We start from the raw sequence: 144,179 nt of genomic DNA on the forward strand, positions 1-144,179 counted from the left end.
GTCTATTGTAAAAATGTTATGGACCATATCTTGGTGTACCCTCCAGGAAAGCAGAAGAAATACACAAAGCCCACCCAAGTGGTCTATTCAGCGTTTGCAATAGCCAAGATATCAGTCAGTAGACAACAATTTGAAAAACACTTGAAAGCCAATGAGGAGGGGTGGGGAGAATTTATAGTGGAAAAACTGGAATGGTCTAGTGTATGTTCTAATTGGAGTGTGTTGGTGTGGAGAATCTCAAGGCAGGATAAGATGTCTGGCATCCTACGGTATGGGTGTGGTGAGTGTATTTTATTGCTCTTGTCTATCTTATGCTGAATGTGGGGGCAAAAAGAATAGGGAGGCAAGCAGATATTGATCCAGTCTGTGCTATCTTTTGTTGATTGCTGTAAAGGCTGTGAGTGTCCTACTGGATTGATTGCTCCAGCATTGCAGAATGCATGCTTATCTTTTAGGGAAGTATGAGAAGACTTGTGAGTCTGACTTCTAATGTCATATGTGATCTGGCGATTATCTATTTGTGTTTTTAAATATTCAGCTTTCACATATAATCAAGCAATCTATAACACGTGTAATGTACACGCATTGCACACACACTGTTTACACAATGTACACACATGTACAAACACATTCACTCTTCTCTTGGAGCTACAACTCCATGAAAAAAGGTAAGTATTTATATACATGAACAAATAGAAACATATAAAAGTAGATTTTATACAATTGAAAGGAGAAATGTAGAGATTTAGAGATACATTTGTAGTTAAGATGGTATGTGTGCCCTGAAGACAAGTTCAGGTAAACTTTGATGGAACAATGAAGCGAAACATAAAAGTATATGCAATCTAGTTAAAGGAGGAGAAGACAGGATACTTCCCAGTCAAATAAGGATGCATGATCAGACTTCTCGATGATGAAATAAAATTGCTTGTGGGGAAATAAACCAGCGAAATGTGTTTAAATGTAAAGAGAAGCAATCAGATGAGGGGTAAGAAAGGCAGTAGGACATTGTGTATTATCTGGTTAAGGGATTTATGTATTGATCTTCATATGACAGAAAGACTTTCAAGCTTTTGTAATGAGTAGTGACTTGAAATCTGAATTTCTCTTAAACAATTTGCTTTGAGGATAAATTTCACTGGTCAAATCGACTAATGCAGAAAGCAATTTTTAAGTTAGCAGAAGAATGCTTAAGTGATAAGTGCTTTAAATATGACAGTGAAAGGTAGTAGCAGAGATGAGAGCAGGAAGCAGAATCAAGAACCCATTAAGAAGTAAAAGCAAAGGATACCTTGATTCAGGATGGAAAGAGATGGAGGATTAAAGTTATGCCTGATGGGCTGGAAGGAGAAACCCTGACACAGACAGGGATTAACTAAATGTACACACAGTGGATTGGCTAAATATAGCATCAAGAAAGCCGTATGTGGAGCTTGTCTTTGTTATGAGAGAGCCAGGGACAGGTTTTCAATAAATATTTTGATATAATCTTAAATCAAAGTAAGATGTGAGGGATGACGCTGTGTCTGTAAGAGGAGACTGGCACCACTACAGAGTTAATGGGGGTAGGTAGAGTGGCAAACGGCAGTAAGCTCCCGGGACATGGTGGTGTAAAAGCAGGCTTTCTCTTCCAAACAGCACTTATGAACAGCTCTAAGTGTTTAGGAGGTTATTTAGGTGCTTGTTTTATATACTACTGATGACTTTTTTTTTTTTTTTTTTTTTGACAGGCAGAGTGGATAGTGAGAGAGAGAGACAGAGAGAAAGGTCTTCCTTTGCGTTGATTCACCCTCCAATGGCTACCACGGCTGGTGCGCTGCGGCCGGCCCACCACGCTGATCCGAAGGCAGGAGCCAGGTGCTTCTCCTGGTCTCCCATGGGGTGCAGGGCCCAAGCACTTGGGCCATCCTCCACTGCACTCCCTGGCCACAGCAGAGAGCTGGCCTGGAAGAGGGGCAACTGGGACAGAATCTGGTGCCCCAACCGGGACTAGAACCCGGTGTGCCAGCGCCGCAAGGCGGAGGATTAGCCTAGTGAGCCGCGGTGCAGGCCTACTGATGACCTTTTGACAGAAAGGAATTTGACATCGTGGTTACCATTATAATTTCAGTGCCTAACTTAATCCCAAACTGTTATAGCAGCTTAAGATTTTTTTAAATAAATCTATAAACAGATGAAAACAAAATACTGAAGCAAAAACAAATTAAAGGATATCGGGAAAAGAGAAGCATAAAAATGACCACTAAGGGCAGGTGCTGTGGTACAGCCAGTTAATCTGTGACTTGGGACACAGGCATCCCATATCAGAACCGGCATGCCCTTGTTTGAGTTCTGTGACTGCTTCCCATCCTGCTTCCTGCTAATGTCCATCCTGGGAGGCAGCAGATGATGACTCAAGGACCTGCTTCTTTGCCAATCACATGGGAGACTCAGAGGAAGTTCTTGGATCATGACCTCATCCTTGTGCAGTCTGAACTGTTGCAGTCATTTGGGAAGTGATCAAGCAATGCAATTTCTCTCTCTCCCTCTCTCTCTCTCTCTCTCTCTGAACATTTACATATACACTCTCTGCCTTTCAAATAAATAAAAACAAGTAAAAATTTAAAATGAGGCAAATGACCATGAAAAAATGTATCAGAAAATAACTGAAACTGCTCCAGTGTGATATCAAGGGAAGTAACGGAAGGGAGAATTTAAATGGGCAAGTTGCCAGTTCTGTAGTGCGATTGGAACAGAAATACTTTGTAAGTGAAGACAAAAATCCGTTGTTTTTGACAATAAGATCTTTGCAGATATTTGCTAGAATTATTCCCACAAGTGAAAAGGTCAAAGTCAGAATGCAGTAGATTGTGTTGGAAAATAAATGGGAGAGAAACATCAAGAGAAGATTGTAGCCTACTCTTCGAGAAGGTGAATAAGTGCAGAAAGTACAGGATTGTTGCAGAAGGAAGTGAGACGAAAAATACTGTGTGCTTGATTGCAATTTTCCATCTGGAAATTTTTAAGGTTATAGAGGAAGGTTCACGAAAAGAGAAAAGAGATTGAAGCTGTCAGTAGGAGGGGAAAAAGAAACAAAAAATAACTATTCAGGCTAATTCCTTCTTTGGAAGATATATCAGTAACTTAAAGGGGATATGTATTTTAAAAAAGAACTATTTACATGTTATTAGAGTGCATTAGGAGAAGGGCAGTAGAAGACAAAGAAATTACTCATAACCTCCACTGTCTCTGTGAACATGGCTGTGCTTGGACATCATCTGCTTTCAACTTCAAATTAGTTGTTTAAACTGAGTTGTCAGTTTATTTATGTTGATATAAGAGATTAACTTGGACTGGATAATTTATCAACAACAGTAATTTGTTGCTTCGAGTTCTTGAGGCTGGGAATTCCAAGAGTAAGGAGACAACACTTTGAATGTCTGGTAAGGGATTTCTTATGTTTTTCTGTTTTCCAACATTTATTTATTTACTTGTTTATTTGAAAGGCAAAATCAAAGAGAAGGAGAAAAAGAAAGACAAAGATTAAGAGAAAATACTTTATTCTTATTTTGTAACTATACAATTTGCTAACAGGCATTATTTATTGAAAGGAGAAATCTGTGCTAAAATTTTAATTATGTAATAATATTACTAGAGTCCTCCCTGAACTATTTTAACAAGCAAAAATCACTTCGCACAGCTAAATTAAATATGAGCGTAATTATATAAGTATGTAAGTGGAAATCAATCTGCTTGAGTCAATATTACATATAAAAGGGTACTGCAAACATTTTGTGGAAAATAGAATCAAAAGATAAGTTTATGGGGAGGATATTTAGTGAGCAGTTAAGACACCCATGTTCACATAAACATGCCTGTATTTGATTACCGGATCTGGGTGCTGACTCTACCTTCCTGCCAGTGCATAACTGTGGACTTCACTCAGTTGATGTTTAAAAGAACACTGTACTCCAAGCCAGGGGACTATCCATTGCTTTCAGTGTAGAGTATTTATTTAGAGGGCTACATAATAAAAATGTATTACTAAATGATAATTAATGAATTATAATAAAATATTTTTAAATAAGAAAAAATTGAAATTAAACAGCATACTTCTAGTTAATATATGAATTAAAAACCCATAAGAATAATAATTTTAATCAAAATAAAATACTGTAGATCAAAATTTTTACAGATAATTAATACACTATTTAGAGGAAAACAGACAGCCTTAAATTCTTATAGTGGTAAATAAGATTTTTTTTTAAAGATTTATTTGAAAGAGTTACAGAGAGAGGTAGAGACAAAGAGAAATGTCTTCCATCCGCTGGTTCACTCCCCAGATAGCCGCAACAGCCAGAGCTGCACCAATCTGAAGCCAGGAGCTTCCTCCAGGTCTCCCACGTGGGTGCAGGAGCCCAAAGACTTGGGTTATCTTCTACTGCTATCCCAGGCCATAGCAGAGAGCTGGATGGGAAGAGGAGCAGCCAGGACTAGAACCGGTGTCCATATGGGATGCCAGCACTTCAGGCCAGGGCATTAACCCACTGAGCCACAGCGCTGGCCTCTAGGAAATAAGATCTTTAATGCTCAAATTTAGAAAGCACAAATGAGAAATACTTTCCTAAGATCTAATAAAAGGGAAGCAAAGATCAAATTAAAACCAAAATAGAGTTTGGGATTTTGGTACAATGGTTTAAGACACTGGCTGGAACACTTGCATCTCAACTCAGAGCACCTGGATGGAGTCCTGGCTTCATCCCACATTGCAGCTTCCAGCCAGTGTGAATCCTGGGAGGCCACAGGTGCAGGGTCTCTGCCACCCCTGACACCCATGTCGGAGACCTAGACAGAGTTCTTGTACCAAGGCATTTGGGGAGTGAGGAGTGAACCAGGGGGTGGGTTTCTCTCTCTGTCTGTCCCCACCCCGTCCCTCCCTCCTCTTGCCTCTGAAATGAATAAGTAAAAGCTTATTTATAAAAATTAAAATGAGTGGGCAGAAGGACATAAAACAGATAAGAGAAGTAATCATTGAACAAAGTGAATTATTGTACAATGAAGAAAAATTAATGAAATTAAAAACTGAGTCTTTGCGGGCCAGTGTTGTGGCACAGTGGATTAAGCCATCAACACCCAGCAGCTCTACTTCCAATCCAGCTCACTGATAACGTGCCAGAAGACGGCCCAAGTCCTTGGGCCCTACTCCCATGTGGGAGACCCAGACACGCTCTTGGCTCCTGGCTTTGGATTGGCGTAGCTCCGGCTGTTGTTGCCACCTGGGCAGGGAACCAGCCAATGGAAGAGCTCTCTCGCTCTCTCGCTCTCTCTCTCTCGCTCTCTCTGTCTCTCTACCTTTCAAATAAATAAAAACAAATCTCTTTTCAAAAACTGAGTTTTTGATTAGCTACTAAATAGACATGAATGATGAGAGATAACATGACACTGAAAAATCAAAGTTATAGAATGTGTTATTCCCATAAGTTTGGAAAATTTAATATATTTTGTGGATAATTTAAAAACAAATCACAAATTATCCAAACTGAAACAAATGCCTACAACTTCAAAGAATGCCTGCATGAAGACCACTTTAGGCCCTACAAGGTATTGTGCCTAAGTCCACCAACCCTTAAAAGTTTGTTTTAAAATTTTATTTCAAAAAGAGAGAGAGAGCGCGCGAGTGCGAGAGTGAGACGGTGCTTCCATCCACTGATTCAAATCCCGGTAGCAGGGCTGAGCCAACCCGAAGGCCAGGACCCTGGAAATCCATCCGGGTCTCACACTGGTGACAGAAGCCATGTTTCTGAACCATCACCTGCAGCCTCCTAGGATGTGTGTCCACAGGAACTGGAATGGAGAACATAGCTGGCAGTCAAACCCGGCACTTGGATACGGGATGTGGGCACCTCAAAGGAGTCTGATCTGCTGCATCAAATGTCTGTCACAAGTCTATTAAGTTTTTTTTTTTTTTTTTTTTTTTTTTTTTTACAGGCAGAGTGGACAGTGAGAGAGAGAGAGACAGAGAGAAAGGTCTTCCTTTTGCCGTTGGTTCACCCTCCAATGGCCGCCGCGGCCGGCGCGCTGCGGCCGGCTCACCGCGCTGATCCGATGGCAGGAGCCAGGAGCCAGGTGCTTTTCCTGGTCTCCCATGGGGTGCAGGGCCCAAGCACCTGGGCCATCCTCCACTGCACTCCCTGGCCACAGCAGAGGGCTGGCCTGGAAGAGGGGCAACCGGGACAGAATCCGGCGCCCCGAGCGGGACTAGAACCCGGTGTGCCGGCGCCGCTAGGCGGAGGATTAGCCTATTGAGCCGCGGCGCCGGCCAAGTCTATTAAGTTTTAAGAGGAAACAACACCAATAATTACTTAAACACTTTCAGAAAATATGGAAGAAATGAGTACTTACTAATATATTTTCTAAGTCAGTACTACTCCCTTTCCAAAGCAAACTAAAGCTATTATTTTAGCTTTCACATTTTTTTAAAAATGAAATTCTACCTTATTCACAGAACTGAGATGTGTATTTCTTGTTACAGAAAATTAATTTTTATGCTAGTTTAAGAATTTGACAAAAATTAGTACTTTTTCTTTTTATTTATTAGTATTTACCACTTATTTATAATAGTATTCTTTTTTTTAAAAGATAATTGATTTTTTTTGACAGGCAGAGTGGACAGTGAGAGAGAGAGACAGAGAGAAAGGTCTTCCTTTGCCGTTGGTTCACCCTCCAATGGCTGCCATGGCTGGCGCACCGCGCTGATCTGAAGCCAGGAGCCAGGTGCTTCTCCTGGTCTCCCATGGGGTGCAGGGCCCAAGCACTTGGGCCATCCTCCACTGCACTCCCTGGCCACAGCAGAGGGCTGGCCTGGAAGAGGGGCAACCGGGACAGAATCCGGCGCCCTGACCGGGACTAGAACCCCGTGTGCCGGCGCCGCAAGGCGGAGGATTAGCCTAGTGAGCCGCGGTGCCGGCAGATAATTGATTCTAATAGACAGTAATTGCACAGCCTAGAGAAGCCTATATTTCATTTACAATTTGTGTTGTCTTCAGGTACAAACATGCCTCTTATGTTAATTAATCTTATAAACATTAAATATTTTATGATATTCACAATCATCCATAATCACTAAGCGTATATTAAAAATAAGAACAAAAATTATCTAAAACTGTTTGCCAAGATTGTACTGAATAAAAGAATCAATTATATAATTATTCTGCAAAATTTTTATGTAAATGAATATTCAGGTCTACTTAATTCCTAAACACGTTATAAAGATATAATATTTAATTATTTTATTAGTGATTTTTTTATCTGTGTAAGGTGAACAAACCATGTAATTCATACATATGGGTTTAAGAGCATGGTACGTCCCACTCTACCCTCCCTCCTATTCCTCATTTATTATTACTTATTTTATTTGAACATCAAAGTTACAATGAGAGAGACAGAGACAGACAGACGGACAGACAGATCTATCTTCCATCCACTGATTCACTCCCCAGATAGCCGTGACAGCTGGGACAGGGCCAGCCCAAAGGCAGGAGCTAGGAACTTCTTCCTGAACTCTCGCATGAGTAGCAGGTGCCCAAGCCATCAGCAGGGAGCTGCATTGAAAGTGGAGTAGCCAGGAAGTTAACTGGTACCCCTAGGGGATGCTGGGGTTGCAGCCGGCTGCTTTAGCCACTGCACCACAAGGCAGGGCCTGTATTATTTTATTAACTAATATTCTGTGTAAAAGTGATGCCAGCATTTATTTAACCATTTTCCTAATGCAGTCACTTAGTTGGAATATAATTACGCCTATTTACTCAGAATAGTTGTCTAGGAGATGTATATTTTTGGACACTTTCATATATATATATATATATATATGTTTAAAAGAATTCTACTCCTATAAGGCCACATCAAAAAGATTAACACGGTGGCTTGGCATCATATATGAGCATCATTTCAGCTCCAGGCTGCTTTGGTTAGCTCCCTGCTAACGTGCCTGGAAAGGTAGCAGATGATGGCACACGTGCTTGGGTGCCTGCCACCCACATTTTGGAAACCCAGATGAAATTCCAGGTTCCTGGCTTCAGGCTGGTGCAGCCCAGACCACTGTGGCCATTTGAGTAATGAACAAGCTGATGGAAGATCTCTGTCACTCTCTCTTTATAACTCTGCCTTTCAAATAAATAAACCTTTAAAAAGAAAAGATTAATTTTAAGACAGATATATATTATAGATCATCTGTAACTCCCTATATAGGTATTTTAAAATATTATACAGTATAAAGATGTTAACAATATAATTGACATGCAGATATATACTTAGTAGAGAAAACTGTATTTTCTATGTTTATTTGTATTTGCTAGATACATTGAAAAGCTGGAAAATAATGTGCTCAAAATTCTTAACAAGAACATCGACTATTTTAGCTTGCAAATGTCAACATTCATTCATAAAGTTATAGGTTTACATTAGAAATATTGTAACATAAGAATGCTGTTTTGAAAAAGATTCTTCGTTTGTTTCATTTGAAAGGCAGAGTGACAGAGAAAGGAAGAAATCTTCTATCCACGGATTCACTCTCAAATACCACCATGGGTGGGGCAGTGCAGCCCAGCTCTCCATCTGGGTCTCCCTTGTGAGTAGCAGGGACCAAGTACTCAGGCCACCGTCTACTACCTTCCTAGGTGCATAAGTAGGGAGCTGAGCAGAGCAGAGCTCTCAGCCCTCTGGTATGGGACACGGTGTTAACTTGCTGCACCCCAATGCTGGCCACAACAAAACAATGCTTGAAAATGCTCACGTTAGCATTAAAACGAAGACCAGTGAAACAAAGTGTTTTAACCCAGTTCTATTCCTTCAATCATTCTCCCAACGATGCATTTTCCAAGCTTCTAAGGAACAAAAACAACACAGAACCAACAGACACCCTCTTTACCCTGTTAGGTGTTCGGATCTAACCACGGAGACTGAGACTAACAACCTGTTCTGTATAAACTGCCATCCGCATTCCCTCCTATCTTTTCCCTGTTTCTTGGCAGCAATAGTGTGCAGGAGGATGCTGAGTCCTTTATCAGCATATTTGCGGGCAAACTCCTCTCCGGACCCTCACGGGCTCCTTAGTCCTTTTCATCAAAGGCCTTTCTGAACCTAGGGCCCGTGGTTTAACGTGTTCAACCAGACAGAACAAACACTCCTCCTGCCAGTCTGCAAATCTGAAAAGGATCAACAGAGAGTGTCCTGTGTAGAAACAACTGAAAGAACAACACTTTTAACTTCGGAATGCATTCAAATTTACTAAACACAAGTGTGAAGCATCGCAAACAGTTCCCATACACCTACACTGAGCTTTCCCTAGGGGCAACGTCTCATATTATGATGCGTATCTCACAATCTATAAACCACAGCAGCTTCCTCCATTATCAACATCCCATGTTCGTATATTTGTTACAATTAATGAATCACACTCAGTTTCCCCATGTTTGTTTGTTTGTTGAACCCAGGCTCCCTCTAAGCCCTCCTGTATTCCTCTCAGCGTCTGGTAATCAAGGTTCTGTAGTCAGATTCTGTTTTCTAGACAGGGCATCCCGCTCTCCCAGGCACACACAGACATCTGTATAAAACAACACAGAGCTGCAGAATCTGGTCGGCATTTCTGCTTTTCTGTCTCTAAGTTCTTTGAATTTCCACACTCAGTCTTAGTCACTACACATCAGGTAAGTGCTGATGGCATTTCTGAAAATGATAAATGAATCTTAACATTGTTTGTGTTAATATTCTTTAGTTTTTGTTTTGTTTTGTTTTTTATTCAGCTCATGCATTCAGAATCTAACTTTTCTTCCTTTTGTGTTTGGTCTACCTTCTCCTCCTAATAGTCAAAGTCTTTTACCACTTGACTCCACTCAAATGTACACACACACACACACACACACACACAGGGTCAACTCTATTCCCTGTGTAGGAAAACAGCCTCTCATTACATCAAAACAAACTCCACGTAGGCCGCATACCAAGCATCACACTTCATTCGTCTTTTTTGAAATCCACTTTCACTCTGTAAATCTAATATTTGTCCATATAAGTCACAACTTCTAACTTGGTTTTCCTTGAAGATTTATCTGTTTAATATTGCTCAAATTGATCTTTCAAATCTTCCATCTTACAAGTTCCTGACATTTTTTCCTTCACTTCTTGCATATCCTTTCCATTAATTTAAGAAAATATGTTAATAAATCAGCAGGATATTTCTTTCATTAAGCATAAAACTGAGCAAACTTGGAAATAATTAAATATGCTTGCTGAATAAATGAATGAATATATTATCTCAGGAACATTTTAGAATATGTAACACACAGTTTTGTAATAACTGATATTTGGGTCATCTGATAAGTACAATAAATAATTGTCTTCTTACAAGTCTGGAAAGGGAAAAGGTATATTGTAATCATAATATACCTGATATCTTCTTAGTCTAACATTAGTTATTTGTGGTTATGTAGTTTAGTCACCTTAATTTTGTGATTTTATAAAATATATAATAATGCTAATAATCGTTTTTCTTTGTTTTAGTAGGCAAATGTGAAAAATTATAATGGACCCTCTTTGTCAAATTTATACACTCATATATGGCAAACACTTTATTTTGCTGCACTTATGTTTTATTTGTGAACATTTGTGCAACTGCAGGTTTTGTTCCTGCATTTCTGCCTTTTTTCTTCATGACTGTGCCTGTTTATATGAATTTGCATTCTTTAAGGGCAACATAATACTACAGGATTTCTTATAACAACCTATTGAACACAGTGCCTTGTAAATTTGTTCATTAACGTTTTATTGCATTCATTGGATGTTTTATAAGGCATAAAAGAGTCCCTGTTAGATGATAATGGGAAAACTCTCCTGGGCTGGTCCATCAGTTATCCTGTGCAAGAATTCCTTTCTTTTCTTTTCCTGAAGAGAAATCGCTAGATCCTCCAGTGCATGTAATATCACGCAAATGTCAGGATTCAGTGTTGTGCAAGAAAGTACCCATTTGGAGCAGAAACCTACTGAATTGAAAACTGCAAAGTTGACAGTCCTGCAAGCCACTTACAATAATGAAGATTCATAAACTAATAATAAAACCAGCCATATGAAATACAATGTATGAGTCTTCTGGATACGTGTCACCACTTTCTGCAAGCCAAATGAAAAATAGCTACTTCTGGCATACTCTTAGTTACCATGCATCAGATCTCCAAAATTATGCATGTATCTAGTGTGTACAATATTTCCTGTGATATTAATTAATATGCAAATGAATACAAACAGCTCTAAGAAGGCATGGAAGACGAGGTCTCTTGTAAAAATATGTAGAGAATTTGTTTTTCAATTATATGATGCCTGTTCTTGTTCAAGAGCAGAAATGTGGGTCATTGTTATAAATGAGGCAGAAAAGAATTAATGGTAGCACATATAATATGCGCCGAGGGCTTAGTTCTCCAGAAGTGCTCTACTTAATAGGAATTCTAAGCCATTTCTCTAGTTAGGATATTTAGCGAATTATTTGTACTAATCTCCAAAATAGTGCAAGCGACTATTACATTTTATTGGAGTAATTTTTGGAGCTATGAACTAATACTTTTAAAAATGAGGAAGACGTCTCACAACTTAGTGTTGTATACTTGAATCTTAACGTACTACAATACTATTATCCATAAACCATTAGAGGAAGAAAACCATCTTTTTTCATGCTGTTAGAGAGAAGGAAGATGTCTATTTTCCAACCACAGTTGCCTACACAAGGGTTTCCTTCTGCAAGAACACACACCTTTGTTTCCCTAAAACAGACTGTCGTGAATGGAGACTGAACGTCACACTGGAAGACACCTTCCACTGCAGTAGGGCACACATTGGCTCAGGGTTATTCATTTAGAAGTGTGTACTATCTCATGGCATAAAACCAGCAGTCACATAATATCTGAAGGATTTTTGTAGAAATTGTCTTCTAGAAGTTTTGGTTAGAAAAAAGCGAAAATCTGATGGCACTAATAACTTCGTGAATTTGTTTCATGATTTATTACAGTATCTGTAATTTTTAATGTGTTTATGATTTTTTAACAACCATGCTTCACTTTTCGTAACAGTTATGGTCTTCCCTTTTTAAGCTACTTGTCAGGTGATATTTATCAACAAAAGTTTATTTCAAGCAGTTCCTAAATTCATACTCTTTCTGATTGTCTTTCCTTACATTTTCTTACGTTCTGACTTCAGTGGGAAAATAGAACAGTTCCTATGCAGGCCTTACTAGCAGGTTACTTTCTGTCTGCTTTATAGGACCAGGTTCAGCTTTGTTCTCACTGATCCTCACCTGCTCCCTGGAGACGGATTGGAGACTTTGCCCTGAACGTTAGACATTGCATCCTGCTGTCAACTGCTCAGCTCTTCCAATTCTCTGGAAATGTAATCCTGCATTTCTTATAATCACAGGACATGCGCAAAAGTATTGCCTATTATTACATCTTTGGTGTTTTGATTTGGGAACCTCAGATCTAGTAAAGAGGTCTAGATCTGTTCTCTTCCTCACTTCATGGCAATTAACCAAATCCTTCCAAATCAAGGTTTTGAAGTAGAGAACTGTGACACATAAAGTTTTGTCATTTTGTGGTGAAAAATAAATGTGCTGGTGGTTCTGTAAGTTTGCATAAAGTAGAGATGAAAATTTTCTATTGTCTAGTGTTTGCCCTGTGTCTTCCCTATCCTTAGATATGTTTAGATACACACATACCATTGTGCCAAAATTGCCTAACGTACTCAGTATGGTAAAACACTGTACAGGCTTGTAGCTGAGGAGCATAATACCCTTAGCCCAGTAGTGTGACCATACTATATTTTCTATTTTTATGTTTGCAAACTCTGATGTTCACAAAATGATAAAGTCACCTAAAGATGCAGATCTCAGGATGTATTCTATCGTTAAGTGAACATTATTACCTTTAGAAATTATATGCACAGATCTTCTGAAACACTGGAATATGACGTAGACAAACATGGCATCTGTGTCAGTTTTGAGTGTACTCTTTGTAAGAGACCCTCAAAACTGGCATGTTCCAGAAATATTATAATTATCTTGGCCTTGCTTTCCTCATGGAGTATTTGTAGCTTATTTTTCTGACATATTCTTTTTAAAATTTGTGTTAGTATAAAGAGAACATATCATGTATTTCATGGCTACAAGTCTAAGAAGATAACCAGACTTCCATACCATCTTCTTCAGTCTCCCTCCTTCTTTCCTTTCCCTTTTCATTAATTTTTTGAAAAAAAAAAAACAAAAACTTCATTTCAATCCACTCTACAGTATCGGGCTTAATGCACCACTAACAGTAATATTTAAAAAGTGAACAATGGAAAGACCACAGTTCCAAAGCATAAACAAGTACTAAAAACAACAACCAAAGCGCAAGGTGCTATTTCACTCCTATTCATTTTTTATATTAACTACCACATATCAGAGAAAACTCATGATTTCTGTCCTGTTGCAACTGACTAATTAAATCTACAACAAAGGATGCGTTTTTTCACCCCTCTGGGGATCTACATCTGCATCTGAAATGTGTTTGCTACATTTTCGTCTATGGAAGTTATGAACCTAATGTGGAATCTTAATAGTAAAACTACTTTCATAGTTTCTCTAGTAAGATCAATACTTAGTTTTAATACTGTACTGTGAGAGGTTACCTTACATTTCAATGTAAATGGTTCAAACAAGGGAAACTAATTTTATTAAAAAATACGAATTATGTTCTTGTAAACCACATATTTATAAACTCTCATTGTTCAAGTTCTCAGTCAAGTGAATGACTACTTTCTGATGAGTTTTTGATACTCTACTATGTCCTGCAACTCAAACGATACTATATATATATATATATATACATATTATATATATATATATATATAGTAATCTGCAAAATTTCTAAAACTTCTTTTATTATGTAGTAACATTCAGATACAATTCACTTGCAAAACATTTTTTTTTGGTTTTTGCTACTCAAGTAATTTGTTATCTAGTTTCAGTAAAAGAGAAAATAACAAAAATATTGAACAAAAGCCATACTTAAAGTAAAATCTGTATCTTGGATTTATCACTCTCTTTACTCAATAATATAATCTGAGTGTCTATGCAGTGTTATTCTATATCTAGGAGTGGAGCAGTAAACAGAATAGAGAAGCCCAAAGCTTAGAGATAAATTAGATAATTCACAAGCAAATACGTAAACACATAACATCTTAGTCTATAATGAACATTCTATATCAACAAAATGAAACATGTTTATTTAGGTCAAGAACCACTCATCTTCAAGTCACCAGGGTTTAATACTAGCATTTAGCCTACGTAAAAATACAAGAAAACATAACATCAACAAGTAAGCACTTTTAAAATATGTACCTTCAACAATTATTATGACAAAATAATAGATTGAAACTACTGCCTCAGTCAGTTCTTTTTTGCTCTAGTAGAATCTGAGATTCAAAAAAATTCACTCATGTGCATTGTAAAATAACTGTCCATTCAACTATGCAAACATTGTAGGAGAATAGCAAACATTTGAAAACACAATAATCACCAAAATCAATATCCATGCTAGTAAGAATATAAAAATAGGAAAGTATTTCAAGAGTTAATGAAGGTTACAGTACTTGGTATCACAGTTATGTCACTCCTTGGGATGCCCACATTACATATCAGAGTTCCTGGGTCAATCCCTGCTCCATTTCTGATCCAGGTTTCTGCTAATATACAGATTTATACTACATAATATCATTTATCGTATAGATTATATTATGTGTATGTTGAAGTGTTATGGCCTGAGTGTTGGGAAAGCCTTCTAAATTCTGACATTGGTATTTAGCACCCAGGATGATGCTATTAAGGGAGACAGGTTTTGAGAGATGACCAGATCATCAAGACTCCATCCTCAGGAATAGTGTCCAAGTCACAGACTCGGGACCTACAGGGCACTGCTATTAGATTTCCCAGCCTCCAGGACTAGGAGAAGCAAGCTTCTGTTATTTACAGGTTGCACAGTTGCGGACATTTTCACTGGACTAAGCACAAGGTAAATGGATTACAGCAACCAGGACACAGTGCCTCAGTTAATTCCCTTTTCTCCTCTGCTAAATACTGTTAATAATTGCAGAACTGGTCTCTACTCTAGCAACCCCATGTCATCTCTGCCATGTAAATTATGTCTTTCCAAGTGTGTATTACTTCATATGAAGAGACATAGGCCGGCACCGTGGTTCACTAGGCTAATCCTCCGCCTGCGACGCAGGCATCGCGGGTTCTAGTCCTGGTCAGGGTGCCGGATTCTGTCCCGGTTGCCCCTCTTCCAGGCCAGCTCTCTGCTGTGGCCAGGGAGTGCAGTGGAGGATGGCCCAAGGCCTTGGGCCCTGCACCCCATGGGAGACCAGAAGAAGCACCTGGCTCCTGGCTTCAGATCAGCGCGATGCGCCGGCCTCAGCGGCCATTGGAGGGTGAACCAATGGCAAAGGAAGACCTTTCTCTCTGACTCTCTCACTGTCCACTCTGCCTGTCAAAAAAAATTAATTAATTAATCAATCTTAAAAAATGTTAAAAAAATAAAAGACATATACGGCTATTTAAAAAGCATCACATTTTTCATTACACGAATTTGAAACTTAAACTTCCCTGAAAGACATTCTGTTTTCATGTAACTTTAATTTTATGTTTAATCTTATAATTACATTTTATGTAACCAAAGAGCATGACTCATAGAAATCAGGTACAAAATAGGTACTTAGCAAACCCTTATGGATGGATTCCCTGGTAAAGTCAGGAATCTTTGTAAAACAAATTGCTGTGTTATGCATAGCTGTATTTCATTTGCTGGGGCATTTTTTGAACTCTTGGGTGATAGCTGTTGGCAAGATATATCACATTTACACAAAATACAGAAAATTGACATTAAAATAACATATACAGTAAAAAGGAATCCCTAGTTGAATTTACAGAGAGATATGATAAGGCATGAATGACAGGAAAGCATGAGTAATTTTACAGCATAATTTTCTGAAGACAAGAATGTCAACGAACTGTGGTGGTGGTTCGCAGATACCTACAAATAGGAGGGTTCTTCAGAACGTTCATGGAAAGCACATATTACAAAAACACTGTGCATGGGTTTCAAAACTCTTTTGTACCAAAATCTTTTAATTCCACTTTCCATGAATTTTTTAAAAACAACCTCATTTGTGGATGGCGCTGTAGCACAGCAGATAAAGCTGCTGCCCGTGACTCTGGCGTCCACTGTGGGTGCCAGTTCAGGAGCCGGGCTGCTCTTCTTCCAATCCAGCTCCTGCTAGTGGCCTGGGAAAAGCAGTGGAGGATGGCCCGGGTGTTTGCGTCCCTGCTACCCACGTGGGAGACCCACATGAGGCTCTTGGCTCCTGGCTTTGGCCTCACCCAGGCTGTTGTGGCCATCTGGGGGAGTCAACCAGTGGATGGAAAATCTCTCTGTGCGTCTGTCCCTCTCTCTCTGTGATTCTGTCCTGCAAATGAATTAGTAAATCTTAAACAAAAAGAAAGTCAAGGAAATAATTAGAAATCAACTGACAGGGCCGGCGCCATGGCTCACTAGTCTAATCTTCCGCCTTGCGGTGCCGGCACACCAGGTTCTAGTCCCGGTCGGGGCACCAGATTCTGTCCCAGTTGCCCCTCTTCCAGGCCAGCTCTCTGCTGTGGCCCGGGAGTGCAGTGGAGGATGGCCCAAGTGCTTAGGCCCTGCACCCCATGGGAGACCAGGAGAAGCACCTGGCTCCTGCCTTCAGATCAGCGCAGTGCACCGGCCAGAGCACCCTGGCCGCGGTGGCCATTGGAGGGTGAACCAACGGCAAAAGGAAGACCTTTCTCTCTGTCTCTCTCTCTCATTGTCCACTCTGCCTGTCAAATAAAAAAAAAGAAAAAGAAAAAGAAAGAAATCAACTGACAGGATTTTTCCAAATGACAGCGAGTAGAAAAGTCAAAAAGCAAACAAGAATATTCTCTTTGGAACAGAGCAGAATTGTATTAAATGAAGAACAGAATGGTAAATACATAACTGGATAGACAAAGAACTATCATAATCAGAAAATAATGCTATTCTATGTGGGTATAAATTCTGAAATTTTAAACACAAGGACCTGTAGAACTTTTAAAAATTAGTGGAAAGAATTAACCCTTACGGCTAGTTTTAATTGAATTTGTCTCTTTAAAATGTATAATGGAATGGTTCCATATCTAAATACGTATATACACAAAATTTTTCTTATTTGTTGAGGTTAAATTCACATAAATATGATTAATTACTGTACACTGTACAATTCTATTGCATTTAGTTCATGGAACCATTACCTTTCTCTATAGTCAAAGTTTTCTCATTGCAGAAGAACATCCTGTCTCATTTACACATTGCTCCCAATTGCAGCCAGACATACCCCAATATAACCACAAGTCTGCTTCCTTGTCTATGTGTTTGCTTATGCTGTATTATTACTTAAAACAAATCATACAACATGGGTTGTTTTGTGCCTGACTTCAGGTGAGGACAAATAGTTGTTTAAGCCAAAGCAAGCAGGAAATTTCAAATTCTGAGGAATCTGAAGTCATTGAAATCTGAAATGATTCTGAGAATCAAACAGTAGCAACGAGATAAATGGAGGTGAGTCACTGTCCAGTTGAATTAGCTACAAGATCACATCGCTGGCCGTAGGGCTAACATTGATAGCCCAGTGATTTGTGGAAGTTATGTCCGCCTGATGCCAGCAGGATGCAATGTAGGTGTAAAGAAATATTCTATGAGCCAGGCTTGTGGTATTGCAGATAAAGCTGCTGCCTATCATGCCAGCATCCCGTAGCTGTTCTACTTACAATCCAGCTCCCTGCTAACAGCCTGGGAAATGCAGCAAAAATGTCCACGCAATGCAACAGAAAGCGTCCAAGTACTTGGGGCCCTGCAACCCACCTGGAAGAAGCTCCTGGCTCCTGGCTCCAGCCTGGCCCTGCCCTGACGATTTTAGCCACCTAGAGAGTGAACCAGTGAATAGAAGATTCTCTCTTTCTCTCTCTCCCTCTCTCACTCTCATGCTACCTTTCAAATAAATAAATAATTTCAAAAAGAACTCCAGCTTATGCATAATTTCTTATATTTGATAGATCTGCTTTATGCCACTGAATCATGCTATGTAAATGACAAAATACTAGTCTTTCCCATGTTAACAATGGGATCTAGTGAGGATGCTTGGGGTGTTAGCAATGGTTTGTCCTTACTTTGGGTGTTGGCTATGAGTGTGATCAAAGCACAAAAAATCTCATCTCACTTACCTGCACATTCATATACATTTCTTGTCATGTGTCCTCTACTTCAATGAAATGTTTTAATTTTTTAAATAAAATTGAAAAAAACTGGTATGAAGAAAATAGCAACTCTAAGGAGTATGTTTCTGGCCAGCTTTTGTTAAATTACACCGATGCATTTAAACGATAAAATAGTAGACTTAGACCAATGAATCATATAACATATTAACTCAAAGCATCAGTGCTGTGAGGCTCCCAGGGTAGCACTGAGGTGCACACAGCAACGGAAGCTGAACCACCAGCCAAGCTGAAAGCCAGATGCAGCCCCTGATTGTTCAAAGTTGTAGTTTCCAAGGTTAGAGAAGGTTTTTATGTGGAAGACAAGAATAGTACAGGAAATTTTTGGAATACTAAAGTTTGACATAAGAAAAATCTTCTCTTATGTAGGCCTCTATTTCTTATTTGTTCATTCACTCACTCACTCCCTTTCCTATATATGGAGAGAGAGAGAGAGAGAGAGAGAGAGAGAGAGAGAGAGAGAGAGAGAGAGAGAGAGAGAGAGAGGTGTCCTCCAATCATGGTATATTGGCTCACTCCATTTATTGAAAAGTAGAGGTGTGTAGACAGTAAGAGACTTCAAATAGGGCTGTAGTTGTGCAGAGGGATCTCCATAGGATTTGCCTCCGTCTCCTCCCCTGGTTATCAGGCCAGTAAACTCCTGAACACCTCTGCATCACTGGGCTTGGGAAGTGCCGGGAGTGCTGAAGGGAGTCTCTGGCAGTTTTCCCAAAGGACCCAGCTCCCACGTTCCAGGGAAATGTGCCTGGGGTAGATCCTGAAAGCTTAGGATTCATATGATTTTAAACAGCAAAACTGGGAAAGAAAAGTGGTTGTGAACAAACATTTGGCACAGCTTTAAGACGCCTCTTGGGACTTAGCGCCCTTATCAGAGCACCTGGGCTCCAGAGCTGGATGTTCATTTGGGGTTCAGCTTCTGGGAGGAAGCAGGCAATAGTTCAAATATTTGGATCCCTGCTACCCATGTGGGAGACACATAGAGTTCCTTCTTCCTGGCTGTAGACTGGCCCAGCCCCAGATATGAGTATAGGATGTGAAGCAGTGGATGGAAGCTCTCTCTCTCTGTCTTCCAAATAAAATGAAAATAAATACCTAATATTTAAAAAAATAGTTTTTTTCTTATGGCATGATTTTACTGTTTTAAAAAAGTTCAAGTAAAAGGGTGCTTAAAAGCTTAACAAATTTGGCCGGCGCCATGGCTCACTAGGCTAATCCTCCTCCTGCGGCGCTGGTCCTCCAAGTTCTAGTCCTGGTTGGGGCGCCAGTTCTGTCCCGGTTGCTCCTCTTCCAGGCCAGCTCTCTGCTGTGACCCGGGAGTGCAGTGGAGGATGGCCCAAGTGCTTGGGCCCTGCACCCACATGGGAGACCAGGAGAAGCACCTGGCTCCTGGCTTTGGATAGGCGCAGCAGCGGCCATTTGGGGGTGAACCAACGGAAGGAAGACCTTTCTCTCTGTCTCTCTCACTGTCTAACTCTGCCTGTCAAAAAAAAAAAAAAAAAAAAGCTTAACAAATTTAAGAATCCACATTATATGGATACTGGCAAAAAGTTTGAATAGCTAGGTTTGCTAATATCTAAATAATATTCACATTTAATTCACATATCAAAATGCAAATAAAATGGGAAGGCTTTAATAAATAAATTAACAGCTAAATAGAGGGAGATTTGTAAATATTCCTATTAAACTGTAGTACTTGTTCAACATAATTAACTTTCAATGGTTTCATTAGTTATGTACACTTGGAAATAGCATGATTCAACAAAATGCTCTTGAAGTGAGGAACACAGCTAACTAATAGAAATGAAGTCCCCAGATAGCTGTCCTCCTGGATTGTTTGCAGTGTCCTCATAATGATCAATTTTTACTACATTGGGAAGTGGAAGGCTTGCAACCTTCTCATTTAAAGCTTCATAGGAAACGCCACCTGTTTCTCCATCCACGGTCACCATTCAGCTCGTGCTGGGGATGGACCAGCCGCTCTGCCATGTGCTCATGTAGTGGGTATTCAGAAATCAGACGTTGCAAGTGGTTCCTCTTGTTTGTTTTGTTTTCCTAATGGTTAATTTTGTGAATAATTCTGTGTGGCATTACAGGACTAGGATTAGGTTAACATACAATGAATGGGCAATAGGGTTAATTTCGTTTATTTAATAGACACATATGTATAGTATATATGTGTGTGTGTATCCATATATACATCAATAATGAAATCAACATTCAGCCATTTTCCTCTTAATTTCTATTGGGTAAATCAGAAATAAGTATGTTTCAGTGAAATATGCTATTTCTCTTTCTCTCTCTGCACATATCAATTATATATACATATATTTATCAATTAACTCTAACATATACATCAACGCATTTATATGTGTATATAATTATATACACAAATATATGGGTTAATTTTGCCAAACAATATAAATTGATTTTAACAGATGCCATTACCTGAAAATAAATCTTAATAAAGCCTGGTGATGTTCACCATAAAGAGTACTCTGTAATCATCTAGCAAGTTTTTAAGCAGTTCAGAAACTATCTTTCTGTAGAAGTATATTACGGAAAAAGTTGTTTCATTTGCACCATCATGTTTTTCCATGCCTAAGAAGCTGATCTGTTGGAGTGAATATTCCACAGTGAACTTTTTTAGACCAATTTAAACAATCTTCTCTAAGGAAAATAATTCCTATTAAATAGTGTTTAAAAATCTAACTTGTATAATATTGAAGGCAAATCTTATATAAATGAGTAATAGAAGAATAGTTGTGATGGTGAAGCATTCCTTGAAAGACCATTAGTAGTGCTTAGATAACACTAAGAATTTAAGAAGCACGCCTTTCCGACACACTTAATTCACCTGAAAATTGAAATACAGTCAATTGAAATATAGTGACAGCCTACTTAACTACATTAAATTTTTATCTTGACTGCATAGATGTTTTTCTTGCCACCTAACTCACACAGCAGGTTTAGTTTTTGCTTTTTTGTTTTATGTTTTGGGTTTAAACTCAATACTTTCCTTTTGTATCTATCTAGACCATGGATTGGCAAATTAAAGTGTGGGACAATCTAATCCCACTTGTTTTTATAAACAGTATTACTGGAACTCAGCCAATTGTCACTCTCTGGGGCTGCTGCTTTCATGTCAAAAATGACAGAGACAAGTCAGTTCAACACAAACCACACGTAATATAAAATTTAAAATAGAAATCATCGTATCCATTAAAAAAATCCCCTAACCCAATTTAGATGTCTAGTAACTACTGATGAAAGTGTATATATTGTTTAACTAATATAAAAGCTTCCAGGAAAAAAGGTAAACATCTTTTCAATGGCTTATTGATTTATTGGAAAGTGTTTGTTATTTTAAAGCTAAGAAAATTGAAATTGCTTTTCTTTTCTCAGTTGGTATTTATACTTACTGTGGTGTTTTTATCATTTTATGCAAATTATAAAATTCATTCCATTTTGAAATCAACCACTAAAAAATTAAAGAGAAAGTAATATATTTCTTATATCATGACATATTTTAATTTGTATTACTTTACTACCTATTAAGTCCATTTATTTATTTAGGTTATATATACTTAAGAATAATTTACTAAAAACTAAAAAAAAGAAATAGGGGCTGGCGCTGTGGCACAGTGGCGCAGTGGGTTAATGCCCTGGCCTGAGGCACCAGCATCCCATATGGGCAACGGTTCAAGACTTGGCTTTTCCACTTCAGATCCAGCTCCCTGCTATGGCCTGGGAAAGCAGTAGAAGATGGCCCAAGTCTTTGGGCCTCTGTACCCACAAGGGAGACCCGGAAGAAGCTCCCAGCTCCTGGCTCCGGATTGGAGTAACTCTGGCTCTTGGGACCATCTGAGGAGTGATCCAGCAGATGGAAGACCTCTCTCTCTGTCTCTCTGCCTCTCCTTCTTTCTCTGTGTAACTCTGATTTTCAAATAAATAAATCAATCTTTAAAAAAAAAAAAGGAAGAAAGGAGAGAAGAGAGAAAAAAAGGGGCAAGGAGGGAGCAAAGGATCATTACATTCTTAGAATTCTATCTATGAACTAAATAAAATCTATTCTTTTTAGATGATAAACTATTTAAAAATAATATGCTCATGTATATCAGAAATGTCACTCAAAATCAATCAATTCAACTTCTCCATTGTTAAAAATTCCTCTTGATGAAAGCTGAATTTTTCTTAGCCAAATTATTTAAAATTATTATATATTCTGTAAAATAGATTTTTTAAGATTCATTTATTTATTTGAAAGGCAGAGTTAGAGAGAGAGAGGTCTTCCATCCAGCTGGTTCACTCCCCAAAGGGCTGCAACCCCCTGAGCTGAGCTGATCCAAAGCCAGGTGTCAGGAGCTTCTTCTGTGTTTCCCATAAGGGTGCTGGGGGTCCTCAGGCCATCTTCCACTGCCCTCATAGGCCACAGCAGAGAGCTGCATCGGAAGTGAATCAGCTGAGACTCAAACCGTGTCCACATGGGATGCCGACACTGCAGGCAGCGAATTTACCCCATATGCCACCGTGCTGTCCCCAATAAATAGATTCACTTTTGTAATATATTGTATTATAAATATCATACTCCAATATAAATTTTGGCGATGTTCATTTATGGATTGAAAGCATATGGCACCATAGTATGCAGAGAGAAATAGCTATCTCTTCTGTATGAGATACAGTGCAGAAGTCAGAGGCCAATGGGTGGGAATGATGACATACTGCTTTTTCCCCTTCAATTCATTTCGATGAACCATTGTTCAGACAACCTACTAATGCCAGACATCGCATTAACTGTTAAAGATAGAGTGTTAATAAATCATAGCCATGACCATCACTGCATTTTAAATATGGGAAATTGGCTTACATTGCAGTATCTGCTGCACTGTAATAAGCCTATAAATAATACTATATTCTGGAATTTATGGTTCTATAGACTTGACAACTGCACAAAAATTACTGACAGCATTCTGTAAGCATTAAGTATAACTTAATTCCTACAGTATGTCAGACAATGAGATAGTCATTAATGTTAAAATATTTAGCGAAGAAGCTGACGCTATGGCGTAGCAGGTTAAGCCTCTGCCTGAGGTGACAACATCCCATATGGGTGCCAATTTGAGTCACGTGTGCTCCACTTCCAATCCAGCTCCCTGCTAATGGCCTGGGAAAGCAGTGCCTCTGCACCCATATGGGAGACCCAGAAGAATGTCCTGGCTCCTGGCTTCAGTTTGCCAGCTCTGGCCGTTGCAGCCATTTGGGGAGTGAACCAGCAGATGGAAGATCTCTCTCTATGTCTCTCCTGCTCTTTGTAACTCTGTCTCTCAAATATATATTTAAAAATGTTTAGCAAAACAAAAAACCTAAAATCTTTATACATAGAAATTAGTGTTTATTAAGGAATCTATAATTAGTCCAGCATCTCATGCAACATCTATAAACTGTGAAAACTGTGGAATCTTGATTTTGTTTTCATCTTTCCCACCATTTGAAAGCTAGAGAAGTTTAACTCACCACGTTTCTTTGAATTCAGACCTACCAGAGATAGTGTTGTCTTTCTCTATCTGCACTCATGCTGTAGTAACACAAAGAGAAAAGCTTCCCCCTTCTCAGTTTCCACAATAAACGTATCATTGTAGCCCCCATAGATGAGGGAGAGTACGTGGAGTTTATCCTGTGTCTGCATTGATCACTTCACATGATATCCTCCAGTTCCACCCATTTTGCTGTAAATGACAAACTTCATTCTATTTTTATTCTGAGTAATATCCAATTGCTTGTGTATGTGTGTATGTGTGTGTGTGCATATACACATATACAGACCACATTTTCTTTACCCATTCTTCAGATCAGGGACGGCTTAGTTGATTCTGTATCCTGCATATTGTGAATAGTTCTGCAAACATGGTAGACAAGGTATCCTAGTGCAGCCTGGTCCAGTCCTGGCTGTTAAAAGCTGTGAACCAATGCCTGGAATATTGCTCTCTCTCACTCTCTGTCACTCTACCTTCAAAAAACAATTTATTTATTTATTTATTTACCTACTATTATAACTTACTTTTATTGAAAGTATCTCACAGTCATAATGGACGTCTTCTGGCTTTTGCCACATATTTTAATATTAAAGGTTAATTTTGACATGCAAGTAGAGTCAACAGTGTCCCCCATATGGGGACAGTGATTATAAAAAGATGACAGAACACATGAATTAAGTGTCTTTTTTAATTGAAAAGCTAACAAACTGTCTAGTTACATTTCTCCCCACCCCCAAACCCACAAACCAGGTAGTAACTGAGTCTTGTAGGCAATCTACTCAAAGTTGAGAGGATTAAAAATAAGAACAAGTCCTCAGATCCAAGTAAGGGAGCCCTGCTACACACAAGCTGACCAGTGCCAGTGGTACCGACTGGCCGTGCGGCTGAAAGACATCCTAATGGGCCCACTCAGAACATTTGTTCAAGTGGCCTCTTTCCAGTTTTTTAATTCTATTTCAGAAAACTTTTGGAAGTTGTTTTATTTACAATGCCAACTTTGAAAAGATCACTCAATTGAACTGGACAATAAACTAGGCAGCAACCACTCTGCGAGAAGAGAGGAAGCCCCCAAATACCACTTTCTATGGAGGACTCACAGTGCAGTTTTATTCAGAGCAAAGTAAACAGGAACTTTCAATCATACTAGAAGAAACTCGGGTTTGGAATCTGTACTCAAACTACACATGCAGTGAGGACAATATTCTGCTAAAACAAATGATTTGTGCCTCCATTTGTCTACGTTTGCCTAATATTAACAATTATAAACAGAGCAGTGCAACTAGTATTTGGAGCAATCCTTACAGTGTTACAGTGTCAGGTACAACGTTTCACTTCTCTTCACACCACTGGTTCTCTTTGCGTACCTGGGCTTCTTCTTCTTCAGTAAAGTCGTTCTTAATGTTCAAGGTCTTGCAACTCTCCTCAGGAGTCTTCCCCTTCATCATATTGGCAACAGTCTTGCTCGTAATGTCCAGCAAACCTTTGATTTTTAAGTAGCTTGCAGCCAGAATAAGCTCAAAAAGTGTTCCTTGGTCAACTTTCAGGAATTCCTGGTCCCAAACAGGAATATCATCCTTTCGCTTTTCTTTGTTCTCATCGTTTTCAGGAGGAGGAGGGTCATCCTTGTGGTGGGTGCACCACTGAATGACCTTTTTTAATATTGCTACATTAACATTTGGTAGAGGAACCGGGTCATCGTCTCCTGCATCATCCACCCCCCAATCTTCCAACATGGTCTTGATAGTCACAGACTGTTGGGCAATTTCTGCATCAACTTCAAAAATCTCTCCATCAGAACTCTGCAATTTTATTGAAGGCTTGGTGTTCGGGTTTGAGGAGCCGGCGGGCTGGAGGCTGCTGAGAGAGAGGCGGTGTCAACGCAAGAAGAGAAAGGTGGACGACAAGGCCACTACCTCAAAAAACAATTTAAATAAAAAAAATATAAAGGAAGTTAATACCGCAACATAATAATGTCTATGTAAGACAAACACATAGCAATCCTCACACTGGTGAAAAGCTGAAAACATTCTCTGTATGATTCAGAACTAGGTAAGTGTGTCTACTGACTCTTATATTTAACAGGGATCACTTTTCAGTTAAATTTCAACACCTAAGAATAAATGTGTGTTAATTACAGAGTTCAACCAATAGTATTAACTAGAACAAAGAAAAATACTAAAAGGGATAAAGTATTAAATTGTACATCAACAGTCAGGACAAGGGCTGATCATTAAGTTTGAAGGACAAAAACTATTTTTATATTATTTTGTTTTCATAACCACAAGAAAAACTGCATGGATTTGAAAATTTACACTGATGTAAATAAAATTATTATAAAGGGAAAATCATTGTAACATTTAAAAGCAAATAAAATACTGCAAATACTGTAAAATGCATACAACCACTGAAGTATGTAAAATAACATACAATAAAGATTAAACACAAAAGATTATCAAATCTTAATGTTAAGCATGAATCAATGTTATTTCATGTTTGCTGCAAATGAAGCAGTCAGTAAAAGCTGATTCAAATATCCCATATTTCTAAGGTATTCATGGTGACAGTAAGACAACTTCATATCAGTTTGTAAGATGAATTGAAGTGCACACACACACACACACACACATCTGGTTGAAGGTCAATAGATCCCTTGCAAGTCTATTTAAAAGTGTAGAAAGGTTATTCCTAAAATGAACCTGTTACTGAATGAATTTCCAAGAAGCTCTATTACATTTAGTGAAATCCATTAGGAAGTTTCTCAAGCATTGCTTTAGAAATAGAAATAGTTGCCTGTCAAAAAAATAAAATAAAATAAAAAATAGAAATAGATATTATTTTAAAAATTTGTTATTTTGTCGGGGGAGAAGTCTGAGTGACAGAGAGGGAAAGGCAAAGAGAGAGAGAGATCTTCCATCTGCTGGTTAACTCCCCAAATGGGTAAACCACTGGAGCTAGGTCAGGTGAAGCCAGGAGCCTGCAACTGCATCTGGTTCTCCCACATGGATGGCAGGAGCCCAAGGACTAGTGCTCCCACTGCCACAGCAGGTGCATGAGCAGGGAGCTGGCTAAGAAGCAGAGCAGTGTGGACTCCAGAGGGCACTTTGATGTGGGAAGCCAGCATTGCAGACAGCTGCTTAACCTGCTTCACCCTTCCTGATGCTGGCCCCTACCACAACTTAGTTTTCAAAGGATTGGCCAGTCACATTAAACTAAAATGCTGTATTTCATTTCAAGATCAGAACAATTTTAAAAGTTCCTCTTTTAATTCAGATCATCTTTAAAGATTTGTCTGTATAAAAACAAAAACAAAGTTGTATGCCATTTTCTGCTGATGTTACTAATTATGTTTCAGTCAGAGCCAATGTGATATTCCTATATTTCTGGAAATTAGACTTCTTTATGCAAAATATATACAACCAAGCTTATTTGTTCATAAGTTATTATTTCTCTAAGCTGTTTTATTGGTACCAATGTTCCATCTGAATTCTCATTAGTAGGAGAATAACTCAGTTTTAGTGTGAAAATCTTATTTAATTTTGGACTCTTCTAACATGTATGAGGGACCTTTAAAAAGTAAATGAAAATGTATATGGAATAAAAATGAAGATATGCCTGGATTTAATTTTTTTGCAGAAAATTATCTATTTTTCCACAAATATTATGAACTACCAAGTTATATTCTGTTTGCTGTTTTTATTTACATAGATTCTGTAGGTCATATTTATATACCCATTTACTAAAGTGATTCTTCATATTTTACAATTTTGGTAAATATCATGGATCACATGTATCAGAGTTAACTGTTAAATACATGAAAGCCAGAGATGTAATTTTTCTTTCTGAAAATATTTTATACTTCATGGCTACATTTTGCATTTATCCTTTTTCTCACATACATATGGAATATATGTACATTTATGTAAACATATACGTGTGTGTTTGTGTATGCTTTTTTGCTTTTATATGGCATATTCTGAGGCCAGCAACCAAAAATCCACTTGTTTTCCTGCAGGTCTTACCCTGGCATTTAGACACTTGTAATTGTCCTCTTTGGGAGCCCAAATATTATGTGGGTTCCTAGCTTTCTAGGGGAAATCTGAACCACCTATAGGATCATTCATCTGTAAGATGTAGAGAAGGAACAAGTATGATTTGATGTACATGGCTTCCCTATATAAAATGTAGGTTTGATTTCTTTTTTGGGGGTTTAATAGCAATATTTATTAGAGTCAGAGACCTCAGCCAGAGTGGCATGGAGGGGGCTTTCCAAGAGAGAAAAAAAAAAAAGGAAAAAAACCTGAGGGGGCCAATGTTACTGGGGTTTTTAAGCAGAATTCTGGGAAGAAAAAAAAAAGTTGACATTCAGTTACAAGTCAGGGACAAAACTTATCAAAAGAACTGATTTGCAATCTTTTACCCTGTCTGGCTTGCTCATGCTAAAACAAAGAGCCATCAGAAGGGTGGGATCCTAATTTACTTTAAATGAAGAGAACTTAAATAATGAAATGTGATTTATTTGTAGTTATGATGGTTCAATGATCTTCTGTCTCACACTGTTGGCTTGGGTAATCACACCTTTGTGCAAGAGAGCTGATTTGTATTGATCTACGTAAGAAGTTATATCTTTAGAAAACAAGGTAACTAAAATATTTGGCAACCATTCTAACTTGTATTGCACACAAGACCTCTAATACATATCATTTTTCAGCAGAATCAATATAAACTCTAGCTGTGAAACTGAAGATATGATTTAATTTTTCACAGGTGTGTTGCACTTAGAATTAGGAACATTTAAGCATATATTCTTTATTTAAACTTAACTGATTTTAAGTGCAGAATTAAGATCAGATACACAATTTAGCAAGTACATAATAAAAAAAGCTGAGTGGAAAATGAGTTAATTTTGAAAATTTAAGTATAAATAGTCATTTTTTTTAAAAAAAGATAATAGGTGGGTTCAGCATTGTGGCACAGTGTGTCAAGTTGCTAACTATAAGAGCCAGCATTGCATATAAGTGCTAGTTGGAGTCCCAGATGCTACATGTCCCACCTATCTCCATGCTAGGTTCCTGGTAAGGCAACGGAAGATAGCATGATTGCTTCAGATTCTGCCACACACGTGGAAGACCTAGGCTCCTCGATCTTCCATCTGCTGGTTCATTCTCCGAGTGGCTGAGCCAAGCCAAAGCTGGGAGTCAGGAGCTTCATTCGAGTCTCCCATGTGGATGGCAAGGGCAGACACATGTGAACCACTCTCTGCTGCTTTTCCCAGGCCGTTAGAAAGGGGTTGGATCAGAATTGGAGCAGCCAGGACCTGAATGACCATATGGAAAGAATTCGCAGCCAGCTCCTTTACTCACTACATCACAACGCTGGCTCTACAAATCTTTGTTAAAGACTATCATTCCAAGAACAGCGGAAAAATCAGAAACTTCTCATAGAAATAATTGGTGAAAGAATGTCTCAAATGCAATGTATAATAATGCACTTTGTTAGTCAAAATACAAAGTCCACCATAAAATAGTATAAATAGCCAGTGGAAAATTATGAGAGGAAATTCAAGTACAACTTAAACACTAGACAACCAGAACAAAGAATGGAGAATGGTTATCAGGAATGGAGTATTTGGAAGTTCTATTGTTCTAATTTTAGATATTTCTCCTTAAATTTATTTGAAAGGCAGAGTTACAGAGAAAATGAGAGAGAGAGAGAGAGAAAGAGAGAGAGAGAGAGAGAGGATTTTCCATCCATTGGTTCATTCCCCAAATGGCCAGGGCTGGGCCAGGCTGAAGCCAGGAGCTTCCTGCAGGTCTCCCACGTGGGTGCTGGGGCCCAAGCATTTGTGCCAACTTCTGCTGCCTTCCCAGGAACATTAGGAAGGAGCTGGATCAGAAACGGAATAGCTAGTACTCAAACAAACGCCCATATGGGATGCCACCACTGTAGGCTAAGGCTTAGCCTCACATGCTGCAGCATCAGCCCCAATTTTAGATATTTCCAAGTTAAATCTACGTGTGGATCATTCTATACCTGTTTTTCCAGGTTTTTATCATGAATGAATGTTATATTGATCAAATGTTTTTCCTGATCTAATAAGATGGCTTTTATCTTTCATTCTACTGATGTGATATATCAATTTTTGATTTACTTATGTTGACACATCCCTGCATGTCTGGGATAAACCCCACTTGGTCAGGGTGAAGGATCTTTTTGATGTGTGTTTGATTCAATTTTTTGACAATTTTTGCATCTATGCTCATCGGGGAAATTGGTCTTTAGTTTTTTTGTTTTATTTTTTCCCACTCTATCTTTGTCTATTTTGTGAATTTAGGTAATGTTGGCTTCACAGAATGAGTTGAGAAGGGCTCCCTTAACATTGGGTTGGGGCCAGCACCGTGGCTCACTAGGCTAATCCTCTACCTTGCGACGCCGGCACACTGGGTTCTAGTCCCGGTCAGGGTGCCGGATTCTGTCCCGGTTGCCCCTCTTCCAGGTCATCTCTCTGCTGTGGCCCAGGAGTGCAGTGGAGGATGGCCCAAGTGCTTGGGCCCTGCCCGCCATGGGAGACCAGGAGAAGCACCTGGCTCCTGCCATTGGATCAGTGCGGTGCGCCGGCCGTGGCGGCCATTGGAGGGTGAACCAACGGCAAAGGAAGACCTTTCTCTCTGTCTCTCTCTCTCACTGTCCACTCTGCCTGTAAAAAAAAAAAAAAAAAAAAAAAAAAAAAAAAAAAAAAAAAATTGGGTTGGAATAGTTTAAGAAGATTTGAAGATTTTGTCCTAGTTCTTCCTTAAGAAGTGTGGTAAACTCCAGTAATGAAGACATCTGATCCTGGGCTTTCATTTGTCCAGAGACTTAATTACTGACTCAGTTTCAGCGTCTCTACTGGCGTGCTCAGATTTTCTTTGTCTGTGTGATTGCATTTTGCCAAGTTGTATTTCCAGAAATGCAGCCATTACTTCTGTCAAACACGGAATGGATTTTAAATTGTGGTAAATGAGTGTGGTGAGATACAACAGCACTGATAATTTAAAAATAAAGATTATTTGAAATATCACTAGGCAAGCTCACAGAATGTCATATAGAGGAAACAATGGAGATCACTGTTTGATATTTCTACTGAACATGTTGTCCAATGGTTAAAGGTACTAAGTGTTTTTTTAGAGGAGAATAAGTTGCTGTTGGACACAGTACTGGAAATTTCCGTATCGTAATCCAGGTGCTGATTACTTGCGTTTACTTATTTAGAAAATGCAGAAGTTGTACAGTATGACATGTAATTTTTATTATGTACCTTATATTTCAATGAAAATAACAATGCACAGTATTTACTTACACTTCTTTACTCCTTTTTTTTTTTTTTTTTTTTGATAGGCAGAGTGGACAGTGAGAAAGGAAGACAGAGAGAAAGGTCTTCCTTCTGTTGGTTCACCTCCCAATGACCGCTGCGGTCGGTGCACCACGCTGATCCGAAGCCAGGAGCCAGGTGCTTCTCCTGGTCTCCCATGCGGGTGCAGGGCCCAAGCACTTGGGCCATCCTCCACTGCACTCCCGGGCCATTTTTGATAGCTTTACATGTTTATAAAAAGAATAAGTATTGTGGAACTATTCCTAGATATTTTTATAATAATTATAAAATGAAATATTTTCAAAATGCATAGCAACCTTTTCTCACAAAATCAGTAATTTACATTAGTAGATAAATAGACTATTTACTTGATATAACACATGTTAACATAACCTTGTTATGAAATATTTTGGGTTGTTAAAATTGAAGACACAATTAATTGTAAGGTTTTTGTATCTCATTTTGGAGCTTGCCTGAAGTGTAATTTCAGAAAAGGAACTATCATTAGTGAATCTGATTCAAATTTCTAATAAAAAAAGAATGAAAAGTTTTATATGCAACATTTTCCTCACTTAGTAATTGCCACAAAAGTGGAATTGTCATGTTCAATTTTCTGTTATATTTCATGAGAAAGATGTAGGAGGAAACTTCGTTCCACACTATTAAAAAGTGTAATTGGACTGGATTGATCTTTGAGTTTGATTTGCTAATTGTCTCAGATTCCTTCTGATTGTAATAGATATTTTTTGAAATAGGTACAGGAGAGCAGTACTGAGTGAAAATTGCCTTTTACAGTCTATCAAACTTCAGTGCTGCAATCTGATGACAAGAGTTTTCCAGGAATACATAATTTTGTGGAGATATGTTGAAGATTGCAAAGCAGTGATATAGCCAGAGACTATAAACATAAAAAGTGAATATTATGCCTTTATATGTCCTCCCTTGTGAAGTTAAAATTCAGCAGCTGACCTCATTAAAGTGTTATGAGTGTTTTAAACTTTCATATGTAATTATCCACATATTTTATGTGTGCAGCTGTACCTCAGGTACATACATCATGAAACATGAATTGTTGTGAACTGAAATTTTGAAATTATAGTGAGATTCAACCCTGGTGTATCCGCTGGTAATCATTCATTTCCATGTGATTAACATATACTTCCAGCATTTATGTTTGACATTCATATAGGTGCTAATTATGAATGACTGGTGAAATGAACAGAAATTGCCTTAAAGGAAGCTTACTCCAGTTCCACAGATGCACAACACTCAAGCAAATTATTACACCATCATATGTAACTTGACATGCATTATGTACTTCCCTCCTACTGCAGTGGATATGGCCTGAGAACCCCAGTAGATGACTGAAACCACATACAGTATCAAACCCTCTCTATATTATATTTCTGTTACATGCCTATGACAAGGTTTAATGTATAAACGAGGCATAGTAAGAAATTTAGTAACTGTAACTAAAATAGAACAATTATAACAACATGGTAGAATAAAAGTTGCATAAATGCTGCTTCTCTCAATACATTCTCGGGATGAGCAGAGGTGATATGAGGCCTACATGATGAGAGGAAGTGAAAGGAATGGTGTGGACATTCTGGCACAAGCTCTGGGAGACTGGTGCCATCAGTATGAAAACACCCAGTATCAGGTGGGCATCATGTCTAGCACGAGTATGCAGGACAAGGGGATCATCACACGTGAGCTGAGTGAGGGAGACGGCACGAGATTACATCATACAAGGAGGAACAGGTTGCTGCTTCAAACACAAATTACTCGTAAGATTTTCCAATTACAAGACCATTTATAGGTAAAACTGCTCTATGAATATCAAAACAAAGCAACTGAAGATGTGTTCTACCTAGAATATAATACGCCAAAACTACTACTACAGAAGACGTGTTCTACCTGTAATATTATATGCTGGGGCTACTACTACTGACAATATGTTCTACATATAATATAATATGCTGGGATGACTACTACTGAAGATACGTTCTACCTGTAATATTATATGCTGGGGATACTACTACTGAAGATACGTTCTACTATACTACCTATAAGATGCTGGGACTACCCGTGTACAGAAGGTATACTCAACAACTGGCCTAAGACCTAGATGAGTGTCTGCAATGTTTACGAGGGAAACTCTTCTGGTTTTGGATCAAGTGATTCCCTGCCGTCCCAAGAGCATCATTAAAAGTGATTTTTAAAAATAGGGTGTATCAGCCAGCGCCGCGGCTCACTAGGCTAATCCTCCGCCTAGCGGTGCCGGCACACCGGGTTCTAGTCCTAGTTGGGGCGCCGGACTCTGTCCCGGTTGCCCCTCTTCCAGGCCAGCTCTCTGCTGTGGCCAGGGAGTGCAGTGGAGGATGGCCCAAGTGCTTGGGTGCCTGCACCCCGTGGGAGACCAGGAGAAGCACCTGGCTCCTGGCTTCGGATCAGCACAGTGCGCCAGCCGCGGCGGCCATTGGAGGGTGAACCAACGGCAAAAGGAAGACCTTTCTTTCTGTCTCTCTCACTGTCCACTCTGCCTGTCAAAAAATAAAAATAAAAATAAATAAAAAAAATAGGATGTATGTATAGGATATGAACACAAACACAGTAACCTTTCACTAAGAACTGAGGGATCATATTAATTCATAAGAAGTACATAATACAATCAGTACACAAATTCCGTATTTATCAACATGTATCTTTAATTTACCTTTTATTATATTAATTTCACCACTATAGGTAAAAATGGTTATCATGAAATTTCATTTAGTCACAATAATAGAACAAAAATTGGATATAGCTTTCCAACATAAATAGTTACCAAGTTGATCTGAAGATATGAAATGACTATAACAGATCAGAAAACAAAGTGCAGAACTGAACACACTAGAAAGAGCGATATATATATATATATATATATATAGAGAGAGAGAGAGAGAGAGAGAGGAGATACAGTCATTCTCCATTCTTTCCCATAGGCAATTTCCAGGCCAAAGATTCAGGGAACCAAAATCCAAACAGCATTTGAGGGAATTCACTGAGATAAAGCGCTGGAGATTGAGAGTTTGGAGAGGCTGACAAGATGGCAGGTCTAGGTCACAGCTGAGAGAAGAAGGAAACTGAGTAAAAACAGCCTCAGAAATTAGCTTGAAAACAAGTGCTTGAAAGCAAATTAAAAAACCAACAGCAATGCATGTTTTAGTTCATATCAAACCAATTTACATTTTACGTCAACAGTACAAAGACATGCATGGAAACATTGCAGAAACAGTTATATATTGTAGGTGAAAGGATATAAAATTAGTGCCCGACTTATGGTAGTTCAAAGTGATTTTTCGGTTGTATTATAGTGTGAAAGTGCACATTGAGCAGAAACTTCACTTTGGATTTTTCTCTTTTCTTCCACTAGGGATATATGATAAACTAGCACTTCTGAATGGTGGGCCAACAATGCAGCCATAGCTCCTATAAGTCATGTGATCAGGAGGTGAAACAACCATCACTCCACACCGTAGACTCCTCTGCTTGCGATGGGATTGCATCTGAATAAACCAGTTATAAATTGAAAACTGTGTAAATAAAAATGCATTTCAGACAACTGATCTACCAAACATGGACGATCAGCCATATAACACACTATGGAGTACCACTCAGTATCTCCCTCCTAGGATGGCATGCTGCCAGGGAGCCGAGGCTGTCCACCACTGCCAGCCTCCAAGGAAAGGATCATGCGCATATTGCTAGTTTGGGAAAAGATCATCCTTCAAAAGACTAAATACGCTTCCTACCAAATATGCATCACTTCACAACAGTGCAATTGACAAATGGTAATTTGAAACACTGTTAAATCAAGGACTGAATGCACTGTATAGGTAAACTAAGATAGGTTAGGTGCGTAAAGGCATTTTTTACTTAAAATACTTTAATATACGGACTGAGGGGTAACTCAACCATAATTCAAGGAGTATTTGTTATGTTACTTGGAGGCAGATTCAGATAAGATAAAAATTACATGCCCTAGGGGCTTCTGTCATGGGATAAGCTACACTTGGATTGCTGGCATCCCAAATATGTTCTCCTTTGAGACCAAGCTGCTCCACTTTCAATAAGCTCCCTGCTAACACTCATGACAAAGCAGTGGAAGATGGTTCAAGTTCTTAGGCCTGTGCTACCCACACTGGAGACCAGGATGGAGTTCTGACCTCCTGGTTTTGGCCTGCCCCAAATATCAGATGGAAGGCATAACTCTCAAATAAATAAAACATTTCTTTTAAATTATATAGCCTAGAACAAGAGGTAAAAAGTATAATTAATAGCCTAATCAATAGTAGAGTTGAAACAATTATGAAATTAATGAAAATGAAGAATAAACCTTAAAAATATTTTGAACATCTAAAAAATGAAGCAAAAAGTCTTAAATCAAACTATTGATTTTTATGTTAGAAGAAATTGTTCAAATAATTCGATGTAAAAAATAATATGGCGGCCGGTGCCGCGGCTCACTAGGCTAATCCTCTGCCTTGCGGCACCGGCACACCGGGTTCTAGTCCCGGTCGGGGCACTGGATTCTGTCCCGGTTGCCCCCCTTCCAGGCCAGCTCTGTGCTGTGGCCAGGGAGTGCAGTGAAGGATGGCCCAAGTCCTTGGGCCCTGCACCCCATGGGAGACCAGGAGAAGCACCTGGCTCCTGGCTTCGGATCAGCACAGCGCGCTGGCCACAACACGCAGGCCGTGGTGGCCACTTACGGGGTGAACCAACAGAAAAAGGAAGATCTTTCTCTCTCTCTCACTGTTTAATTCTGCCCGTCAAAAATAAAAAAAAATAAAAAATAAAAAATAATTTGGCAAAATAGAAATAAAAGTTAGCAATTTAATGCTACTTATAATAAATATATCTAAAACATAAAAATAAATTCCTTAAGAGTCAACTAAATGGCCGGTGCCTTAGCTCACTTGGTTAGTCCTGTACATCTCCTCCCTCTCTTATTCCCACTCTTGTATTTAACAGGGATCACTTTTCAGTTAAATTTAAACACCTAAGAATAATTGTGTGTTCATTAAAGAGTTCAACCAATGCTATTAAGTAGAACAAAACAAAAATACTAAAAGGGGTAAAGTAGTAAGTTGTTCCTTGACAGTCAGGACAAGGGCTGATCAAGTCATTGTTTCTCATAGTGTCTATTTCACTTCTACAGGTTTCCTTTTAGGTAGAGCTCAGTAAATTATAAACACAGATTATTCTCTCTGATCATCCCACAATTAAACTACATGTCAAAATAAGTTATTCTGGAAAATTTACATATATTAGGTTATTAAATTTCCCTACTAGAAAAGAAGAATTAATAAAGTATACTAGAATGTATTTTGGAGAGGTTGAAAACATAAGCATAACATATAAAATTGTTGGATACAGCTACAAATGTGCTGAGGAAGAAATCTATAGTTTCAAGTCTTATTTTGGAAGACATATCTACATCAGTAATCATAGCATCAACCTGGAAGAGTAGCAAAGAAGATCAATTTACCTCCAAAGTTTTCTTGAGAACAAAAATTAAATATATCCTAATAATACAGAACATAGATATTTAAAGGAAGAAAAATATTAATAATCTCATTAATTGTTTTTTAAATAATAAAATTTAAACACTATTCACTAATCTGGTGAAATTAAAAAGAAGTAAGATGCAAATAAAATCAGTGAGAAGGAAATATTCTACACAGATCTATAGACTTCAAAGGTTCATATGAGAGTATTTTGAACAACTTTATGCGAACACACTTGACAACCCTGATCAAACAGAGAATTCCTAAAAGACACAGATAACCAAGAGTAGCTTAAGAAGAAAGAATTGAATTCTTAATTAAAGACCTTTCCACAAAGAATACTGCAAGCCAGATGGCCACATTGCTGACAAATATAAATAGAAATCACAAAAAGGAGGAAGAAATAATACCAACCACAAATTCTTCCAAAAAAAAAAAAAAAAAACGAAGATGAAGTATTGTCTAGTTCATTTTAAAGTTTATACTGCATAAGACAACGAAGACATTTCAAGAAAGAAAAGCTATGAAAGTATGTGAAAATCATTCACAGAATGTCACCAAATGGAATCTAATAACATATAAAATGAATTATAAATCGTTTGTTAAAATAGTATTTGAATTGATCACACTGATAGGTCTAAGAATCAAAGGGATCACACAAACAAGACTACTGTCTGCTAATACTAACTGATAGAATCAAACAGGGAGAGAACGATCCAACATGGGAAGCGGGATACACAGCAGACTCATAGAATGGCAGATGTCCTAAACAGCACTCTGGCCTCGGAATCAACCCTTAAGGCACGCGGATCTGGCTGAAGAACCCATGAAAGTATTTTAGGAATGGAAAGCCAAGACACTCTGGCAAAACAAAACAAAACAAAACAAAAAAACAAAACAACAACAACAAAAACAAACAAACAAAAAAACACCTAAATGAAAAATCTCTGTGAGTGAGATCCCAGTGGAAAGAACGGAGCCATCAAAGAAGGAGGTACCTTTCTCTGAAGGGAGGAGAGAACTTCCACTTTCACTATGACCCTGTCTGAATAAGATCGAAGTCGGTGAACTCAAAAGGCTTCCACAGCCTTGGCAACTCATGAGTAGAGCCTAGGGAGATTACTGACACCATAAACAAGAGTGTCAAATTGTTAAGTCAACAACAGGAGTCGCTGTGTAGTTACTCCTCATGTAGGATCTGTCCTTAATGTGTTGTCCAATGTGAATTAATGCTATAACTAGTACTGAAACAGTATTACACTTTGTGTTTCTGTGTGGGTGTAAACTGATGAAATCTTTACTTAATATATACTAAATTGATCTTCTGTATATAAAGAAAATTGAAAATGAATCTTGATGTGAATGGAATGGGAGAGGGAGCAGGAGATGGGAGGGGTGCAAGTGGGAGGGAAATTATGCGGGGGAGGGAAGCCATTGTAATCCATAAACTGTACTTTGGAAATTTATACTTACTAAATAAAAATTAAAAAATATAAATAAAATAAAATAAAATAGTATTTGAAAATTTGTCAATACAATCAATAATGCTTACAGAATAAAGTATTGAACATTATATGATCATTTAAATAGATTCAGGAATTACAAATTAAAATCCGATGTAATTTTAATGGAAAATCATGTAAAGCACTTAGTAAATAAGAAAGAGGGAAACTTCTTCAAAAACATAAAGGTCATCAATAGAAACGACATAGCTAACATAACACAGAGAGTGAAAAAAAAGTATTTTTTCTGGGAGATATATTTAAGTAATTTAAAAAATTATTTTAAATAAATGTCTTAAAAATAATAATTTATGATTAAAATAAATATTTTAAACAAATTTTTTTTCATTTAAACTAGCTTTATTTATTTTCTATATAATAGAAAATATATGTTTTCTATTTTATTCTACCTGCTGCGAAACCTTACATTCAGCATTATTTTAAAAATACAAGCTATTTCAATTAGGGAAAAGATAAAGTCATACGGATTATAAGAAAGGAGAAAACTGTCTTTATTAATAAGTGATGTGATTGATAAGTAGCAAATCCTAAAGAAATACCAAAACCTCTACTAGTACTAAGTTTGCAGGATTTAGTGGTGATACTAGACTTTAATTAAAAGTTAATACATGTTTTATATGCTAGCAACTGGCAAACTGAAATTATAATTCAGACTAGCATTTTAACTAGTTTAAAAACATGAAATACTTGAGTACATTGACATAGTACACAGGATAGCCTTACATTAAAATAAAAAAATGCTGAAATTAGAGAAATGCTGATTAGACAGATATTTTGCACAGACAATAAATTCCTTATTCAAACTAATCATAGTTATAGTAACGTTATTTCACTGATGCATATTTACCTATACAATATTATACCAAGCTGATTCCAAAACTGTATTAAAAACCCAACACACAATAACAATGTTTTGGTTGGTTATTTCAACAGAAAAATGCAAGTTTATTATTTAAATTATCTTGAAATAATTTTATGTGCCAAGAAGTGGGAATCCTCATATGGTAATTTTGATAAACAAAATAATATTCAACTAAATTAAGTGAGCACAATTCATAATTAAGATTAATACTTTTAGTAATATTAGGATAATAAATATTGGTTAGGAGTAAATTTAAAACTCATTATTTACACAAAACTGACAGTAAATATTGTAAAACTAAATAAAAATAATTCTAAGAACATTTATAATATTTCTGAGTATATCATTTTGTTTGAATGTCAATCCAACTCTATACATTTAGAAATAAACTAATAGAGAATTCTACCATTTACATAAACACCAAAGAATATAAATATTTTGAAAGTAGTGAAGTTTGTTTCTATTTTGAGAGAAAATATTTTAAAATTAAGAAAAATTCCATGTCTATAGACAAAATACATATTGCAGAAACATTAATTTTTCACAAAATTTTTAATGCAACTGAAGTTAACCTGCCAACACAGTTTGTATAACACTTGATTAAGTATTTCAAAAAAACATGCAAGGAGAAATAATGCAATAATCCAAGACATTTCTGAGTGGTTAGTAATGAGTCTTTTTTTGTTGTTGTTGTGGTGTTTTTTTTTGTTTGTTTGTTTTTTGTTTTTTTTTGACAGGCAGAGTGGACAGTGAGAGAGAGAGAAAGAGAGAAAGGTCTTCCTTTGCCGTTGGTTCACCCTCCAATGGCCGCCACGGCCCGCGCACCACGCTGATCGATGGCAGGAGCCAGGTGCTTCTCCTGGTCTCCCATGGGGTGCAGGGCCCAAGCACCTGGGCCATCCTCCACTGCACTCCCTGGCCACAGCAGAGAGCTGGCCTGGAAGAGGGGCAACCGGGACAGAATCCGGTGCCCTGGGACTAGAACCCGGTGTGCCGGCGCCGCAAGGCGGAGGATTAGCCTAGTGAGCCACGGCGCCGGCCTAGTAATGAGTCTTGTACAACAGAATATCAAGACTTACAAAACAATAATATAGTATTTATTAGAATACAGTATATTACTAGAAGTTAGTTCAATAAATTTAATTATAGAGTAGGATACAGAAACAGAGCTAGTCTTTATGTAATATGATGGAGCTATTCATTGAAGATCAGTAAAGAAAACAGATATAAAAAATACATAGTGTAGCAAAATATTGTTGGCAAAATATAAATGTAACTGGATTTCATTCTTGTATCAGTAGCCGAAGTTAAATCAGTGTTGTAAGGTTGAACATCAAATCCAATATTTTAAAATATTTGGCAAAATCTACAATTGCTCAACTCCTGAGCATAGGCAAAATGAAGCATTTCTTAAATAAGAAAAAAAATTGTCTTTTATAAACCAAAAGATTGACAAATGAGATACAGTAAAATGCAGAAGATTCTACATCAAACATTCTTTCCAGAAATTGACAATACAGGTTGCAAATTAGAGGAAGCTATTTGAAACAAACATAACCAACCAAAAATAATTTCTACAGATCAGTATGAAACTGACATGAGAAAGCACCCTACATATGATGTTATACAATCAATGAAACTGATCAAATTTATTATCAAATAAAGGTAAACTGAAACCAGCATGAGATTCAATTTTACACACCTTTCAAAGCAATATCAAGAAATGTGACTGGGGACCTGCGCTATGGTGTTGTAGGCTACGCCTCCACCTGTGGTGCTGGCATCCCATATGGGCATCAGCTCTCTGCTATGGCCTGGGAAAGCAGTAGCAGATGGCACAAGTGTTTGGGTCTCCGTAACTGCATGAAGACCCAGAAGAAGCCCCTGGCTCCGAGCTTCGTACTGGCCCAGCTCTGGCTATTGTGGCCATGTGGAGAGAACCAGCACATGCAAGACCTGTTTGTCCCTCTCTGTTTGTAACTCTGCCTCTTAAATAAATAAAACCTTAAAAAGAAAACTTTCATGTACTTCAAAGTGTACAGTTCGTCACAATCTACCAACTTTTGTTGATACGATGTACAGTCAGATTGTACAGCCTTTAAAAATAATTGTGCACTATTTTGGTCCTGAGTGTAGCATAGCAGATAGAGCTGCCTCCTGTGACACCAGCAGCCCATGTGGGGATCAGTTCATGCCCAGGCTGCTTCATTTCCCGTACAGCTCCCTGCTAATGGCCTGAGAAATCATCAAAGACGACTCAAGCAATTAGCCCTTGCTGCCCATGTAGAGAAATCTGGAGGAAGCTCCGGGCTTCTTGCTTTGGTCTGACTCAGCCCTGGCCATTTCAGACATCTGGAGAGTGAAACAATGAATGGAAGATATCTCTCTTTCTCTCCTTCTCTCCCTCTGTAACTCTTTCACATAAATAAATAAGTCTATTAGATGTAGTTTTGCACCATCTTATTAATATTTACATTTAATTTGCTAATATTAAATTTTGCTTCTAAGAACATAAAATATAAATGTACTCTAGGATAAAATTCAATACCAACACCATTTAAAATAGAAATCACATACTCATCAAAAAGAGAATCTGTTAAAAAATGTGGGATATTAAAACACTGAAATGCTATAAAATGCTTGGAACTGATTAACTATAGCTATATATAATGATATAAGAAACCTGTGACTATGTTTGCTTAAAAAATCCCAAAGGAATGCATGCAGTTTGATACTATGTTTATATAGTCAAAATAGCTAATATTAAATTGTGCGTGTAAGAAGAATACTTGGAAATGGGTCAAACTAAATTTCTAATAAGCATAATACTGAAGAGTTAAAACCATGGGTATCTTGGGTGGTGGAAGGTAGGACAGTGGAGTAGGAATATGTCACTAAGAAGGAAAAGACCTATATCAGTATTTTATTCTTTATGTTTTAATTTATATATATGTATATTTACATATGTGTACACACACTCAAATTTTTTAAGTAAATCATGAATTGAGCAATGATCAAACCATGTCATGAATTAATGATGAAAATTATAGTTTGGTGCATCAGATACATTTTCAATTAGGGGCCAACGTTAGGGCGCTGGAGAAGACGCAAGCTGCTGAGAGCAACGTGAGTGCAGACTGCAGCAGCCCGTCCCTGCTGACACTTCCTGAAGTGGAACCTAGCAGACCACACTGACGTTGAGCCACCCTGGAGCCCTAGTCAGGGCAGGGTGCCTAAATAACCCTGTGAAAGAAAAGCACGTTTCTTTCACCCCATCCCCTCAACAAGGATGCCCGATGACCAGCAGGGACAAAGTGCCATTGTGATGACAGTAGAGGCTACAGTGACTCTCCAACACATGACTAGGGGATTGCATCATAAGGATAGATCCATATTCCCCACTTACTTTGAGTCTGGCCTTGAGTGATGGCAGGGGGGGCTGGGCACCCACTGAGTACTGTGAGTACTCCCAAGCCTATCATCAGCCCCAGAATCTAGTTGGGTCTGGAAATGCCTTTGCTCTCTCCATGGACAGGGCAGGCTCTGACTCACAGGGAGTGACTGCATGATAAGACGTGGGTATAACTGGGTCTCTGGGCAGTGGCTGTGTCTGGCCTCAAGGCTCAGAGCTGCCTGAGTGCCTGGGGTGGCTCATTGCAGAGTGTTCCCTGCTCACACCGGGGACTGCACAGATCCTTTGTTTTGTTCATGCGTCTGCATGGGTGGGGGTTGTAGGCACTGTGGGTAAATCCCAGGCATTGATCCTCTTGGACAGAAGGATGTGAGGCTGTGATTATGCAACCAGAAGTGACCATATTATCCTCCAGCTGACAGTAAAGGAGATCTACACGCCAACTTGGGTGTCACCTGAACTCTCACCCTATCTTTTAGCACTGACCGGAGCTCTCTGGCCCCACACAGCACATTCCTCCTGATAACTGTTGAAGGAGTAGACATTTCACTAAGCCACAGAAGCACAGTACAAAGATAAAAGCCATCAGAGGAGAAAACCAAGTGCTTCCACTTAATTTTTTTCTGCCTAAATATAAACACAGAAATACAAGAAGCAAGAACAAGGAATATGACTCTGCAAAAGGAACACGACAGCACTTCAGTAAGTGTAGAGAATGGCCCAAGTGTTCGGGCTCCTGCACCTATGTGGGAAACCAGGAAGAAGCTCTTGACTCCTGGTTTTAGATCAGCCGGGCTCTGGTAATTCCAGCCACCTGGGTAGTGAACCAGCAGATGGAAAAACTCTCACTTCATCTTTTCCTCTTTTCTCTGTAACTCTGCCTCTCAAATATTTCTAAAAAGGAAATCTATACACAATATGGATTTAAAACATTGCCAAGAGATAGAGATATAAAAGAAAAATCAATGTGAAATATTAGAAATAGGGAATTCAATATGTCAAATATGAAATATGGTGGAAAGTCTAAACAACAGACTTTGTAAGGTAAAACAAAGAATATTATAGCTAGAAGACAAATCCTTGGAAATATCTCAGACAAATAAAAGAAATAAGAAAAATTAGAAAACCTGGAAATAATTTTTAAGATTTAATAATACTATAAAATGACCAAACATACATGTCTTAAGAGTTCTTGAAGGCATGGAAAAAGAGAATGGATTAGAAGGCCTTTCAGTGAAATAATCGCTTCCTTAAATTTGAGAAAGAAAGGGATATCCAAGTACACGAAATCCATAGAACTCCTAATAGGCATGATTAGAAAAGATGTTCACCATGATATATTATAAGCAAATTTTCAAGAGTAAAATAACCAGAAAAGATTCTAAAATGCACCAAAAAGAAACATCAGATTACTTTCAGAGGATTAACAGTTAGAATCACAGCTGATTTGTCATCAAAAACCTTACATGGTAGGAGATAAAGTCCAAGAGATGTAGTCCAAGACCGAGGAAAAAGAAACTATCAACTTGGAATATTGTACCCAGAAAAGTTCTCATTTATAAGTGAAAGTGGGAAAAAGACCATCCAAAATAAACAAAAATTGAAAGATTTGAAAGATGTTGGTGTGTGTCCATCCTTCCAAATGATTCTTAAGGATGTGCTATTCACAGAAACAGACAACGATAGTCATCATTATGAAAGAACGTGAAGGCAAAGACTCTAGAAAAAGCACAAAGGAAATCCAAAACAAATTATAGGAATATTTATGAGAAAATGGTAGTACAAATCCTTACTTATAAATAATCACATTGAATGTAAATAGCCAAAATTCTATGGTTAAAAGATACAGACTGGCTGAATAGATTAAAAAATATTACCTATTTGCTGCCCACAAGAAACACATCTCACCAACAAGGATACAAACATACTCAAAGTGAAAGGATGGAAAATAGTATCCCATGCTTACAGGAAGCAAAAATAAGCAGGTGTAGCCATCTTAATATCAGACACAATAGAGTTTAACACAATAACTATTAAGAAAGACAATAATTCTACAATTATTAAGGGATTATTCAACAGGAAGATGTGACTATCAAACAAGCATGCACCCAGTATCAGGGTACCTGGCTATTTAAAGAAAACGTTAATGGATCTCAAGGGAGACAGAGACACCAATACAATAATAATGGGAGACTTCAAAACCCATACTCTTCATCAATGTACAAATTAACTGAACAAATAATCAACAAACAAAAGAGCTAATCTGTACAATAGACCAACTGACATACTTGATCTCTGCAGAAATTTAATCCCATAGTTGCTCAACACATGTTCTTCCCATCAGTGCTTGGCCCTTTCTCTAAGACAGACCATTTGTTAGACCATAAAGCAAGTTTCAGCAAATTTAAAAAAAAATTGAAATCATACCTATGTATCTTCTCTGACCGCAGTGGAATGAAGCTGAAAATTAACAATTTGAAAACTCTAGGAAATATGAAAACACATAGAGATTGAAAAAAATGTGGTATACATTAAAAGATGGCAGAATAGGGAGAGCGCTTTCTGATCTAGTCCAGGAGAAGACAGTTTAACAAAAGTGGAGACAGTATAGTCTCAGGGAAGAGTTAGGGAAAAAACGACAGAGGAAACTCTTCTGTAGTAAGAGGGTTGCAGTGAACCTAGGTGGAGGGTGCTCACACCCACAGCTCGGGAGCCCAGCTGCTGAGAGCCTCCACACCAGCGCTGGAAAATGAGATGGGACAAGACCTCAGTAGCCTGAGACACTGGTAGAAAAGCAGCAGGAAGAGCCTAGAGGGAATGTGGCTTGAAGCCCCATGAGGGAAAGTACACCAGCCTAACTAGAGGAGAGAAAAAATAAAAGGCATGGTACGCACAAAAATCTCTCTCTCCAATCACCTTACAAAGGCATACAAACTGAGAGAGTGGGAGCCATTTAGGACATACTTAACAGCTGCACCAGCTCATGTCTGCGTGCAGCAATCAGCCAAGTAGAGAAACTAGAGACTTTGAGTAGTCTCGGCTGGAGATGCCACAAGCTTGGGCAGCCCTGGATACCCGGTGAGAGACATTACAGGGGAATCTGAACTTATAGTGAAGACTGCCCAGATCCTTTGTGTGGTCCTTGGGACAGAGCAGATGAATATTATACCCACTGGGGCTAGGGCTCAGGCACTGGTCTCCATCGAGGAGAAGAGCTCAGCTAAGCGGAATTACTTCCTTTCTGATAAAAAAAAAAAAAAAAGAGAGAGAGAGAGAGAGAAAGATTTACCATGCCAAACCTGGGTGTGTCACCTTAGACATGCCCTTAACCTGATAAGCTCTACAGAGCTCTCTGGCCACACCCACCACAAGCCACTAGAGATTCACTGAAAGCAGACAGTCCACTTATCTACAGAGTCATAGTACAATGAAAAACGCTGCCACAGCAGTAAAGAACAAAAGAGAAGCAACCAACGAGCATCTCCACAAATGCTGAACAACAAACCCAACACTCCAAGTAACAAGAATAAGGAAGACAGCATGACGCTCCCAAAAGAACATGGCACTTCAATAAGATTATGAAGACAATGAGATAGAAGAAATGCAAGAAATGGAACTCAAAAAATTGATGATAACAATACTTAGAAGTTATCAAAATCAAACACACAAGCTACTGAAATCGATGCAGGACATGAAAGAAAATCTCTCATGAAAATGAAATCTTAAGGAGGAATCAAAATGAAATGGAGAATTCAGTATAACAAATAAAAAATGCAGTTAAGAGCCTTAAAAACAATCAGTGAAGCAGAAGAGAGAATATCAGACTTACAAGACAGAGTATAGGAAAGTATACAGTCAAACCAAAGAAAAGAAGAGGAAATTAGAAATCTAAAAAATATTGTTGGGAATCTACAGGATACTATTAAAAAACCCAACATTTGCGTTCTAGGAATTCCTGAAGGCATGGAGAGATAGAAAGAATTAGAAGGCCTTTTTAGTGAGACACTAGAGGAAACTTCCTGGGTTGGGAGAAGGAAAGAGACATCCAAGTACAGGAAGCAAACAGAACCCCCAATAGACATGATCAGAAAAGATCCTTGCCACGGCACATTGTAATCAAACTCAACACAGTGACACATAAACAAAAGATTCTAAAATGTGTGAGAGAGAAACACCAGATTACCCTCCAAGGATCTCCAATGAGACTCACAGGAGACTTCTCATCAGAAACCCTACAGGCCAGGAGGCAATGGTGAGATATAGCCAAAGTACTAAGAGAAAAAATAAACAGCCATCCCAGATTATTATATCTTGCAAAGCTCTCATCTGTGAATGAAGGTGAAATAAAGACCTTTCATAGCAAAAAGAAATTGAAAGAATTTGTCACCACTCTTCCAGCCCTGCAAAAGATGCTTAAAGATGTGTTGCACATAGAAACACAGAAACACGGTCATCAATATGAAAGAAGGTAAAGGAAAAAAAATCTCCCAGTAAAAGACCATAGGGAGTTTAAAGCATATATTAGAAATATCTTTGGGAAAATGGCAGGGAAAAGTCACTGCTTATCAATAGTCACATTGAATATAAATGAACTCAACTCTCCAGTTAAAAGACACAGACTAGCTGAATGGTTTAAAAAACAAAACCCATCTATTTCCTGCTGACAAGAAACACATCTTTCTGACAAAGGAGCATGCAGACTGAAAGTGAAAGGTTGGAAAAAGATATTCCATGTCAACAGAAACCCAAAAAGAACTGGAATAGCCATCTTAATATCAGAAAAAATAAATTTTAACACAAAAACTGTTAAGAGAGACAAAGCGGGTCACTATATAATGATTAAGGGATCAATTCAACAGGCAAATGTAATTACTATAAATGTATATGCACCTAATTACAGGGCACTGAGCTATTTAAAATATATGTTAAGGGACTTAAAGGAAGACTTAGACTCCAATACACTAGTAATGGGGGACTTCAGTACTCCACTTTCAGCAATAGACAGACCAACCAGACAGAAGATCAACAAGGAAACAGCAGATTTAATCAACACCAAAACCCAAATGAATCTAACAGATATCTACAGAACTTTTAATCCTACACTTGAAGAATACACATTCTTCAAAGCAGTGCCTGGAACTTTCTCTAGGATTGACCACATACTAGGCCATAAAGAAAGTCTCAGCAAATTTAAAAGAATTGAAATCCTATCTTGCATCTTCTCAGACCACAATGGAGTGAAGATGAAATTAGCAACTCAGGAATCCCTAGAGCATATTCTAACACATGGAGACTAAACAACATGTTCCTGAATGAATAGTGGGTCACAGAAGAAATCAAATACATTCTTAAAGAAGATGAAGATAACACCACAATATATCAAAATATCTGGGACTCAGCAAAAGCAGTATTTAGGGAAAAGTTTATAGCAATTGGTGCCTACATCAAGAAATTGAAAAGGCACCAAATAAATTAGCTATCAATGCATCTCAAGGATCTCGAAAAACTACAGCAAACCAAACCCAAAATTAGTAGAAGAGAAATAATTAAAATTAGAGAAGAAATCAACAAAATTGAATCCAAAAACACTACAAAAGATCAGCAAAATGAAGAACTGGTTTTTTTTTTTTGAAAAAAATAAACAAAATTGACACCCCATTGTCCCAACTAACTAATAAAAGGAGAAAGAAGAAACAAATCAATAAAATTAAAGATGAAAAAGGAAATGTAACAACAAGCACCACAGAAATAAAAAGAGTCATCAGAAATTACTACAAAGAGTTGTATGCCAACAAACTGGGAAGAAATGGATAGATTCCTGGACATATACAACCTACCAAAAGTGAACTATGAAGACATAGAAAACCTAAACTGACCCATAACCTAGTTCTGGAAGTTTTAGCCAGAGCCATTAGGCAAGAAAAAGAAGTTAAAGGGATACAATTTGGAAAGGAAGAACTCAAACTATCCCTCTATGCAGATGATATGACTCTTTATTTAGGGGAACAAAGAACTCCACTAAGAGAATAATGGAACTTCTAGAAGAGTGTGGCAAAGTAGCAGGATATAAAATCAATGCACAAAAATCAACAGCCTTTGTACACAAAGACAGTGCCATGGCTGAAAAAGAACTTCTAAGATCAATCCCATTCACAATAGCTACCAAAAAATCAAATACCTTGGAATAAACTGAACAAAGGATGTCAAAGATCTCTATGATGAGAATTACTAAATCTTAAAGAAAGAAATAGAAAAGAATACCAAAAATGGAAAAATCGTCCATATTCATAGATGGGAAGAATTAATATCATCAAAATGTCCATTCTCCCAAAAGCAATTTATAGATTCAATGTGATACCAACCAAAATATGAGATACATTCTTCTCAGATCTGGAAAAAATGATGTTGACATTCATATGGAAACACAGGAGACCTCGAATAGCTAAAGCAATCTTGTACAATGAAAACAGAACAGAAGGTATAACAATACCAGATTTTAAGACATATTACAGGGCAGTTATAATGAAAAAAGCCTGGAACAGGTACAGAAACAGATGGATTGTCAAAATAACAGAATAGAAACCCCAGAAATCAATCCAAACATCTACAACCAACTTATATTTGATCAAGGAGCTAAAAGCAATTCCTGGAGCAAGGGCAGTCTATTCAATAAATGGTGCTGGGAAAATTGGATTTCCACATGCAGAATCATGAAGCAAGACCCCTACCTTTCACCTTACACAAAAATCCACTCAACATGGATTAAAGACCTAAATCTATGACTGACAACATCAAATTATTAGAGAGCATTGGAGAAACACTGCAAGATATAGGCACAGGCAAAGACTTCTTGAAAAAGACCTCAAAGGCACAGGCATTCAAAGCCAAAATTAACAGTTGTGATTACATCAAATTGAGAAGTTTCTGTACTGCAAAAGAAATAATCAGAAAAGTGAAGAGGCAACCAACAGAATGGGAAAAAATATTTGACAATTATGCAACTGAAAAAGGATTAATAACCAGAATCTACAAAGAAATCAAAAAACTCAATGACAACAAAGCAAACAACCAATTTAAGAGATGAGCCAAGGAACTCAATTGACATTATTCAAAAGAAGAAATCCAAATGGCCAACAGACACATGAAAATTGTTCAGGATCACTAGCCATCAGGGAAATGTAAATTAAAACCACAATGAGGTTTCACTTCACCCAAGTTAGAATGACTTAGATACAGAAATCTACCAATAACAGATGCTGGCAAGGATGTGGGGAAAAAGGGACACTAATCCACTGTTGGTGGAAATGCAAACTGGTAAAGCCACTATGGAAGTCAGTCTGGAGATTCCTCAGAAACATGAATATAACCCTACCATTCAACCCAGCCATCCCACTCCTTGGAATTTACCCAATGGAAATTAAATTGGAAAATAATAGAGCGGTCTGCACCTTCATGTTTATTGCAGCTCAATTCACAATAGCTAAGACCTGGAACCAACACAAATGCCCATCAACAGAAGACTGGATAAAGAAATTATTGGGTATATACTATATTGAATACTATACAGCAATAAAAATGAAATAGTCATTTTCAACAAAATGGAGGAATCTGGAAAACATCATGCTGAGTGAAATAAGCCAGTCCCAAAGGGACAAATATCATATGTTCTCCCTGATTGGTGACAACTAACTGAGCACCAAAAAGGAAACCTGTTAAAGTGAAATGGACACCATGAGAAACAGTGACTTGATCAGCCCTTGTCCTGACTATCAAGGAACAGCTTACTCTTCAATTCTTTTCAGTATTTTCTTTTTCTACTTAATACCATAGATTGAACTTTTTAATTAACTTATATTTATTCTTAGTGGTTTAAATTTAACTGAAAATTGAGCCTTGCTAAATATGAGAGTGGCAATAAGAGAGGGAGGAGATGTACAGTTCGCACACGCTCACTCAACTTACCCCAGTGGTAGAGCTAGAGACATGCCATGGCAATGCAAATCCTTTAAGTTGGCATGTAAAATGCCATATTACCAGTTAAAGTTATGTTTATGTCATCATTGATCATAAAGATAGGATTATGTGTCAATGGGATCACAAAAATATGACCAGTGTCCAAAAAGAGTGTCAATTTTTAAATCAACAACAGAGGCCGGTGCTGCGGCTCACTAGGCTAATCCTCCGCCTTGCGGCACCAGCACACCGGGTTCTAGTCCCGATCGGGGCGCTGGATTCTGTCCCGGTTGCCCCTCTTCCAGGCCTGCCCTCTGCTGTGGCCTGGGAAGGCAGTGGAGGATGGCCCAAGTCCTTGGACCCTGCACCCCATGGGAGACCAGGAGAAGCACCTGGCTCCTGGCTTCGGATCAGCGCGATGTGCCGGCCATGGCAGCCATTGGAAGGTGAACCAATGGCAAAAAGGAAGACCTTTCTCTCTGTCTCTCTCTCTCACTGTCCACTCTGCCTGTCAAAAAAAAAAAAATCAACAACAGGAGTCACTCTGCACTTACTCCCCATGTAGGATCTCTGTCCTTAATATTTGTACTATGCAAATTAATGGTTAAACTAGTATTCGAACAGTACTACATACTTTGTGTTTCTGTGTGGTGCAAACTGTTGAAATCTTTACTTAATGTACACTAAACTGATCTTCTGTATATAAAGATAATTGAAAATGAATCTTGATGTGAATGGGATGGGAGAAGGATAGGGAGATGGGAGGGTCGTGGGTGGGAGGGAAGTTATGGGGATGGGGAAGCCAGTATAATCCAAAAAATGTACTTTGAAAATTTATATTTTTTAAATAAAAGTTAAAAAAATAAATCTTTATTTAGTATATATTAAGTTGATCTTCTGTATATAAAGATAATTAGAAATGAATCTTAATGAAGAATCAGATGGTAGAGGCAGTAGGAGATGCAATGGTTTGTGGGTGGGAGGGTGGTTGTGAGGGGAAAAACTGCTATAATCCAAAAATTGTAATTTGAAATTTATATTTATTAAATAAAAGTTTTCTAAAAAAAACTGAAAGAAATGCTCAAAATAAATAGTGGACCACAGAAAAAATCAAATAGAAATAAAAAATGCTGAAAATGAATGAAATTGACAGCAGAACAAGATAAAACATTTGATAAAACACAACACCCTTTAATGATTAAAACTCTAAGAAAATTGGGTTTAGAAGGAACATTGCTCAACACAATCAAGGCAATTATGACAAATCTACAGCCAGCATCCTATTGAATGGGGAAAAGTTGGAAGTATTTCCATTAAGACCCAGAACTAATAAGGATACCAACTTTATCCACTCCTAATCAATAGAGCCCTGGAAATTTTGGCCAGAGCCACTAGTAAAGAAAAATCAAAAAGGCATACAAATTGAAAAGGAGGAAGTCAAATTATTCCTATTTATAGATTACATGATTCTACATATAGGGCAACTGAAAGAATCCACTAAGATCGTTGCAACTCATAAAAGTTTGGTAATGTTGCAGGATATAAAATTAACACACAAAAATCAATAATAGTTATAAACACAGAGAATGCCATGGTGAAAAAGAAATTCTAAGATCAATCCCATTCACAAATGCTACAAAAGACTAAATACCTTGAAATAAATTTAACCATAGAGTTGAAAGATCTCTATGATGAAAATTATGAAATATTAAAGAAAGAAATAGAATACAAAAAAGAATGGAAAATACATTCATTTTTGTGGATTGGAGGAACTAATACCAAAATGTACGTACTTCCAAAAGCAACTGACATATTATATGTAATCTCAATCAAAATAACAATGGCATTCTTCTTTGATGTAGAATAAAAACTATTCTTTTTATTTTTTTTAACTTTTATTTAATGAATATAAATTTCCAAAGTACAGAATATTGATTACAATGGCTTCCCCCCCCATAACGTCCCTCCCACCCGCAACCCTCCCCTTATCCACTCCCTCTCCCCTTCCATTCATGTCAATATTCATTTTCGATTCTTTTATATACAGAAGATCAGTTGAGCATACATTAAGTAAAGATTTCAACAGTTTGCTCCCACACAGAAACATAAAGTGAAAAATATTGTTTGAGTACTAGTTATAGCATTAAATCTCAATGTACAGCACACTAAGGACAAAGATCCTACATGAGGAGTAAGTGCACAGTGACTCCTGTTGTTGACTTAACAAATTGACACTCTTGTTTATGGCCTCAGTAATCACCCTAGGCTCTTGTCATGAGCTGCCAAGGCTATGGAAGCCCCCTGAGTTCACTGACTCTGATCATATTTAGACAAGGCCATGGTCAAAGTGGAAGTTCTCTCCTCCCTTCAGAGAAAGGTACCTCCTTCTTTGATGACCCATTCTTTCCACTGGGATCTCACTCATAGAGATCTTTCATTTAGGTGTTTTTTTTTTTTTTTTCCCCCAGAGTGTCTTGGCTTTTCATGCCTGAAATACTCTCATGGGCATTTCAGCCGGATTCACATGCCTTAAGGGCTGATTCTGAGGCCAGAGTGCTGTTAGGACATTTGCCATTCTATGGGTCTGCTGTGTATCTCACTTCCCATGTTGGACAATTCTCTCCCTTTTTTATTCTATCAGCTAGTATTTGCAGACACTATTCTTGTTTCTGTGATCCCTTTGGTTCTTAGTCCTATCATTATGATCAATTGTGAACAGAAATTGATCACTGGGACTAGTGAGATGGCATTGGTACATGCCACCTTGATGGGATTGAATTGGAATCCCCTGGTATGTTTCTAACTCTACCGTTTGGGGCAAGTCAGCTTGAGCATGTCCCGAATTGCACATCTCTTCCCTCTCTTTTTCCCACTCTTATATTTAACAGTGATCACTTTTCAGTTAAGTTTCAGCACTTAAGAAGAATTGTGTATTGATTACAGTATTCAACCAAAAGTATTAAGTAGAACAAACAAAAAAAATACTAAGAGGGATAACATATTAAGCTGCTCATCAACAGTCAGGGTGAGGGCTGATCAAGTCACCGTTTCTCATAGTGTTCATTAAAATTCATATGAAAACACAGGAGACCCAGAGGAGCTAAAGCAACCTTGAACAACAACAAAAGCTGGAGGCATCACAATGTTGTATTTAAAGACATTCTATAGGGCAGTTAAAATCAAAAGAGTGTCATACTAGCAAAATAAATCAAAATGTAGGTCAATGTAATAGAACATAACCCCAAGAAATTAATCCACATATCTACAATCAAATAATCTTGAATGAAGGAACTAAAATCAATTCCTGGATAAAGGACAGTATCTTCAGTAAATGGTGCTGGCAAAATTTTTTCTCCATGTGCAGAATTATCAAACAAGAAACCCATTTTGTACCTTATACAAAAGTCAACACAAAATGCCAAGTCTATGACATAATACTACCAAGTTACTACAGGAGAACATTGGGGAAATTCTCCAAGGCATTGGCATAAGTAAAGACTTCTTGGGAAAAAAAAAAAAAAACACAGAAACACAGGCAATCAAAAAGCAAAATAGAGGGCTGGCACTGTGGTATAGTGGGTAACGGCACCACCTGCAGTGCCTGCACCCCATCTGGGTGCTGGTTCAAGTCCTGTCTGCTGCACTTCAGATTCAGGTCTCTGCTATGGCCTGGGAGAGCAGTAGAAGATGGCAGTGAGAGAATTCTGGTTGTCTTCTTGGAACTGTACCTACAGAAAGCATAAAATCTGTCCTATTTATATTAATACAATTTTTAAAAAAGACATTTCTAGTTCTGAGTATTTCAAAATTTAATGAGTCTCATTTACAGAACCATCAGAATTATATTGTTATTGCTATTATTCAAAGCATATTTTGAACATGTCTCCCATTCCTTGGTGTTGACATTCTCTCTGTCTGTCTCTCTCTCTCTGCCCTTCTCCTCAAACTTGTTCTCTTTCACAGCCACTCCATTCCTCAGACCTCTCCTACTTTCATATACTAATCCAGGATTTTAACCTAGTTTATAGCAGGTCCTTTTGCCATCTTTCTCAATTCTTTCCATTAGTGACACTGGACAGAATCTGTTCCCAATTCCCATGTCCTTACCAATGCACTTCTGTCCTCTTATGTATGTCACTTTCCCTCACTGTGCTAAATTTCATTTCTATGTGGCACAAGAAAAACTAAATCCTTTAAAAATGTTTCTGTGGGATCAACATGTCATTTTAAAGAAAAATACTGCAGTGTGCTTATCACCTGAACTTTTCTAAAAGCAGAGCCTCAGATCTAACAAAGAAACAAGAATTTTATCTTCTCATAAATGAGCCATGTGGACAGAGATATGACATATAGGCATTATTAGGTTCTGTGCTTTTTATCAAGGGATCTGCATTCTCTCTTTCTTATTCTCATGATAACTAGGAGGCAAAGGTAACTAGCTGATTTTCAATACCTATTCTGTCTTCAATCACAGTGACGGAATTTTCACATTTACCTTTACCAAATACAGGAATAACTCCTATCATACCAGTCTTCCTTGTAGGCATGAGGGTGGAAGGGGAAGTTCTGTCTAATGGTATAAACAGATAGACTGTCACAAAGATTCCTGGAGACAAAGATTGATAATACCTGCTCCATACTTCCTTCCGTCTATATTGCAGACTAATAATCAGAATTGAGAAAAGCAACTGTCTATGTATACACGTGAGTAAATTTTTGGACCAACTATGTCAGATTGAGTTGAAAATACCATAAAACTTTTTGTCTAAATAATTAAGTTTTTCCAAAGAATAAGGACATTCATTTATTGAAACACATCACTATGACTAACTACACCCAAGCATATCAATGTTTATTTTATTTATTTATTTTTTTGACAGGCAGAGTGGAGAGTGAGAGAGCGAGAGACAGAGAGAAAGGTATTCCTTTGCCGTTGGTTCGCCCTCCAATGGCCGCCGCGGCCAGTGCACCGCGCTGATCCGAAGCCAGGAGCTAGGTGCTTCTCCTGGTCTCCCATGGGGTGCAGGGCCCAAGCACTTGGGCCATCCTCCACTGCACTCCCGGGCCACAGCAGAGAGCTGGCCTGGAAGAGGGGCAACTGGGACAGAATCCGGTGCCCCGACCGGGACTAGAACCCCGTGTGCCGGCGCCGCAAGGCGGAGGATTAGCCTAGTGAGCCGTGGCGCCAGCCTCAATGTTTATTTTTAACAGCACACAACAGAGTTCACCATTTTTCCTCATTTTTCTGCTGTATTTCCTCTTAAGAAAACAGTAAGTGTTCACAGAATGCATATAGACGTTATGCCTCTTTAATCTCTGAATATCCATAATATGATTATCCTTGTCCCAATTTCTCCTTTTTGTAATGCTACAAAATATTTAAGTAGGGAAAACTGATCTGGCTCCAAGAATACTCTGCATATGGATTAGACTTGCTATTCCTTGAGACTGGATTTGGGTTCAAGGTTTCTGACAAAGCAGCATACACCTGACACTGAGTACTCCGTATCACAGCAATAGCCAGGAAATCCCATGCTGTTCTTCTACTGGTGACGCAAAGCTTGATTTTTGTGGAAGATATCTCCATGGAATAGTGCATTTTCCCTTTGTAATTACTAAGTAATATGAGTTGCCATTTTGAAATATCCTGTCTCCCAGCAATTTTTATAGAAAGCTTTTCTTTAATATAAATTTCCTGAGTTCAATTTTTGGATTATATCAGTTCTTCCCTGCATACCCGCCCTCCCACCCCCAAATTGTCCCATCTCCTAGTCCTTCTCTCATCCATTCTTCATTAAGATTCATTTTTAATTATCTTTATATACAGAAGATAAAATCTTTACTTAGTATAGAGTTGAACAGTTAACACCCAAACGAAGTATGAAGTACTATTTGAAGACTGGTTTTACAGTTAATTCTCATAGTATAAACACATTAAGACAGAGGTCCTACATGGAGAGCAAGTGCACAGTGACTCTTGTTGTTGATTTAACAGTTTACACTCTTATTTACAGTGTCAGTGATCACCTGAGGCTCTTGTCATGAGCTACCAAGGCTATGAAAGTCTCTTGAGTTCACAAACTCCGACATTATTTAGAGCCATAATCAAAGTGGAAGTTCTCTCCTCCCGTCAGAGACAGGTACCTCCTTCTCTGATGGCCCGTTCTTTCCACTGGGATCTCACAGACATATTTTCTGTAGATCATTTTTTTTGTCACAATGTCTTGGCTTTCCATGCCTGAAATGCTTTCATGGGCTTTTTAGCTGGATTCAAATGCCTTAAGGGCTGATTCTGAGGCCAGAGTGCTGTTTAGGGCATTTTTCATTCTATGAGTCTGCTGTGTGGCCTGCTTCCCAGCAATTTTTAAACCATGGCTTTAACATCTGTTATTGATCTTTTCTAAGTAAATGATTCCACTAATGGATTCTCATTTTATTATTTCATATATATTTATTAGTTTTCATTGTTCATTACTGAACTTTCAACTTTTCTTTCCTTTTCTTCATGACTTTTAATTACTTTTTTAAAAAAATTAACAGATCCATAAAAATTGTACATGCATTTAGGGGTAATATGTGATGATTCATTTTCTGTATACATTGTTCAATATTTGATCAGGGTCAATATATTTATCCTTTTCATCATTCGACATTTCTTTACAGTGAAAACAAAAATTCTATCTTCTAGTTTTCAAATAGTAAAAAACGTTTTTTTTCTCGAGCTCAGATGACCATTAGCATTTCTTAGCAATAAAGTATTATTTAAAATATGTATTTTATTTTCCTACATAATGCCATTGTATACATAACAGACTACAGTGTAATAATATAAACATAACTTTCACATGCATCAAGAAGCCAAAATTTTTTTGACCCACTGTATCACAATATTTACTACATTGAAGTTGTCAGGGCTTAACCTGCCATTTCTTTGAAGTATTCCTGTAACATTTTTATCAAGGTAAAGTAACTTTGGAGTGTCTGTTGTTGCATAGTAGGTTAAGCTACTGCTTGGAATGCTCATATACTATATTACACTGCTTGGGTTTGAATCCACTTTTGCTTACTATCCATTTTCCTCCAAATATGAATCCTAGAAGCAAACAGATGATGGCTCAGCTACTTGAATCCCTGCCACCATGAGGGAGGTCAACACGAAGTTCCTGAGTTCTGGTTTGGCCATGCCCAGCCCCAGCTGTTTTAAGCATCTGAGGAGTGAAACAGTAAATGGAGGATCTTTCTCTATTATTCTAGCCTTCAAATACAACAATATAAATAAGCATTTAAAAATAAATGGAAAGGCACTTGCTTTAAATTGGACAATATTGTTAAATCCTTATTAGTATTCTGTAATTGTTGCATTATGGTTTATTTGCACATTTTAAGAAAATCAAATAGATTTTTCAAGATGTTAATTCTAATTCATTTTGACTACCTCAACTATATTTTACATAAATTTCTTCATTTATATTTCCATGAATCCATCTCCCTGGTTAGTCTCTCATTACCATTCTTTATCTTTGCTTGGTCCTTTATTTTTCACCTCATTTGTTGGGTCATTTTTTTTTAATTTTCCCCTATTGCTTGATGGAATTAGAATATGCATTTGAATTTTAAGTGTAGAAATAAAGCCTTTAGGAAATTCCAATCCAAATCTAAATTTGAATGTATTTTAGTGTTGTGTTTCTATATGTATATGTACTTACACATATACATAAACATGCATTTCGTGCGTGTAAGAACAATACTACAAATATAAGTATATAATATATAATGTACATAGTAATATACATTATTTTTGCTTAGTTTAATTTTAAGCTAACTATTTTAATTTTGAAAATGTAGTCTCACATGAGTCCTTTATGTTGCTCTTACCAACACCTGCTACAGTCAACAATGAAAGAAGCTATTTTGATGATGGTAAGAGGTACTGCAAATACTCTGAGCCTTTCAGACAGTATCCTGGCTTTTTGCTGAACCAACTTGATACCTGTGTTCAGTGTCATCATACACTTAATTCGTAGTTGACAATGAAATACCAATAGTCTCTCTCAAGGCCTCAAATGGTGTATTGGAACAAAACATAATGATTTTCTTTATTTTCAAAATCACAGAATTGTCTAAAATGGATGTCTTTTATAGCAATAGGAAGCTTCACCCCATATATTCCTTCTGGAACATCAGTCTTAAAAATCTATATTGACTTGGGAAAGCAGCAGGTTGTAGATGGAAACATGAAAAAAAAAAAAAAACACACACAGTTATTGTTCAGGGAGTAAAAAGAGCCACTGTCTGTTATTAGGAGTGTGGTTTGGGTTATAGTATTTACTTAATTTGATGGTTGTTCTACTTTTTCTGTATCCCCTACCTTTTTCCAATAGAGAGTTCTTTTCAGATTTGGAAACGTCACCCCCCAGGTTTACTCAGAAATAAGGCCTTTTTATAGTAGGCCTTTTTATATCAGTTGGAATATTCTTTTCAAGTTTCAAAACATATTTGAAAACCAATATAAACTTGAAGATACCGTTCCATCTCCAAAATAAGTATGCACATGAAACGTTTTAAGTCCAATAATGCCAATTTGTATCCTTTTTAAATCGGGAACTCCTAAATAGATCCCTAACATGAATGCTGCCTCCTTGTTAAATATGTTCTTTTGATGCGTCAACTTGGCTGAACTACAATCTGCCATGATCTGTTAAATTCTAATCTATATGTTGCTCTTGAAGGCATTCTGTAGCTGTGCTGAAAACACAGACATTACTTTGAGTAAGGAACATTATCCTGAAGCACATGAATGCATGTAATTTTGTCAATTGAAAGGCCTTAAAATCAGGGCCACAATTTTGCTAAGGAAGAAAAAGTCCCCCTCTTCCCAGCATATTAAGCCAACCCACAAGAATGGCAGCCTGTTCTTGATAACCTGGCCCATCATCTTCCCTATCAATTATGCCAGGTTGTAATAAATGTCTTTCAAATATATCTCCTACTGCTTCTTTTCAGGTTGTACCTTAACTAGTGTGGATGTGCCCTGACAATATTTTTAAACATTGTTAAGAATTGTTTCCAAATACTCTAAGCAATATTTCTTAAAGATAAATTTACTGAATAGAAAATTGTAGGTTTTTTTTAGATTTATTTTTATTATTGGAAAGGCAGAGTAACAGAGACAGGGAGAGACAGAGACAGAGATCAACCATTCACTGGTCTGTTCTCCCAGTGGCCTCAGTGGCATAGGCTGTGAAGGCTGAAGCCAGGAGCCAGGAGCTTCTTCCAGTTTTCCCACCTAGGTGCAGGGGCTGCTTTCGCAGGCTCATTAGCAGGAGCTAGATCAGAAGTGGAGCAGCTGGGACTTGAACAAGTGCCCATGTTGGATGCTGGAGTGGCAGATGGCAGCTTTACCCATTACTGCAGAACACCAGCACTGAAAATTGTAGGCTGGGACAAACTCCTGTCTCCTGGCTTCAGATCAGCCCAACTCCAATCAGTCAACTAGCATTGCTATTCCTGAAATCATTTATTCTGATTTTTTTTTCAAATCTTAGGCATTACGCCAGTTATCACGTTTTGTACTCTCACCATACAATGTCAAACCCCTTGGACATCTTGTTTAGTTAGCTAAGAACTTACAGTATTGTGTTCTCCAATTTCTGCACCCAGTCCAGCCACTCTATAATTGGCTACAAATAGATCAACTGGTCCATTTGTTTTCCTCTATCCCCAAGGAAGCATTTCCCATCATTTAAAGAAAATAAAAAAAAAAAAACTTTGGACATATTTATTCAAAGCTGGCAATGTTCAGTATGTCTTTAATCATTTTCAATTTGTATCTAAGTATTTTTATAATGTATCATTTGCTTATTTAATCATTTCAAACACTTAAGGCACTTCAAATTTTGTTTTATGACTTTCTCCCTCAGCTCTAAGTATCTCACGTATGTGTTTTCAAAACCAAAATCCTTAGGGACCAAGGTTGTTAAGTTGCTCTTTGCAACATGGGCATCCCGTAACAGAGTTGCTACTTCCAGCATCAGCTGCTCTGCTTCCAGTTCAGGTTCCTGTTAATGTGTCTGGGAAAGCAGTCAAAGATGACTCAAGTCATTGGGCCCCTATCACATATATGGAGGGCCAGGATGGAGTTCCTGGCTCCTGGTTTCATCCTAGCCCATACTTGCCTACTGAAACCAGTTTGGGGATGAAGCAGCAGATCGAAAATATTTCTCTTCCCCCCTCTCTCTCTTTCCCTGTCTCTTTACCCACCCGCTGCTTCTATTTTTTTTTTTTCTTGGTCTTTCAAATCAACAATTGAAAAAAAGTTCAAATGGTCTTCTGTGTAATGACCAATTATTTTCTTCATTGCATCTATTTCAGTCTATCAACGTTCAAAATGAATTTGATTTCCTTAGTAAAAGTATATAACTTAGTACATTAGTGAATCAGAAATTCTAATCACACAACCAATACAACTAAGGAATGTGATTTCTACTTGAGCCACTGTAGAAGTTACCCAGTTTAACAAGTACACATATGTCAAGATACTGGTGTTAGGGGCTGGTGTTGTAGTATAGCCGGGTAAAGCTACTACCTTCAACGCTGGCATCCCACATGTGTGCCAGTCCAATTCCAACTGTTGCACCTCTGATAGAGCTCCATATTAATGAGCTGAAAAAGCAAAAGATGGCTCAAGTGATTGGGCCCCTGCCAACTACATGCCCCATGGGAGACCTTGAGAAGCACCTGTCTTCTGGTTTTAGTCTGGACCAGCCCTGGCCCTTGCAGCCATTTGGGGAGGGAACCAGCAGTTGGAAGTTTAATCTCTCTCTCTCTCTCTTTCCCTTCTGTGTGTGTGTGTGTGTGTGAGAGAGAGAGAGAGAGAGAGAGAGTGAGAGAGAGACTTTATCTAACTCTGCCTTTCAAATAAACAAAATCTTTAAAAAACAAGAACAAAAAAGATAGTTGTTAATGACTGAACTAAACTCAGAATGAAAATACTAGATTTTATTTCCCATTGGAACAGAATTCAGTCTCAACATAATTTAAATAAAATGACAAAGAAATTTATAAAATCAAATATATCAATTTATTATATAAAATGATGATGAACTGAAAGAGAAACATCCTATCTGCTATTGTAAAATGGGCCAGGCAACAATAAATTCCAATCTCATTGGTAAGCAATGTGCCTGAAGGAACACTGTTAGGAATATTTTGAACAAAGTATATTCTAAAGAAATAGTGGACTTCTTTGAAAAGTCTAGTACTATGGTAGAATGCGAAGATTCAAATTTGCCTGTTAGAAGCATGAATGGTTTGTTCTTTCTTGAAATTAATGGTATACTGGGGCTGGTGTGGCAAAGTGAAATAAACTGCCTGCTCCAACATTGGCATCCCGTATCAGAGTGCTGGTTTTTGGCCTGGCTGTTCTGCTTTCAGTCCAGCTCTCTGCTATTTTCTCTGGGGGAAAGCAGTAGAAAATGGCCCAGGTAGTTGGGTCCCTGCCACCCAAGTAGGAGATCCTAATGGATCTCTGAGCTCCTGGTGTGAGCCTGAGCCAGCCTGGCTGTTGTAGCTGTATTCATGAGGGTCTACTACTTTTTGATTTCTGAGAAGACACTTCCAAAGAAAGGCAAACAGGGGCTGAGTTAGCAGACACAAAGTAAGAAAACAGGGCGACCTCAACTGATAGGAGATAAATTCCATGAAACATACAAAGTGACATTTCTATGGAAAAGCAAAATTCTATAAGTAACGAAAAACAATAAAAAGTCACCACAAATCCTGTTTTGTTTTGTTTTTTTTTTTTTCAGAAACCACGTACCACAGATATAGCCACTGTATAGACTGTCGTGTCCCTGTCTAGTCATTTTCGCTGATTTCTAAAAGGTGTTCTTGAAGGAGAAATTACAATCTTGGTAGATTTCAAGTGCAACAACAGATCAAAGGATCAGTTACTGGTACAGAGTTTATTTATAGTCATCCTTTTAGAAAAGAAATATCCACAGAGTTTAGGCAGTAGAGTACATCTCACACGTTAGCACTCAAGATGGGAAACAGAATCCTACAAAGATAACACAGCGATAATACCACTAAGTTCCCACAGTCTGAATGAGGCATAAATTACATCTGAACTTTAGAATCAATCATTTGATTGTTACTGATCATGAAAAAGTAGAGATTCTATAAGACAGAGAGGGAGTTACACTGAAGTCTGGTGAGGAAACTCACTTTGGAAGACCAACCCAAATTCAAACCTTTTCACAAACTATGGTTAACTGTATTCTTGTAATGTGCAGTCAAAAATGGAATGAACACAATGCAGAGGTATCACTGACAGTGTGAAAAACGATCAGGACAGTGCGAGGAGGAGGAGGGGTGTAGCTATGCTTCCCAGGCAAGAATGGAAGTTCAACTCTTAAATATGCAGTAACAGATGTCACCTACACAATGGCACACCAGGGGCCAGATGGAGAGGCACCTTCTTGAAATGGGAAACTCAGCCATCACGCTGCTCCTTTTGAGTATCCTTTATTTTTAGTAAATTTTAAGAAAGAAAAATACATCCAGCAGCATCTACCTACACAAACAAGGAAGAAGCCTGAGGCTGACTCAGTATGGTCCTGAGTCACCTCATTCTTCTCTCCGGCTACCTTATTCTTCCTCACAGAATCCTGACAGAATCCGGGACAACTGGCGTCAGCAGAGTCTGCTCCAGGGGTACCCTCTCTGCTTCCTCAGATTAGGAAATACTCTTTCCACACCTTGCTAGAACTTTGAGAATCACATTAAAATTTTAAAACAAAAACCTATTGAATTCATTTGCTGATGGCTTTTTTTCTGAACATACATTCTTCCCTAAAATATCAAGTGCTGAGGCAAAAGACAAATTTTTTAAGATGCTGTGTATTTCTTTCTTCTATTTCAAAAATCTGTCGGCATCCCTCTTTTAATATTTTTACAAATATCTGAGTTTTTTTGAAAGGTAATATAAGCTAGGCTACAATGAACGGTGTATTTTAAAATGCAGTTTAATTTTAACTAACATCTCTTTTTCTTTCATTTGCCTGAGTATCAAAGGCTAGAGCCCCTACTGCATTACTCCTGGTACTTTTCAATCCTCTCTACCTACAATCTCGGTCTCTGTGGAAGTGTCACTGGTGATGTCTGGATATGTGAGTTTCTAAGTTCCATTTCTTCTAGGAATACCTTTAAAATTACCTTCTTCTGGCCGGCGCCGCAGCTCAATAGGCTAATCCTCTGCCTGCGGCACTGGCACACCGGGTTCTAGTCCCGGTCAGGGCACCGGATTCTGTCCCAGTTGCCCCTCTTCCAGGCCAGCTCTCTGTGGTGGCCTGGGAGTGCAGTGGAGGATGGCCCAAGTGCTTGGGCCCTGCACCCCATGGGAGACCAGGAGAAGCACCTGGCTCCTGGCTTCAGATCAGCGTGGTGCGCAGGCTGCAGCGCGCCAGCCGTGGCAGCCATTGGAGGGTGAACCAACGGCAAAGGAAGACCTTTCTCTCTCTCTCTCTCTCACTGTCCACTCTGCCTGTCAAAAAAAATTATCTTCTTCTAAGCTTTGTATGGATATGGCCTGATTTGTAATAATCACCAAGCACACAGGATGAGTAAATTATTCCAAATTCATGATCATTTTTCTCTTCTAGTTCCATGATTCAGCAAAAAATCAGACATCTACAAATGTCATAATTTGGATATAATGACGGTATTAATGCCAAAACTTAGACTGAATAGATTTATGACTGAATCCAAATTTTTCACCAGTGATATGTATCTATTAAACATGATTTTATGCAAATAGAACAACTTATCTAACAATTAAATTTGAGATTGCCTCCAATGCACTATGTATCTTGCTGAGCTATTCCAATAACTTTGCACTTGCAATTTCCCAAACCATTTTTTATCTAATCATACTTCAAAATATTGCTTTAGTCTGACTTTATTCCTCTGACATGACACTTTGAAAGTGATGCCTTGTGTGTTACAGAGGATGGACTAAAATCAGATTCAATAAGCTGTCTAATTTATACCACACACACTGGGGACAGTGTGCAATAAGGCAACAGTGCTTCTGGCATTCCAGGGGACCTGCAGGATTTTTAAATTCCCAGGGACAACATTTGTTAGTTGTTTGTACCTCACTTTCAAAAACTTGCTGGATTTTAAGAGGCTCTAGTTCCTTACAATTTGCACTACATCAGAAACTTATCTTGGAAATATCTGCCATCAAATTTTAGCTTGTTTTCTTTCCAGTGTTTCAGAGGTAGCGATTTACTAAACATACAATTTCTTCTTTTAATAGTAGTATGATCCTTATGAAATCTGCTTTTTTTTCCAAGAAAAAAGCACACCTGCTTGATACTTGATAATCATACGTAGATATTCATGAAAGATTAGGAGGCAGTGAGGAGTCAAGGTCTGTTCAAAACCAGAAAATAATAGTCATATATGTTTCTGTGAAATGATGCCTATGTGAAACTCGGAAAGAAACTGTATGTACTTTGTTTTTCAATTGAAAAGAAATGTGGTATCTCAGTGTATTATTCAAATGTGTAATGTTCACAATACATTAACAATGCCTTTCTTAGCTACTCAGTAAACATTTACTATAAAAAGGGAAATTCCATTTCAATGTGCAAACTAATTTCAAAATCAATTTCAAAGTGTTTGGAGCAATAATTCAATACTATCTTATGGTATTGTATCATTCAAGTAACTGAAGAAGTTAATAAAACTAAATGATAATAATATTTCATTTGTGTGAAACCTTAAACAAGGATTGTTTATAAAAAAAAAGTAAGAAACCATTTTAGAAAATATCAAATGTTATAATCCTATGTGTTCCTTACCACAATCAGATGTCATACTTAAAATATAACTGCACCAGCCAGTGCCGTGGCTTACTTGGCTGATCCTCCACCTGCAGTGCCAGCACCCCAGGTTCTAGTCCCGGTTGGGGCACCGGTTCTGACCAGTTGCTCCTTTTCTAGTCTAGCTCTCTGCTGTGGCCTGGGAAGGCAGTGGAGGATGGCCCAAGTGCTTGGGCCCTGCACCCGCATGGGAGACCAGGAGAAGTACCTGGCTCCTGGCTTCAGATCAGCGCAGTGTGCCGCTGCAGCGTACAGGCCATGGCGGCCATTTGGGGGGGTGAACCAACGGAAGGAAGATCTTTCTCTCTCTCTCTAACTGTGCCTGTCAAATACACACACACACACACACACACACACATATATATATATAAAACTGCACCAAATGACTTTAATCTTTTGTCATGTTTCTATTTATGTTTAAAAAGTGGTGTGTGTGTATATATATATATATATATATATGAGGAATGCATTTTTGTTATCTCCAAATGATGGAGTATTTACATCAGATCATAAATCTGCCCTTCCTTTGGGGTGGGAAATGCTTTGTGATTCTCATATTCACCTTCTGACACCTAAGCTTTAACCACGAAATGGAATAGAACTATTGCCCTCAGGTAAATGTTATATGTGTGACCACATTTTCAGAATGTAGTTATGACACTACAGTCAAACAATACAAAACATATATATAGTTTAGTGGAGTGGGGTTTTTTGGTAATTGAGATAGCAACTCTATATAACAGACATTATTCTCATGTTCTATACATTGTTCATTCAAAATATAAAAATGGTTTCCTTATTTAAGGAGCAAAAATAATGCTATTACATTTAATATATTGTCAAAATGAAATTTACCTAAAAATCACTTTGCAAAAATGTGAATTCTGCTTTGCACTTATTCATTCTTGTTTTAAGATTAACAAGTATTTGATTTTTTTTGAAAATGGATAGGTTAATAACCCAGTGCCTTTAACAGATGATAAAGTAATTTCTATTGTTTCTAAATGATTTGGATTTAGAAAAAAATTGATTTCTAAAACCATTCAAAGTTACTAGTTATAACAAATTAAAAACTATTTCAATGAGAAAATAAATTCAACAAGTTCTAAATGAACATTAGTGGCTTGACTTGGGAACGGAGTATTCACCCACCGTAATGCAATTGATTTCCCTGTGATTCTGGCAAGCCCAGAAGCTAGGAATAGCAAACTCGAGAACTCTGTTGCTTACTTGATCCAGGGTAGAAGACAATAGGAAGGTATTGGTTCCTCATAGTTACTGTTACTGTTTCCTAGGGTTCCACTCATCACTTTCAAGCAAAAATCACAAGTAGTGCAGTTTCTGTTCACCTGCTAAATCTTGCTCATCCTCAGTTTTAGTGGATTATAACCCAGAACTACATAGCAAAAAGAACTCTGGGAAATGCTGTCCTGGTATAACCAACGTAAAATTGCACCTTGCACAAATACACGAAGATATTGACCTTTGTGGACACGTATGATTGTGAGTCACCATTCAGCAGTCCTTCCAGCCCCAGCACCCATGTGTGAGGATATTTTCTCTGTGAGGCTGAGCAGAACTCCCTACATGGGTCTGATCCAATGTAGAGCTGTGACTCACCCACCAGTACTTTGAATGGAATCCAGAGCTAATGACTGAATACCATCTTCCTAACACAATGTGTGTGGGTGGAGGTGCTTTGACAGCTACCTTAATTATCTGTATGCAGCAACAGTAACCATGAAAATATCAATCGTTTTTACTGTCAAGAGTTTACTATTTCTGCAACAGACATAAAATTTGTGGTGTCTGGATTTTTGTACCAACATATCTTCATGTAAGTCCCCTCACTGAGAGGCTAGAGCCCATTCTGTGTATCTCATGCACCTGCCAAGTGCAGCATGGTATACTTTGTCCTGTGATTATTTGTAATTGTTTTGTTTTTTAAAAATATTTTTTGTATCATGAACACCAATGTTCTCATTTTTAATTGAAGTGTGACATGTATATTGAGAAAATGGGCCTAAGTTCAACATTTTTCACAATTTACAACCGGTGCACAGATCCAGATAATTATCTGTACAACTCAAGCCCAAATTATGCTCCCCTTAACATCTTTTACAGAGCAATACATATGCTGCCTACCAGAAGTAAAGTTAATTCTACCATTTTTCTACTTTTTTATTGTACAAGATGAAGACACTTCATATATACAGATTTATGAGCGTAGTGATACTTCTTACCCTACCATTCCTCCTGCTCACACTACCACCCCCCCTCTTATTCTTTCCTTTAGTTTTCATCTTTTACACTAAAAAGTATTCATTTACTTGGGGGGGGGGAGAGACAGAGAGAGAGAGAGCTTCCATCTGTTTTATATATTTATTTATTTGACAGAGTTAGAGAGTGAGAGAGAGAGACAGAGAGAAAGGTCTTCCTTTTTCCGTCGGTTCACCCCCCAAGTGGCCACTATGGTCAGAACTACACCAATCTGATCCAGCTTCTTCCTGGTCTCCCATGCGGGTGCAGGGGACCGAGGACTTGGGCCATCCTCCACTGCCTTCCCGGGCCACAGCAGAGAGCTGGACAGGAAGAGGAGCAACCGGGACTAGAACCCGGCGCCCATATGGGTGCCAGCGCCGCAGGCGGACGATTAGCCTAGTGAGTCACGGTGCCGGCTGGCTTCCATCTGTTCATTCAACTTCCCAGATGGCTGCAATGACAGATGCTCAGCCAGGCTGCAACTGAGAGTTGGGAATTCAGTCTAGAACTTTTCCCTGGGTGGACAAAATCCAATTACTTGAGTCATCACTTCTGCCTCCAAATGTCTGCATTGGCAGGAAGCTGGAGTCAGAACCCAGAGCAGAAATCAATCCTAGACATTCTGACATAGGATGTGGGCATCCCAAGGAACATATCCTAAGGAGTAATTAGAGTGACTACCCAAAAACATCCGCTCCCACACATGCTTTTTGATATAAGGAAAAGACTCCATGTGCACCTTGATTTGATACAGCTTTGAAATATGTGGGTTTTTTTTTTTTTTTTGGTTTTGTTTTTCAGTTTGTATTTGCATATCATCACACACACCCCATTTACTCTCAAGCTGTCTATGCAATTATATTTAAGGCACATTTTCTTTGGAACATGTTTTTCTGCACCCGATCTGACATTCTCACTCTAGTACTCGTATAAATTAGTTCAATCGCAATTCATAATTTTATATATATATATATATGTATAGGTGTGTGTTTCAGCTATAATATTACACTTGATTTCTATTTGTCTCATACTTTTTGCTCTTCTCTCCCCTTTTCCTGGATTTGGATTAATCTATAATTTGTCATTCTTCCATTTTTCAAACCTTAAATTTTAGTTAAAAGGATATGTTGAAAACAAAGCACTGGAATTCCAACAAGCATCCTTGACATATGGTAATCAATATAATGATTATTTTTAATTATTCTTAGAGGAAAATGAGTCTTTCTTCCTTTCCTTCTAGTATTTGTTCATTGTGCCTTTAGTAGTCTGTCGTTTACGGTGATGTGGCTCGTCATGGTGTTTCCTACTTCTCTGCCAGGCATTTACCATGCTTGTTGAATCTTTATTTGTCCCTTTCTGAAAAACTTTCTGGCCATTACCATTTTAAGTATTCATTTTACACTTTTCACATACTCTTCTCCTATATGTAGTTCCTATTCCTTTTGCTCTTATCTCTCTCCCTCCCTCTCTGTTTAGAACACTCCATGTCCATCAATGCTTCACATTATACTTTCTACTGGCCTGATTCTAGACCAAGAACATCTATTCTATTTTTCTACTGTATTTTTAAAGTATTTTAATAGGATATTAATTTTAGACATTATATTTTAACTACTTTAATAATTTGACATTTCTAGTAATCATGTTACTTTATTCATTTTTCTCTATCCTTCTCCACACACTTTCAAGATGTTACAGTTTTTAAAATTCAAAAATAGCTAACATGCAGATTTGGTTCACCTATGAATTTCTTCATATTGTCAATTTTCTTGATCTCAAAAACCATATTTCATTGTCTTGTCATATATAGGAATTTAATTTCCTAAAATTCTTTATATACAAAAATTACATAAAGGCTAAAAGAATGGACTCTAACTAGTGGAAAGAAGTCATTCTTCTACTTGTGTGATTTCTGCACATCATCATTAAATCAAAGGTTTTCCTATGTCTAGGCTGAAATCTTTACCAGAATTCAGGAATGTCCTGAGATAAAAACTAGTCCAATCCTTGAGGTTCCCAAATTTTGTTACTGTAAAAACTCTGTTGGTTTCTCTCTTCATTGCCAACCTACAGTTTTCTCGTTTGGAGCCTCAGCCTCCTACCCACATCCACATAAGCAAATGCCTTCAGGGTGAAATTGCTGCAAAAATCAAATTACCTCCATGAGATTCTCCCTTCTCCAATTTCATAGCAAATAAAATCCACAGTCACCTAGCACTTATGAATGACTTTCACACATTCTGCAATTTTCAGTGTTTCTAACTATCGTTGTCTGGACTGTTGGGGTGCTATAAAATATTTCATCTCCCCTAGAAATTGAGTTAATCTCTGGGGAACATTTTGATATCAAATTTTATCTTACCTTGCCCCCTTAACCACCACTGACAATTTCGATGACTAGCTTAGAAAGACTTGAATTATTAAATTTTAAAATAATCTGTCATCATCGATAGGTTGGGTTCGCACTCCAACTTCTGACTACCACTAACATCTACCTAAACATTAAATTAGATATCAATACATTTACAAAATGATTGGCTGCAAACTGTGATATTAAAGTGGAATATTTTTCAAATCCTCATGCCTCATCTTGCCTCCCAGGTCAAAGTAAGCAAAAGTTAAGGCTGAGCAGTCCAAAATTCAGCTAAAATCCTTGTTGTATAAAAGGCAATCTCATCCGGAAAATAAAGGTTAATGTCATTGTATTTTTTTTCGAGTGGAAGCAATATGATGTTTAGAGTGTTAACTTCTGTAAAAGCATAAGAATTTTAATGAATCAACAATTTCACTGTTGCTATTGCACTTTATTGTCTTTAATTTTTATTGTATTTGCTTATATATTCCTAGTTAAGTGAACTTCTGTAATTTTATAATTTAATCCAAAATTATAAGTATATGTTGGTTATAATAATGACAACATCTAAAAGTTTCAGTGGGCTGGCACCATGGCTCACTAGGCTAATCCTCTGCCTGTGGTGCAGGCACCCAGGTTTCTAGTCCAGGTTGGGATGCCGGATTCTGTCCCGGTTGCTCCTCTTCCAGTCCAGCTCTCTGCTGTGGCCCGGGAGAGCAGTGGAGGATGGCCCAAGTGCTTGGGCCCTGCACCCGCATGGGAGACCAGGAGGAAGCACCTGGCTCCTGGCTTCGGATAGGCACACCACGACTGCCACAATGTGCTGTCCAGAGCAGCTACTTTGGGGTGAACCAACGGAAAAAGGAAGACCTTTCTCTCTGTCTCTCTCTCACTAACTCTACCTGTCAAAAAAAGTTTCAGTGAACTATGTATACAGCATAATTGTTGATTTGTAGGCTTTCCATGTCTAGTTGCTTAAGCATTTCTGATCAGAAAACATCTCCTAATTCTGGACAATGTTCTACCAGTTAAAGACATGCTTAGTCTTTCTGTTTTCAGGTCCAGATAGGACATCCCTCAAAACATGTGTTCATTCTTATTTCCTGCCAACTGTATGGGATCAGAATGAACCCTTTAGTTATTTTCCAGAAGAAATTTCTGAATGATTTTCCCACACTTGGCAAGGCTGCCAGAAATATTCTCTCTTGCTTTACCAGATGAGACTCCTGTCTCTCTCCCTTCATTTTATGATCTATTCATCATCTCTGATTTTTCACATAGCCACTGAAGCAGGCCTTATTTTTTTCTCCAAGATGTAAGTAGGGGAAAATAAAACATGCAGAGTTTCATTCAACATTTGTCACTGATTTGAGGTGGCATCAGAGAGATGAAAGAAGATCCTGGGAGGTTCCAAGATGCTGGAGTAGGGCGGGGCATTACTGCTGTATCCCTGGAGAAGGTAGTTTAATAAAGAGGAGATAGTATAATCTCAGGGCACTGTTAGGGGAAAAAAGGGCAAAGGAAACTCTACCAAAATTAGAGGGACACAATGGATCTACGTGGATGGCGTGGGTGCCACAACTTGGGATGTCACCAGCGAGAGCCTGTGCACCAGCGTTGGAAAGTAAGGTGAGACGAGAATGCAGCAGCATAGCCACTGGTGAAAAAGTCGCAGGAAGAGCCTAGAGGGAATGAGGCTTGAAGCTCTGTGGGGAAAGAGTACCCGCCAAACTAGAGGAGAAAAAAAAAAAAAAAGATGGGGTGGACACACCCCTGTGATCACTTTACAAAGGTGTACTGTAACAAGCGGGCAGAGTAGGCACCATTTTGAACATACATAACAGCTGTGCCCCAGCTCATGGCTGCGCCCGGCAACCAGCCAGGCATAGACTCCTGACTCTGGTGGGGAGACCTAACGGGGGCTAGGAGCTTGCTACTGTGTGAAGCTTCTGAACCGGGACTGTGAATTAAAAAAAAAAAAAAAAAAAAAAAAAAAAAAAAAAAAAAAAAAAACTGAGGGTTTGGGGGAGGAGGACGCATGGTATGGCTGGGACTTTGAGCAGTCTCAGTGGAAGACAACACAAGCTCCAGTGGTTCTGGTTACCTGGTGACAGACATTGCTGGGGAATCTGAACTTACACTGAGGACTGCACGGATCCTTTGTGTGGTTCTTGGGACAGAGCAAATGAATATTGAACCCACTAGGGCTAGCATTCAGGCATTCGTCTAAATTGGGAAGAGTTCAATTGAGCAGAATATACCTCCCTTCTGTTTAAAGAAAAAAAAAATCAGAAGATTCACCAGGACAAACCTGGGTGTGTCACCTTAGGCAAGTCTTTAACCTCTGGAGAGCTCAACAGAGCTCTGGCCACACCCACTACAAGACTCTAGAGATTCACTGAAAGCAGAGAGTCCACTTACCTACAGAGTCATAGTACAACGATAAAAGCTGCCATAGCAAAAAATAAAATTAAAAAAATAAAAATTAAAAATATAAAAAGAAACCAATGGGTATCTCCACAAATGCCGAACAATAAACACACCACTCCAAGAAACAAGAATAAGGAAGACAACATGATCCTTCCAAAAGAACACATCAATACTACACTGTGGAGCTGAGGAGACAGAAGAAATGCAAGAAATGGAACTCAAAACATTGATCATAAGCTTACACAGAAGTAATCAAAAGCAAACTCATGACCTACTGGAATCCATGCAGGGCGTGAAAGAAAATATCTCCCATGAAATTGAGATCTTAGAGAAGAATCAAAATGAAATGAAGAATTCAATAGAACATGAAATTGAGATCGTAAAGAGAAATCAAAATGAAGAATTACATAGAACAAACAAAAACTGCAGTGGAGAGACATAAAAACAGAATCAGTAAAACAGAAGAGAGAATATTGGACCCAGAAGACAAAACACAGGAAAGTATACAAGTAAAACCCAAAGACAAGAGGAACTTAGAAAACTAAAAAACGCTGTTGGGAATCTACAGGATTAAAAAAAAAAAAAAAAAAAAAAAAAAAAAAAAAAAACAAAACAAAACAACAACAACAAAAAAAACAGACCAAGTGGGATTTATCCCTGGGATGCAATGATGGTTCAACATTTGCAAAATCAATCAATGTGATACATCACATTAAACTGCTGATCAAAAAAATATGATTATCTAACATTGTAGATGCAGAGAAAGCATTTGATAAAATACAACACCCTTTCATGATGAAAACTCTAAGTAAATTGGGTATGGAAGGAACATTCCTCAACACAATCAAGACAGTTTATGACAAACCCATGGCCAGCATCTTATCGATTGGGAAAAAGTTGGAAGCACTCCCACAGAGATCTGGTACCAGAGAGGGATTTCCACTTTCACCACTGCTATCCAATATAGTCTTAGAAGTTTTAGCCAGAGCCATTAGACAAGAAAAAGAAATCAAAGGGAAAAATTTGGAAGGAATAAGTCAAACTTTCCCTATTTGCTGATGATAATATTCTTTATATACGGGATCAAAAGAACTCCACTAAGAGATTAGAGTTCGGTAAAGTAGCAGGATACAAAATCAATATACAGAAATCAACAGCCTTTGTATACACAGATAATGTCATGGCTAAGAAATAACTTCTGAGATCAATCCCATTCACAATAGACTCAAAAACTATCAAGTACCTTGTATTACATTTAATCAAGGAGTCAAAGAACTCTATGATGAGAATTACAAAATATTAAATAAATAGAAAAAGATACTAACAAAATGGAAAAATCAGCCCCATTCATGGATTTGAAGAATCAATATCATCCAAATGTCCATTCTCCTGAAAGCAATTTACAGATTCAACACGATATCAATCAAAATACCAAAGACATTCTTCTCAGATCTAGAAATAATGACACTGAAATTCATATGGAGGCACAGGAAACCTCAAATAGCTAAATCAATCTTATACAACAAAAACAGAGCCAGAAGCATCACAATACCAGATTTCAAGACATACCACAAGCGACTTATAATAAAACAGCCTGGAATTGGAACAAAAATGAAGACAGATCAATGGAACACAATAGAAACAATGGAAATCATTAAAAACATATACAAACAACTTATATTTGTTCAAGGAGCTAAAATCAATTCCTGCAGCAACGACAATCTATTCAACAAATGGTGCTGTGAAAACTGGATTTCTACATGCAGAAGTAGTAAACAAGACCTTTACCTTCCACCTTATACAAAAATCCACTCAACATGGATTTTTGACACCATAAAATTTTTAGCGAAGATTGGAGAAACCTTGCAAGATAATGGTACAGACAAAGACTTCTTGGAAAAGAGCCAAGGGGCATAGACAGCCAAATCCAAAACTAACAACTGAGATTACAGCAAATTGAGAAGTTTCTATATGGCAAAAGAAACAGGAAAGTGAAGAGCCAACTGACAGAATAGGATAAATTATTTTCAGACTATAACTGATAAAAGATTAATAGCCAGAATCTACAATGAGATCAAGAAACTCCACAACAAAACAAACACATCAGTTAAGTGATGGGCCAAGGACTAAAACAGACATTTTTCCAAAGAAGAAATCCAAATGGCCTACAGACACTTGAAAAAATGTTCAGAATCACTAGCAATCAGGGAAATGCAAATCAAAACCACAATGAGGTTTCACCTCACCACGATTAGAATGGCTTTCTTATAGAAATCAACAAACACAAATGCTGGCGAAGATGTGGGGAAAAGGTACACTAATCCACTGTTGGACTGTTGGTGGGAATGCAAATTGGTCAAGCCACTATTTAAGACACTTTGGAGATACCTCAGAAATCTGAATATGGCCCTACCATATGACCTAGCCATCCCACTCCTCGGAATTTACCCAAAGGAAATTAAATCACCAAATACAAGAGTTATCTGCAACTTCATGTTTATTGCAACTCAATTTACAATAGCTAAGACATGCAATCAACCTAAATGTCCATCAACAGAAGTCTGGATAAATAAATTATGGGATATGTACTCTATGGAATAAATAAATAAATAAAATATCAAGGACTTGTTGATATAAATAAAATATCAAGGACATGTTGAGTGGATTTTATCAAGGACTTGGGCCATCTGCTACTGCTTTCCCAGCCCATAGCAGAGAGCTGGATCAGAAGAAGAGCAGCTGGGACTAGAACAGGCACCCATATGGGATGCTGGCACTGCAGGCCAGGCTTTAACCCGATGCGCCACAGCGCCGGCCACCAATAAATAAATCTTTCCAAATGGAAATCTAGAAAGGAGGGTGTGGGGAGCAATCTGGACTGGACTGAGTTACTGGAATTAAGACTTATTCTATGCATCTGCTCTCCCACAATATGGCGCTGGGAGAGAAGTAAACAGCTTCCGCACAGCTGCCTCCAGTTCAGCTAATAAACTGTAGGACTTGCTCCTGATTGGAGAGCAGCATACTCGGCGTGTGGGCAGCCGAGTTAGGATTGGCGGAGGAGGACTATAAAGGAGGAGAGAGACGGCATGCACCAGGAACATCTATGGGGAACATCTAAGGGGAACATCTAGCTGAAGGAACACCTGTGCAGCCCCCCAGAGAACCGGCCGGCGGTGTGCCGCTCCCCTGCAGAAGTGGGGAATGTGGCCAGGGGGAACTGCCCTTCCACGGAGGTGGAAGGGATAGTAGCCAACCCGGGAAGAACCAGCAGCAAACCCGGGGAGGGCCGAGCAGACGAAAGAACAGCGCAGGGTCCTGTGTCGTTCCTCCACGAAGAGGGGGAGCGACATAATGGTGCCGTGACTCGGATATGAAGCCTAGGCAGGGTTCAGTGTTGTTCCTCCACGAAGAGGGGGAGCGACAGAGGGAAATGAGAATCTCATCCCCTGCATAAGATCAAATGCATCTAAGTTGGTAGAAAATTTTTTCGTATCTCTTCAGCATTGCCCCTCCCATAGCTCAGAATGACTTTGGCAAGAAAGCCTACCTCCTGGTTTCTGCTCCACAGAGTAGTAGAAAATAGTGTTGTGTGTGCGCATCATTTTTGATCATTTGAAAGGCAAAGAGAGATAGAGGTAGATAGACATGCACACACAACGGGAGAGAGAGAGAGAGAGAAGAGTTGAGTCAGAGAGGGAGAGATGACCGCATCCATTGGACCATTCTCCCAAACGTCTGCCATGGCTGGGGAACACAAAGCCATGGGCAGAGAACTCAGTCTAGGTCTGGAACCCTATTATCTGAGCCATCACACTTCTACCTCTTTGTCTTCATTAACAGGAAACTTGAACCATGAGCAGGTATAAAACCCAGTAGAGCTGGCACCATCTTTACTGATGGCCAAATTCCTATTCCCATTCCAGCTTCCAGAGGGCTACACAGGGACAATTTTTGTCTCATCTGTACAGGAGCACTGATGGGACCAGGAACACTCTAGGTATCTGGTGACAACGGAGAACTAAAAAGAACAAGGTAGTTTGCTGCTGCTCCTTAAGACCTGCTATACCACTAACGGAGGTTTTATAGACACATTTTCTCTTGGATGAAGAGATGTGTTTTGTGTCCATGCAAGATTGCTGTTCTTCAGGTGGATTCCTAGGGAATTAGTTTCTATCGCACCTGTCTCAGACTACTAATGGGACTTGGAAAACTCTGGAACCCTGGGACATTATGAGAACACTAAGAATTAAAATGCACACAGAAGATGTTTAGTATCTACAATACCATAGGCATGCAGTAGAAGAAGCAAGAAATATGAGAAACTGAAAAATGCAAAGCTAGCTTGTAAAGGTAAATATATACATAATTATACAATATTGTTAATACTGTGATGGTGTTCTGTCAGTCACTTCTAGCTCTAATATAGAATTTAAAAGATGAAAACAAAAGTGATAGATCAATATAAATACATACATAATTTATGTATTGTGACAGCAACAACAGAGTGTGGTAGGAAGAGGTAAAAGTCCAGTTTTTACATGTGATTGACATTACTAGGTTAAAATAGATTGTTATAAATGGAGTAGGTTTTACTTAAGCCTCATGGCAACCACAAAAAAAAGTACTAATAGGAAGAACCCACAAAAAATAAGAAAGGAATGAAAGGATGTCACCGCAAATAGTCAAAACACATGAAGACAACTGAAGGCTAAGGAGGCACAAAATGCTAGGGATCAAAAACAATTATGGAAATACCAACTATGAGTCCTCCTCTGTAAGTGATTATTTTTAAAGTAAGTGAATTTAACTCCCCATTCTAAATATATATGTTTAATGAATGGATTAAGAAAAATAAAATAAAAAGACCAAGCATGTTGTCTGCAGATACTACACTGTCTTTGAGAAACTCACACTAACGTAGGGACAGAGATTGAAAGAACAGAAATTTACTTCCTGTAAAGAGTAAATAAATACTGTCATAGGTGATCAAGAAAGTAATTAAACAAGAAGGAGTCAGTCACCTGGAAGATATAACAGTTATGAATACATATATACCTAGCATCACAGCACCAAAGCATCATGTTGTGAACCTGGGCATCTGTTTGGAGAAATAGTAAATATTAATGAGAGGGAATCTGTGGCGGAGTTCTGACATAGCTGGTAAAGTCGCCATCTGTGACACCAACATCCCTTATGAGTGCCAGTTTATGAACTGGCTGCTTCTATCTTGTCCAACTCCCTGCTAACGCACCTGGAAAAGCAGAAAAAAATGACCCAAGCACCTTGGCCCCTACACTCTCATGGGAGAATTGAAAGAAGCTCTGGGCTGCTGGTTTCAGCCTGGCCCAGCCCTGGCCATTGCAGCCATTTAGGGAGTGAACCAGATGATGGAAGATCTCTCTGTCTCTGTCACTCCCTCTCTGTATGTAACTCTGCCTTGCAAACAAGTCAATCAGTATTCAAAAAAAAAGAATTTCAATATCCCTCTTTCAATAATGGATAGAATAACCAGCCAAAACATCAATAAGGAAACAGAGGACATAGACAACAGTATAGAGCAAATAGGTGCTACACACAGTACGTTCCACTCAATAGGAGCAGAGTACTTATTTTTCTTATGAGCACTTCAACATTCTCCAGGATTGATCACATTAGATCTCAAAGCATCTCTTAAAAGATTAACAATATTGAAATTACTGCAAGGTTATTTTCTGACCACGGTATAATAGAACTAAGCAATAGAAGAAAAAAATGGGAAATTTACAAGTATGTGGATTTTGAGTAATACACTACTGAGCAATAAATAGGTTAAAAAAAGAAATTAAAGGAGAAATTAGAACATATTGAGACAAAGGATAACTAAATTCAAATTCCAGACCTTATGGGCTACAACAAAATCAACACTAAATGGAAAGTTTGGAGGCATATAAAACATATTTGAAAAGAAGACAGAGATTAAATAAATGATATTTTACCAAAGGAGCAATAAATAAAAACAAAAAATACTGAAAACCTAAGTCCAAATTTATAAGAACAAAGTATCACAGATTAGTGAGAAATAAAAAAAAAAAGACTAGAGAAACTCAATGAGATGGAAAGATGGTCATTTGAAAATATAAAAGAAAATCTGATCTATTAATTAGACTGAAAGAGGGAAAGAGGAAGAAGATGGAAATAAAATGGAAATTGAAAAGTCATAGTAACTGGGTACAAACAAATCAGTTTGTAAGACTGTTATGAATAGCCATAGATCAATAAAACTGGACAACATAAAATTAATATAGAAATTTCTAGAAATCTGGAACCTATGAACAGTGATATAAAGAAAAAAAAACCTCCCGAAATATAAATATACACTATCACACTGTTTCACAGATGACTTCTGCTGTCTTAATCTGGTTTCTCCTGTTATAAAAATACCTAAAACAGGATAATTTACCAAGAGTAAGTATATTTGACCCCATGGTACTAAAGTCTGCTCAGCATCAAGTGAGGGGCTTCTTGCTGCATTGTACATGACAAAAGGCACCCCATCACTAGATAGATGATTTATGACATCCTTGTGTCCTCATATGATCTTAATTACTTCCCAAAGGCTCCACCTCAAAACACTGTGAACGTATCAATCTCGGTATTAAGTTTCCAACATAAATTTTTGGGAACGATTTCAAACCAAAGCATCTATCAAACATTTAAGGAGTAGGGGACGTCAATCCTTCTCAAACTCTTCTTACTAATTCTAGAGAAAGAAAAAAAAAAAAAAACTAATTCTAGAGAAAGAACAGCTTCAAACTCAATGAGGCCACTGTGACTGTAAGATCAAAGTCACGCAAAGAATTTTCACAACCTTAGTGAATACAGATATGAAACTCCCCAACAAAACACCAGCAAACTGAATTCAGCAGCACATTAAAAAGATCATACATCATGACCATGTGAGATTTATTCTTGGGAAGTAAGGATGGTTCTACATAGGAGTATCAGTCACTGTGACACACCTAATTAACAGAACAAAGTCTAGACTTCACATGATCATTGTAATAGATTCAAAAAGCATTTGGTAAAATGTATCATCCTTTCATAATTATAATGCTCAGCAAACTAGGAATGGGCGGGAATTACCTTGACATAATAATCAATATTTTCAAAAAGTCCACACTTACCAGCATACTCAACGGGCAAGTTTTCCATTAATCTCAGAAAACGAATGCCCACTTCCCCCCTTCTATTCAACATAGTACTGAAAGTCTTATCTGCAGCAATTATTCATGTAGACATAACAGACAGCCAAAGTGGAAAAAGGAAGCAAATTATTTTTGTTCATATTATAGGATCTGATACACTGAAAGTCCAAAAAGCTCCAGAAAACACCTTTTAGTACTAAAAGAAACTCAGAAAATTTGTAGGATACAAAATCTGCATATACTAATTAGAAATTGGCAAACAAAATTTAGAAAACATTTCCATTTATACCACCATCAGAAAGAATAAAACCTTCAAGAATAAACTTAATTAAAGTAAAAATTAAAAAAAAAAAAACACTTTTGGCTAAAAATTCAAAAGTGTTGATCACAGATTTAAAAAGACACAAATATATTGAAATATGTTTTGTTTTCATGAATTCTAAGATTTAACATTGTTAAATGTCTATAATGCACAAAGTGTTCTGTGAAAAGTCAATGCAATCTCTATCAAAATCTCTGATATTTTTTGCAGAAATAGGAAAAGCTATCTTAAATTCACATAGAACCACAAAAGATCTCCAGTTGCCAAAACAATCTTTAAAAAGAAAGCAAACCGGGGCTGGCACTGTGGCACTGTAGGTTAATCCTCCGCCTGCAGCGCCAGCATCTCATATGGGCGCCGGGTTCTGTCCCGGTTGCTCCTCTTCCAGTCCAGCTCTCTGCTATGGCCCATGAAGGTAGCGGAGGATGGCCCAAGTCCTTGGGCCCTGCACCTGCATCGGAGACCAGGAGGAAGCACCTGGCTCTTGGCTTCAGATCAGCGCATCTCCAGCTGCTGTGGCCACTTGGGATTGAACCAATGGAAGGAAGACCTTTCTCTCTGTCCCTCTCTCTCACTGTCTGTAGCTCTACCTGTCAAATAAAAAATATTAAAAAAAAAAAAAAGAAAGCAAACCAAGGGCCAGTGCTGTGGCATAGACGGTAAAGCTGCCACCTGCAGTGCGGGCATCTCAAATGGGTGCCAGTTGGAGTCCCAGCTGCTCCACTTCAGATCCAGCTCTCTGCTATGGCCTGGGAAAGCAGTAGAGGATGACGTAAAACCTTGGGCCCCTGCACCCTTGTGGGAGACCTGGAAGAAGCTCCTGGTTCCTGGTTTCAAATCGGCACAGCTCTAACCATTGAGGGCAATTGCGGAGTGAACTATCAAATGGAAGACCTCTCTCTCTCTCTCTCTCCCCCTCTCTGCCTCTGCCTCTCTCTAACTCTTTCAAATAAATAAATCTTAAAAAAAGAAAAAAGAAAGCCAATCTGCTGTCACTACATTTTTCTGATTTCAAAACGTGTATCTTCCCCTCCCACTCCACTCCCGGACAGTACAGATGTGTAAGCTTCAGATCAAAAGGGTGATGGACATGGGTTTTGTCTGTTCAGGAAGTATAACTAACTAGCCAGGCACAACAACGCTAATAAATCATACTGATCCCAATGCAAGACCATTTGAATTGCTTACATATTTTTTTTATTTGACAGAGTTACACAGTGAGAGAGAGAGAAAGGTCTTCCTTCTATTGGTTCACTCCTCAAAAGGCCATTACAGCTGGCGCTGTGCCGATCAGGATCCAGGAGCCAGGAGCTTCTTCCTGGTCTCCCATGTAGGTGCAGGGGCCCAAGCATTTGGGCCACAGCAGAGATCTGGACTGGAAGAGAAGCAACTGAAACTAGAACCCAGCACCCATATGGGATGCTGGAGCCACAGGCAGAGTATGAGCTACGCCACCGGCCCCAAATATACATATTTTAGTTATTATGGATAATGGCTTTATATAATAATTATAAATTTATTTTAACAGCTTTGCATTTTTGACGGTAAAATTTTAATTCTGGTAGGTGGTGTCAAACAGATTTACAAAACTAATAATTCATGTGTTCATTTGATGACAATACATTATCAATAAATAATCCCAAGTCTTGGCAAGATTTCTCCAAGACAGGTGCAATGAAAGAGAAGAAAGAAAACCACTCCTAATATGTGGCCCCATAATCTGAAGATCATCTTTGACAACTAAATGACGTCATTTTCAGAGATCGTCTTCCACATGTTACTGTAACATTCACGTGGCAGGGGCAGGAACTCCCCATGGCATGTTCTCCTTCTGCCAGAAGGACTCTTCAGTGCTTACTCTTGGAATAGGCACTTGTGCTAGGCCATCACCCATTCAATGCTGATCACATGATACAATCCCAACCAATGCGTGAAAGACATACTCTCTTCCTCAAGGAGAGAACAGATGAGAGAAGGAAGAAAACTTGGGGCAAGTGTCCTGACTAGTGGAGAAATGATCTTGCCTTACTTCCACATAGCTGGCTTCACAGTCCAGCTCTGCATCCAAACCCAGTTTCCTGCCAGTGCAGATTCTAGGGGGCATCCAGTGACCAGGGTGTCACTTCAGAGTACTTGGGTTCCTGCCAACCACGTGGGCTCCTGGCACTGGCCTCAGTCCAGCCCATGACTAGCTAATGGAAGCTCGTTGTCCATCTCTGCCTGTCTTTATCTCTGTCTCTCTGCCATTCAAATTAAAAAAAAGTTTCAAAAAGTTAACCTACCAGAGATATTCATAAGTTACATGAGTTTGACAGAGAAATAAAGGTGAATTCAATTGACCTTTCTATGGAAATGAGCAAAATAATATTAAAAAATCAAATTAATGAACTTAATGTGCTTTTACATGAGATTTGCTTAAAAAGCACAAATATAAATAAAAGTTTTAAAGTAGCATATTAACTAAGCAGACCTAATATTTTTATAGCTGAAAGTATAATAAATTAAAGATTTTATAGACAACTACTTATGGAAAAGAATGAGAAATGGAAACCACAGGAATTTCAATATTCAAAGTAATCGTGCTTAATTATCAAGGTAAAAAAGCCTTCCATTTTATAGTACTAATGACATACCTTAAAACAACTACATATTCATTTTTCAAACCTCTTTTCACATGTTAAATATTTAATGAAATTAACTAGCCATTCTAACTGGAGCAAGGCCATATATTACTGTGGTTTTGCGGTACATTTACCTGATGGTTAGCGATGAGTTTTTTTAAATATGTTTTTTGTTCCTCTGTAAATGTTCTTACAAGAAATGTATTCCAATGATGTGTTCGTTTTAGGTGTGCTATTCATTTCCTTTCGTAATTGAACAGGTAGGAGCTTTAATCTCTGGGTTCTCTACCCCAAAGCCCAAAATTGCTACAGTTGCACTAGGCTCAACGTCAGAGGCTCTGAACACAACCCAGGTCTTCAGTGTGAGACAGAAATCCAGCCATTTGAGCCATCACTGCTGCCTCCCATGTCTGCATTAGCAGGAAGCTATAATCAGAGCAGAAAAAAGCATATGGACCTTAGTATTCTGATATGGGGCAACATCTTCAACACCAGCCCCAAAGCTCCCTGCCTGGCTGTGTTGTTGATGCTATCATAACAATATGCAAATGTATCAGAAACCATGATTCTGATTGTTACCAGAAAGCCCGCCAATGACCTCTTCCCTTACTACAACTCCTCTCTGCTACGTGGTTATCACAATTAGACTCCTCCAATACTGATCATTACCTCTTAGACACCATCTCCTCTACCCTGCACCTGCCACCTTCTCAGTATTCTGTTCTCACTAATGACTCATTTATCTGGAGCGAGTGCTCTAGTAAATATTCACTTATTTAGATCATATTCTTCAACCATGTTACATCTTTGCTGTACACTTAACTTCTCCACAATTCATTCCCTGTCTAGTTGACTAAGTTGAAAATAGCTCCCAACATTTCTTGTCTTCTTTCTTGGCATTACATTATTCCTTAGCACCCACAACTTCCATCATGCTTTTAAGAGTGTTTAGTGCGCGTCTGCCCTGTTTACGTAAATGCACACGCACCAGAAAGAGGAGAGCTGTACATGTTTCATTTCAGTGTTTATTACTTCCCCATTGCCTACCCCCAGTGCTACATCATGCTCAATGAAATTGCTTGAAGAAACAGAGTAAATATACACTGTAACACTTGAAACTGCAGTTGTGTACACAAAATACCTTCTAAATATTACAGAAGCAATAAGTATTAGTATGATTTTCCTTAATTCACTGAACAAGCCATCAGTAAAAGCACAAAAATGTCTAAATAAAACACAAGCAACACACATGCTAATTAACTCATATTCAACATAAATACAAAAGTATATATTCAAGAAAGCCTTGGTAGTAGTTGCAGGTATAAAGAAATATACATGTGACTATTATTCTGGCCATTTTAATTATATAAAATATGAGCAAAATGGTACTTTAAAGCACTAACACACGTTTGCACAAAGATAAGCTGTACGGCATGAAAGCTATGAATTCTCTGAAGTATTTAGAGGTTTTGCAGAGAAACTATAAAATGGATACAAGAATGTCTCATACTATAATGCAAGTAAAGCAAAACTAATTCTCAAAAACATTGGATTCACCATTAAATCTCTTGAAATGGAAAGGAAAAGATTAGGATAAAGCTGGTAGAGGTCACATTTTCATGGCATTAACCGATTAACAATTAATCCGTTCTATCCTCTTGTCATTGCCCCTTCAGTCATCCAGGTCAATCTAGGTAACCCTATTTAACTGTTCCTTTAGATGTAGTTATTTTATCTTTTGCAGGTTATGCCTATAAACTCATCATTAATAAAAACTAAGAAGAGGATTATGGGTTCTTGTGATCTATTTATCACCACCAATACAGATAACGAATTTTATGGACAGAATAATCTCTTAAAATCATTGATCAAAAATGTCATTCTATTAATGTTGAATAATTACAAAGGTAAATGCAGGATAAAATAAGATTTCTCTAAGAAATTATAAGATAATTATGAATGTACCTTTGAAATTTACTGATTTTGTTCTTTTTCTTCAGATGCCGAAATGCTGGTGAAAAGAAATCTTGCATATTTTAACATTTCAATTTTTAGTAAGGTTTTCCTTCACTACTTGTGTAGCCCTTCTGTATTTCCTTATAACTTTGCTATTTAAGATCAAAATATGGGCTGGCGCTGTGGCTCACTAGGCTAATCCTCTGCCTGTGGCACCGGCACACCGGGTTCTAGTCCCAGTTGGGGAACCGGTTGCCCCTCTTCCAGGCCAGCTCTCTGCTGTGGCCGGGAGTGCAGTGGAGGATGGCCCAAGTGCTTGGTCCCTGCACCCATATGGGAGACCAGGAGGAAGCATCTGGCTCCTGGCTTTGGGCCAGCAGTAAACCAACAGAAGGAAGACCTTTCTCTCTGTCTCTCTCTCTAACTCTGCCTGTCAAAAAAAAAAAAAAAATCAAAATACAGCATTCTTTTCTCTTAAGAGCAATAGGAGTATGTTTTACTTCATTGTTTTTATACTTTTTAAAATGGTTTATACTAGTGATTCTTGAAATAAATATAGTATACCTAAATACTATTCTTTCACTAGATTTTCATTTGCAGGAGAGAATTATGTTTAATTATGGAGTAGAAGCATGTCTTTTTAATGTCTCCATTCATACTAAACCTTTAAAAATTACTGTATGCCTAATTGGAAAAAAATTCAGGCAATTGAACTAGCGGTGTTAAGAAAATGAATACAAATTTGATAAAAATACGAGCATTTTCATTAGTAAACTAAAAGTATGTATTTTGCGAAGTTTCTGTGGAAAATGGTAAACAATTAGAATGGGAGAAATGATGGCAATCTTCAGGCACCTGTAAGCATTTGATGAGAAGTGGCTGTTTTTAAATAGACAACGTTACAGGAATGCTGTGTGACCATTCTTTCAATAAGGTGGCAAGTGTTTCTGGGCTAATTATTTCCCCTGATATAAAATGAATTTGCTATGGTATTTAGCAAATTCCGATCAGATTGTCTTCTGAAATGTTGATGTGTATTTGATGTAAATTCGAAGTATTATCTCAACGTATCTTTCTGTTCATCCTAAGGGCTCAAAAGCTGCCATAGACATCAAATAGCCTTTGAAAAAAAAATCGGGTGATAATGAGGTGAGGATGTGCTCACCAAAGGCACAGGATATAATAGAGTTCACTCTGTGACCCGCGTCAAACAGAGAGCCTACAAAAAAAGAAAGAATGAATAGAAATTGCCAGACATTGGATCAAGCAACTTTGTTTCCTTACTAAATAAACAGTTTGGAACTTTCATCACATTTCAGTGCATATTCGTCTGTCATCTGCAGTAACAGTTCAAACCTTGTTGTGGGACTTCTGGCTAGATCCCAGTTTCACACATTATCTTCTTTCTTCTTTAAAGCACTTAGGCTATAGATAAATCTGTTGGGCATAAACCATGCTGCTGAGATTTTATGAGGCCTGCACATCTCACATCCACGTCCCCAAAATGATGTCTTACAGAGTTACAGAACAAATCATTTCCCCAATTCCAGTGTAAAACCCTATGAATAAGTAAGCTCTCCTGTTATTCTTGAAGTTAGTGAGGCAACTTGCCTTTCAGGTTACGTTATTCATAGAAAACAAAGAGGAAAAGGGAGTTGTGGGGATTTCTGTTCTTTTATGCATTTTAGTCATCAATTTCTGCTTCATCTTTGCATCTTATCTGATTACCACCTGAGATGTGTTGTGATGTCTTCATTTTTAGCAGCTGCTTGATTCTGGATTAGCAAATTGTCATTCTTTATGCCTCTCTCCCTTTTCAGTTTCAAACAATATCTATTCTAAGGACATTTTAATTAAAATAATTAAGAAAAATACATACCTGTTCAGCTTATTAGCATACTATATAGGCCTAACTATAGTTAATCTTTTAACATTATTCAAATCTAAATAACCCTTTAAGTTTCTAGGTCTTTCAGTCTTTCATAGTCACTTTATCCTCTTAAAGCCAATGAAATAGCTCCAGCTTATACCCTACTTCATTTTGACAATCTCCTATTACTATTGCAAATATTTCTGATGATAGCTGAGTAGTTTGTCATGTTTATCTATAATTTCTAGCCCCTGATATCTGCTTCTAGACCAAGTCTCAATTATCGCTTACCAAAGCCATCATTTTTTCTTTTTCTTCTGCTCTGTACATTTGTGCATTTTTCCTTATTTTGAACTTCTCATAAAATAACCAGTGTAAGACAATGGTGATTAAACTTTTCCTAAATTTTTGAGAACAGAAAGAGTATGGTAGGAAAGTAGATATTAGAGGTCAAATCAGAGCAATGTACTAAGTACTAATTCTTGCAAGTTCTTTCACCATTCCTCCTTGCTAATTTGTATTTCTTACTGTTTATACTTTTCCCCAATCCCAAACTTCATACCATCTCCTGGGCCACCTCCAAATTCCCTACAATCTGTTTCCTACATATTATCAAAAATCGTCTGTATTCTAGATTCTATTAAATAAAGTGACTAACTCCTAAATTACTTTTTTTAAAATTTTGTACAATTTTGATTCTCTTCCAAATGAATAAAAACATAAATTTATTAGCAGTGTTTCTTTAAAAAGTCATCCCTTCTACAAATGGATCTACTAACCATACTTACAATTCATTAAATATTTAAAATGTGGATGCCTGGACATTATCCCAGACTTATTTATTTGGAATAGTTAATGCGGACATAAGATTTTCCTTTCAGTAAGTTTGCAAGGTGGTATTGAAAATCTCAAGGTTTGACAGGCACCTGAGGTCATGGTTAATTTTATGTGCCAATTTGACAGGGCCACGGGTGTCCAGATTCAAGATTGTTTGATGTGTCTGGGAAGGTGTTTCTGGATATGATTAACATTGGAGCCAATGAGCTGAGTCAGTGCACTGCCCTCCCTGGTGCGGTTGGCTGCTTCTGATCCATTGAATGCCTGGACAGAGCACTAGCAGGAGGACCCAGGAAGCATCACTATTTGCACGACAGAATATGGTTTACCTTCTCCTGCCCTTTGATTTGGATTTACAATCATTCGCTCTTCTTGTTTCCAGGCATTTAACTCAAATGGAATTCTATCACCGACTTCCCTGTATCTCCACTTTACAAGGGACAGACTATAGGGCTTCTCAACCTCATAATGCCGTGACTCAAAGCTTAGCAGTAAATCTGCATATGTAAGACAGACTTGCCATACATATCTATACACACATATCTCATTAGTCCTGTTTTTCTGGAGAACCTTGTCTCCTATACCCAGGCAAGCAGTTACATTTCTCTCTTCAGAGAACTGTAGTAGCCTCCTTCAAGCTCCTCCCACAAGAGCAGACTTAGATATTTTTAATCCTTTGCCATTTCCACTCTTGGAACATATCATTTTTTAAAATCTTTAATTATTTCATGAGAAAATAATAACATTAAATGACAACCTGATTCGAAGTCAATTGTATAAATGAAATATAATGATATCTCATATATTATTTGTCATTAACTATTCCAAAACATTAAATCTATTTACCTTATTCAAAATCCTGTGCTAGATGTTGTCTGATATTTATTGGCTAAGGAATGGATACATAAAGATTATCAAACAAATAAAATTTGGTAGCAACTATAGGAATAGGAGTAGCTTACAAGGTCAATTTTGTAGAGAGAGAAGGCATTTTATCTGTAAACAATTTAATGCTGCATAATTGTTTTTTAAGCTGTTAGAAGTACTTGTACATTTGTAAATAGTAATAGAAGACAAATGATGAAGGCAGAACCTACAGTGTTTGTGAAACCACTGGCTAAGAACCAAGATTACCTTTTGAGCATGTATAACAAAGAGCTTAACAACCTAAGAGGTTTTAAACAGATACTATTTCTTAATTATAAGGTAAATATTCAATTCCATCATGGATAATTGGGGGATATATCTAAACAAACATTGAAGATGGTTTGAATATAAGATGTTTTACATAATAAATACTTAAATTAATGAATAAATAAAATGTTCAATATTTAAATAGAATGACAATTATTGATACTTTATGAAAACAGCTGTTGAATTCATAAAAGTTTAAGTATTAGAAAATCAATTTTTAAGTAGATTTTTTAACTGTTAATTATAAATAAGATCCTAAAAACAATCTTCAAATTTTCTTGTAAAAAACAATGTCTCATAATGACAGGCAGACAGAATAATTATCTTTCAAAAACACTTTCATTCAACCTTTTTTTTAAAAAAAGGAAAAGAGTTTTAATTAGATATACTTATTTTATCAAAATAGCTGCTGCCATCTATAATTCTAAATACGTTTTCAATTATTTATCATCTGTAATGTGCTTTAATGAACTATAGAAACAATCTTTAATCCCTGAAGTGTTTGGCATGCAATTTATCACTGCATGATTTTTTGTATAAGGTTCAGTAATAACTATCCTCTACAGAGATGACAAATTGAGAATAAAACAGACATAAAGTGATTTCCAACACCTCAGATAGTCTCTAAAGAACATCAGTAAAATTGAGTGTTTTCTAAGCACTGTCATCAACAGTAGGGCTCAGGATGATGGAACTGACAGTCAATTAGAAACTCAAGGGCATTGTGATATGATACATCTGCTGATGACATGAGGGCTTAACACTAATGCAGCGGAAGTGGTTGATATCAAAATGTGATGGAATGACAACTGCTTAAGAAATAGCAAAGAAAAGAGTTTCTTTGCAAGAGAGGCTACAAGTTGAAAAAAGCTACAGTTCAGTCTAACTAACATAACTTGGATACAGCGGAAGTTTCAGAAAGAACAAAAACAAACTTGGTAGCATTTTAACTAAAATAGAAGACATCATTGGATAAGTAACCTTAACTTTTTAAAAATTTACTGGCAGACATAATTGCCCCTCTGATTTGAGATGTGTGTGTGTGTGTCTCCCTCTCTCCCTGTAACTCTGCCTTTCAAATGAGTAAACCTCTATAAAAGAGTAAACACAAGTTTGTGTATGTGTGTATTTCTCCTCTGAAGTGCTGTATTGGTTCTTACTGTCTAACATCATCCGTCTAGTTACAGGTGATAGCACATGGCCTGAGTATTATTACAGACCATTTGGAGACCGCTGCATGGCCTGCATTCTGCTGCAGGCATGCTTGGCCAAGTTGCAAAGGTGATCAGTTGAGTGCTGTCAATGGCAAAGGTCACTTGACATGAAGCTGAGGCAGCTAAGGAAATGCTGAGGAGTCTGGGTAAACAGCAAGTGGGACGTTTGTCTCAGCTAATAATCAGGCTCCCTCAAGATCCTTCCGCAATTCTCTTAATCCCTGCTTCCAAGCAAACAAGGCCTTCCTGTAAACACTGAAACTCACCATTGTTCCCTGTTTCACTGTGTTTAAACTCTTTCATCATGAAATCTTGTTTTCACAAAACTGCACATTATTATGATTCATCAATCATATCACCATTGATAATAAATACGTGGGGTAACCAAATATCTGGGCCTCTGCTTCTGCCGCTACCTTTGGCAGTGGACAGTGTTCCCTGGTTTCCCCACATTAAAACCTTTGATCCGAGCCTGCTTCCTTAATCTGTTTGATGCTGTTCCTCCTTCAGGATAACCTAACACTCTGCCGTGCTGGACATAGCAACATGGAGCTCCAAAAATTTCATGGAAGAATTTTAATATAATATGCATGTTCCATGAATTTTTTATTCCCTTTGGTTTATGAGCTGTCATTTAAAGAAAAAGCAGAGCAAACATATAGTTTTATTAAATTTTGAAATTATTAAATTGAGAATTCTAGGTGGAAGAAAGATCATTAATCAAGTTGAAAAGATATGAAATAAATTTACATATTTTGAGAAATTTAGAACATAGGATGAGAGAATAGGGGGTAAATTGAGGTAGAAATGTTGGCTAATCATAGTGGCTTTAGACTCAGAAGAGCCAAAGTGATTCTGAACAAGAAAAATCAAGCTGGAGTTATCAGAATTCCTGACATGAGAATTATGTCAGACTATATCAGACTCAGAGCTTTTGTACAACAAAAAAAAATTATCAACATAGTAAAGAGACATCCAACAGAATGGGAAAAAGTATTTGCAAACCAACCATGTGACAAAGGATTAATATGTCCAATACATCAGCAACTTAAAAACCACTCAACGGAAAAAAAAAATTCTAACCAAGAAATCGAAAAAGGACTTTAAGAGTTATCAAAATAAATACAAATATATAAAAAATGCTCTCCATCAATAGCCATCAGGGAAATGCAAATCAAAACCGCACTGAAATATCACCTCACCCCTGTCAGAATGGCTAACATCCAAAACACAGAGAGCAACAAATGCTGGCGAGGCCATAGATAAAGGGTAACACTTGTGTACTGTTGGGGGAATGTAAATTAGTGCAACCAACGTGGAAGGCAGTGTGGAGACTTCTTAAAAAACTAAAAATAGACTTGCCATAAAATCCATCAATCCCACTACTCACTATATACCCAAAGGATTTGATCATCATGCATCCAATAGATTCATGCATCACCATGTTTATAAAAACACTCTTCACAGTATTCAAAATCTAGAATCAAGCATGATGTCCATCATCAGATGGATAAAAATATAGTATATATACACCATGGAATGTTATTCAGTTACGAAAAAGAATCCAATTCTACCATTTGCAGCAAAATAGACACATATGGAGGACATTTGTTGAGTGAAATAAGCCTGACCAAAGACAAATATCGCATGTTCTCCCTTAAATGTGGGAGCTAAAATTAAAAAGAAAAATGTTTCTCTATCAACATTACTGCAAATATAGTTTTGTAAAACTGTTTTATACTTTTGTGCAAGAAATGGTTAAGAATGTTATAATACTATAATTTTAACCATCTGTAGTTACTTTAAAATGTACTGTGTATGGGTGAAATGGTTATTTATTTATTTATTTTTGACAGGCAGAGTTAGACAGTGAGAGAGAAAGACAGAGAGAAAGGTCTTCCTTCCGTTGGCTCACCCTCCAAATGGCCACTATGGATGGCGCGCTGCGCTGATCTGAAGCCAGGAGCAAGGTGCTTCCTCCTGGTCTCCCATGCGGGTGTAGGGACCAAGGACCTGTGCCATCCTCCACTGCACTCCCAAGCCACAGCAGAGAGCTGTACTGGAGCAACTGGGACAGAATCCAGCGCCCCAACCGGGACTAGAACCTGGGGTACCGGAACCGCAGGCGGAGGATTAGCCAAGTGAGCCGCGGCGCCGGCCTGAAATAGTTATTTTCCTATTCAATTATTTTTTATAACCATTGTTCATATTCCTAGTAGAGTCATTTTGCATTTTCCTTATTAAACTTATTCAGTGAAGTATTGAATCCCTTAACTGTAATATTGTTTTAAAATATTATATTAAAAACTAAAAAAAAAGGAATGAAAGGAAGGAAGAATGAAGAATGGGAGGAAGCGTGGGGGAGTGAGTGATGAAGAGATTATTATGTTTTTGGAATTGAATATGTAAAGCACATTGAATTTGTTAAAAATGAATTAAAATTTTAAAAAGTCTGTAAAATGTAAATAATAAATATGACATTATTCAGATGGTAGCTGAAGACGCACTGGGTGAAGCCTGCAACTCCATAAGTAGAATAAAATAATGAATTGAGGAGAAATTTCAGATGACTCAATTTTGAATTGATGATATATTAAGGTGAAAGGGAATCACATTTACCAAAATTATCAGTCGTATGATTTTGTGGTAACATGACAGTAATAGGATTGAAACAATTAAGTGTAAAACAGATGCTTGTAAAAGGACTAATAATTTTAAAATCACAAAGTTTTAAGTTATCGATTAAGTATCCCTTGGAGATAAGTAACAGGAATTTTACAAGAGAGCTTCAGAGAAAATAATTTTTGGAGTTATTTTTACTTTTGAGTATTCTGAAGCAGCTTGTGTTTGTTATGTTTTGGTGTGTAGAAAACCATTTTAAAATTTAGGACTTCAAAGAAACTGATTTTCAGGTGGCTGTTTAGATCTTGCTTTAAAGGTTGACCCAATTTGTGGATTGCAGTTTTTCCTTCCCGACAATCATATGGACCCTTCAGGCGCATTCCTCGAGCCTACTGGGAACGCCATGGCTGGACCGCTTATGAGCCTTCAGTGGAACCACTTGGTTCCATCTTTTAGCTGCATCCCCACGGTGTTTAGAATCCCAGCAAAGGAAAAAGTTTACAGAGGCTTGCTTTTTTTCCAAGATTTATTTTATATTCGAAAGGCAAATTGACAAAGAGGTAGTGACACAGAAAAAGACTGAGAAAACTTCCACAGGTGCCCGCTCTTCAAGTGTCCACAACAGCCAGCATCTGCCTCCAGCTGCATCTCCCAGGTGACCATCAGGAATCGAAACACTTGAGCCGTCATCTGCTGCCTCCAAGGCACATTAGCAGAAAGCTGGATCAGAAGTGCAGAGCAGCAGGGACTAAAACGGCACGCTGATAGGAGTTGTAGGTGTCCCAAAGCTGTGGCTAAACCCACTGCTCCTCAACACCTGCTCCATACAAAGGCTTTTTCAGGACAAGGCGCAGGTGTAGCACAGCACCAGATCATTCGTATTTTATTCAAAGAAAATCACAAGGTCACTCCAAATTCCCAAGAAGGTAAACGCACACCACTTTTAATGGTTGGCACTATTGCAAAGGGGCTTAGAATAAGGATGGGTAGAATGGAAGATCCTACAGGATATATTCTCAAAGAAAAATACAGGTTAATGAATGTTTTAAAAGTTGCTCAAAATAAAACAAGACAGTTTTTTTTCTATGTTTTGTAGAATGCAGAAGTTGTGAAGGAAATGGATTAGAAATAGATAAGACCCCAGAGTACAAAGAATGTAACAGAGTTGTTTAAAGAATTGCAAATCAAATGTGGATCTAAGGGATATTGAAAATCTTATTTCATATACTGAATTCTCTTCAGTCATCTCTCAAGGCATGAATGATGAGAAATATAAAATTGATGAGTAAATATAAATATGTGTAGTAAACATGTTCTATGTGCTGAAATTCAGCCTGTGCAAGACCAGTGCTGTGGCGTAGTGGGCTAAGCCTTCGCCTGCAGTGCCGGCATCCCATGCTGGTACTAGTTCTAGTCCCAGCTGCTCCACTTCAGATCCAGTTCCCTGCTGATGGCCTGGGAAAGCAGTACAAGATGGCCCAAGTGCTTGGGCCCCTGCACCTGCATGGAAGACTTGGATGAAGCTTCTGGCTCCTGGTTTCAGATCACCTAGTTCCAGCCGCTGCAGATGTTTGGAGAGTGAACCGGTGGATTCAAGACCTCTCCCTATGTCTCTTACTCTATGTAACTCGACCTCCCAATAAATAATATCTTCTAAAAAAGTGAAATTCCTGTACAATTTCCTGTTCATTTGCACTGTCTCATTTCTATTCTCCATTAAATAATGTGGTATGACAATCAGTCTGATTCATTTCACTACTGGCAGTTGTCTGATGGAGTTGAGAATTAACTTACAATTCTGTAAAGTTATTAGTCCTATTTTATATCAAAATTAAAACATTAGTTCATTTTTCTATTTACAAAAAAAAACTTAACATGGCATTCTTTTTGCATGTCTAATTTCATGTCCAATTTCCATATTTTTAAAAATATTTATTAGGGGGAGAGAGAGAGAGATAGAGGGAGTGAGTGCCTACCTGCTACTTCCCTCCCCAAAATTCTTACAGAAGCCCAGGGCCAGAGGTCAAAGCCAGAAGCCAGGAACTCAATCAAGTATGCTCTTTTGAGTGGCAGAATCAAATTATTTGAGCCACCCTCTTTGCCTTCCCAGTGTCTGAATTAACAAGAAGCTGGAGTCAGCAGTCATAGGTGTGTTGAACTCAAATATTCTAATGTGGGACAGAGGTGTCTTAATGGATGTCTTAACCACTAAGCCAAATACCAGCCATAAATGTCCCAGTTTTGTTAACGGCACATTCATGTTGGACTAGGGTCCAAACCAGTGACCTCATCTTAACTCATCACAGTTCCTGTGGTCAATTTAAACCACATTCTGTGGATTTGGGGGGTAGAATTTCCACATAGGAAGTCTTAGGGGCCACAATTCACATAGAATACATGGTTATGGGAATCCAGCTATTAAAGAATTGAGAACTTAGTGACAGATACTGAAAAGCAGGAGAGGATCAAGTTGTTCTACGGCATGGGTCAGAAGGGAAGTGTAGAGGAACTGTAGTCTAGACGTGGATTAAGGAGCAGAGCAAGTTGTCTCTGAGGAGTGCATATGTAGAAATGATGTAGGCTGAGAGGAAAATGGCAAAGAAATGGGGACTGCAGGCTCCGGCACTGCAGCCCACATACAGTGCAGCCGTTTGCTTTTCTCCCAAAGTCCAGTGCCTGCCACACCAATACTTGAGAGCCAGTGGCAATTACAAATATCTAATATGGTGAAGGCTGGGTTCCTGCAATTGCCTTTAGGTCAAAGAATGTTATTCTAATAAAATAGCCATGGCGGACACACCCATTTCCATCATGCACTTGATGACATGACACCTGCAAAATCTCTGTGCATGTGCTGCATCCCCACAGGCACCATTGGAAACTCAATCCTATTGTGCGCCTGAAACCAATACATTTCTGAGATTTTTTAAAAAGCACAGAAATGGGTCTATGAGTGGTATTCAAACACCCTCCCCAAAGACTCAACATCCTTGAATATTCAATTAAGCCATGCCCCACACCCCACCATCTATGCTTCCTGTTACTATGGAAAGAAAGCTCCATACTCTGCTAATGGCAACACACATTCTCTATTGAGATTGTCCACACTTCCTCCCTCATAAGTGTGTTTTCTCCCTTTGCCTTTAAATAAATCTTGCTTTGCTGATCACCTTCTCTATGATTTGTCCTTGAATTTTTGATTTTTCAAATTTATTTGGAAGAGTCATAGAGAGAGGTAGAGAGAAAGAGGGCTTCCATCCGCTGGTTCACTCCCCAGATGGCCACAACAGCCAGAGCTGCGCCAATCCAAAGCCAGGAACCAGGAGCGTCTTCCGGGTCTCCCACGTGGGTACAGGGGCCCAAGGAATTGGACCATCTTCTACTGCTTTCTTAGGCTGTAGCAGAGAGCTGTATTGGAAGAGGAGAAGCCGGGACTAGAACCGACACCCATATGGGATGCTGGCACTTCAGGCCAGGGCTTTAACTCACTGCGCCACAGCGCCAGCCTCTCCTTGAATTATTTTTCTCATGGAGACAAAAATGTGGACAGAGTCTAGCCAGGGGCTACCTCTACAACAAATACCAAAGCCATGACAGTTTGAGGGAAAGTCCATTTGATATTACATGCACACATAAAATGCCAAATAATTGGATATTGTGAATGAATGACACAGAGAAAAGGCTGAGTGGGACAGGAACAATGTGCTGTTGCAAACGCAGATGGAAGAGCCGTCCCTGGTAACCCATGCAGGTGCACGTGCTGTCTCTGAACTACATACTTCTTTTCTCATTGTCCCATCATATTTACTTAAACTGAAATTGCAATTTATGTCCTCTGATACTTAGGAGGAAAAGGTCAAACTCCTCTCCCTGAAGGATTCTGAAATAGCTGTTTCCTCATTTGAAACATGATATTTGCATGACTGGGGCATTAATATCATCCATCTCTGAGCTTAAATGCCAGCAGCTCAGAGAATCCTTACCTGCCAAGGAAATCCAGAATGACTATCTTGCCGACATTGATCACTTCAGACCTCATTGTGACTACTTGCATAGGAAGCATAACTATTTAGCCAATATCCAATTTGTTTATATTTTCTATTTCAACCAAGGTTGAAGTGAAAACCTTAAAAAGGAGCCTTAACTCTTGGAGTTACATCTTATTAAAAAAATCACGAAAGCAGTGACTGCCCCAGGGAAACACTTCACAGGCATTTAGTGGAATCTGATGTCACCTGGTTCACTGTGTGATCCTAGCATGCGGCACAGATCCTGTGATACCCTGGGCGCTCAATAAGTGCTTTTTTTTTATTTTTTGACAGGCAGAGTGGACAGTGAGAGAGAGAGACAGAGAGAAAGGTCTTCCTTTGCCGTTGGTTCACCCTCCAATGGCCGCCGCGGCCAGCGCACTGCGGCTGGCGCACCGCGCTGATCCGATGGCAGGAGCCAGGAGCCAGGTGCTTCTCCTGGTCTCCCATGGGGTGCAGGGCCCAAGCACCTGGGCCATCCTCCACTGCACTCCCTGGCCACAGCAGAGAGCTGGCCTGGAAGAGGGGCAACCGGGACAGAATCCAGCGCCCCAACCGGGACTAGAACCCGGTGTGCCGGCGCCACAGGCAGAGGATTAGCCTAGTGAGCCGCGGCACCGGCCTCAAGAAGTGCCTTTAATGAGCAAATAAACAGTCAAATGTAATAACCTTTTGGATAGTTGCCAAAGCTGATATAGATTGAGGGACATGACATTTTTCCAGCTCAAAGTTTTCAGAATTAGTTCCACCAAAATTATAGGTATTTTGATAGAGTAAAAAATAGCCCATGAACAGGTACTTAATTCAAATCCTTAAGACCTAAGAAGAGCTAATACTATGGAGTAAAAAATAAATAAAAATAAAGAAATAAAAAACTTTGAAAATGTGAACAAATTAAGGATCTCAAGATCTGTGCATTTTAGTGGATTATTTGGTGTCCTAATATAATACTTCTTGAGAAGCAGTGGAAGGAAAGTCGGAGTCAGGCGAAAGGCATTTCGATTACAGAGTCAGAGGGCAGCAATCCCCACTGACACACGAAGAGGCTCCACTGAGGCTCTGAAGATGAAGGAAAGGCCACAGCCAAGGAATGGAAACTCCTGCAAAGCTAAAGTAGCAGATTCTCCCACAACAGGTGCACACGCCATGCTGCCCTGTGTAACTACGTCTACTTCATGGTCCTTACCCCCCAAATGACAGAATTAGTGTGTGCTTTTAAGGCTCCAAGAGTGTGAGGAGTGACTACAACAGCAATAACCAGTCTATAGTGGGTGAGGAGCTATCCAGCACGGCTGAACAGAGAAGCCCTGCACGCCACTGCCAAGGAGAAGAAGCAGATCCGCGAAAGCCGGAACCCAGTTCTAGGAGACTGACAAAGCTTCAGCAAAGAACAGATGCAAACGCCACAGGAAAGAGACTCAGCAAGCCAGCAGTGAGCAAAGAACACACACAGCTCAGGTGCCGGCTCCCGACCTGGGCAAGTCCATCTTCTTGGAGGAGAGCTAAGCGGAAAGGACCATGACCCCCACCCTCGCCACAGACCAATAGCCGTAAGTACAGGAGAATGCCAACAGTCCTCCTGGCCATAACTGCCTTCTGGAAAGATGATTAGGATCTGAACAATTGTTTTTCCCCACAAAAAAGGTACCCATATTGTATCCCCCTGTCCCCAAAGTCCCAGGCCTATGCTACTGTGGTACTTCTACTGCCAAACTCCATTCTGCCTTGGAAAAAATCCAGCAGCCTCACTGCCGACAGAAGCTACTTCCGGCTTACACCAACCCCAAGTTGGAAAGTTTCACATGGTAGCTGTCAGGCTTCTTTGCATCTTGCAACTGTAGGACTGCCGGGGACATGACCAGTGCCACGGTCACTCACTCTGCCTGATCTAGGCCTGTTCTTCTTGGCTTCTCCAGGCTCAGCACCAGCAGAAGCCAATACACTGCCCAAACAACCAAACCTGATGAAGTTTTCTCCTGCAGCTCTAAGCACAAGGTGCTAAGCGGGCAGCACAGAGACCCCAGCATCATCCTTTTGTGCACTGTGTCCTGTAGCTGCGAGACCGTGCCAGCTGGTGCTACCATCCCCAGAGTAACTCAACACACACTGACAGCACTTGCGGGGTCCTGTCTGCACTCCTCTCTTTCAGGCTGGGGACCGCAAGTCCACAATCTACAGAACCAACTTCATTTACATTAGGAGCCTGGGCAAGGACCCTACTGCTCCTAGAGCTGTTGGACTCTGTTGGTTCTGTAAGCCCCACGGACACCTGTGCCCACCCATAGAGAGTGGGTGGGAAAGGCCCTGTCTTCACTCCCGTGCAGCAGACCTGCACTTGCGAATGCCCAAGCTCCCGGGTAACCTGGACCATTGTGTGGGACCTGGTAAGGGACCCTCTAGACGTGCAACGCTGTGACTGTTGGAGCTATGTTCCATAGCCACCTGATTTCACATCAAAGGCTGTGGGTGAGCATACCACTGTATCCCACAACTGTGGACCTCCAACAGTTCATTCTGTCAGTTACGGAGACACATGTACTTGTGCATGGTGCCTGGGGAAGGTACTGCACACATGCCACTCATTCTGGCTTGCATAGGCTAGAGCACAAGCCCCAGCATATGTTGTGATCAACACCCTACAGTTCTGAGACTGCATATATTTCAGTTGTATTTCAGAGTCAGGCGAGTCACCCAGTGGAACTGGAGAAGACTCCTTCTGAATTCCACTGCCCCAGACACAGGCCTGACAGTGCACAATCCCCAGAGTAACTGTGAAACTTGAGATGTGACTGAGGTCTCTACCTCTTCCCGCAGCAGCACTTTGTTGTCCATGTAAGTCCTGGGAGCACCAGCACTTTCCCTGTAGGACCACGCAAGGCTCTCTCTCCATTCCACTTGCTGCAGGTCCAGGGCTCCAGGGCACAGTCCACAGCACAGCCAATGCTTTTCTGGTGAGGCCTGGAGAACACACTGTCGTACAGGGCCTCGGAATCCTTACAGCCCATCCCTCAGGGCTTGGGGGAGATCCTGCCCAGATTCCCACTGCTTGCCATCCACACCTGCATTGCACAGTCCTCAGAATACCCGCATCACCCAGGGGGTCTGGGCACGGGATCCTTCACATTCCCAATGGGGGGCTGCCCCAGCATCACTCAGGTTTTACGAGCTGCAGAAGGCAACAGTGCCTATGTATCCCACACCACCAGAAACATGGTTATTTGCATCACAAACTCTAGTGTAATTGGACTCACTGGGACCTCAGGATACACACCTTTGACAGATCAGCATCCACTTCAAAGCCGTATTACTACCTCTGTGATCTGCTATGCACAAGCCAACTGTGGCACTCAGATGCCTCTGCCATTGGGTGAAGATAAGGTAATCGCTCAGTGGTTATATTTCTGAGCTCATCTAAAATGAAAGCCAAAACAGCAACCCAACTGACCTGCATTACATGTAAATCAAAGTCTTTTCCAAAGCAAACTCCTCATAAAGAAGGAACTTTAACACCAAGTGTGCAGCTGCCATTGTAGAGACACAGGAAAAACGCGGAAGCAAACAAGTACGACATCTCCAAAATAGCATAATACTTCTCAGGAAATGCATCCTGATTTTAAAGGAATTTATAAAATGACTGAAAAAGGAAGTAAAATACTGAATCCAAGGAAGTTTAATAGGGTACTGTCGTTCCCCGTCTTCGTGGAGGAACGACACAGGACCCTGCGTTGTTCTTTCGTCTGCTCGGCCCTCCCCGGGTTTGCTGCTGGTTCTTCCCGGGTTGGCTACCGACCCTTCTACCTCCGTGGAAGGGCAGTTCCCCCTGCCACATTCCCCACTTCCGTGGGGGAGCGGCACACCGCCGTCCGGCTCTCTCGGGGGCTGCACAGGTGTTCACTCAGATGTTCCTGGTGCATGTTGTCTCTCTCCTCCTTTATAGTCCTTTTCCGCCAATCCCAACTCTGCTACCCACACGCCGAGTACGCTGCTCTCCTCCAATCAGGAGTAGGTCCTACAGTTTATTTGTGGAACTGGAGGCAGCTGTGTAGAAGTTGTTACTCCCTTCTCAGCGTCATATTGTGGGAGAGCAGATGCATAGAATAAGTCTTAATTCCAGTAACTTAGTCTAGTCCGAGTTGCTCCCCACAGGTACAAGAAAATACAGGAAGGCAACTCAAAGAAACTCAATGCATGACATCACTGAGAAATTGAAGAGAAGTCATTAAGCACCAGTAAGAAATTTCAGACCTGCAAACTTCAATCAATGAAATAAAAATTTAATTGATGTCTTCAAGAACAGACTAGAACAAGCAGAATAAAGTATTTCGAACATGAGGACAAGACTTTGAAGTAATTTAGTAGGACAATGAGGAGAAAATAATGAAAAAGAGTGAAAAAATCCTGTAAGACGTCGTATGTAATACCTTTAAGCAACGACTATGTATATCTAGGGATACCTGGAGAAGAGAGTGAAAATATCCTTGAGATGCTACTGAATGAAATCTTAGTTGAAAACTTCAGTTCTTGAATGAAATGTAGACATCCAAATACAAGAAGCTCAAATAAAGCCAATCAAGTTGAAATAAAAAGGTATATAACTGTTAAGTTATCCAAGTTGTCCAGAATTAGAGAGAATCCTGAAGACTGTGAAGAACATACGCAAAATTATATATATGGGCAAACCAATTAGATTAACGGCCTGCTTCTCAACAGAAACCCTACAGCCAGAAGAGAATGAGATGATCTAATCAATGTCCTGGGAGAGGTGGGGGGGGGGCACTTTCCAACCAAGAATACTCCATCTAGCAAAGCTATCCTATTTATGAGAAGGAGAAATAAAATACTCCCTAGGCAAGATTAAATGGAGAGAATTAATTACCAACATATCTGCCCTGTAAGAAATCCTGAAGGGAGTACTATATTAGAAGTAACAGAAGCATAGCAACCATCACAAAAACATAGAAAAAAAAAAAAAAAGCCGGCGCCGTGGCTCAATAGGCTAATCCTCCACCTTGCGGCGCCAGCACACCGGGTTCTAGTCCCGGTTGGGGCGCCGGATTCTGTCCCGGTTGCCCCTCTTCCAGGCCAGCTCTCTGCTATGGCCAGGGAGTGCAGTGGAGGATGGCCCAGGTGCTTGGGCCCTGCACCCCATGGGAGACCAGGAAAAGCACCTGGCTCCTGGCTCCTGCCATCAGATCAGCGCGGTGCGCCGGCTGCAGCGGCGGCCATTGGAGGGTGAACCAACGGCAAAGGAAAAACCTTTCTCTCTCTGTCTCTCTCTCTCACTGTCCACTCTGCCTATCAAAAATAAAAAAAAAAAAAATAAAAAAAAAAAAAAACATAGCGAAAACACCTCAAAGTGATTTCTTGGATAAGACTTCAAAGATGCAGGCAACAAAACCAAAACTTGATACATGGGATTATATAACTCAGAAGCTTATTCACTGCAAAGGAAACTGGCAATACAGTGAAAAGTAATCTTACAAATGGTAGAAAAGTATTCCAAGTTACTTATCTAATAAAGGATTTGTATTCAAAATATCATGAACTCCAAAAAAAAAAAAAAAATCAACCACAAAAAATCCATCCAGTTAACAAATGGGCAAAGAAACTAAACAGTTACCAAAAAATTCACAAAAATAGCCAACAAATATGGAAAATGCCCCTTATCACCATCCACGAGGGAAATACAAATCCATGAAAATATACCTCACCTCTGTCAAAATGGTTAACCCCCGAAAGACAGAAAGTAACAAAGCCTGATGAGGAAGAAGACGAAGGAGAATGCTTGCACACTATTCGTTGGAACCTCAATTAGTATAGCCAAAACTAGAAAAATTGTATGGAGATTTCCTTAAAAAATTAGGAATAGAACTATCTATATGATCCTGCAATCCAACTACAGGCATATATCCAAGAGGCACAAAAATCATTGTATCAAAGACATGCTTGTCCCACTATGTTTACCAAGGCACTGTTTAAATATCCAAGACACAGAATCAACCAAGGTGTCCATCATCAGATGAATGAATAATGAAGATGGGGTAAATACGCACAATGGGATATCTTCAGCATTAAAAGTGAATGAGATCCTGCCATTTGCTGCAAAATGAATGGAAGTGGAGGACACTGGGTTAAGTAAATAAGTCAGACACAAAGAAAAACACAGGCTGCCCTCATATGTGAAGGCTACGAGGAAAAATCCAAAAACAAAAACAATAATATACTTACATTAAATGTCTTATATTTGAATGATGATATTCGGATATAAACAGTTCTTTATAAAATTACTTAAATAAAAGTGATGGAAAATGTCGATCAAAACAGCTTCCACCACTTGGTTGATTAAACCAACTGCTGGAAGACAGGACACAAAACTTCAGAACATTGGCCGGCACTGTGACATAGAGGGTAAGGCCTCCACCTGCAGTGCCAGAACCCCGCGTGGGTGCAGGTTCGAGTCCCGGCTGCTCCTCTTCCAAACCACTTCTCTGCTAATGGCCTGGGAAAGCAGCAGAGGATGGCCCAAGTTCTTGGGCCCCTGTTGAGGACCCAGGGGAAGCTCCTACTTCCTGGATTCAGATAGAACAGCTCTGAAAGTTGAAGCCATTTGGGGAGTTAACCAGGAGATGGAATAGCTGTCTGTCTCTCCCTCACTCCGTTGGTGACTTTACCTCTCAAATAAATGAATAAATAAATCTTTAAAAAAGAAAAAAAAAACCTTCAGAACATAGCCAAAGAGAAAAATGTCTAACAATTTAAAAAGATTTTAAAAGATTAAGCAATATGCTTAGAAGAAGAAATCATTTTTAATCATAATTACCTTGTCTGTGCCTTTTTAATAGGTTTTTAAACTATACATCTTAGAAATTTTCTATAGGAGGAAATGATTTATTTATTTTAAGCGACCTAAAGTTAATCTTATTTATGGTATTATTATTCACTGGCACTGGAAGTTTTTTTAAGCTTAAAAGAACAGCCATCATTTTTTACAGTTTATATTGGATATAATTATTTACTCTAGTTCCTCTACTCATCCTTCAAATTTGTCACTTAAATATGCACTGTACATAATGTCACTTTGTCGTGGTCAAAATATCACAAATTTTCACAATACAAGACTGTACCTTTATTTTCTTTATCCTTTAAGGTATTACGAGAAAATGCATTTCATGTAAATTGGAATTATGCACACCACATATTAAGCGTGCTTTCATTCCATAAAATAAACCCTAACCTAAAGGTTACTTAGGATAACTCAGTGTTCTCTATTTTAGGAGAAATGGAAAAGAAACAATTTAAAAATCAACAGTTATGTGAGAGTAGATATATACCTTAAGTAGTATTAATATAGATAGGAAATAGACTGCTGATCATTGATAGTCTTACATAAGAGTCAAATAATAGGTCAATACTGTTACATATAAGTCAGAAACCATATCATTTTTTTAAAATATCTGTTTATTTGGAAGGCAGACATATGGAGAGAGAAGGAGAGAGAGGCAGAGAAAGATCTTCCATCAGCTGCTTCATTCCCCAAGCGGCCAGAACAGCTGCAACTGTGCCGACCCAAAGCCAAGAGCCAGGAGATTAATCTGGGTCTCCCACGTGGGGGCAGGGCCCAAGCACTTGGGCCATTTTCTACTGCTTTCCCAAGTGCAGAGTAGAAAGCTGAATCAGAAGGGGAGCAGGGGCCGGCGCCGTGGCTCACTAGGCTAATCCTCCGCCTAGCGGCGCCGGCACACCAGGTTCTAGTCCCGGTTGGGGCGCCGGATTCTGTCCCGGTTGCCCCTCTTCCAGGCCAGCTCTCTGCTGTGGCCCGGGAAAGCAGTGGAGAATGGCCCAGGTGCTTGGGCCCTGCACCCCATGGGAGACCAGGAAAAGCACCTGGCTCCTGGCTCCTGCCATCGGAGCAGCCCGGTGCGCTGGCTGCAGTGCGCCGGCCACGGTGGCCATTGGAGGGTGAACCAACGGCAAAGGAAGACCTTTCTCTCTGTCTCTCTCTCTCTCTCACTGTCCACTCTGCCTGTCAAAAAAATAAAAAAAAAATAAATAAAAAAGAAGGGGAGCAGGAGGGACTCAAACAGGGAACCCATATCAGATGCCAAAACGGGACACAGAAGCTTAGCCATCTATGCAACAGTGCTGGTGCCAATACCTGACTCTTTGAAGACCACCATAGTAAAGAAACTGAGACTTATATGAGGAGTAGTAATAAACCTGGCAAGTTCAAATGCAGTGTGATGCACACTTGGATAAGTCAGAGAAGGAACCTCTGGCTCAATTCCTGATTTGCTACACAAATCTGCTGAGGTCATCAAACTTCCAGAAATTTTCCTTTCCTGCTAAAAGGTAGTTATATTCATTCACATTCCAAGCATAAAATTGAATGAATTGGTTAATATTTCAATAATTTTGCATAGAACCAAATACATACATCATCTGAAAATTAATCTGGGTACTGTCTTGATTTTTCAACTTATATTTGCATGAGAATAACAAGGTTATTAGTATCACGTGTGTATAAAATATGCACAGGTCTATATTTAATTCAGAGACACCACCACTGAAGTATCAAATTAATGAGTCAATACATTGCTGTACTGAGCATTTAAATTAAACATAGGCACTTCCCTGCCTTTCCAGGAACGCCTGTTATATCTAAAATGCGATGTCACCTCTTGGAATCAATATTGGGAATCAAATGATAGGGATCACTCATGATACCATTTCTTTGCATGTGGAACAGAGTCTGCTCTGGACAAGACTTGGGTCCCGGGGATCAGCAAGAGGATTTCAACGTCAGCATCCTCTCTGCACTTTCATCTTTGCATCTGCAGACATGGATCCCAGATGTAGAGTTAAGACGCTGTTTTTATATTTGTTGTTTTCTGTTTTATCAAACACCAAATCAATACGGAGAACACTCGGGGAAAGTAAGAGGCAGAGGTCGCCGGTGCTGCGGCTCACTAGGCTAATCCTCCGCCTGTGGCACCAGCACACCAGGTTCTAGTCCCAGTTGGGGCGCCGGATTCTGTCCCGGTTGCCCCTCTTCCGGGCCAGCCCTCTGCTATGGCCCGGGAGTGCAGTGGAGGATGGCCCAAGTGCTTGGGCCCTGCACCCCATGGGAGACCAGGAGAAGCACCTGGCTCCTGGCTTCGGATCAGCGCGGTGCGCCGGCCGTGGCAGCCATTGGAGGGTGAACCAACGGCAAAAAGGAAGACCTTTCTCTCTCTCTCTCTCACTGTCCACTCTGCCTGTCAAAAATAAAATAATAATAATAATAATAATAAAGAGGCAGAGGTCATCTCTCCCTGCCCTCGCCTAAGCATCTGGGATTTAACCCCATAGAGCAAAAGTGATGCTACTGAGAAAACACAACGCAGATATAAGAAGAGGGTCACTTATCACACAGACCCACATGCAGACAAACAGGTGCCCCGAGGGAGTTCACTGTAGCTCTACGTCCAGACTAGCAGGAGGAAACATCACAAACTTGTAGAGAAACCTCGTACGGGAGTCTTCTGCTTCCAGACATGCAGCAGGAACTTTTCTAAAGGGTCTGTTGGTACCTCCTTTAAATTCCCTCCATGCGCAGCCTCACAGGGAAATGTCAACAAGCCTGCACCTGCCTCCCTGTTAAATACCACCTCGATTGGTTTTATACTGAGGTGAAACAAATTATCACAACTAGGAAGCTTAAAACAGCTTATTTCAATCAGGGGTCAGGCCCGGCCTAGCTGGGTTTTCTGCTTCTGGGTCTCCCCAGGCTACACCTGGGTGAGAATTGAAGTTGTGGTCTCATCAATGCGTGACTGGAGAAGAATGCACCTGCCAGACCCTGCAGCTGAAACTCACAGAAGTGAAAGCCCGGTTTCCTTCCCAGCTCCAACCCAAGGGATTCCCTTAAGTCTAACCTGCTTCTACTCTTGCACTATGTGACCCAAGCATAGTTATGTCAAATATGGCTGCTTGCTTCCACAAATGCAAGAGGACAATCACTCTGACCTCATAATGGCCCAACTCTTCATTGCTTTAACCTGTTCAGTGTGAGCCCCGCACAGAATAGGCCTCACACTTAGAATTAACTGACTTTGAAGTCTTAATTACATTTTCAACAAGACTGTATTCTTTGCATATTTTATGGATAAAAGCAAATTGCAGATTGCACCTGTAGTCCAGAGGAGGGGATTATTCAAAAGTTTGAAGTGGGGCCGGGCGCGTGGCTCCCTTGGTTAATCCTCCGCCTGCAGCACTGGCATCCTATATGGGCACCGGGTTCTAGTCCTGGCTGCTCCTCTTCCAGGCCAACTCTCTGCTGTGGCCCAGGAAGGCAGTGGAGGATGGCCCAAGTGCTTGGGCGCCTGCACCCGCGTGGGAGACCAGGAGAAGCACCTGGCTCCTGGCTTTGGATTGACACAGCGCCAGCCGTGGCAGCCATTTGGGGGGTGAACCAACAGAAGGAAGACCTTTCTCTCTGTCTCTCTCTCTCACTGTCTGTAACTCTACCTGTCAAATAAATAAATAAAATCTTAAAAAAAAGAGTTCGAAGCATTGAGGGAGATCTAAGGATGTCACCACTACACCTTCCATAGATTTGAAAAATTCCTGAAAAGTGAGAATGTGGCATCGAGGAGGAGAAACATGACCTATCTGGGACTAGAACTGATGAGATCCATCACGCACAACCATATGAAAAAGCCTCAAACACTATGTCAGTTACTCTGGAATTGTTACAATTTCAGGGCAGACCACTTTATTTCACTCATACTGCATTAGTGTAAGAGGAAGGAATCAGCCTCCACTTTTCTCACAGCAGAAGCATTGCATCTTGACAAATTTAAGGAGTTTTATGCTGAGGCCAGGAGCTTTGGTTGACTCCAGACAAGCAAATGTCTTGCCAATAATTACAGATCTCACCTTTATGGGTGATATTTTACTTTTTATTCCTTCACCTGGTGGCAAATACCAACAAGTTCTATAATTTGTGGACACCTGTAACCACTGTTTCTTGCAATTTTCTGGTATGCAGACTCCCAGCAAGGCATCTCATGAAAAAGATTTAGATTTCAAACATCTGAATTTCAATATTCACATAACTATAATTCAAATGCTGAGAAATTTTTGGATATAATGTAATAAACAATGGCTGATAGCTCAGTGGGATATCTGAGTACAGAAAGATGCCTAAATTATCATTATGAATACTCCATATGCTGTTACTATTCCGTTGCCTGTATTTCATTTTCTTTATTCATGACTATAACAAAGATACACAGCCAAAATTCAATTTCCAAATTAAAGGTTTAATATGATGTCTAAATAATCAAATTTATGATCTATCCCCATATTTAACCTAAATATGCTAAGAACTTAAGCATACTCAGATGTTTTAGATTCAGCTCTATATAAACAGTCTCTACTATGTTTTCTCTTTCCTATTTATTTATTTATTTATTTGACAGGCAGAGTTAGTGAGAGAGAGAGAGACAGAGAGAAAGGTGTTCCTTCCGTTGGTTCACTCCCCAAATGGCCGCTACGGCCGGAGCACCGCGCTGATCCGAAGGCAGGAGCCAGGTGCTTCTCCTGGTCTCCCATGGGGTGCAGGGCCCAAGCACTTGGGCCATCCTCCACTGCCTTAACAGGCCACAGCAGAGAGCTGGACTGGAAGAGGAGCAACCGGGACAGAATCGGCACCCCAACTGGGACTAGAAGCCAGGGTGTGGGAGCTGCAGGGGGAGGATTAGCCTAGTGAGCCGCGGCACTGGCCTATCTCTTCTCTTTCAAAATAAATTATACTCCTCTAATGTCCACCTGCCTTAGGATGGTAGGCACACAGGGTTAGAAAACTGGCCTACTCTTCTCATTTCATGGATAAAGAAATATTATCAAGTATTTGATACATAGCACTGCAATTTATGAAACCAACTAAGGCCACACCGTGTGCTTGTAACCCCATGGTTGCTGAAAATGTGAACTAAATTGCTTTCCTACTTCAGGTGTGAAAACTAAGAGATAGAAGGACCAAATGATTCAACTTTGTTTAATATTTTATTGGAAGTTTGGACGAGCCTAGTACAAATGTATGCTAACTTTTTCTACTCATTTTCTGTGGCTACTTTTGCAGTCATCATCTGTTACAACCCTGATCCCCCTGAAGGGCCAAATCACGGTCTACAGCATGAATATTTCAAATAACCTGAAACAACATCTCTCATTCTAGGTACTCAGTAGGTAAGTGATCATTGAAACGGTGAGTGAATGAGAGTAAAATCATTTAACTCATTAGTGAATGATGTATGTAACATAATCAATAATGAAAGGCACAAAAAGTCTAATTCAGATTATTAAGTTATTTGTACTAAAGCAAAGAAATCAAAATAATAAACAGAATTTTGAAATTTAAAAGTAAAGCAAGGGTTGCACAATAAAAAGGTGGCCTAAGCCCAGTGTATGGAATACACCTCCTCTAAAATACATTATTCCTGAAGCTTTTGATTTCTGAAAATGTGTGCTTTTCAAAGGGAGCATAGCACAGCTTGCCTAAGACTTTGAAGTTGGATGACTAGCTTTAAACTCCAGTTTTTTTGGTGGTGAAATCCTTGGTTGAAGAGTTTGCAAGTCTGCAAAAATAAAAATAAAATAATAGTAATAAATTCCAGAGAGTATAACATATCTACATCACCAATCACTAGGCTAAAATGAACTTAGATTACAGAAATACAGTCAGGTTTGAATTCACATTTAAACTGAAAAATACTGCTGATATTTTCTTTTTATTATACGAGAATGTCTATTTTACTCTAATTCCTGGCTTAGTTTTTTTTTTTTTTTGTAACTGTTCATGTCGATTTTTCTAATGCACATTTCACAATATCATAATTTTGTTACAATGTATTATATTTTCAAAATATTTTAGTAAAGAGAGATTATAAGGAAATAGGAAATATTTGAACATGTTTCATCAGGCTTTTGTGTAAAATCTTCAAAGAATTTGAGAGAAAAGAAAAGTATAATTATGTGATTATTTTATATGCAAGTATCTTAAAGGGAAAAATACATTCAATGACACCTACCTGGACATCATAAGTATAAACATTGTTTGTTGTTGTGTCTCAGATCTGATTCCCATTGATGAATGACTCAGACAAATATAATATACAAAGATAATTTAAGCAATACTAGCTATGTAAAAAGCACAAAAGCCATATTTATTTATAAATGCATGAGGCCAGCTCCCAGTTCTGGTTGCTCCACTTGCCATTGAGCTCTCTACTAATGCATGTGGGAAAGCAGCAGAAGAAGGCCCAGTCTGGCCCCAGCACCTACATGGGAGATCTAGAACAAGCTTCTGGTTCCTGGCTTCAGATCAGCCCAGCCCAAGGCTGTTGTGGCCATTTGGGGGTGAACCAGTAGATTGAAGATTCTCCCTCTCCCCCTCCCCCTCCCCTTCCCCCTCATTCTCCCTCTCTTCCTCTCCTTCCCCGTTCACCTCCCCCTTCCCCTATCTCTCTCCCTCCCCTCCCCCTCCCGCATCCCTCTCCTCTCCCCTCACTCTTCTTGTAAATCTGTTTCAAATAAATAAATAAATCTTTGCTTAAAAAAACCACAAGCATTTCCTTACTGCCTATTTAAACTGAAGCACCATAAATATGAGGATTATAGAACTACAATTTCCTGCTGTCTAGCACATTGATTTACTATTCTGGTTCCAATTCATTATTATTTATGGAACTATTAAAGATAGCTAAACTCACTTAAGGAAAATGCAATGGAGAATTTCAGGCAAACTGTAAGGAATAATAGTAACAATGTTGGTACGAACCAGTTTTTTTTTTTTTTTTTTTTTTTTTTTTTTTTTTTTTTTTGTAACCTCCTAGGAATCACTGACTGTGAGAAAGACACAACTAAATTAATTTTGAGAGCCCCGTGGAAATACACCCTGAATAACGAATGGCCTGGCTGAAGTATACTGACCTCATTGTATTTTACTAAATGCTTATTTTATGAATCTGATCTTTTTTTTTTTCATTTTGAATTCTGAGAATATGGTTAGAAAGCAGAACTTTTTAAATCATTTCTTCTTTCTTTTTTCTTTCTTTTTTGTTTCATTCATTCATTCATTCATTTATTTTGCCTACTAGTAGCCATTGTACAGATGAGGTTAGAGAGGTAACTGTAAAGCTAAGTAGTACACTGAACACTCTGGAGTCTTCATGAGCAACACAAGATCTCAGAGAAGTTTTGAGGAACAAGGGCAGTATCGTATCTGTATTACAGAAGCTGCAGTCTCATTGAAGAGATAACATCTAGAGTCTCAATTATTTGTAAGTCGAAAGAGACCATGAGGACACCATTGACTGAAGTGAGTAATGAAGGTGGCCTTAACCCTATACAAGGAAATAGATCTGAGAAAAATTCTGACGGCTCATCAGATGGATGTAGTGAAATGTTAGACGTAAGATGTTTGGTAGATGGGAGACTACAGAATGGGAACATTCTCAAATCCCAGATTTATTGTGACATCCTCAGACTTTTCCCAATGTCTCAATCTATTATGTTTCTCTGAACACTCCATTAGAATGATAGATTCATCTTTTATTGTGCATATCAAAATTTACAACTGTACATCACTTCTGTACCTATCAAATATACATTGACATATATACATTCCATAAGAACTAACTCCAATTCTTCTCAAACTATTCAGAACAATTGAAAAAGAGGGAATCCTCCCAAATTCTTTGTATGAAGCCAGCATCACCTTAATTCCTAAGCTGGAGAAAGATGCAGCATTGAAAGAGAATTGCAGACCAATATCCCTGATGAACATAGATGCAAAAATCCTCAATAAAATTCTCACCAATAGAATGCAACAACACATCAGAAAGATCATCCACCCAGACCAAGTGGGATTTATCCCTGGTATGCAGGGATGGTTCAATGTTCGCAAAACAATCAATGCGATACACCACATGAACAGACTGCAGAAGAAAAACCATAGGATTATCTCAATAGATGCCGAGAAAGCATTTGATAAAATACAACACCCTTTCATGATGAAAACTCTAAGCAAACTGGGTATGGAAGGAACATTCCTCAATACAATCAAAGCAATCTATGAAAAACCCACAGCCAACATCCTATTGAATGGGGAAAAGTTGGAAGCATTTCCACTGAGATCTGGTACCAGACAAGGATGCCCACTCTCACCACTGCTATTCTATATAGTTCTGGAAGTTTTAGCCAGAGCTATCAGGCAAGAAAAAGAAATTAAAGGGATACAAATTGGGAAGGAAGAAGTCAAACTATCCCTCTTTGCAGACGATATGATTATTTATTTAGGGGACCCAAAGAACTCTACTAAGAGACTATTGGAACTCATAGAAGAGTTTGGCAAAGTAGCAGGATATAAAATCAATGCACAAAAATCAACAGCCTTTGTATACACAGACAATGCCACGGCTGAGGAAGAACTTCTAAGATCAATCCCATTCACAATAGCTACAAAAACAATCAAATACCTTGGAATAAACTTAACCAAGACGTTAAAGATCTCTACGATGAAAATTACAAAACCTTAAAGAAAGAAATAGAAGAGGATACCAAGAAATGGAAAAATCTTCCATGCTCATGGATTGGAAGAATCAATATCATCAAAATGTCCATTCTCCCAAAATCAATTTATAGATTCAATGCAATACCAATCAAAATACCGAAGACCTTCTTCTCAGATCTGGAAAAAATGATGCTGAAATTCATATGGAGACACTTTGAACAATTTTTAACTACACTGATCCTAGTGTTTAACATAAATATTGTAGATTAGTAACTATGAATTAAGTAGGAATGAAAACATGAGCTCCAACTGTGTAAAAATATAGTTATATTCTGCTCTCAGGGCCTATTCCCAGCCAATTTGAAAAATTTTGCAGCCATTCAGATCTCTTTTCCTGCTGGGATGTTTTCCCATTCCTTCTGTGGCCATCCTCTTCCCTTTCTATTTGTATTTCCTCTTCCATTCTATGCCAGTATCCCAATTATACTTACTACTAAATATCTTGTTTTTAACTCTTTTAATACATTAATGTGTAAAAAAGATAGAAACACTGAGTACATGGAGCCTAATTAGATTATCACCCAAAAGATGCAAAAACAAATAATGCAATGCAACTTTATCCCTGTAAAATTTAGGAAGAAGTCTAAAGCAGTTCCTGCAAAGAGCAGTGAGAAAGGTTAGATATTTATCCTATGTGAGAATAAACCTAAAAAACCAAGGGAATGACAATGACATGGTTATGTCTCCAACCATATGTTATACGTTTCTGTGGTTAAATAAAAATTTAATGCAGTGGCTTTCTCTTCCAGTCAGAACACAATGAGAGTAAACAAATGGCCCTAGTTATAGTCTAAGTCCTTCCTTTCAAAACAAATAAAAACTGTACAAAATATATACAACAGGCTGGCGCCGTGGCTCAATAGGTTAATCCTCCACCTAGCGGTGAGGGCACACCAGGTTCTAGTCCCGGTCGGGGCGCCGGATTCTGTCCCGGTTGCCCCTCTTCCAGGCCAGCTCTCTGCTGTGCCCAGGAAGGCAGTGGAGGATGGCCCAAGTGCTTGGGCCCTGCACCCCATGGGAGACCAGGAGAAACACCTGGCTCCTGCCATGGGATCAGCATGGTGCGCCGACCACAGCACACCAGCCGTGGCGGCCATTGGAGGGTGAACTAATGGCAAAAAAAAGGAAGACCTTGCTCTCTATCTCTCTCTCTCACTATCCACTCTGCCTGTTAAAAAATATATAGATATATACAACATTATTTTCAGACTCTAGAAATTACTCTGCCTAGGATTATTATCCATGATAGAAGGATAAGAACCAAAATGATCCTAACAATCCCAATTCACTGCTTAGAGATCTAGTCTCAACCAGGAGGCATACATCATAACGTTTCCTACAATCTCAACACATTAGGAAGAAGAAGAAATGGAAGTGGGCAGGCAACCATGTGGCTAGTATGCAGAGCAGAATACAGAAGAGGAGGGAATTGTGCCAGGGCTGTGTTGGATGCAATTCCAAGAGCACAACAGAAAAATAAAACAAAACAGAACACAATAGAAAAACTTCCAGGGAAAGTAGCACTACTGGTGAACACTTTCACAAACTGACATGTGGTTGAGGAATGTGAAGAGTTAGAAGCTTTAGAGTGGAGAAGCCTCATGCTATGCCCTTAACCTTCAGAGAAGAGAATGCAAGAGGTGCCATCCCTTCATACCACCACTGAATTAGCCCCAGAGTAGAGCAAATCTAGTCTCACCCCGACATGGTTTACAAACCAGTCTCAGAGGACTTTAAGCTCATTAGGAAGCAGCTCATCTATTGCATAAAAATACTTCCACATTCTAACAAAGAGCCCAAGAAAAATCTATAAAAGTCAGCGTTCATAATACCCAACAAATGTTAAGAATTATTAAACAAAAAGAACTGACAATTATAAACCTCAATCAGAATTAAACAGTTAATAGCATCAAATCAAGAAATTATATAATTAGTAAAATGAAGATCTAAATGTGTCTGTTTTATATATATAATATTATATATTATGATATGTAATATATATTAAATATATATAAAGAATTAAGGTAAACATGTAGATGTAGAATGACATGGAAGTTATTTCAAAAAGAAACAAGTGGAAAATTTTAAAACTTGAATATAGTATTTAAAAAACACAAAAGCACAGTGCATTGACTTAAAACATTATGATTCCAGAAAAAAAATACTAGTAAACTTGAGAATATATCAAAATAAATGGTCCAATTTGAAGTAGAAAAATAAAAGAAAGCAGAAAATGAGCACACTTCATCACCCTGTGACTAATATGAAATGGTCTAACATCTATGCACTCACAGAGAACACAGGAAAAGGGCAGCACGATGTGGGAGAGCCAAGAGAGGTCCCCACAGAGAGTCTTGCTCAGGAGCCATGGAGCAACATGGGCAGGCATGCAGCTCTGGTTAACAGGCCTGGCAGGTGCCGGGGATGGTGTTGGGGCAAATGAAAACCAAAGTCTGTGTATCTGGGTAGAAGTCACTACTAAAGGCATTTGGTCACAAACCGGTCTATGTGATAGGTAGTTTCTACTGTGAACTCTTGGGAATATATTTGTGGGGTATTAGAATAGATTAATAAGAAAGATGATGAAAGCATGAACAGTCTTCGGGGCCATCTACTACTACTGTTTCACAGTGGGAAACAATGAGGGTCTCAGTCCTGATTCTCCACGAGACGATGGGTTGAAAAATGTTATCAAGGGGGCAGGCGTCTGATGCAGCAGTTAAGATGCCGCATGAGGCACTGACGTCCTGTATGAAAATTTTCAGGTCTACATCCCAGCTCTACGACACATTCCAGCTTCCAGAGAATGCACACCCTGGGAGGCAGTGGGTGATGGCTCTAGTACTGGGTCCCCACTACCCATGTGGGAAGTCAGAATGAGCTCCTGGAACCTGGCTTCAGCTTGGTCCAGCTCTGGCTATTGAGGGCATTTGGGGAATAAATCAGTGGATGCAAAATCTATCTCCATCTCTATCTCTCTCATGAATAACAAAAATTAAAACTTTATTGAGGTCACATAGAATCTTAGCCCCTCATAGAATGAGGAAGATGAACAACTCATGTTATATTTGGTGCTTTGAAACATCAGAGAAAGAAAACTTGTGAAAAATAAATATCTAATGTATACATGTGAGTAATTCAAAGCACTAACAAGTCCACATTTTGCTAAATTTTGTGAAGGGAACACAAATTTGGATTTGGGAGTTATTTTAAACATCTTTATTTGCTCCTCTTAATGCTGAAATGAGACTGTGTACTTAGTAAGTTCCCAAGAAAATGATTTTATGTAATTAATTAAAGTGGTTTGTGTAATCATGTTTTGAGCAAGTGATAATATTTCCCACTGTGAGTGATAAAGGAGAGCAAATCTTAGGTATCTAGAAAAACTTACAGACCAAAGCAATAATCAAACAAAAAAAATAGTAGTGGAATTCACTGCAAGATTGATTGTAACACAATTTTATAGCAGATACTTTGAATATTATCAAAAAATCAAAATGCTATAGGATTGTGAGTAGAAGCTTTACCTGAGAAGTTTGGATGTGTGAAATTGAACAAATCAAAACAGAACAAACTAGTTATATTTTTTTTATTAAAGAAAAGGTGAGATATTGGGTTTTCAACCAGGTACCAAAACAATGAGAATAAAGTTGGTCTGAGGTAATTTCCCACCATAACCTTAAAATGCAGATAATACGAATATTTCCAAGTGATAACTCTTTCAGTACATAATACAGTAATGCATAGCCTTAAACTAAGCAACTCCAGAGCAGTCTAATCATTTAATATTAAAAGCTCTGAATAGGAGGAGCTTAGTGATTGTGGCCGGGGTATGGAGCCCAGTGCCACTGTGATATTTCCAATATGCTGTCTCAACAGCTTTTCCATTGTGAAGTTTGTGTGTTGGGTATGGTCTGCGGCACTGCTACTCTGCTATCAAAGTTGATTCATCCAGATCAGTCTTGGGTATCTAGAGGTTATTAGTCTGTTTACAAAATGGTGCAACCAATGTCAGCAGTATTTCATATCAGTTGTATGAAGACAATTATCTTATTATAAGTACTGTGATTTCCTGCTTGTCAATTAATTTTATTTCAGTACTTGCAATTCATAAGCACTTAAAATGATTTGTTTATCACTCTAAAAGGCTCACAAAATTCTTATTGTGCTAGTGACAAGAAGCGCCTGTTCCACTCATTTTCCCTTACTTTTTAAAACAATTGTTTCCATTTTACACACACACACATGCTGTTTGTTTACATATATGTATGAAATTTATCTTATTTAATTTTCCTTTAATCTTTCATGCAAAGTAGCAACTAACCATTTTCTTTTTTAAAGGTTTTTTGTTTGTTTGTTTGTTTGTTTTTTGACAGGCAGAGTGGACAGTGGGAGAGAGAGACAGAGAGAAAGGTCTTCCTTTGTCGTTGGTTCACCCTCCAATGGCCTCCACAGCCGGCGCACCACGCTGATCCGAAGCCAGGAGCCAGGTGCTTCTCCTGGTCTCCCATGGGGTGCAGGGCCCAAGCACTTGGGCCATCCTCCACTACCCTCCTGGGCCACAGCAGAGAGCTGGCCTGGAAGAGGGGCAACCGGGACAGAATCCGGCGCCCCGACCGGGACTAGAACCTGGTGTGCCAGCGCCGCAAGGCAGAGGATTAGCCTACTGAGCCATGGCGCCGGCCAATGACTAACCATTTTCCAATCACTGATATTAACGGGAAGCGGTGTCTGGAGCTGGTGCTGTGGCACAGTGTGTCCCGGCCGGCAGCCCCAGCATCTCATGTGGGCTCTGGTCTGAGTCCCAGCTGCTCCACTTCAGATTCAACTCTCTGCTAATCACCTGGGGAGGCAGTGGAGGATGACCCAAATCCCTGGGCCACTACACCCATGTGGGAGACTCAGAAGAAGATTCTGGGTCCTGCCTTCAGATTGGCTCAGCTACAGCTGTTATGGCCATCTGGGGAGTGAGCAGCACGTGGAAAGCTTCTGTGTATGTGTGTGTGCGTGCATGTAACTCTGTCTTTCAAATAATCAAAATATATCTTTAAAAAATAAATAGGGAGAGATCTAGAGTTCTTGAGGTAATTAGAAAAAGCAAAATATCTAGGGGTATTAATGTAGGAAATTTTTAACTTCAGCAAAATATTGAACTGATTTTAAAGCATAGTCCCGGTATATCCCATTGTTTAATAAAAATGTAACATTGAAAATATGTAAAAATTTAGGCCACGTAATCAAAAATTACCTAAAGGTTTATATCACTAAATATTTCATAACATATTTTACTCTTCAAGATTAGTTCTTCATCACAGTTGTAATGTCTACTATTTGTCTTTGGCAATTGATTTATGATTGGTGATGTATGATTTATGATATATGATTTATGTCATTTTTAGCTTACAACATCTTCTGTTTCCAGTTTTAAAAATTAAAGTAGTTGTGTATTATTTTGGTTTAGGTCTACCTTTTCTTCTATAAATGAAATAAAGGGAAGGAAGCAATAAATGAAGTCACGTAACTCAAACATACCCAAAAGTTAATTAGGATATTGTACTGGCATCGTAATAATGGAAACACTATTAACTGCCAGGATTTGGACAATGTTCCTCCTTTGTTTTAATTGCAGTGACATTTTCTAATACAGGAGATTTTCTTGGTGGGAATAAAACTATCAAGACTATAGGTCCCTCTGTGTGTCTCAGTTATGTTTTCATTTATCCATCTGTCCACACCAAGTTATCCTCACGACCCACATTTGTGACTCTCAATGCATGTACAAGAAACACTTCTGCCACTTCTACTTTGAAAGAATAAAGCACAAAAAATCAGTTATATGAATGACAAATTTAATGTATAAATATTTTTCTATTTAATATGTAAAGATGTTATATATTATAATCTATTATTGACAAAATAGATTTCATGTTTATTCAAACAAAGAATTATGAAAAGTCCATTACCTCGAAAGCAATTTTAAAAAGCAGGAGTGTTGCATTATTCTTCTTTAATATTTCTTGTAGCACAATGAAGAACACAAAGTCTATAAAACAGAAAACTCAAGTTATTGTACATGGGATTTATAAACAATTGCTACAACATTTTCAAAAACAACAGTCTATATAGATAAGTTAGCTTAAGAATGAAGCATTCTAACAAGGAGATAGGGTATGCTAAAGAGACGGTTCCTAATGCGCACTATGCAGATTTGTGTCTAATTTAGGTTCCAGCACAATTCTCACCTTCTATTTCCTGAAGCCAGACATGGTGTTTTCCTCTTTAGGACTCCATGAATGAGTATCAAACAACAGTGTCTCTATTTTACAAGGTCTATCTTCCAGTGAGTGTAGTTTGGACCCATTGTGTGTCTTTGAATATATCCATGCTTCCACTCTCAAGCCAATTTCTTACGATTCTACAGTGATGGAATCCTCATACCCTTAAAAATCCATACACCATGAAAACACACACACTTCATACACCATTAGAAAGTAAGCTTCCAATTCCACATACCATTCTATGTATCTGTATCTACTAATCTAACATACTTCTTCACACTCACTCAGCCTCCAAAGAGATAGTACAATGTATTTGTTTTTGTTATATTTTACATTTGTTTACATGTTTGTTTTCTTACTTTAATTTTTAATATATTTTAACTTTGTATTAATATAAAGAGGGCAGATGTATTTGCATTCCATATGTACAGTTTCAAGAAGACAAACACACATCCCTCACTTCTCTGGTCCTCCTAGCTCCCCTGTCGCTCCCCCTCTTCGTGGAGGAACGACACAGGACCCTGAGCTGTTCTTTTGTCTGCTCGGCCCTTCCCGGGTTTGCTGCTGGTTCTTCCCGGGTTGGCTACCGACCCTTCCACCTCTGTGGAAGGGCGGTTCCCCCTGCCACTTTCCCCACTTCCGCGGGGGAGCGGCACACCGCCGGCCGGCTCTCTCGGGGGCTGCTCAGGTGTTCCTCTTAGATGTTCCCCTTAGATGTTCCTGGTGCATGTTGTCTCTCTCTTCCTTTATAGTCCTCTTCCACCAATCCCAACTCTGCTACCCACACGCCGAGTACGCTGCTCTCCTCCAATCAGGAGCAGGTCCTGCTGTTTATTGGTTGAACTGGAGGCAGCTGTGTAGAAGCTGTTTCCTCCTCTCCCAGTGCCATATTGTGGGAGAGCAGATGCATAGAATAAGTCTTAATTCCAGTAACAGTCTAGTCCGAGTTGCTCCCCACACTCCCCAACCTCTCTCCTCTCTTGTCGTAAGTTTTTTCAAAGACATAATTTTAATCCACATGATATTCATAGTCTTAATTCACCACTAATCATAATATCCAATAATACAAAATTGGAAGACCACACTTCCACAGTAGTGTAAACAAGGGCTAAAAATGACAACCATATCCCAAAATGACCATTTCATTCCTATATTTTGGGGATATGTGATGTGATATATATCTTAATGTACATGTTTACTATGTGCATATATTGTGTGATGTTCAAGTAGAGTAAGTATATCTGTCCCCTCAAAGATTGAGCATTTATTTATGTTAGAAAAATCCAAAATCCTAGCTGCTTTATTGGATAAATTTACAGCAAATAAACATTACTTGCAGTTACCATGTAAGGTAGCAGAACCTCAGAACTTCGTTTACTTCCATTTACCTGGAACTTAGTACCAACAGTTTTCCTTTCCGCAGCCCTGCATCCCCACTTCCTTCCTCAGCCTCTGGCAGCCACTAGTGTACTTCTTTTTAAATTTTTATTTAAGGAATACATGTTTCATGCACTTAATATACACAGATTTAGGAACACAGTGATACTTCCCATTCTACCCTTCCTCTCGCCTATGCTCCTACCCTTCTTCCTCCTCCCTCTCCTATTCCCACACTTAAATTTTACAAAGGTCTGTTTTCACTTTACTTGATACTCATACGATTAACCCTACACTAAATAAAGAGTTTAAGGAATAGTATGAAGGCAAAAACACTGTTCTTCAACAGAAGACAGGGCTGTAAACAATCATTGAATCTCAAAATGTCCCTTTTGCTCCAACATATTACATGTTAGGTAATCTATTATTTACCACATATCAGAGAGTCCATATGGTGTTTGTCTTTTTGTGACTGGCTCATTTCACTAAGTATAATTGTCTCCAGTTACATCCATTCTGTTAAAAAGACAGGATTTAATTTTTCATAGCTGAGTAGTAACTACAGTGTACATATAGCATAATTTCTTTATCCTGTCTTCATTTGATGGAACTGCATATCTTAGCTATTGTGAATTGTGCTGCAATGAACATGGGGGCATCGGTCACTCTTTCATAAGCTGATTTCTTTTGGTTTGGGTAAATGCCCAGGAGTGAGATGGATGGATCATTTTGTAGGTCTATATTCATATTTCTGAGGTATCTCCATACCATATTCCACAGTGGCTACACCAGTTTACATTCCCACCAACAGGGGATTAGGGTACCACTTCCCCCAGATCTTTGCCATCATTTGTCATTTGTTGATTTCTATTTGAAAGTCATTCTAACTGGGGTAAGGTGAAACCTCACTGTGGTTTTGGATTGCATTTTCCTGATGGCTAGTGATCTGAGCATTTTCTCAAGGGTCTGTTGGCCAGTTAAATTTCCTCTCTTGTAAAATGCCAATTCAAGACTTTTACCCATTTCTTAATTGGTTTGCTTTGTTATTGTTGAATTTCTTGATCTCTTTATAGAGTCTGAATATATTTCACTTAATATAATGATGTCCAATTCCATCCATGTTCTAGTGAATGACAAGATTTCATACCTTTTTATGGCTGATCAATATTCTATTGTTCTATTATATTCATGTACAAGTTTCTTTGTCTTTTCTTCAGTGGATGAACACTTCGATTGTTCCCATTTCTTGGCTATTGTGAAGAGTGTGACAATAAAATTGAGAATATCAAAAAGACAAAAAATAACAAGTATTAGGAATGATGTGGAGAAAAGGGAAGCTTGCACAAAATCGCTGTGGGTGTGAATTATTTCATCCTTAGTGGAAAATAGAGAGCTTTTCCCGTTGAGTTCCACAGTGTAAGTGTATTCATTTCAACTTCATCACGAATGAAGATATACCGAGTGCTGAATGCTGGTAACTTCGATGTTTATATCTGAAGTCTCTGAACCTCAGACTTCTTGCTTAGCATGTTCATGTTGATTTCTTATAGTGACCACAAACTTACTGTCAAAAAACAAATTCATGCTCATAACACTTCTATCTTGGTTTCTTTTAATTTTTTTTTTTTAGCTTAGTAAAGACTATCCCTTCTAATCTGTATCTCAAGTAAAAAATTAGGGAATAATTTTGAAGTCTTATCCTGTCTTCAGCCTTCAATATCTAATACATCAGCAATTTCTTGTCATCTCTCTCTTGCAAAATGTTCTGTCTAATGTCTGTTGTACACACACATATACATACAAAGTCATGAGATCTGTATTTCATTAGCTCTTATCATCACCATGCAAATCACCATAACCACTTGTTGGATTATTTAAAATGTCTACTGTATGGTCTGTTGTCTCCCATATTTAACCCCCACTATGACTATTATCCATCCAGTTGTATACAATTGTTTAAAGTGGGTTGGTTCATTGGTTAAAACAGCTATACGTCTTCCATCTTCTTCACAAGGTCTGGAAGATTAATAACCATCACCTTTCTTTCCTTGGATGCTACATTAAGCCACACTGCCCTTCTTCTGGTTTCTAAAAGACATTGTGGACAGGCCTATTAAAGCCTTTGCTTGGAATAGCATTCCAATTGGTCCTACCATGAAAACTTGTAATTTGGAGCTTATGTGTTTAGATGTGCATTTTTTTTTTTTGACAGGCAGAGTGGACAGTGAGAGAGAGACAGAGAGAAAGGTCTTCCTTTGCCATTGGTTCACCCTCCAATGGCTGCGGCTGGCGCACCACGCTGATCTGAAGCCAGGAGCCAGGTGCTTCTCCTGGTCTCCCATGTGGGTACAGGGCCCAAGCACTTGGGCCATCCTCCACTGCACTCCTGGGCCACAACAGAGAGCTGGCTTGGAAGAGGGGCAACCGGGACAGAATCCAGCACCCCAACCAGGACTAGAACCCAGTGTGCTGGCACTGCAGGCGGAGGATTAGCCTAGTGAGCTGTGGCGACGGCCGGATGTGCATTTTTAATCCCCTAACCTAATGCAGTCACAATGCCATTATATCTTATCACCCTGATTTATATTCTACATAGCACATAAGCATGGCTATAATTTCTTGTGTAAGTCTTTTTAGAACGATTAAATTATGGGCTTTCTCTTCCAATGTTATGTAACTTCTGTGTTTAATACTGCATTCCCAATTCCTATAATAAGGCTTTGACATACTGTATGGTAATAGTAAATATTTTTTAAAAGAACTATTTTGAGACATCAATTGATTTTAATATTTCCAAGATGGGATCAGCAAATTTTAGTCAGAATTATGAAGATCTCTTTGATTCTTACTTACTATGACAGGCAGAGTAATGTAAGTGAAAATCTTACTTGGGAATTTCGTAATTATTCATGCAAGATCTAAAAAGCACTTTGTCAAAACAGAATGAAGAGAGAAATTTAGATATATATTTAATATGTTTACATTAGTGAATAAGGATAACATCAACAATATTTTGAATATATTATTAATAACTCAGTATATTTTGTACCTTCTAAAATTGGTTGCCACCTACAAAAATAATAAACACCATGCATTATTCTAAATGGGAAATGAATTTTTGATAATTTAATTTGTAATTTTTCTTCTTTTTTCTATAGTTGGCTGATTGTCCTCCCTTAAATGCATTACACTGAAAAGACAAAGTAAAGTAAATGCTGGCGGCCAGCAACGCGGCTCAAAAGGCTAATCCTCCACCTTGCGGTGCCGGCACACCGGGTTCTAGTCCCGGTCAGGGCGTCGGATTCTGTCCAGGTTGCCCCTCTTCCAGGCCAGCTCTCTGCTGTGGCCAGGGAGTGCAGTGGAGGATGGCCCAAGTCCTTGGGCCCTGCACCCGCATGGGAGACCAGGAGAAGCACCTGGCTCCTGCCTTCGGATCAGCGCGGTGTGCCGGCCACGGCGGCCATTGGAGGGTGAACCAACAGCAAAGGAAGACCTTTCTCTCTGTGTCTCTCACTCACTATCCACTCTGCCTGTCAAAAAAAAAAAAAAAAAAAGTAAATGCTGGCAAAATATGCACCACCTTCACACTTCTTACATGAGATTATTTCATGAGATTACTCCTCTTATTCAGAACAATGTAGATTGGTAGAAGCAGAAAAGCAATGAATGAAAACAGTAACTAGAGAAGAATAAAATTTAGTTTTACTTCAAAATATTTATCAATTTTAACATACTTGAAAGACAGAGTAATGTATACACACGTACAGAGAGAGGAGAGAGAGAGAATCTTCTACCCGTTGGTTCACTCTCTAAACACCCACAACAGCCAGGACGGGGTTGAACTGAAGCAAATAACTCCATCTGTGACTCCCACAAGTGAGGAGGAGTGCAAGCATCCAAGACATGACATGCTGCACCCCAGGATGCATTAGCCAAAAGCTGGGTTAGGACTGGAGGATCCAGGACTCAGAACTGCACTCTAATGTGGATGCAGCTGTCCCAGCTTGAGACTGAACCCTGTTTTGTTACAACGCCTACCCCAGGCAGTTATGAAAATAATTCATCCCATATGTGATAATGTTGAATTTTATTAGGGGCCAATTATTCACCATTTGTGTATGGTTTTAGAATTGAACAATGTGTTGAGTTTTTCTTTATTTTTTTTGGTAAGGGATTAATGAAGGCTGTGGTAGACCTGTTCCAGTTTATTATATTCTTTTCTTAGATATTTAGGGATATCACTTTTATAATGTCATGTAGATCACATAGGGACCTGAAATAGTACAGGAATTGAAAGTTTTTGCAAACACCTAAGAAGAGGACCAACTGGACAAGTGAAATAAGGGAATTTCACTAGATGGAAGAAGAAAGATGTCAGTTCCCTGATCAACTCATGATAGATTTAGTTGGAGGAATTTTTTGAAAACTGATGAAAACAATGGAATAAGGTGAGCTAAATATGTGGAAGAAGAGAAATAGAATTCCAAGCATTTCTGAAACATTTATACAACACGTACATATTGCAGGTGCTTTAATGGGCAGAGCATCAGATCCATCCATGTAGTCCATGGATAACCACAGAGCCACCTAGACTCCGCCTGCATTAACATTAAGTCATGATCCTATAAGTCATGGAATTCTGAGAGAACAAAAGATTTGCAAGTAATAAATATCACAGTTGTTACAGGAAGTTCTTCTTGATCTTTGAGACCTCTGCTACACGTTAATGAAAATTTACTACAGAAAAAGTATAAGGAGTACTCAAGAACATAATGTGAAATGTGTGTTAACAAAACCTGCATATTAAATTCAAAATGTTGCAGCAAAAATAAATTTGTCTTTCAATTTAACTCAGATTTCCACAAATTTGTTGACGTACCCTCCTTGGAAAGAGGAAACAAGAAGTAATCAAACTCTAGACAAAGTGGGTAAGAAAGGGAAAGGATTTTTCTACCAGCCTACCAGCTACATGGCATCTTTTCATCAGTGGTACTTCAACATCTTGAAATTGTATTCCTTGGGGGCTGGCATTTGGGGGCAGCAGGTTACACTGCTGCTTGCCAGGCCAGCACCCATATAAGCACCAATTCAAGGCTCAGCATGTTTGTTTCCTATCCAACTCCCTGCCAACGCCCCTAGAACAGCAGTGGAAGATGAACCAAGTGCTTGGGCCTCAGCCCCGCAGCGGGGAGACCCAGGGTCCTGTCTTCTGCTGAACCTAATCCCATCCTGGCCAGTTGGGGAGGGAGCCAGCGGATGGCAGATCTCTCTCCCTCTCCCCCTCTCTCTCTGTAACTCTGCCTTTCAAAAACGATAAAAGATAAACCTTTTAACAAATATGTACCTTAAGAAAAATGAGACAATGGAAATTTTACATATATAAATTACAGATATATACATTCTTCAAAAAATCTTAAAAAAAGGCAGTTAAATCCATCTGTTGTTTTTTTTTTTTTCCTGAAAGACTTCACTGCGATTTTCTCTCCTATGCAATTTAAAATTGGTGATACCTTTAATGCACCCAGCGACAGCTTGTAGGAATCCATTATGCAGAACCGAGCACTCTCTATAGATATTCATTTCTGTTCCCCTTGCTGTATCTATTCCACATGCTGTTTTTTTCTGAGTATGCAATCTATGCTTTGAGTTTGCAATTCTTTTTGTCAACTATGTTTCATTTTATGCATGCTGATTCTAGCAGTAGAGATCTTTTGAAATTGGTGAAGCTACTCTAGGAGTGTAAACCGATGCTCTCACAAAAATTGTCAGTGTACCACATGGCGAGCTAAACTCAAAAGGACCAAGAAAGACCATTTTCTCAGTATAAATCTAGATGTGAATATATTTATGGAATAATTTAGACTGTAGCTGATTTGAGACCAAACATATTCATTTTATCTCTCATTTCAGTATTACAAGAAATTGTAGACTTACTAAATCCAAGGCATATGAAATAAGCAGTATAAATCTAGATTATTTAAATAAAATCAAATGATTTCACCTAAGCATTTCCCCCAGTTGTGTTAATGCATGATTTTACTTGAACTTCATCAGTTAATAGTAGCAATAGCAAACTACCTGTTTTACTTATAAAGGGATTTATTTTGATATTTTATAAATATCTCTTAGCCATCAGACAAAAGCCTTAGTAAGCCTCTTTTTAAAGATCTTATTTCTTTGAGATGTAGAGTTACAGACAGAGACAGACAGAGACAGAGAGACACATCTTCCATCAGATGGTTCATTTCCCAAATGGCCACGATGGCTGGAGCTGGGCCAATCCATCGGTGCAAGGGGGCCAAGGACTTGGGCCATCAATTGTTGCTTTTCAGGTGCATTAGCAGAGAACTGGATAGGAAGAGGAGTAGCCAGAACTCAAACTGGGCACACATATGGGATTGTGGTGCTGCAGGCAGAGGTATCCTACTATGCCACAGCATCGGCTCCTAGAAAGCCACTTATAATAACTCTAAGGTTAAAAAGCAATCATTGCTGTTTCAAAATATAATTCACCTCACTTTAAAAAGGTTGTATAAGGACATTTAAATTTAATTCTAATGAAATAATTGCCATGGCATAAAGTGCTAGAAATATATCAGCTAAGACAGGGATTATTAAAAAATTCTTGGTTTGGGATCTGCAGTCCATGAAAGACTTGAACATCAAGCCCTGCTTGCCCTAGATCAGCTGTGCATTCTCTCTAAAGCTCAGTCATGCCATTTGCAGACAAGAGAGTCCAACACCAATCTGAGGCAAAATGATAATGAGTCCTGCTAAACTGATCAGAAAGCAGTGTGTGAAACAGCAGGAAATAGAACATATAGCCTAGAAGTGACTGGGCTATGTATGATCCTGTGTTGACATCCAAACTTGGGTTATGGACCTAGAACTGCAAGAGAGTATCAACCCCAGACACTGACAGTCAGGAAGACACATCTCCCACCCCGAACTGTGCACACATGGGGACAGCGACAACAGTGCCAGGCACCTTCTGGGCTGCTCGGTCCCCTTCTCAGAGGCTGGAACACTGCACGTTAGATGCACCTCAAGGAGAAGCAGTGAGGCACTCAGAACGCCTTGCACTTCCACCATCACACAGATTTCATTCCCTGAGTTTTTCTTTGCTTTCTACAAAAGGCAAGAAAAATTTAAAACAGAAAACTGACCAACTTAAGAGTATGTCTTACATGTTATACTTTCACTTAATACATGCATTTTCTTTCAAATACCAGACACACACACACAAAGCAATCATGTCTTATATCCTTTTCTCAATTTATGTTCTCTTGGTCTAGTTGCAAGTATAGTTTCCATGACTACACATTAAGATGAGGGGCGGGGGTTCACTCCCCTAATGCCACATCGGGGCCAGGGTGGGCCAGATCCAGGAAACTGTCATGAAATCCAGGTCTCCCACATGTTAGCCTGGAACCCTACTAACTCGAGCCACCATCACTGCCTCCCAGGATCTCCACTGGCAGGAAGCTGGAGTCAGGTGTTGGAGCTGGGAATGGAACCCAGTTCTCATTACTAAAATGGTATGAAATATGGCTTGCAAGAAACCTAAGGCTCATTTAAATCCTTTCCAAGTTACCTAAACAACTCTCAGATTCTACTTTGAAACTTGCTGGGTCACCTCAGCTGTTATTTACTGCTATCTTCAAAACAATATGATGAGCAATAAATAGCACTGACCTTTGTGTCACACAGAAAAAACCTGTAGTGATACACTTGGAAGGCAGTCAGACCTATTCATATGCTAGTCAATATGATTTTCTCACACTGGGAAAGTAGAAAGGAGAATACAAAAAGCCATAATTTTGTTTTTAAATGGTACACATTTCAGATTGTTCAAACCTTAAATAGGCAGAAATATGACTCAAAACAATACAAATAAATATAATCATAAGAAAAGTAACTTCCTTGGAATAGATTAAAGTAATTGTCAATTTTAAAATGAAGACAGCTACCCATATTTGAGTGACTCAACAATGGCAATCTATAGAATTTGCCATTAAAGAAAGGGATAAATGATATGTCCCTGGTTAACTGTCACATGACTAGGTATACTGTGAAATGAATTAAAGCAAAATCATTAAAATTTGAACTAGATTTCTTGAACCAGAATTCCAGAATCTGCATGTACATATATATACATATATAAATATGTGTATAAATAGATACATGCACACACATATTTGTGTAGGTAAGGTAATCATACAGAGTTATGAGTACACAGCAATATCTACTTATTGAGAGTGAGAAAAAGAGAAAGAAACCCATATTCTGTTGTCAGGTAAATATTCTGATTTTCCAGCTTTTTGAGTCTTGAAAACTCTGCCTCGCACTATTGCTGCTGTATTCTGCTCCTATGCACCTACATCCAGTTCCAACGACAGGGCTTTTGCAAACTCTGTTCCCTGGCTTGGTGTCTCACCCCTTTCCCCATTTACTTCCTTAAAATTTCAGTTCTCAGCTCCATCATCATGTCAGGGAAAACGTACCTAAACCAGATGATATCCCCATGTTTTACTCTGTGGAAATGAATCTATTGATTTTTCTTTTAAGATATAATGGAAGCAACTGAGAGAAAGGGGGAAATATGAAAACCTTATTGAATTAATTATGGGCTATTGATTAACAAGGAGATTTAAGTCTATTAAAGTGATTTGATATAGCATAAGTTATCTGTTTATCATTTGCTGTAAGAACAATCTACTATGTTTGTTATTTATTTATTACTTTCAGATGAATATATGAAGTTATGTTTTTTTTTAAAATAAAGATTATGATACTACGTTTTTCAGTAGTTGAGAGTGAGTGCACATATTGACCAGATGCTTAGCTTTTGAGACCATTTTTAGAGATCATAATTAAACGTGTGGATCTAGTTTCATTAATTTCTTTTTTTTTTTTTTTTTTTTTTTGACAGGCAGAGTGGACAGTGAGAGAGAGAGAGACAGAGAGAAAGGTCTTCCTTTGCCGTTGGTTCACCCTCCAATGGCCGCCGCGCTGCGGTCAGCGCACCGCACCGATCTGATGGCAGGAGCCAGGTGCTTCTCCTGGTCTCCCATGGGGTGCAGGGCCCAAGCACTTGGGCCATCCCCCACTGCACTCCTGGGCCACAGCAGAGAGCTGGCCTGGAAGAGGGGCAACCAGGACAAAATCCGGCGCCCCGACCGGGACTAGAACCTGGCGTGCCGGCGCTGCAAGGTGGAGGAGTAGCCTATTGAGCGGCGGCGCCGGCCCTAATTTCATTAATTTCACTTGACATCATGATTAACTATTCCAAAAATGAACTCTAAAATCTACAGAAATTATCTGTGTAATTTCAGGGAAATATCTATTCCACAGTAGTGGGCACTAATCAAATACTATATGCCTACATCATCCATTAAATCTATTTTAGTTTACATGGTTAATTTTATTAATGTACTATACTATAGTTAGGGTATTTTTTAAAGATTTATCTATTTATTTGAAATTCAGAGTTACACAGAGAGAGAAGGAGAGCCAGAGAGAGAGAGAGAGAGAGAGAGAGAGGCAGAGACAGAGGCAGAGACACAGAGAGAGAGAAAAAGATATCGAGAATTTCCATCCACTGGTCCACTCCCCAAATGACTGCAACAACCAGAGCTGGACTGATCCTAAAGCCGGGAGCCATGAGCTTCCTCTAGCTCTCCCATGCAGGTGCAGGGGCCCAAGGACCTGGGCATCTTCCACAGCTTTCCCAGGCCATAGCAGAGAGCTGGATTGGAAGTGGAGCAGCCAGGACTTGAACCGGTGCCCACTTGGGATGCCCGCACTGCAGGCGGCGCCTTTACCCACTATACCACAGTGCCAGCCCCATAGGTATTTTTAAATTATGCATGCAGGTAGGTTACACTCTTAGTGGAAACCATTGCAAGATAATAGACTATTTGTTCCATATCTTATCAGGCTTATGATCATTACGTTATATTGATTTAGAAAATGTTGGCTTAATTGGTGATCCTCCGTGTGGATGCACTTCTCTACTGACTTTAAGAACTTGTAATCAAAGCTCTCGCCGTGCTCAACAGCTGTGCTTCTGGTGCAGCATGAATGCGCTGGGATCTGTGCTGCACGAAATTTAACAGCCCATGTTATTCATCACTCTCTGGTATTGCCCTGGACTCTCTTGGAGTGTTCATATTGCCCTCTCAGTGACAAAGGAAATGAGGGTATTTTTCACGTTTTCTGTTAATCCTCTACTCTCTCCTGGATTGTGCTTTGTTAGACATGATGACATAATCAATGTGAAAAAGAGAAAGCAGTTGGCAGTGGAAGGACTAATAAAGTACGATTTGGGGTCAAAGAAGCTCAGAAAATGAGACCGGACTCTGGCCTCCAGGTGGTTTAGATTGCTGTTTACTCTTTGAAGAAAGGCATTTAACAGAGTTTTCTGGAAAAGCTCCTGGTTTGCAAAGGAACATAGGGGGCTGTCAATCCACTGAGTTGAGCATAAAGAACAGGTTTAGTCTGAAGTTGGGTTTTGTAGTCCAACCACATCGCTGCACAATGACTGGAAAATTCTCAACAATTTGGTTTGTGGTCTTCTGTTAATGAAGATTAAATGACTGGTAGTAATTTTTGTATTTCTCTATTTATAGAGGTATCTTCTTGGAGGTTGGGATAAATTCACTGGACAATTTCACAGTGCTTGCTCTGACTTGGGACTCACTTCTGCTATAAAAAGGCCCAAAACTATTTTTCCAGACACTGTGCAATTGTGGGAATGTTTTTCATTTGTAATTTTTCTTCTCATATGAGCTGCTTCATCTTTATTCTACCTTCAGCCCATTCTATCCCAGCACTAATCAATCCTCTGAGAACTGATTTACTACAGGGGAAGACAGATTCCTGAATACCAACTTCATCTCACATCCCTCTCGTCTAATGAATATGAAGCAAATTCTGTCAAAGTTAGTATTTCCATCCATCTTTTTTACTTTCAAAATGTATTAATGGCTTGTCACTTATTTGAAAGTCAGAATTACAGAGAGAGAGAGAGAGAGAAAGAGAGATCTCATTCATTCATTGATTCAGTCCCCAAAAAGCCACAACAGCCAGGGCTGGGCCACACCAAAGCCAGGAGCCAGGAGCCAGGAGCCTCATCTAGGTCTCTCACGTGGGTGGTAGGTGTAGGGGCTCAAGCCCTTGGGCCATCTCCTTTGCATTCCCAGGCCCATTATCTGGGAGCTGGATCAAAGTGGGGCAGCTTGGCTTAGTGCTACAGAGAGCGGCCTAACCCGCTGTACAACAGTGCCATGATTTTTCCTTCTCTTAACAGCTGCTGAATTATCCACTCCTCTCCATCACATGTGCATTTCATGCACTTCAAATTTTGAAAAACGAACAAAGCTGAGTTTCTTCCAGCCTGCATGGAGTACCAAGCGTGTATTCTTATTTTCTTGCTTTCCTTACTTCTTCATTTTAATCAGTTTCTACACATCTCAGAATGTCTGATGTTAACCTTTATCAGCTGAACTCTACCTACTTCCTGGATTAGAATGTAAATTTAATGTTAGTTTACTTGAACAGTGATAATTATCATTCATTAAGTTATAAAATAATGTCATGTTTTCATATTAACATTAATATTTTATATTCCCAGATGACTTTGAAGGTTTATATGCCTTCATCGATCTTACAGTGAAATTCTGCCACATCATCCTGTCATAATTGAAATCCAAAAGCATAAAGTAAAAGAAGTATTTTAGAGTAAAAGAAAGAAAATAAGTAAAATTGATGATGTTACAAACATTGAAGGAGTAACATGAATTTAAATTACTTTAAAATATTTTAAATTATTATTATTTCCCCTATTTTTTTAGCCTCTATGGGACTATTTACCATGAAATACTGTATACACTTCAAAATTCTGGAATAAATATCATCCAATGGGTTTATTTTTCTAAAATAAAAATAAAAAATAGTTTTATCTCAGTGACATACTGAATTTATATTTTACTTTAATTTTATTTGTTGATTGAACATAATTCAGGTCTTGGGGCCGGTGTTGTGGTACAGGGGGTGAAACTTCTGTTGGTGATGCCTTCATCCCATATCAGAGTGTTGGTTCAGGTCCCTACTGCCCCATTTATAATGTGGTTCCCTGCTTACATGCATGGGAATGCAATGGAAGATGGCCAAAGTACTTGGGCCCTGCTACCCACGTGGTAGACCCAGACAGAGTTCCAGGCTCCTGGCTTTGGCCTGGTTCATCTCCAGACTGTGGATATTTGGTAAGTGAACAAATAAATGGAGTACCTCTCTCAGACTATCTCCTTCTCTCTGTCACTCTGCCTTTAAAATAAATAAATACATCTTTTCAAACTCGTCTTAAAATAATTTTAAGTGCTTATTTTATTTTCACTTCATGACTAATTTAACTTTCCTTAAAAACTGAAGTTTTAAGAATTAACAAATAGTCTATATATTTTCTATTTTCTGCAACATAAGGAAAATACAAATATAAAAAGCAATGTACTTGTGATTATGTGTTGAAAATACTGAAACACTTACCCTTGAGCACTGAGGGAAAACAGACTTTCTTGTGGATATCTATTCTCTGCCGCCAGTCCTCCTCAAGATGCCTTTGGATGGCCGTGCAATTTTTATTCATATTGTTGTTTCTTATTTCACTTATGTGACTTCAGCTCAATGCTCCGAAAGAGGACAAAAGAAGAAAGATACATTTGACCCATTTAGTGCAAACTGTCCAAATTATTGTTGAGTGCTGTGAACAGTGAATCATTAAAGGAAAAATTAAGCAAACCCCCCAAAAGATAGATAACCCATGAACCCTTGCTTGTAGACCCTACTGCTCTGGCTTGCCATGATGTTATCATATGAATGGACTTACAAACAGACTGGAGGACTTAGTGAGATAGTAGAACTTACAAAAATTCAATACAGTGTCACCATATCAACTTTGGACACGGATACCGTCTAAATCCAATGGCACAGTGGATGCTCCTCTCAGTCTGTTCTATTTCCTTAAAATCCAAAAGGCCCAAACATTTACATGGTAGATTAGTAGAGGTGGTAATTTTTTATGCCACATGTTTGTTAGTCCACTTTTCCTAAACAGTTTCAAGATAATACCCTACATCCTTAGATCACATGAGTTTGTTCTAGAACCTTCACTTGCAATCTAGAAGAGACACCCATGCCAGTTGTGGAAACAGATAAATGGCAGAGTGGTCTGCAGGACCAGAGTGTTCCTATCAGTCTGAACTGGCTGGTAGAGTGTAACTGACTCTTTGATCCTTGGTAACAACCCAGCTTCTTAATCTCCACATGTGAAACTAGCTACTACATTTATTATTTAATTCCTCAAATGTTAATCTTAGACCCACAGAATCCTTCTCAACTTTAATTTCAATTTTTCAGAAGACTAGGAATAAAAAACTATGATTAAGTCACCTTTTTAGGTGTATTTTTTCGTTGCACTGGCTAACCAAAGTAATTTTACTTATTATCATATGTACATGTGTATATCACCAGCAATTACCATTCATAATGCTAGTCTACTATGTCACAATTGCAGACCAGCAAAAATGCAGATGTAGGCAAGTCTGCCTAAAAATTGGACTTTCTACGTTGTAAATAGATGAGATCTCTGCAAAATCAGAGAACAGATTTCAAACTCAGAAATTATCTCTAGAGTTTGTTTTATGTATATTCTTGGCATCATTTTTTAAATCCTCTTATTGGTTAACTATTTTAAAAGACCATCCACAATGGACCAAAATACTTTCCTGATGGGGCTGAATATGCCATCCTAAATTAAACATTCAACTAACCATGTTATATGAGAGAAACAGTTGGGACATTCAGGCATTGCTGCCCAGGGCCATATGCATCACCTTTTTTCCTGCCAAAGTAATTATGGTCTTGTAACTTGGACCTCTGTTTGCACAAGACACTTATCTTTCTTTGCTTTCATCTGTCCTAATTACTCTGGTTTCTCCACCACCATCACTCAGAAAGCACCTAATTGCTTTCCTGGAGACGCCAGGCTCACTTGAAATCACCAATGTGCTTTCTCACCGAGGGGAGAGCCGAGCACCTGCTCCCGCGTCTTCACCTCTTCCCCTTAGGAAGAGCAACTGCATCTGTTTTCAGTCGGATTCCTCATTTCATGTTCAGGGTTAGAGACTCTGAGGTCTATTTTTCTGGAGAGTATCTCCTGGAGGAAGACAGGGTGTTGTTTTGTTTTTCTTTTGAAAATTGTGTCCATTTATTTTGAACGTCAGAGTTAGAGAGAGTGGGATAGCCAGAGAGAGAGAGAGAGAGAGAGAGAGAGTTCATTCTTCCATCCACTGGTGCATTCTCCAAATGGCACAAAACAGCCAGGGCTAGTCCAGATCAAGCCCAGGAGCCAGGAGCTTCCTCCAGATCTCCAACGTGGGTGGCAGGGGCCGAAGCATGGGCCATCTTCCACTGCTTTTCCCAGGTCATTGTCAGGAAGCTGGATCTGAAGAGGAGCAGCTGGGACAAACCATGCCTGTTTCACAGGCGGCGGCTCTGCCAACCATACCTAAACGGAGACCCACTAGGAGGCTGGGCTTTCAAGACAGTTTCCCAATATTCAAACCACGTTGCCCAGGATTTCTGTCCCAGAAACCTTATTCAAGCTTTCCATGAAGTGATAGGCAGTTGCTATTTCTCCACTAATTGGACTGTTCTATTTATGGTACACCATGCCATCTCTAAGCCACGCTATCACACAGGTGTAGAAGACTTTCTCCTCAAGTGCTTTCATCTGTCTTTAGTGAGTTACAAACGAGAAGACTTTACCCTCATTTTAATTCCTTCTGTGCCTACCAAAGTTCTTCACTAAAGAGGCACGAAACTAGATAATAAATTATTGCATCAAAAGCAAAGAGAGTTCTTACAACCAAAATAACCTTAATCAACACCTTACAGGTGTAGAAAGCATGTGTATTCCTTTAGCAATATCACAATTAAACAACAAAGAAACAAAAGGAGGGAAAAAGTCCAAAGCACAAAGCCCAGGGGAGTCGCTTCCTTCCCAATGGCTCGTTCACCCATGAGGATCCACTGCTGTGGTGGCCTCTGCCCTCACCTGCAGTGCCAGTAACTTTGATATTCTTTTTATACGGTTTCTCACCATGAAAACAAAATTATCCCTGCAGTTGTTTGAAGTAGGTAAAAAGATTTAAAATATTTTGGACTCCATTGGCTTCATTAACGTTAACTGAGGAAACAGAAACACTACCTTGGTAGTGAGAAGAGATTAATATATTAATATCCTTGCCTTGAACTAAAGAATTAGCTCCTTCCCTCGCCTCACAGGGGACAGGTAGAAGTTTCAATATAAAAATCAGAGGATGGAGGAAATGCCATGTGTTCCCGATTGACAATAAATCTTTTTTTAACTTTTCCTTTGTAGAAACTTAATTCTACCTAACCATGATTCTATAAGAAGTTTCTTCAAAATGTTCATGGAAAAATGGAATCTAAGAATTGGTTTATTTTGATGCAATTTTTAAAAAAATTATATCTGTTGTTTCTTAATAATATATTTTTGTATGAAATTTGTGATGACTTCTTGTACCTTTGACATTGAATTCTAGTCCTAGGTGTCTACTACAGTTGATGTTTTTATTAAATTAATAGGGTTATCTTGTATTAGTTCTCAACCTTTGGTCATAAAACATTTAAACTATTAATACTTTCTGTGTCTGAAAGTCTTACTAACCTGCCTCTTTCTGGTCTTTCCTTTTTTTGTATTTAAGTATTTTTGAAGGCAGAGTGCACATTTTCTGTCCCAGTTTTAGTCCTCAGCTCACTGAAATCTAATTTCCCCTGAATCTGTTTGGCATGGAGGTACCCCTGACCTCTCGGTGACCTCTCTGTGTCTAAGTCACTATAACCTTATTCATCAAACACCACCATGTGGTTTCTGAACAAATACTATTGTAAGAGATTTCACACATATTGCCTAAGAAGAGAACAGAGACAAGAAATCATATACATAGGAAGATCTAATCACAACATTTTCAGTCTGGATCCATAATTCATCTTAAATGCCCCTCTCCTTCATTACCAAGAGGAAGCTCCGAACTTTTCGACTCGGCCTTACTACTCTTCCTTAGTCAATTTCTAGGGCTTTTTCAAATCTTGGTGCCTTATTTTCCCCCCTGTTTTCTTTCCCTATTTTCCCCTGGTAATCCAAACACAATAAAGACTACTTGCATTTCAATTCTACTATTCTCTCCCTAGCTTCCATTTCACATTTTTCCTCACTTATCATATACCTCCATTGGATCATTTTAATTATTTCCTCACTTGGTTAAGTATGTATCCTAAAATGTAAATGATTTCTTTTACATCTTGTAGAATTTTTACAATATAGTTTTAAAAAGAGTATTATTTGAAAATAATATTAGAATAAATAATGCAGAATATTGAAAATGAGTTTAGTTTATATCTTTTTTGACAGGCAGAGTTAGACAGTGAGAGAGAGAGAGACAGAGAGAAAGGTCTTCCTTCCGTTGGTTCACCCACCAAATGGCGGCTATGGCCAGCGCACTGCAGCCAGCGCACTGTGTTGATCTGATGGCAGGAGCCAGGTGCTTCCTCCCAGTCTCCCATGGGGTGCAGGGCCCAAGCACTTGGGCCATCCTCCACTGCCTTCCCAGGCTACAGCAGAGAATGGGACTGGAAGAAGAGCAACTGGGACAGAACCCAGCACCCCAACCGGAACTAGAACCTGGGGTGCCGGTGCCACAGGCAGAGGATTAGCCAAGTGAGCTGCGGCGCTGGCCAGCTTATAATGTTCTTAAGGAAACATTGTACCTGCTTTCCAAGAGAGATGATATTGAGTGTAAATCATTGCTATTCTGATTGATTTGAAATCAGGACAGTAAATATTTTCTCCAGAAACCAGCTTCTTACTCAGACATTAGACATGGATGTTTTCTTATAAGCCAATATATTTGTTTTCAAGTTACAATAAAGAAGCAAACAGCAAGTCCTTGGAATATCCCCTCAAAGTATGTTGGATTTCCTGAATGATCAAACATGTGCATACACTAAGCTAGATTTTATGAAAGATGAAGAAATATAGTGGTAAAAAGAGATGGAGAAGTCATTCTTTTCAAAAATATATTTTATGATTATAAACACGGGATTTTATTTTTATAAAGTGTCACAGTTCATATGAGCATAAGGGGAATATTAGAATTAGTATTTAAATGCAATCTTTTTCTGACTTTAAAACTTATATTTAAATTTGTAATCATTAACTTTAACGCATTATTTTTATTATTTTAATCCATTCAGAACCACACTACAAACCCAATTCTACAATATGCATTTATTATTATAAAAGCTCATGATAACTGCCTATGAATGGTCTTTATTACTTTTCATAGTTATATATTATTCCTCATGATGAGTATTTCACAATTTATTTAGTAATATGTCAATGGATACTTAATTTTTAGTTATATTTTATTCTATTACCAAGAATACCACAAAGAATATCTGTGTACACCTTTCTATGCTTCGTTTTATACCCGTAACTTGTACCCTGAGGAACAAGCATTTCTTATCCTTTTTTTTCCCCTGAGAAAGCTTTTATTTAAGGTATGCAAACTTCATGCATTGCACAAATATAACTTTAGGAACATAACAATTCTTCCCACCTTACCCACCCTCCTACTCTCCTACCCTTCTTCCTCCTCCCTCTCCTATTCCCACTCTTATATGTACTAAAATCTATTTTCAGTTAACTTTATACACAGTATACTCTGTTAAATCGAAACCCATCTCATGTTGACTTTCCCTCTCTACTTTCTATATATGCAAAGACCAGCTTTACATTCTAAATACATTGAATTTAACTCACTAGTGAAATTCTCCCACAATATCCTGCCAAGTTCAATGCTACCTATCTAAACTATTTCTAAATGTCTAAATTATCTCATAACAGAAACTCATGATGTTTACAAAAGAAGCTCCTATCAAAAGTCATTGTAGGGCCAGTGCCGCAGCTCACTAGGCTAATCCTCTGCCTGAGGCGCCGGCACACCGGGTTCTAGTCCCGGTTGGGGCACTGGATTCTGTCCCGGTTGCCCCTCTTCCAGGCCAGCTCTCTGCCGTGGCCCGGGAGTGCAGTGGAGGATGGCCCAAGTGCTTGGGCCCTACACCGCATGGGAGACCAGGAGAAGCACCTGGCTCCTGTCTTAGGATCGGCGCAGTGCACAGGTCACAGCGCGCCAGCCACGGCGGCCATTGGAGGGTGAACCAAGGGCAAAGGAAGACCTTTCTCTCTGTCTCTCTCTCTCTCACTCTCCACTCTGCCTGTCACAAAAAAAAAAAAAAAAAAAAAAAAAAAAAAAAAAAAAAGTCATTGTAGTGTATCTTGTGTTTACTACTCATCATCATTTATTTTGATTCCAGGAAATAGTCATATGTAAAATAGTGAGGCATTGATCCACTTCTTAGTAAACAATTAAAAAAAACTTTTTCATATGAGTGTCATTTATTCCAATTTCTTCCTCTTTTAATGTGATCATCTAAAAGAACTTGTAAGAGATCATTACTGAATATATAGCTATAGTTTATGGGAAAATTCTGCATAGTTCAATGGCAGGTGATGTGTTCTTTTTTGCATCCATTTTAATCCTGGAGTCTTACGCTTTTGGGAACCAAGATGGTGCCAATGTCCAAAGGAGGGTTTGGGGCAGTACCCTATCCACCTGTGTCCTTCCTGACATTCTTGGTTTCCTTTAGGATTGCTTAAATGATAACTTGAAATATTCAGAGCAGTTAAGTTCATAGCCATATGCCAACCCAAAGAGCAGTGGGAAGAGAAGGTCCCAGGTCATACTGACCCAATTTCTCCTCGTGTCAGTTAAGGAACACATGGATTCCTCTTTTCCTATGCCACTATTTTATTTCCTCTTCATTGTATGCTTATGTTCATTCTTTTACACACACTGCTGCTGAATTCTGATGAGCTTGCAATGTCCAATCCAATCTGTTCAGCTTTCAGGTAATTGCTTTGTGTACTCAAACTCTCATTCCATTGAAATCAGACAAATAAGTGTCAGGATGCTCAGTGTTATTCGAGAAGCAAGCAGAGGTAATTGCCAGTCGTAACCTTTGCCAGCCCAGAGGATGTTGCTTGATATGTAGTCGTCAAGGGCATTTCGCCAATGGCATTCCTTCTTGTTTGGGCATACTCTTTTTAAATAATTCTGAATTATGCAGATGCCTAACTGGAAACCTCTGAACAACAAATAAGGTTAGATATATAATGAAATATTTTAGTCCAGATAGAAAATTACAAAAATAGCCAAATGTTGATTTCAAAGACCAACTTGGATGTATACATAAAGAAAATAGTTAAAATTAACAAGAAATTATGGCCCAGCATTGTGTCATACCTGGTTAAACCACTGCCTGCCAAGCCAGCATCATATATTGGTGCCGGTTCCAGTCCCAGCTGCCCCACTTCCAATCCAACTCCCTACTAATGTGCCTGGGAAAGCTGTGGAAGATGGCCCAAGTGCTGGGGTCCCTGCCTTCTGTAAGAGACCCAGAAGAAGCTCCTGGCTCCTAGCTTCAGCCTGGTCCAGACCTGGCAATTGCAGCCATTTGGGGAGTGAACCAGAGGATGGAAGACTCTCTCTCCCTCTCTCTTCATTCTCTGTAATTCTGCCTTTCAAACAAATAAAAATAAATCTCAAACAAATAAATCTTTACACTTTTAGTTAGAAATTAAGCATTAAGAAATGCTTGATCAGATGGAGAAAATGAGATTTCTGCAAGAATTTTTCATTTTTATTAACTTACAAACTCAGGAAGCACACACAGAGCCTCTACACACATAACCCCTACTGCCATCAGCTGCTAGCTAGGGCAAGGTAGAAACTAGATTGTGTCTAATACTTTCCTGGAAAACAAAATGTGGAGATGATCCAGGCAAAATTAAAAAAAAAAAAACTAAATAAGTGTGCTACAACTTATTTCTGCAATTCCTTTTAAAATATGTAAATATGTATGTTTTATACTTATGCTCAACCTGTTTCTCCAATTCCACTGCAGAGTATGTTGACCAGATAAATGTGATTCTGTCTTCATAATTTACCAAATGATATATCACTTTATGGGTAAATGTCAACATGGCATCACCCCTCTCAGAATGCACTTCAAAATAGGATAATATGATATATATTTCTTATTCTAAATATAATAAAAGTGAAATAGAATATTAAAGTCACAGAATATTTCCAGAGAAGCTTTGACAGAGAAAATGAACAGCCTTCAGAGCCCGAAGACAAACATGGAAGAATAATCATTCTCAACGTTTCAGCCATGTGTTCTTCTCTGTCAACGACTTGTAACAACTGCATGATTAGAGCTACAGTTGCTGGAATGTAATCAGGACTATTGTAGTGCCTTTGGAAGCATGAACTCTGCAGTAACTGTATGCTTGCCCTCAGTCGTCTTTTCAGTTGGTTTAATTGGATGAAAGAGGATAGCAATGCCTAGTTACAAATCGCCACTAGAAATTTAGGGAGCACAGATACTAAATGAAAGCATGGAAGTATGTGCAGGAGTTGCTGGGTTTTTCTCTGTGGGTAGCTTCTCTGACTCCTACCAAGTCTAACCTCTTAGGAACAGATCATCAGCTGAGAGATGGCATTTTATTCTCACATAACCGTTTTTGATTATCAAATATATGTAAATATCAAAATTGTTAATAGTTTTCTAACTTAGGTTTGTCCTTGATGTTTAGAAAATTTGTCTTCGTAGAAAGACCTGTAAAGATGACTGTATGTTTGAGGTCATTGCATGGTCACTTACAGGCATCTTGCTCTGTTTATTCAACAGTTTTAATTATTTTTTAAAAAATCTTATTTATTCATTTTATACACACACACACACACACACACATACAGAGAGAGAGAGAGAGAGAGAGAGAAAGAAAATGTCTTCCAGGGCGCCAGGAGCCCAGAAAACCATCCAAATCTCCCATGTGGTGGCAGAGGCTGAAGCACTTGGGTACCCACCTGCTCCTTTCCAAGACACATTATCTGGGTACTGGATTGGGTGCAGAGCAGCTAGCACTCCAACTCGGACTTCAGTAAGGGATGCTGCAATTGCAGATGGTGGCTTAACTTGCTGAGCCGTAATGCAACCTTCCAACAGTTTTAATTATAAAAACCATTAAGAAACAAGGCTGTGCTGTGGGGGCTGGCGCTGTGGCGTAGTAGGTAAAAGCCACTGCCTGCAGTGTCTGTATCCCATATGGACATTGGTTTGAGTCCTGGCTGTTCCACTTCTGATCCAGCTCTCTGCTGTGGCCTGGGAAAGCAGTGGAGGATGGCCCAAGTCCTTGGGCCCCTGCACCCATGTGGGATACCCGGAAGAAGCTCCTGGCTCCTGGCTTCAGATTGGCACAGCTGCAGCCATTGCGCCAGTTCAGGAGTGAACCAGCAGATGGAAGACTTCTCTCTGTCTCTCTCTTTCTCTACTTCTCCTTCTCTCTCTGTGTAACTCTGACTTTCAAATAAATAAATGAAGTCTTTAAAAAAAGACTGTACTGTAAGCAACTAGTGCATGCATGCACTGTTTTACTGTAGACTTTAATGCATAAAGATGCCATTCGTTAATTTCTAATATTTGAATTCCCTCACAGAAAAAATAAACAAAATCAACATTGGTATGTGATGACTCTTTCATGTCATTTTCTCCTCTCAATTTTAGATAAGTCCTCAGCCTTTTCAATTTTCATGGCCATCTTTTTTCACCTTTAAGGAAAATGTATCTATTCTTACATATTAAAAAATAACAGCATTAATGTGCATTTATTTTCTAGCCTTTCTTTGGGTTATTCAAAACATGAAAAATTGTTACATGTAAAATGAGCTTATAAAAATCAGATACATGTTTGATGGTTTTTCAGAATCAGTGCTTATATAATAGGAAACTATTAGCCAAAAATATCACTGTAAGAAAATCACAAGCAGGTATATTAAGTACACTATCTCATGCTACGTAAAATGCCATTGAAATTTTATTTCAAAGTTAGAGAAAATAAAGAGAAAAACACAAAACCAAAGTATGCATGAATGAAAGTAAATATACGATAATATATAATAATAATTATTATAATTATATATATTATTTAATATATAATATGTTATATAATATATAATATTATAATATATTATAATAATTATTATTATATATAATATATATATATATAAATGCAATTACCCTCAGATTACTCCAAGTGATGAAGAAGAGCAGAGGGATAAATAATTTTTAAAATATTTGAAAGTCAGGGTTACACACACACACACACACACACAGGGAGAGAGAGAGAGAGAGAGAGAAAGGGAGGGAGGGAGAGGGAGGGAGAGAGAGAGAGAGAGAGAATCTTCCATACACTGTTTCACTCTGCAGATGGCCACAATGTCCAGTGCTGGGCCAGGCTGAAGCCAGGAGCCAGAAGATTCTTCTGGGTCTCCCACATAGATTCAGGGGCCCAAGGACTTAGTCCACCTTCTGCTGGTTTTCTCAGGCCATTAGCAGAGACCTGGATCAGAAGTGGAGCAGCTGGGACTTGGAGGATTGCCACCATTGCGGGTGGCTGCTTTACCTGCTATGTCACAACATAGGAATGCAGAATATATTTTAAATAAATATCTATGAAACAAAATCCCCACTAATCGTTTTTATTTTGACCCTAAAACATAATTATACTTTTATCATATTAAATGAATATGTTTGTGACTTATATTAAGCTAAAATTACTTTGCTTCAAAGAAAAAACGTAAAAGTAAAATTCATTAATATTAAATCGTCTGTGATGCCTCAGCTTCGCACTGTGTGAATTTCAGAAACCAAAACAGCAGCAAGATGTCTTCCATCTGTAATGTCAGAGCACTCAATATTGAGAGATGAAATCAATGCTAGCTAGAAGTAATCCTTTCCAATCAATTATACACTAATGGGTTTCTGATCAAAACTAAATAGCCCAGTAAGTGTTCAAAATCCACCCTTTAATAAATATGAGTGGGCTGGCGCTGCAGCTCAATAGGCTAATCCTCTGCCTAGCAGTGCCGGCACACCGGGTTCTAGTCCCGGTAGAGGCGCCGGATTCTGTCCCGGTTGCCCCTCTTCCAGGCCAGCTCTCTGCTGTGGCCCTGGAGGGCAGTGGAGGATGGCCCAAGTGCTTGGGCCCTGCACCCGGATGGGAGACCAGGAGAAACACCTGGCTCCTGGCTTCGGATCAGCACGGTGCGCAGGCTGTGGTGGCCATTGGAGGGTGAACCAACGGCAAAGGAAGACCTTTCTCTGTCTCTCTCTCTCACTGTCCACTCTGCCTGTCAAAAAAATAAATAAACAAATATGAGTGATCGTGAAGCACACTAAACAAAGGAGCTCTGAATTCATGACCTTGTTTCCTGCAATGGCCAAGATCAAGGTTGATATTTTTGGTAGCTAGATTCTAAACACAACTGGCCATTATAATATGATGACAGCATTAAACTATCTGATTATCTGTTAAACTCCGTGTCCTGTAAATGACTCTCCAAGGACCAAATGTTTTCCATTTATGGAAGATAGTCTTCCTTCTCCATACTGAGAGACAAAAAAAAATCAATCTTGAGTCCAGAACATGCTGTTTCAACAACGTGTTACAACATTGCACCAGAATTAATTGTTCAGCCGGCCATGCACCTGCTGAACTCTCAGTGTCTGCAGGATGGCCTGTTCCATTGTACCCTCTGTATCTGCTCAGCATTACAGGGTTCTTCTATCCAAGGACAACTAGTAAGTGTTGACTGAACAATCCCGTGAATCATCTGTTTTTATTAAAAAATTAAACATCTCAATTTTGACATGCATAATAACATCCACATTCAATAGAATTCAAGTTCAAATTGTGATTTATATTATCTTAGTATTATAACAGGGCACTTCAAACAGCTCCTGGAAGATGGAATTAAAAGAAGTTTATAAAGGTGAAACAATTTTTGAAGTTGATACTATTTTTTTTTCATAATAAACCTTCCCCAGGAACTATCTGAGAACTCTCATATATCTAAGACCTAAGATCTCTTTTTATAATACGTTCAACTTGACCCCACGTTTTTTCTAATTAAAAGTATATCACCATCTCCTCCAGAGAAAATGCTTAGTGAAACAGTTATTTAATGTTGAAGTCTGTATATTCTTAAAACTGGCACTTGGCAGGAGTACAGTGCGAGCAGATGTTTATTAGAGCTCCAGAATAGGACAGACACTTAAAGATATTGAGGGATTCAGTGCACTGGTTCTGCAAGCTGCTGTCAGAGAGCTGGAAGACTCCATGGCCTTTCTGTGTATTGCTGTTTTCAGCAATAACATTTGCATTTTAATCTGCAGGGATGTTCATATCTTCCTGCCAGCCAGTATTAGCATCCTGTCCAGAACCATCAAGCTAGAAGCATGATGGCTTGACAAATATTTTCATTTCACTTAGCAAATATTTCTTCCATCATC

General features: G+C 38.8%; 1 pseudogene; it reads right to left on the reverse strand.

Moving 5' to 3' along the window:
• Positions 1–24,995: 24,995 nt before the first annotated feature.
• On the reverse strand, positions 24,996–99,352 carry LOC100347530 (S-phase kinase-associated protein 1 pseudogene; annotated as a pseudogene).
• Positions 99,353–144,179: the final 44,827 nt, after the last annotated feature.

This window comes from Oryctolagus cuniculus, chromosome 8, assembly GCF_964237555.1.
Source record: "Oryctolagus cuniculus chromosome 8, mOryCun1.1, whole genome shotgun sequence".
NCBI lineage: Eukaryota > Metazoa > Chordata > Mammalia > Lagomorpha > Leporidae > Oryctolagus > Oryctolagus cuniculus.